The following is a 114,363-nucleotide window of genomic DNA, read 5'->3' as shown; positions in this document are numbered from 1 at the left end:
AGGAGCTGACGACTGCTGGACGGACGACCGCCTGATCCATTATCGACATTAACATAGCCCCAAAACGGAGGGGACAGCAGAAGCAGTGCCACAAGAAAGTCAATGCCATGGCACTTAAAGACCCAGCTAAGAGAGCCCTATACAGCCAACGCTTTAGACCTAACCTGAAGTGCCTTGATGACGCTGAGATGCTGAATGCCCACAGCGCTTGGTCTGCCCTCCAGGCCTCCAAAACCAGTGCCTGTGAAGAGACACTTGGTCATTCAACCAGAACACACCAGGACTGGTTTGATGAGAATTCTCAGGAGATCAATCAATTAATATTTCTGAGCCTCAAGCAACAACCCAACACAGGAGCAGCAAAGCTGCTCAAAGCTGAGATCCAACAAAACACCTGGGACCTAAAGTACAGATGGTGGATGGAGAAAACACAGGAGATACAACTGGCCAACAGCCATGATGTGCGTGGATTCTTCATATCAGTCAAGGCTACCTACGGTCCAAACTCCCAAGGTCCCACCCCACTGCTGGCCAAGAATGGGGAAACACTCGTCAAGGACACCGAGGTTGTCAAGGCCCGCTGGAAGGAGCACTTCAAAGATCTCCTCAATCGAGATTCTGAATTTGACTCGAGTGTTCTCGACTCCATCCCACAGTATGCGTCCCGCCCCCACTTCAGTGAAACACCAAAGTTGCATGAGGTAGGAAAAGCCATAAGGCAGCTCAAGAACAACAAGTCTACGGGAGCGGATGGAATCCCTACTGAGGCGCTAAAGCATGGCGGAGATGTGCTGTTGGCATGGATACATGACCTCATCGCTCTCATCTGGAGGGAGGAGAGCATGACGGGAGATCACAGAGATGCAGTGATCGTGACCATCTTTAAAAAAGGGGGCAATTCCAACTGCAGCAACAACAGAGGAATCTCCCTGCTAATCAGCCACTGGGAAAGTTTTTGCCAGAGTCCTCTTCAACCATCTTGTCCTTGTGGCCGAGGAGCTCCTCCTGGAGTCACAGTGTCCCACGGGGCACAACGGACATGATCTCTGCAGCGCGACAGCTGCAGGAAAAATGCAGGGACCAGCGCCAGCCGTTATACATGGGCTTTTTCAACCTTACAAAGGGCTTTGACACTGTGAACCATGAGACTCTATGGAGCGTTCTCCTCCATTTCGGATGCCCTCAAAGATTTGTCAACATCCTTTGCCTGCTCCACGACGACATGCAGGCCATAATCCTTACCAACGGATCCATTATAGACCCAATCCACGTCCGGACCGGGGTCAAACAGGGCTGCATCATCGCTCCCATCCTCTTCTCAATCTTCCTCACTGCCACGCTCTACCTCACAGTCAACAAGTTCTCTGCTGGAGTGGAACAAATCTACAGAACCAGTAGGAAGCTGTTTAATCTTCGCCGCCTCTGGTACAAAGGCCAAGATAACCACAACCTCTGTCGTTGAGCTACAGTATGTGGACAACGCCTGCGTCTGTGCACATTCTGACGCTGAACTCCAGGATATAGTCGATGAATTTACTGAGGAACACGAAAGCATGGGCCTGACGCTAAATAGCCATGAGACAAAGATCATCCACCAGCCTGTACTCGACGTACAACACTGCCACCCAGTCATCAAGAACCATGGCATGGCCCTCGACAACATGGAGCATTTCCCATACCTCGGGAGCATCTGATCAACAAAAGCCGACATTGATGAGGAGATTCAACACCACCTCCAGTGCGGCAGTGCAGCCTTCAGCCAGCGGAGGAAAAGAGTGCTCAAAGACCAGGCCCTCAAAGCTACCACCAAGCTCATGGTCTACAGGGCTGTAGTAATACCCACCATCCTGAATGGCTCAAGACATGGACCATGTACGGTAGACACCTCAAGTCGCTGGAGATATATCACCAACGATGTATCCGCAAGATCCTACAAATCCCCTGGGACGACAGGCACACCAACATCAGCGTGTTCATCTAGGCTAACATCCCCAACATTGAAACACTGACCACACTCGATCAGCTCCGCTGGGCAGGCAAATTAGTTTGCATGCCAGACATGAGACTCCCAAAGCAAGTGCTCTATGCGGAGGTCTTTCATGGTAAATGAGCCCAAGGTGGGCAGCGGAAACGTTACAAGGACACCCTCAAAGCCTCCCTGATTAAGTGCGACATCCCCACTGACACCGAGGAGTGCCTGGTCAAAGAGCGCCCTAAGTGGAGGAAGTGCTTCCGGGAGGGCGCTGAGCACCTCGAGTCTCAATGCAGAGAGCATGCAGAAATCAAGCGCAGGCAGCGGAAAGAGTGTGCGGCAAACCAGTCCCTCCCACCACTTCCCTCAACGACTATCTGTCCCACCTGTGACAGAATTTGTGGCTCTCGTATTCGACTGTACAGCCGCCAATAAACTCACTTCCGGAGTGAAAGCAGGTTTTCCTCGGTTCCGAGGGACTGCCTATGATAATGATGAGATGGGGATTCTAACCCTGGGACTGAACATGGGGATTCTAACCCAAGGCGTGAATATTTCTGGGCCTTCTCTCTTACAATTATGTAGGACTTAAACCACAAGGTCGGTACTAAGCATCGCCTTTAGGGGAGATGGTGAGAAATTCGAGGTGTGGAGAGTGAGAATAAAATATCATCGTAAACTCCTTTACCCACTGGGACCCGGTTGCAAACAGACACTGTCATCGCTCACTTTGTTCCTGAACCAAGATGGCCGCGCATGCGCGATGCGACTCACCGAATCAACATGGCGGAGCACTGAACCAGGCTTCCTGCACGAAGATGGCCGCCGTTAGCCTGGGCCTGTGACCGGAAGAAAGACCCGAAGCTGCAACCGCCTACATTTTGGTTTTTATTCCGGGCTGGCGGCGGGCACCGCTGGTTTATGAAGCCTCCCGCGCCACCCGCTGGTCCATTGCTCCCCTCCACCCGCTCAAATTGAGCGCTTCTGCGGGGGGCATGTTACCCATTTCACCTTCACCACTACATTCGCCGCGCATGCTCCAAACCCAGCCAGGACACGCGCCTGCGCACTGAACTCCTGAAGTCTGGGTTCGGCATTTTCTTGCACGTGGTGCATACTGGGTAAATACGCCACCATTGCAATCCTGTCTTGGTGAATAGAACAGGATTTACTGGGATTGCATTGGGTATTAAACCATATTCATTCTGGCAGTTATTGTTTGTTTCTGCTGATCTTAATAACCCCTATATCTGCGCTGGAGATTAATGTTCTGTATTAATGTCCTGTGATAGTTTGAACTGGTGCTCTCCTCTCTCTATCTTGCGACAGTTGGAGCTGGTGCTCTCCACTCTCTCGTCCTGTGACAGTTGGAGCTGGTGCTCTCCACTCTCTCTCCTGCGACAGTTGGTGTTGGTGCTCTCCACTCTCCCGTTGGTGTAGGAGAGATTGCTTTAGTTTCCTGAACAATTGGTACTTCTTCTGGGGAAGGTGGGACCTGTACAATTCGGGACAGGATATACCTCAACAGCGACGGGACCAATGTTTTCGCGGGTAGTTTTGACAGTACAGTTGGGAGGGCTTTAAACTAGCTTGGCAGGGGGATGGGAACCCAGCAGAGATCTCTGAGCTAGTTAGAGTGGGTGAGAGCTCAGATGAACAGAACCGCAAGAAAGAATGCAAAAGCCAGGAGGCAACAAAGCAGAGTAGCACTGGTGGAAGTGTAAACCACAAGGTGATAAGAAGGGACAATATGTATGAATATAAAGGGGCTGCAGGAGGGGTAAAAACTAAAAATCATGATTTAAAAACTAGTATTAAGAATCTCTACCAAAAAGCACGCAGCATTCGAAATAATGTAAATGAGTTGACGGCACAAATCATTACAAATGGGTATGATTTGGTGGCCATTACAGAAACGTGGTTACAGGGTGGCCAAGACTGGGAATTAAACATACGGGGGTATTTGACAATTCGGAAAGATAGACAAGAAGGGAAAGGAGGTGTGTTCGTTCTGTTAATAAAGGATGATATCAGGGCAGTTGTGAGAGACGATATTGGCTCGAATGAACAAAATGTTGAATCATTGTGAGTGGAGATTAGAGATAGTAAGGGGAAAAAGTCACTGATGGGCATAGTTTATAGGCCCCCAAATAATAACTTCACGGTAGGGTTGACAATAATCAAGGGAATAATGGAGGCATGTGAAAAAAGACAGCAGTAATCATGGGGGATTTTAACCTACATATTGATTGGTCAAATCAAATCACACGGGGTAGCCTTGAGGAGGAATTCATAGAATGCATACGGGATTGTTTCTTAGAACAGTATGCTACAGGACCTACAAGGGGGCAAGCTATCTTAGATCTGGTCCTGTGCAATGAGACAGGAATAATAAACGATCTCCTCGTAAAAGATCCTCTAGGAATGAGTGACCACAGTATGGTTGAATTTGTAATACAGGTTGAGGGTGAGGAAATAGTGTCTCAAACGAGCGTACTATGCTTAAACAAAGGGGACTACAGTGGGATGAGGGCAGAGTTGGCTAAAGTAGACTGGGAACACAGACTAAACGGTGGCACAATTGAGGAACAGTGGAGGACTTTTAAGGAGCTCTTTCATAGTGCTCAACAAAAATATATATTTTTTTTTTGAAATTCGTAGCCAATCGTTCCAATTCTTTGTCAAATCACAAACGCCAGAGGTCACCTTGCACACGCCAAGGAACACTCTGCGCCAATGCTCTTAGCCAAAAGGCCTAGAGTTACTGCACCGTTCCTGGAAGTACTGCAATACCAGGTTCGTGCCATGGAGGTGGATGGGTCAGGTCCCCCACACACCTCCGTGGAGGTGGATGGGTCAAGCCACCGCACCCACCTCCTGTTTCCAAAAAAGCAAGCATATACCTTCCTGATCTAGGGAGAACCACCCGGAGGTCATGGTGGCTACCTCCCTGTCAGGTCAGTTACGCATGATCTTAGCCAAAAGGCCGAGAAACAAAAATATATTCCAGTGAAAAAGGTGGTAAGAGATGGGATAACCAGCCATGGATAAACAAGGAAACAAAGGAGAGTATCAAATTAAAAACCAGTGCGTATAAGGTGGCCAAGGTTAGTGGGAAAGTAGAAGATTGGGAAAATTTTAAACGACAGCAAAGATAGCAATAAAGAAGGGAAAGATAGTTTACGAATGTAAAGTTGTGCAAAACATAAAAACAGATCGTAAAAAGCTTTTACAGATATATAAAATGGAAAAGAGTGACTAAAGTAAATGTTGGTCCCTTTAGAAGATGAGAAGGGGGATTTAATAATGCGAAATGTGGAAATGGCTGAGACCTTAAACAGTTATTTTGCTTCGGTCTTCACAGTGGAAGACACAAAAATCATGCCACAAATTGCTGGTCACGGGAATATGGGAAGGGAGGACCTTTCGATAATCACTTTGAATAGGGGAGTAGTGCTGGACAGGCTAATGGGTCTCAAGGGAGACAAGTCCCCTGCTGCTGATGAAATGCATCCCAGGCTATTAAAAGAGATGGTGGAAGTTATAGAAAATGCTTTCGTAAAATTCTACCAACATTCTCTGGACTCTGGGGAGGTACCAGCGGATTGGAAAGCAGCTAATGTAACGCCTCTGTTTAAAAAAGGGGGCAGACAAAAAGCAGGTAACTATTCGCCGGTTAGTTTAACATCTGTAGTGGGGAAAATGTTTGAAGCTATCTTTAAGGAAGAAATAGCGGGACATTTAGATAGGAATAGTGCAATCAAGCAGACGCAAGATGGATTCATGAAAGGGAAATGATGTGTAACTAATTTATTGGAAGTCTTTGAGGATATAAAGAGCATGACGGATAGAGGTATACCGATGGATGTGGTGTATGTAGATTTCCAAGAGGCATTCGATAAGGTGCCACACAAAAGGTTAATGCAGAAGATAAATGTATGCGGAGTCAGAGGAAATGTATTAGCATGGATCGAGAATTGGCTGGCTAACTGAAAGCAGAGAGTCGGGATAAATGGGTCCTTTTCGGGTTGGAAATCGGTGGTTAGTGGTGTGCCATAGGGATCGGTGCTGGGACCACAACTGTTTACAATATACATCGATGACCTGGAAGAAAGGACAGAGTGAAGTGTAACACAATTTACAGATGACACAAAGATTAGTGGGAAAGCGGGTTGTGTGAGGACACAGAGAGGCTACAAAGAGATTTAGATAGGATAAGCGAATGGGCGAAGGTTTGGCAGATGGAATACAATGTCGGAAAATGTGAGTTCATCCAACTTGGGACAAAATAACAGTAAAAGGGAATATTATTTGAATGGGGAGAAATTACAACATGCTGCAGTGCAGAGGGACCTGGGTGTCCTCGTGCATGAATCACAAAAAGTTAGTTTGCAGCTACAGCAGGTAATCAGGAAGGCGAATGGAATGTTGGGCTTCATTGCGAGAGGGATGGAGTACAAAAGCAGGGAGGTCCTGCTGCAACTGTGCAGGGTATTGGTGAGGCCGCACCTAGAGCACTGCGTGCAGTTTTGGTCACCTTTCTTAAGGAAGGATATATTAGCTTTGGAAGGGGTACAGACACGATTCACTAGGCTGATTCCGGAGAAGAGGGGGTTACCTTATGATGCTAGATTGAGTAGACTGGGTCTTTACTCGTTGGAGTTCAGAAGGATGAGGGGTGATCTTATAAAAACATTTAAAATAATGAAGGGGATAGACAGGATAGAGGCAGAGAGGTTGTTTCCACTGGTCGGGGACACGAGAACTAGGGGGCACAGCCTCAAAATATAGAGGAGCCAATTTAAAACCGAGTTGAGATGGAATTTGTTCTCCCAGAGGGTTGTGAATCTGTGAAATTCTCTGTCCAAGGAAGCAGTTGAGGCTAGCTCATTGAATATATTCAAATCACAGATAGATAGGTTTTTAGCCAGTCAGGGAATTAAGGGTTATGGGGAGGGGGCGCGTAAGTGGAGCTGAGTCCACGGCCAGATCAGCCGTGATTTTGTTGGGTGGCGGAGCAGGTTCGAGGGGCTAGATGGCCCACTCCTGTTCCTAATTCTTATGTTCTTCTGTTCTCATGTTCTTATTAATGTTGGGGAAGTACAGAACCAGGGGTCACAGTCTTAGGATAAGGGTAAGCCATTTAGGACCGAGATGAGGAGAAACTTCTTCACCCAGAGCGTGGTGAACCTGTGGAATTCTCTACCATAGAAAGTTGTTGAGGCCAATTCACTAAATATATTCAAAGAGGGGTTAGATGTAGTCCTTACTACTAGGGGGGTCAAGGGGTATGGTGAGAAAGCAGGAATTGGGAACTGAAGTTGCATGTTCAGCCATGTACTCATTGAATGGCAGTGCAGGCTCGAAGGTCCGAATGGCCTACTCCTGCACCTATATTCTATGTTTCTATGTTTCTATACATATTGAATAAATCAGCTTGATTCAAACACAGTGTGTCGAATGTTTGATTTCTCCACAATAATAACTAATTAATGTTCTGTTACCGACTGTTCCATTTTGAAGCCTTTTCTTACTGTAGATTATTTCACTTCTCCCCCAGTTGATCTTTTATGATATCAAATCCCAAGGTTGTTCTCTTTGAGTATATGGCTTGTGGTTGTCATAAACTGAACCGGAGTGTTTCACATTACACTCATATGACATTCCTTTCAAGCAACCATTGAAAGAACTATGTTGCTTAAGACTGGAAATCTATTATTTTGTACATTGTTTAACGCTTTTTGAATGTGGTTACTATATGTAATCGTCTTTGAAATGTGTGATCTTTTTAACTGTGTTTCCTGATTTAATAGTTTTGTTGATATAATTTCTTGTTACTAACATAGCTTGCAGAATTTCTTGCATCAGGATAATTGTTTAAATACTTCCATTATCGGGTCTTTAGCTCCTCCACTGATCCCTGTGAACAACCTTTGATTCGGGACTGGGTTTGGGCGCGGGTTTAGGGTTTAGTGGTTGTGGTTATTTGTTAGAATTGGGGTTAGTGGTTGGGATAGTCAGTCGGATATTAGGCACCTTGGAATCCCGGGCCAAAGTTCACCATAAGCGAAGGAAGAGCATTCAGGAGGGCGCTGGACACCTCGAGGCTCATCGCCGAGAGCATGCAGAAAACAAGCGAAGGTAGCAGAAGGAGCATCTGGCAAAGCAGACTCCTCACCCAGACTTTCCATCAACGACTGTCTGTCCCACCAGTGACAGTGACTATAATTCCCATATTGCACTGTACAATCACCTGAGAACTCACTTTTAGAGTGGAAGCATTTCTTCCTCAATTTCGAGGGATTGTCTATGATGATGATGATGAGGCTTAGGAGATAGTAATTCTCTGAACACCTCGAGTCTCAACGCCGAGAGCATGCAGATATCAAGTGCAGGCAGCAGAAAGAGCGTGCACAAACCAGTCCCACCTACCCGTTCCCTCAACGACTGTGACAAGTCAGTGGCTCTCATATTCGACTGTTCAGCCACCAAAGAACTTACTACAGGAGTGGAAGCAAGTCTTCCTTGATTCCGAGGAACAGCCTATGATGATGAGTAATTAACATAGAAACCATTATTGACAATATAAGTGTCACTGGACGTGCCCTTTTCCATTTCATGCATTTAACCTCATGCAGACGAGTCACAAAACTGCCTCACAAACTGTTCATTCAAAGAACCTTCTTTCCTGCAAGCCTCATTTCCTCCCTTCTCTACAAATCTCACCGAACATTTAATTTCGGACATTAGATTTTGGTATTTTGCAACAAGAACAGACGGATACGTTTGCTGTGCTGGTTACATCAAATTATCAGCCAGTCTGAAAAGTGCTTCTGACAATAACCTATTACAAAATTGAAAAAAATAGAAAAGCAAATTATAATTTAAATGGAGAAAAATTGCAAAGTGCTGCAAAACAGAGGGAGTTGGGGGTCCTTGCATATGAAACACAAAACGTTAGTATGCAGGTACAGCAAGTAATCAGGAAGACAAATGGAATTTTGTACTTTATTGCAATGGGGATGGATTAGAAAAGCTGAGAAGTCCTGCTGCAACTGCACAAGGTATTGGTGAATCCAAACCAAGAGTACTGCATACAGTTTTCATCTCCGTATTTAGGGAGGAATATACTTGCATTGGAGGCGGTTCAGAGAAAGTTCACTGGGTTGATTGCAGTGATGAGGTGATTGACTTATGAAGATAGGTTGAGTAGGTTGGGCCTATTCTCATTAGAGTTCAGAAGAATGAGAGGTGATCTTATTGAAACATATAGGATAATGAGGAAGCTCGACAATATGCTTGCAGAGAGGATATTTCCAGTCATAGGGGAAACTAAAACTAGGGGGCAAAGTCTCAGAATAAGGGGCCCCCCATTTAAAACTGAGATGAGGAGGAATTTCTTCTCTCAGATGGTTGTAAATCTGTGGAATTCTCTGCCCCAGAGAGCTGTGGAGGCTAGGTCATTGAATATATTTAAGGCGGAGATACACAGATTTTTCAGCAATAAGGGAATAAAGGGTTATGGGGAGTAGGCAGGGAGGTGGAGCTGAGTCCATGATCAGATCAGCCAAGAGGGGCCAGGTGACCGACTCCTGTTCCTACTTCTTATGTTCCTGTACCAGGCCCCACCAGTCACCATGTGATTCCACCGTCATATCTTCATCCATTACTCAGCTTTTGCCCTCACTAGAGCTGGTTTCACCATCATGACCATTGCCCACACTAAGACTCTCTAATTCCCGAATGGTGCACAAACGCCAGCATGGACTGGTTATTCCGAATGGTCCATTTGTGTGTCGTAAATCCTATGTAATTTTGTAGTCTCAGTGTAAGTGGTCCCTGGAATTGGTGCCTCAGTGTAACTGGTCCAAGGATCTCGTGTCGCAGTGTAAGTGGTCCCTGGATTTGGTGTCACAATGCGAGTTGCTTTTGGATTTGTTGTTTAAAGCACCTCGTCACTGGGACTGAGTGCAAACCCGCAGTCCAACATTGCATTCAGCACAGAATGATCCCACTCAGTCTATTCCCAATTAACACGGTCCACATTAATTCAACAGAAACAACCCAGTGCCCACAAGTAACTGCTGCCCCGCATTTAACTTCAGTGAAATACGCAATTCTAAACATTTTAAAATAAAAATGAACCGCATCATAGCACAACAGAAGTGATTAATTTCAGTAAATCCCCCTCACTCATACACCTCCTTCATTTCGATCCCTCTCTAAATACAACTCCTCACCCCAGCTCCTCTTTCACACTGGAGGTAATTCTCAGGAGCTTCTGTGTGACGGTGCGATGATCACTGGACAATAAAGCGCAGAGACGGCGGGGAGGGGGGGTGGGGGCTGCTCATTATCCTCGATGTGATTTAATCCGCTTTCCCACTGATTACTGCAGACAGACATGGTCACCTTGTAACAGAATGGTCAGTGTGAAGTCACTTTCTGAACACGAGCACACAAGACAATGTGTTATCAATAAATGGTAAAGTTATTAAACACCCCGCAATTGCATTGTAAACAAAATAGAAATAAATTGATGGACAATAATTGGTGAAGATAATTATTTATCTCTGTGCAATTGACTAGCAAACATTAAGAGTGTCGTGTTTTGTTTACAAACACATGTAAAAATATATATATATTGCTAGCAAAGACTCTGTGTGTGCCATTTTAAGTTGTTCTGCTCAACCCGGCCGTTTTTATATAGTGGATTTTAGGACCCTGCGGCAGCCCATCCGGCGGTGCTTGCTGGGTCAGGATATAAGGAGGCCGTGCGCTGTTCCTCCTCCCACAGCCTGTGGGAATGGTGCAGATATTTAAAGGGACAGGGACTCCCCTTTCTCTGCTACTTTATAGTTAAAGGGACAGTCCAGTTTATCTTGGGGTGTCGGAGTACTTCGCTAACCGAGCTCCCATTGACAGTCGCTCCCTTCTGTACTGTACAGTGATTGTAAAGCTGTCCATTTCAGTGACTTGAGCATTTCTAAAATGTCTCACTGATTTTGAAGATCCAATTGTATAATTTGGAAAGAGTCCAGAATTGTGCAGTGTGACGAAGATTTCATTTAAAGGTGGAGTAAAATTTGTTTCAAAATATTCTGTTCTAACCCTTCCCCAACCCCCCAAATTTTAGAACCCTACAATACTGACTGGGAAGGTCCCAAGTTCAATCCTTGATCTGGGCTGTTGGTTGACCTCAGCCTTGGCAGCAGTTCAGGGGTTATAATTGTCCTCAATACCATTGGGCTAAATAAGAGTAAAAATCAGACACTGCCCCTGCTCTTCAGACCGATCAAGTGACATCAACTGGGAAGTGTGTGGATGTCATTTGAGGACAGGATTTGAGGCTGTGATGCCTACCACAGTGGGAATCCTGCTGGCACTCACTGTGTCGACTGACGGTGAGGCACGAGAGGTTTTCTAATGTCTGTGGAATTGCACCCAGCCAGATTCCGCACTTTCTGGAGATAATACATCTGAGGCGATGAAAGGAATGTTAATTTTAGAGAGTGAGGATGGAGGGTAGAGCCTTGCATAAGGAATTTACAGCTTAGGGGGGACAGGAGAGGTCAGGATGTTCTGTAGAATCTGGAATGGTGTGTTCTGAATTTCAATCCTTTACTTAAAGTAACAACGTTTGTAACCACCATTTGCAGGGTGTTCGAAGAGGAGGATCTGCAGCTGGGAAACTCAAACCGGACATCACGTCAAGATTTGAGAGATTCCCTGGATTGATCAGGATCACCTTATCATCAGCCTTTGTAAAAACACCAATCACAGCGGGGAGAAACAGGACACATGTTCTGTGTGTGGATTTACCTTCAACCAATCGTTCAGCCTGTGAGACTCGTGCGTCCACCTGATTCAACACTGTAAATGTAGGGACAGTGGGAATGGATGCTGTTGCACGTAGAAAGTAATTCAGTCGCTCATCTCACCAATTGACATTCAAGGCGTTAGATAACAGACTTTCTCCTGTGAATTTAGAGCTAGGTTATTAGGCTGTGATGTGTTTACTTATTCATCTAGTTGATTCTAAACCTTTGCCACTTATTTGATGTCATTGGTTTAGAGAGAGATGCTGTGGGGTGTTGTGGAAAAATATTTCCGAGATTGTATAATATATAAAGATAGGTTTATTAAATCGGAGACAAAGCTTTGGGAGAAGTGTTAGATACCCCTGTCTCTGAACCAGCTTCTCAATTTGATATCTCCAGTGAGGTTATTTTATCTTACAAATTACGTCACTTTACATCACGTGTTTTAGCACTAGTCCTTAAGTCCAATCATCGCATTACAAGGTTTACAAAGCTTTTCATACAATTACTGTCCAAGGCTGAGCTCTTGATATAAACCAGCCTCACATTGTGACAGGAATTATATACATCCAAGAGGACTAGTTCCCCTTTTATCAGCAAAAAAACAAGTGGCAGGCTTTTTGGCACCGGTATAGACAAACATACCCCCACTTATCTCTCCAGTCGTTCATTATCTCACTTTCCTATCTCCATAACTCAAGGTCAGCATACCTTGAAGTGTAACTATGTTTTTTTGTATAAAGCATATTGCATCAGTATTGTCCCTTACAAAATTCATTCAAGTGGAAAATAAAAACAAATGTTTGATCCCGTATACTAGTCAAGTATATGTCCAAAAATCCGCTCCAACATTATTTCCCCTTTTGGTCCTGGAGGATGTTCACGAAATCCAGATGACCACAATGATAGTAGCATGGTGTCATATATTCGTCCTTTGGGATATGTTACTTCCATGATGTCCCGTATGTCCACCTTGCCTGTAGCTCCAGGCTACCCTTCAAAGATAGTGGTCGGTGTCAACGTCATCTGTTTCTTCATCCTTGGTGTTTTCAGGTATTTCCATCACGTGTGCTGCTGCTTCTTCGGCGATTACACTGGTTACTGGATCAGTCGGGCCATCATAACTTTACAGCAGATATTAAAACACCCGATAATCAGACAGCAAGTAGTTATTATTACAACCAGAATAATTACTCCATGCATAAGATAGGACCCCCAGGATTCCCCTAACAGCCAGTCAAACCAGCCAGATCCTCCTTCTGTCGTGGATAACTTCTTTACCTCCCTTCTTATGTGATCAGCGAGGTTGGTTAGGTTTTCTGAATTATCGGAAATGTAAGCGCAACATTCAGCTCCAATTAAGGCACATGTGCCCCCACTTTGTGCTCGTATCTAGGGCCATTCGGTTCTGGAGTAACATTGTGAGTATGCCCTCCATTGCATCAGCAGTGTCGTTAACTATCTCTTCCAGTACCCTCTCTAGGTTACGTAATTCATCCATGGTGCGTCCTATCCCGAATGGGAGCATCATGACCCCAAATAGCCTCTCTACCGGGGTAAGAGCTCGTCATATTCGACCTGGTGTCTGTACTTCTGCTAAAGTATGTACCCCTCTGACAAAGGGGACCACATATCCCAAATAACAGGACACCCTCCAGTCCTGTGGCAACCAGGGGTAGGCCTTGTGCCCGCACACAAAATAAGTGCCACTGTATGCTGTTAGATTCGATCCCAATCTCTCTCTCTCAGCCCCCGTCGCCACCTAATCTTAGGGTCCCAGTCCTGGCTACTTGTCTGATTCTTCAAACTCTCCATTTCAAGGAACCTCTGGTTTATTGTTTCGCTGTCTGTTATGTTCCACCTGGTGAGGTTAAAGTATTGCGTACTATTGCTATATCCTGCTCAAAACCTGTTTCCTCACCAGTCAGGTTTCTAGTGAAACAAATGTCAGCAGTGAGCCTTCCAACTCCTGAGGTGTTGGTCAAAACCATGAATGGGGGTCGTACCATCCTATTGTATTCCGGATGGTACCATCCGTCAATGCATCCAAAAGGTAACCCTCCCATCTCCACGTTTCTTTATTACCCACTCCACTACTTCCAAAATGTTGAGGGAGATTGACCTCAAAGGGATGCCTCCTTTGCTATGTATGGGGATGTGCGAACATACCCAGCAACTCGAAAAGTTCCCACTTTGTGCAGAAACATAAGACATGTATAAAAAGGTATTCACATGTAACTCTCGTTTCGGTCTAGCTAGCAGGCCGGACCAAACATGAACTATGATAATCGCACCAATCGCAATATATAGTTTCATCTTATTACTCTATAATTAACAAATAGTCAAAGGCAAAATGGCCATATGGCTTGCTTGAAGAATCTCTCGCTGTCAATCTGTAAATAGACAAACAACAACTAATACGTGTGCTAAACGGTTCGTTCAAAAACCTTAAGATGGGTCCAATGCTTCCATTGTCCGTTCCCTTTTACATCGATGCAGGCACAAGTGTCCCCGCTGATTATAACCTCATATGGTCCTATCCATTTTGGGGCAAACCCCAGTCTTCCCGGTACGACCCTTACCATAACGCGACTTCCCGCCAACGGGACTTCAGGGAGCTTTGTAAGCTCTGCTTCCGCATCTCTTTCTTCCTGATTGTCCCTAACTAATTTACGCATCCCTTTTAATTGAGTACTTAGTTCCAAGACATACCGTTTTATTTTGTCTTTTAATGGGCCTACATCGGTCCCACCTGTTATGATGTTCTCTGGTAATTGCATCGCCCTTCCTGTCATTAGTTCATAAGGGGTTAATTCGGTTGTCCAGTTTGTCGTGGCTCTTAACTTCATCCAAATAATGCGTAATACTTCCATCCATGTTTTTCCTGACGTTTGCATGGCGTTTGCCAGGGCGTTCTTAAGGGTTTGGTTCATGTACTCTACCATCCCAGAACTCTGCGGGTGGTAGGGGATGTGGAATTTTTGTTTTATGCCCATCAGCTGGCATATTGTTTTTACAATCTTCCTGGTGAAGTGGGTGCCTTGGTCAGAATATCCTTACCACTGTTGAGGCAGTGCAATCACGTGTGCGGACAGCTTCTACCCACCGGGTAAATTGATCTATAATCACTAGGCGATATCTTTTTTCCATGGGATGGGGGCAAAGGACTGGTGAAATCAATTTGTACGTGTTCCCATGGCCCCCGTGGACGGGGCTGGTGTCCCATTTTAATATTAATGGGCCGGCCTGGATTATATTGTGCACACGTAATGCATCGATGGCAATGTTTGGTGATATCTCTCCCCATCCCTTTCCACCACCAATCTCTCCCAAGACTCCCGGTCATGGCCTCTCATCCTGATTGAGACAGGCCATGATGCAACTCCAATAAGGTATTCTGTATGCATTCAGGCGCCATTACCTTGTCGTTTCGTCTACAAACGTTATCCTTCCCTTGCGTTGCGCCCTGTTTTGTCCACATACCTATTTCCTCCTCAGAAGTGTCCTGGTGTAGTTTCTCAATACTTATCTGTTCGTCTCGGGTCCCAGCGGCACTGACTTAATTTTAATCATTTAAAATCATTATCAATGGAGAGTGTTTTTTACCTCTTCAAATTCTTTTTTTTTCCCAATTAAACCAATATCTTTTTCACAGCTGATATCAACTGGTATTTATTAAGTTATGTCTTTATCCATCGCAAACACCCCTTTTTTTTTCCAGCACCTAATTAGTGCATTACGTCTTTTTTTTTAGATCACCTTTCTTCAAATTAGGTTTAGTATTTAAAATCATCAGACAATCGAAGACACTTTTTCTTTCCAATCGTTCAATTTGTTTATTTTCAAAGTTGCGTCTTTTCTAAACTGCCAAAGCTTACTGTTTTCGCCTTTTTCAAAAGTCCCTTTTACACCTTCACAGATAGCTCACCACTCGCCCAGGAGTTTGACCTGATCCCTGAAGGTATTTCTAGATTTAAAACTTTTTTTTTTTTACTGAGCTAGAAGCTTTTGTCTCAAGGTTTTACACAAAGGAAAATGGGAGCGTTTTAAAAGGCATTCTTTATCTCATTCCTCGACTAAATTTATGTCTTTCAACCCAATTGCATGTTTTCTTTCGACAAGTAAGTGAGCGTGTCAAATAAATTTTTTTTTTACTACCGGGACTATGTATTTTTTCTCTTTTATTCAACAAACCTATCCTTTGTGCATTTCCTAGCTCCATAACTTATCATCCGAATATATCCACACCTGCGTTTCTAACTTAAAATGTAATACCATAAGTTTCACACTTTCTTAAACTTCCCATATACAGGACAACACTACGAAGGGTTAAAAAAACTTTCACTCTGTTTGGAAAAGGTGGGTGGAGCTAAAACGGTCAGCCACTCCATACCTTCCCAAACAGGCTTTTCATTCATTCCGCAGTCAAAATCACTCAAGTATTCTCATTCAAAATAGATATTCACAAAAGTCTCTCTTGTTTCAACAAAGCTTAACTCTGGCCAGTTCTATTTTTAGATCCATATGTCACTTAAGATAGTCGCTATCAGCTTTCTTATGGCATTATGTAATTACGCAAGTTACAATTAATGATAGGAATTAATTAATGACCCGGGCAGCCCGCGTTTTACATTCCCTTCCTTACCTTCCATGTTCGCCAGTCTCGGACGTTTCCCTTTGTTTCTGTAATACTCACGGCCACGACTACTCTGTGGAGACCCTTTGTCTTTGCAACAAAGCTAGCGTGTTTCCTTACCACCGGAGTTTCGTCTCTAGTGATCAGCTCCCTTCTGCACCGACCTTATTTACTAAAGGGACAACTCAAACTGGTTAGTCAGCCACCTCCTGCTATCTACTTACTCGTATCTTATACACTATCCCGTCGTGCTCATAGACCTCTCTCTCAGTCTCTAACACCAGATTCCAAATACTGTCTTAAGTGATCACTTCTGATCGGACAGTATCCTGTTTGTGACGCTATTTTGTTGTGGAAAAATATTTCCGAGACTGTATAATATATAAAGAGAGGTTTATTAAATCGGAGACAAAACTTTGGGAGAAGTGTTAGCGACCCCTGTCTCTGAACCAGCTTCACAATTTGATATCTCCAGTGAGGTTTTTTATCTTACAAATTATGTCACTTTACATCACGTGCTTTAGCACTAGTCCTTAAGTTCAATCATCGCATTACAAGGTTTACAAAGCTTTTCATACAATTACTGTCCAAGGCTGAGCTCTTGATATAAACCAGCCTCGCATTGTGACAGGAATTATATGCATCCAGGAGGACTAGTTCCCCTTTTATCAACAAAAAAAACAAGTGGCAGGATTTTTGGCACCGGTATAGACAAACATACCCCCACTTATCTCTCCAGTCGTTCATTATCTCACTTTCCTATCTCCATAACTCAATGCCAGCATACCTTGAAGTCTAACTGTGTTTTTTTATATAAAGCATGATGCATCAGTATTGTCGCTTACAAAATTCATTCAAGGGTAAAATAAAAACAAATGTTTGGTCCCGTATACTAGTCAAGTATATGTCCAAAAATCCGCTCCAACAGGGGCACACACTCAGTCCATTATCTGAAAGTGATTATGAGACTGGGTTTTGTGTTTAGTGATCCCGGGCGTGTTTCTGACACATTTGCTCGATACCAAGGCAAGGAGAGGTACTCTGGAAGGTAAGAGGAACTAGGACTTGTCCCTGAGAGTAACCAAAGATATGAGACTGAAATAATGTAGAGTTAGAAAGGAGAAAATGACAAAATGGTGCAGTCGGTAACAGGAAATAACTTAATCCCCTCTTATCTTGGACTCATCAAATATCGACACACTCTGTTATTTATAATATCAAATTATTAAACTCCAGCCCAGTTATAGGGGTTATTCACATCAGCAGAAACAAATTCCAACCAACACAAGAAACAAGATTCAGTCAGGAAGCCATTAACACCAGCAATAACAGCAGAATCTAAACCCTGCAGTCACTTGTGAACTCGCTGGTGTGTCAGCAGGTTGGATGACTGAGTGAATCACTTCCCACACTCAGAGCAGGTGAACGTCCTCTCCCCAATGTGACTGTGATGATGCATTTCCAGTTTACAAGGTTGGGTTCAGTTCTGCACCCGCTGTGCGCAGAGGAAGAATAAAATCAATGAGCTGCTGATTCTCTCTGCTGGACACTGCATCTTTTGTGCTGGTCCAATAGGGTGAGCCTATGCTGCCCCAATAAGATGAGCCCGGGCTGGCCAGTAGGCTGAGCCTGGGCTGGCCCAAAATAGTGCAATTGAGTGGCCCAATAGGGTGAGGCCGTGCTGGCCCAATAGGGTCAGCCCATGCTTGCCCAATTGGATGAGCCCATGCTGGTCCAATAGTAAGATCCTGGCCCAATAGGGTGAGCCCAGGCTGGCCCAATAAGGTGAGCCCAGGCTGGCCCAATGGGGTGAGCCCAGACTGGCCCAATAACGTGAGTCGGGCTGTCCCAGAGTCACCAGGCAACAATCAGCACAAGAAGACTCCTTTTCAGGGGCCACTGACCTGGTCACAAACATGTGGTCCAATCAAACTGACAGACAACCTGAAGCCACGCCCACCCATTGTCCCTGCTGAAAAAGCCACGCATGCGCCGCGAGACCCGCCCAGACCAGTATGGCGGCCGCTGAGCCCGCTCCCTCCACCCAGACCAGTATGGCGGCCGCTCAGCCCGCTCCCCACACCCTGACCAAGATGGCGGCCGCTCAGCCCGCTCCCCACACCATGACCAAGATGGCGGCCGCTGAGCCCGCTCCCTCCACCCTGACCAAGATGATGGCCGCTGAGCCCACTCCCCCGGACGCTCATTGACCGTGTCTGTAACCGGTGGGTAAACACGGGGTCTGCAGGCTGTGATTCGGGGCCTGGGGACGAGCCCGGGTGTGTGTGAAGCGGGTGGTGCGGAGTGTTGTCTCTCGGGCCTGGGCCCACACTCGGGCTGTGTGACCACTCTCACTCCCCGGGTTTATTAACCCAGGAAACTATTGGTTCTGCACTTTGTGATTGACAAGCAGCAAGCCCCGCCCCCGCCTGGCCCGAATCATTCCATGCAGCTGGTGCAGAGATATCGGACTTGGGTGAGGCACTTCGGCTGGGGGAGGGATACATTGGGACTGGGGTAAGGCACATCGGCTGGGGGAGACATGCACTGGGACTGGGGTAAGGCACATCGGCTGGGGGAGGGATACATTGGGACTGGGGTAAGGCACTTCAGCTGGGGAAGGCAGACACTGGGACTGGGGTAAGGCACTTCAACTAGGGCAGGCATGCACTGGGACTGGGTTAAGGGACTCCAACTGGGGGAGTGATACACTGGCACTGGGGTAAGGCACTTCAACCGGGGGAGGCAAACACTGGGACTGGGGTAAGGCACTTCAACTGGGGGTGGGATACACTGGCACTGGAGTAAGGCACTTCGGCTGGGGAGCGATACACTTAAACTGAGGTAAGGCACTTGACCTGGGGAAGGCATACACTGGGACTGGGGTAAGGCACTTCAACTGGGGGAGGCATACACTGGGAGTGGGGTAAGACACTTTGGCCGTGGAGGGATACACTGGGACTGCGGTAACGCACTTCAACTGTGGCAGGGATATACTGCAACTGGAACAATGCACTTCAACTGGAGGAGGCATGCACTGGGACTGGGGGAAGGCACTTCAACTGGGGGAGGGATATACTTGGACTGGGGTAAGGCACTCCGGCTGGGGAGGGATACACTGGGACTGGGGTAAGGCACTTCAAATGTGGGAGGGATACATTGGGACAGGAACAAGGTACTTCAGCTGGGGGAGGCATACACTGGGACTGGGGTAAGGCACTTCAACAGAGGGAAGGTTACACTGGGACTGAGGTAAGGCACTACAGCTGGGGGAGGCATATACTGGGATTGGGGTAGGGCACTTTGGCTGAGGAGGCATGCACTGGGACTGGGGTAAGGCACTACGGCTGGGGGCGGCATATACTGGACCGGCGTAAGGCACTTCAACTGATGGAGGGATACACTGGCACTGGGGTAAGGCACTTCAACTGGGGGATGCTAACACTGGGACTGGAGTAAGACACTTAAACCGGTGGAGGGATACACTGGGACTGGGGTAAGGCACTTCAACTGGGGATGGGATTACCTGGGACTGGAGGAAAGGCACTTCAACTGTAGGAGGGCTACACTGGGTCTGGGATAAGACACTTCAAATGCGGAGGCATAAACTGGGACTGGGCTAAGGGCACTTCAACTGGGGGAGGGATGCACTGGGATTGGGGTAAGGCACGACGGTTGGGGGAGGCATGCACTGGGACTAGGGTAAGGCACTTCGGCAGGTGGAGAATATACTGGGACTGGGGTAGGGCATTTCGGCTGGGCAAGGCATGCACTGCGACTGGGGTAAAATTATTCGGCTGGGGGAGGCATGCACTCACACTGTGGCAAGGCACTTCAGCAGAGGGAGGATTACACTGGCACTGAGGTAAGGCACTACAGCTGGGGGAGGCATATACTGGGATTGGGGTAGGGCACTTTGGCTGAGGAGGCATGCACTGGGACTGGGGTAAGGCACTTCAGCTGGGGGATCTGTGCACTGGGACTTGGGTAAAGCACTTCAGCTGGGGGAGGTGTGCACTGGGTCTGGGGTAAGGCACTTTGGCTGGGATAGGCATAAACTGCGACTTGTTTAAGGCACTTTGGTTGGTGGAGGCATATACTGGGACTGGGACAAGATACTTTGGCTGGGATAGGCATGTACTGGCACGGGTGTAAGGGACTTCGGCTGGCAGAGGTGTGCACTCGGACTGGAGTAAGGCACTTCAACTGGTGGAGGCATACACTGGGATTGCGGTTAGGCATTTCAAATGGGAGAGGCATGCACTGGGACTGGGGTAAGGCACTTCATCTGGGGAGGGATACAGTGGGACTGGGGTAACGCACTTCAACTGTGGGAGGGATACAGTGGGACTGGAACAATGCACTTCAACTGCGGGAGGCATGCACTGTGACTGCGGGAAGGCACTTCAACTGGAGGAGGGATACACTTGGATTGGTTAAGGCACTACGGCTGGGGGAGGCAGAACTGAGACTGGGGTAAGGCACTTCAACTGGGGGAGGGATAAACTGGCACTGGGGTAAGGCACTTCAACTGGGGGAGGCATACAATTGGACTGGAGTAAGAAACTTCGGCTGGGGAGCGATACACTGTGACTGGAGGAAAGGCACTTCAACTGCGGGAGGGATATACTGGGTCTGGAATAAGGCACTTTAACTGCGGGAGGCTTACACCGGGACTGGGCTCAGGCACTTCAGCTGGGGAGGGATACCCTGGGACTGGGGTAAGGCACTACGGCTGGGGGACGCATGTACTGGGACTGGGGTAATGCACTTCAACTGGGGCAGGGATACACTGAACCGGGGTATGGCACTTTAACTGAGGGATGATAACACTGGGACTGGAGTAAGAAGACACTTCAACTGGTGGAGGGATACACTCGGACTGAGGTAAGGCACTTCAACTGGGGGAGGGATTCCCTGGGACTGGAGGAAAGGCACTTCAACTGTGGGAGGGCTACACTGGGTCTGTCATAAGACACTTCAAATGGGGGATGCATAAACTGGGACTGGGCTAAGGCACTTCAACTGGAGGAGCGATACACTGGCATTGGGGTAAGGCACAATAGTTGGGGGAGGCATGCACTGGGACTAGGCTAAGGCACTTCGGCTGGTGGAGAATATACTGGGACTGGGGTAGGGTACTTCGGCTGGGGGAGGCATGCACTGGGATGGGGTAAGGCACTTCGGCTGGGGGTGGCATGCACTGGGACTGGGGTAAGGCACTTCGGTTGAGGGAGGTGTGCACTGGGACTGGGGTAAGGCACTTTGGCTGGGATAGGCATAAACTGCGACTGGTTTAAGGCACTTTGGTTGGTGGAGGCATATACTGGGACTGGGACAAGACATTTTGGCTGGGACAGGCATGCACTGGCACGGGTGTAAGGGACTTCGGCTGGCAGAGGTGTGCACTCGGACTGGAGTAAGGCACTTCAACTAGTGGAGGCATGCACTGGGACTGCGGTTAGGCATTTCAACTGGGAGAGGCATGCACTGGGACTGGGGTAAGGCACTTCATCTGGGGAGGGATACAGTGGGACTGGGGTAACGCACTTCAACTGTGGGAGGAATACACTGGGACTTGAACAATGCACTTCAACTGGGGGAGGCATGCACTGGGACTGGGGGAAGGCACTTCAACTGGGGGAGGGATACACTTGGATTGGGGAAAGGCACTTCGGCTGGGGAGGGATACACTGGGATTGGGGTAAGGCACTTCAAATGTGGGAGGGATACACTGGGTCTGGAATGAGACACTTCAAATGGGGGAGGCATAGACTGGGCTAAGGCACTTCAACTGGGGGAGAGATACACTGGGATTGGGGTAAGGCACTACGGTTGGGGGAGGCATGCACTGGGACTAGAGTAAGGCACTTCGTCTGGTGGAGAATATACTGGAACTGGGGTAGGGCACTTCGGCTGGGGGAGGCATGCACTGTGATGGGAGTAAGGCATTTCGGCTGGGCAAGGCATGCACTGCGACTGGGGTAAAATACTTTGGCTGGTGGAGGCATGCACTGCGACTGCGGTAAAATACTTCGGCTGGGGGAGGCACTTTGGCTGGGATAGGCATGAACTGCGACTGGTTTAAGGCACTTTGGTTGGTGGAGGCATACACTTGGACTGGGACAAGGCATTTTGGCTGGGAGAGGCATGCACTGGCACGGGTGTAAGGGACATCGGCTGGCATAGGTGTGCACTCAGACTGGAGTAAGGCACTTCAACTGGGAGAGGCATGCACTGGGACTGGGGTAACGCACTTCAACTGTGGGAGGGATACACTGGGACTGGAACAATGCACTTCAACTGGGGGAGGCATACACTGGGACTGGGGGAAGGCACTTCAACTGGGGGAGGGATACACTTGGATTAGGGTAAGGCACTTCCGCTGGGGAGGGATACACTGTGACTGGGGTAAGGCACTTCAAATGTGGGAGGGATACATTGGGACAGGAACAAGGTACTTCAACAGAGGGAGGGTTAAACTGGGACTGAAGTAAGGCACTACAGCTGGGGGAGGCATATACGGGGATTGGGCTTGGGCACTTTGGCTGAGGAGGCACGCACTGGGACTGGGGTAAGGCACTACGGCAGGGGGAGGGATAAAATGGCACTGGGGTAAGGCACTTCAACTGGGAGAGACATACACTGGGACTGGAGTAAGAAACTTCGGCTGCGGAGCGATACACTGTGACTAGATGAAAGGCACTTCATCTGTGGGAGGGATACACTGGCTCTAAAATAAGGCACTTCAACTGCGGGAGGCTTACACCGGGACTGGACTGAGGCACTTCAGCTGGGGAGGGATACCCTGGGACTGGGGTAAGGCACTACGGCTGAAGGACGCTTATACTGGGACTGGGGTAAGGCAGGTCAACTGTGGGATGCTAACACTGGGACTGGAGTAAGACACTTCAACAGGTGGAGGGATACACTGTGACTGGGGTAAGGCACTTCAACTGGGGGAGGGATTCCCTGGGAGTGGAGGAAAGGAACTTCAACTGTGGGAGGGCTACACTGGGACTGGAATAAGACATTTCAAATGGGGGAGGCATAAACTGGGACTGGGCTAGGGGCACTTCAACTGGGGGAGGCATGCACTGGGATGGGGGCAAGGCATTTCGGCTGAGCAAGGCATGCACTGCGACTAGGGTAAAATACTTTGGCTTGGGGCGGCATGCACTCACAGTGTGGCAAGGCACTTCAGCTGGGGGAGGTGTGCACTGGGACTGGGGTAAGGCACTTCGGCTGGGGGAGAATATACTGGGACTGGGGTAGGGCATTTCGGCTGGGGGAGGCATGCACTGGGACTGGGGTAAAATACTTCGGCTGGGATAGGCATAAACTGTGACTGGTTTAAGCCACTTTGGTTGGTGGAGGCATATACTGGGACTGGGACAAGGCATTTTGGCTGGGAGAGGCATGTACTGGCATGGGTGTAAGGGACTTCGCCTGCAGAGGTGTGCACTCGGACTGGATTAAGGCACTTCAACTGGTGGAGGCATGCACTGGGACTCCGTTTAGGCATTTCAACTGGGAGAGGCATGCACTGGGACTGGGGTAAGGCACTTCATCTGGGGAGGGATACAGTGGAACTGGGGTAATGCACTTCAACTGTGGGAGGGACACACTGGGACTGGAACAATGCACTTCAACTGGGGGAGGCATGCACTGGGACTGGGGGAAATACTTCAACTGGGGGAGGGATACACTTGGATTGGGGTATGGTACTTCGGCTGGGGAGGGATACACTGGGACTGGGTTAAGGCACTTCAAATGTGGGAGGGATACATTGGGACAGGAACAAGGTACTTCAACTGGGGGAGGCATACACTGGGACTGGGGTAAGGCACTTCAACAGAGGGAGGGTTACACTGGGACTGAGGTAAGGCACTACAGCTGGGGGAGGCATATACTGAGATTGGGGTAGGGCACTTTGGCTGAGGAGGCATGCACTGGGACTGGGGTAAGGCACTTCAACTGAGGGAGGGATACACTGGGTCTGGAGTAAGGCACTTCAACAGCGGGAGGCTGACACCGGGACTGGGCTAAGGCACTTCAGCTGGGGAGGGATACCCTGGGACTGGAGTAAGGCACTATGGCTGGGGGACGCATGTACTGGGACTGGGGTAATGCACTTCAACTGGGACAGGGATACACTGGACTGGGGTAACGCACTTCAACTGAGGGAGGGATACACTGGCACTGCGGTAAGGCACTTCAACTGGGGCATGGATACACTGGACCGGGGTAAGGCACTTCAACTGGGGCAGGGATACACTGGACCGGGGTAAGGCACTTCAACTGAGGGAGGGATACACTGGGACTGGGGTAAGGCACTTCAACTGGGGGAGGGATTCCCTGGGACTGGAGACAAGGCACTTCAACTGTGAGAGGGCTACACTGGGTCTGGAATAAGACACTTCAAATGGGGGATGCATAAACTGAGACTGGGCTGAGGGCACTTCAACTGGGGGAGGGATACAGTGGGATTGGGGTAAGGCACGACGGTTGGGGCAGGCATGTACTGGGACTAGGCTAAGGCACTTCGGCACGATGGAGAATATACTGGGACTGGGGTAGGGCATTTCGGCTGGTGGAGGCATGCACTGGGACTGGGGTAAGGCACTTCAACTGTGGGAGGGATACACTGTGTCTGTCATAAGACACTTCAAATGCGGGATGCATAAACTGGGACTGGGCTAAGGCACTCCAACTGGGGGAGGCATGCACTGGGATGGTGTAAGGCACTTCCGTTGTGGGGGAGGTGTGCACTGGGATTGGGGTAAGGCACTTTGGTTGGGGGAGGCATGCACTGGGACTAGGGTAAGGCACTTCAGCTGGTGGAGAATATACTGGGACTGAGGTAGGGTACTTCGGCTGGGGGTGGCATGCACTGGGATGGGGGTAAGGCATTTCGGCTGGGCAAGGCTTGCACTGCGACTGGGGTAAAATACTTTGGCTGGGGGAGGCATGCACTCACACTGTGGCAAGGCACTTCGGCTGGGGGAGGCATGCACTGGGATGGGGTAAGGCACTTCGGTTGTGGGGGAGGTGTGCACTGGGACTGGGGTAAGGCACTTTGGCTGGGAGAGGCATGCACTGGCACGGGTGTAAGGGACTTCGGCTGGCAGAGGTGTGCACTCGGACTGGAGTAAGGCACTTCAACTGGTGGAGGCATGCACCGGGACTGCGGTTAGGCATTTCAACTGGGAGAACATGCACTGGGACTGGGGGAAGGCACTTCATCTGGGAAGGAATACACTTGGATTGGGGTAAGGCACTTCAAATGTGGGAGGGATACCCTGGGACTGGAGGAAAGGCACTTCAACTGTGGGAGGGCTACACTGGTTCTGGAATAAGACACTTCAAATGGGGGAGGCCTAAACTGGGACTGGGCTAAGGCACTTCAACTGGGGGAGAGATACACTGGGATTGGGGTAAGGCACTTCGGCTGGGCAAGGCATGCACTGCGACTGGGGTAAAATACTTTGGCTGGGGGTGGCTTGCGTTCACAGTGTGGAAAGGCACTTCACCTGGGGGAGGTGTGCACTGGGACTGGGGTAAGGCACTTCGCCTGGGATAGGCATGAACTGCGACTGGTTGAAGGCACTTTGGTTGGTGGAGGCATATACTGGGACTGGGAAAAATACTTTGGCTGGGGGTGGCATGCACTCACAATGTGGCAAGGCACTTCGGCTGGTGGAGGTGTGCACTGCGACTGGGGTAAGGCACTTCGGTTGGGGGATGTATGCACTGGGACTGGGGTAAGGCACTTTGGCTGGGATAGGCATCAACTGCGACTGGTTTAAGGCACTTTGGTTGGTGGAGGCATATACTGGGACTGGGTCAAGGCATTTTGGCTGGGAGAGGCATGCACTGGCACGGGTGTAAGGGACTTCGGCTGGCAGAGGTGTGCACTCAGACAGGAGTAAGACACTTCAACTGGTGGAGGCATACTCTGGGACTGCGGTTAGGCATTTCAACTGGGAGAGGCATGCACTGGGACTGGGGTAATGCACTTCATCTGGGGAGGGATACAGTGGGGCTGGGGTAACGCACTTCAACTGTGTGAGGGATACACTGGGACTGGAACAATGCACTTCAACTGGGGGAGGCATGCACTGGGACTGGGGGAAGGCACTTCAACTGGGGGAGGGATACACTGGGACTGAGGTAAGGCACGACAGTTGGGGGAGACATAGACTGGGATTGGGGTCGGGCACTTTGGCTGAGGAGGCATGCACTGGGACTGGGGTAAGGCACTACGGCTGGGGGAGGCATATACTGAGACTGGGGTAAGGCACTTCAACTGGAGGAGGGATAAACTGGCACTGGGGTAAGGCACTTCAACTGGGAGTGGCATACACTGGGACTGGAGTAAGAAACTTCGGCTTGGGAAGTGCATTACCCCAGTCCCAGTGCATGCCTCTCCCAGTTGAAATGCCTAACCGCAGTCCCAGAGTATGCCTCCACCAGTTGAAGTGTCTTACTCCTGTCCGAGTGCACACCTCTGCCAGCCGAAGTCCCTTACACTGTGACTAGAGGAAGGGCACTTCAACTGTGGGAGGGATACACTGGCTCTGGAATAAGGCACTTCAACTGCGGGAGGCTTACACCGGGACTGGGTTAAGGCACTTCAGCTGGGGAGGGATATCCTGGGACTGGGGTAAGGCACTGCAGCTGAAGGATGCATATACTGGGAATGGGGTAAGGCACTTCAACTGGGGCAGGGATACACTGGACCGGGGTAAGACACTTCAACTGGTGGAGGGATACACTGGGACTGGGGTAAGGCACTTCAACTGGGGGAGCGATTCCCTGGGAGTGGAGGAAAGGAACTTCAACTGTGGGAGGGCGTCACTGGGACTGGAATAAGACATTTCAAATGGGGGAGGCATAAACTGGGACTGGGCTACGGGCACTTCAACTGGGGGAGGGATACACTGGGATTGGGGTAAGGCACTACGGTTGGGGGAGGCATGCACTGGGACTAGGGTAATGCACTTCAGCTGGTGGAGAATATACTGGGACTGGGGTAGGGTACTTCGGCTGGGGGAGGCATGCACTGGGATGTGGGTAAGGCATTTTGGCTGGGCAAGGCATGCACTGCGACTGGGGTAAAATACTTTGGCTTGGGGTGGCATGCACTCACACTGTGGCAAGACACTTCAGCTGGGGGAGGTGTGCACTGGGACTGGGGTAATGCACTTCGGATGGGGGAGGTGTGCACTGGGACTGGGGTAAGGCACTTCATCTGGTGAAGCGTTACATTAGGACTGGGGTAACACACTTCAACTGTGGGAGGGATACACTGGGACTGGAACAATGCACTTCAACTGGGGGAAGCATATACTGGGACTGGGGAAAGGCACTTCAACTGGGGGAGTGATAACCTGGCATTGGGGTAACGCACTTCAACTGGGAGAGGCTTACACTGGGACTGGAGTAAGAAACTTCGGCTGGGGAGCGATACACTATGACTAGAGGAAAGGCACTTCAACTGTGGGAGGGATACACTGGCTCTGGAATAAGGCACATCAACTGCGGGAGGCTTACACCGGGACTGGGTTAAGGCACTTCAGCTGGGGAGGGATATCCTGGGACTGGGGTAAGGCACTACGAATGGGGGACGCATATACTGGGACTGGGGTAAGGCACTTCAACTGGGGCAGGGATACACTGGACCAGTGTAAGACACTTCAAATGGTGGAGGGATACACTGGCACTGGGGTAAGGCACTTCAACTGGGGGAGGGATTTCCTGGGAGTGGAGGAAAGGAACTTCAACTGTGGGAGGGCTACACTGGGACTGGAATAAGACATTTCAAATGTGGGAGGCATAAACTGGGACTGGGCTAGGGGCACTTCAACTGGGGGAGGGATACACTGGGATTGTGGTAAGGCACTACGGTTGGGGGAGGCATAAACCGTGACTGGTTTAAGGCACTTTGGTTGGTGGAGGCATATACTGGGACTGGGACAAGGTACTTTGGCTGGGAGAGGCATGCACTGGCACGGGTGTAAGAGATTTCGGCTGGCAGAGGTGTGCACTCGAACTGGAGTAAGGCTCTTCTACTGGTGGAGGCAAATACTGGGACTGCGGTTAGGCATTTCAACTGGGAGAGGCATGCACTGGGACTGTTGTAAGGCACTTCATCTGATGAAGGGCTGCAGTAGGACGGTGGTAACGCACTTCAACTGTGGGAGGGATACACTGGGACTGGAACAATGCACTTCAACTGGGGGAAGCATGTACTGGAACTGGGGGAAGGCACTACGGCTGGGGAAGGCATATACTGGGACTGGGGTAAGGCACTTCAACTGGGGGAAGGCTAAACTGCCACTGGGGTAAGGCACTTCAACTGGAAGAGGCATACACTTGGACTGGAGTAAGAAACTTCGGCTGGGGAGCGATACACTGTGACTAGAGGAAAGGCACTTCAACTGTGGGTGGGATACACTGGCTCTGGAATAAGGCACTTCAACTGCGGGAGGCTTACACCGGGACTGGGTTAAGGCACTTCAGCTGGGGAGGGATATCCTGGGACTGGGGTAAGGCTCTACGGCTGAAGGACGCATATACTGGGACTGGGGTAAGGCACTTCAACTGGGGCAGGCATACACTGGACCGGGGTAAGGCACTTCAACTGGGGCAGGGATACACTGGACCGGGGTAAGGCACTTCAACTGAGGAAGGGATAAACTGGCACTGGGATAAGGCACTTCAACTGGGGGATGCTAACACTTGGACTGGAGTAAGACACTTCAACTGGGGGAGACATATACTGGGACTGGGGTAAGAAACTTCGGCTGGGGAGCGATACACTGTGACTGGAGGAAAGGCACTTCAACTGTGGGAGGGATATACTGGGTCTGGAATAAGGCACTTCAACTGCGGGAGGCTTACACCGGGACTGGGCTAAGGCACTTCAGCTGGGGAGGGATACCCTGGGACTGGGGTAAGGCACTACGGATGGGGGACGCATATACTGGGACTGGGGTAAGGCACTTCAACTGGGGCCGGGATACACTGGACCGGGGTAAGGCACTTCAACTGAGGGAGGGATACACTGGCACTGGGGTAAGGCACTTCAACTGGGGGATGCTAACACTGGGACTGGAGTTAGACACTTCAACTGGTGGAGGGATACACTGGATCTGGGGTAAGGCAGTTCAACTGGGGGAGGGATGCCCAGGGACTGAAGGAAAGGCACTTCAACTGTGTGAGGGATACAGTGGCTCCTGAATAAGGCACTTCAACTGCAGGAGGCTTACACCGGGACTGGGCTCAGGCACTTCAGCTGGGGAGGGATACCCTGGGACTGGGGTAAGGCACTATGGCTGGGGGACGCATATACTGGGACTGGGGTAAGGCACTTCAACTGGGGCAGGGATACACTGGACCGGGGTAAGGCACTTCAACTGGGGGAGGGATTCCCTGGGACTGGAGGAAAGGCACTTCAACTGAGGGAGGGCTACACTGGGTCTGGAATAAGACACTTCAAATGGGGGAGGCATAAACTGGGACTGGGCTAAGGGCACTTCAACTGGGGGAGGGATACACTGGGATTGGGGTAAGGCACTACGGTTGGGGTTGGCATGCACTGGGACTAGGGTAAGGCACTTCGGCTGGTGGAGAATATACTGGGACAGGGGTAGGGTACTTCGGTTGGGGGAGGCATGCACTGGGATGTGGGTAAGGCATTTCGGCTGGGCAAGGCATGCACTGCGACTGGGGTAAAATACATTGGCTGGAGGTGGCTTGCACTCATACTGTGGCAAGGCACTTCGGCTGGGGGAGGCATGCACTGGGACTGGGGTAAGGCACTTTTGTTGGGGGAGGTGTGCACTTGGACTGGGTAAGGCACTTTGGCTGGGATAGGCATAAACTGCGACTGGTTTAAGGCACTTTGGTTGGTGGAGGCATATACTGGGACTGGGACAAGGCATTTTGGCTGGGAGAGGCATGCACTGGCACGGGTGTAAGGGACTTCGGCTGGCAGAGGTGTGCACTCGGAGTGGAGTAAGGGACTTCAACTGGTGGAGGCATACACTGGGACTGCGGTTAGGCATTTCAACTGGGAGAGGCATGCACTGGGACTGGGGTAAGGCACTTCATCTGGGGATGGATACAGTGAGATGGGGTAAGCACTTTGGCTGGGGGACGCATATACTGGGACTGGGGTAGGGTACTTTGGCTGACGGAGGCATGCATTTGCACTGAGAAATGCTACTTCGGCTGGGGGGGCATATATTGTGACTTGGGTAAAGCACTTCGGCTCGGAGAAACATGCACTGGGACTACAGTAATGCACTTCAACTGGTGGAGGGATACACTGGGACTGTGGTAAGGCACTTCAACTGGGGGATGCTAACACTGGGACTGGGCTAAGGCACTTCAACTGGTGGAGGCATGCACTGGGACTGGGGTAAGGCACTTCAACTGAGGGAGGGATACACTGGGACTGGGGTAAGGTATGTCAGCTGGGGGAGGCATTCACTTGGACTGTGTTAAGGCACTTCGGCTGGGGGAGGCATATACTTGGACTGGGGTAAGGCACTTCGGCTGGGGGAGGCATATACTTGGACTGGGGTAAGGCACTTCGGCTGGGGGAGGCATGCACTGGGACTGCAGTAAGGCACTTCGGCTGGGGGAGGCATATACTTGGACTGGGGTAAGGCACTTCGGCTGGGGGATGCTAACACTGGGACTGGGATAAGGCACTTTGGCTGGGGGAGGCATGCACTGGGACTAGGGTTAGGCACTTTGGCTGGGGAAGGCATATACTGGGATTAGGGTAAGGCACTTCGGCTGGGGGAGGCATGCACTGGGACTGGGGTAAGGCACTTCGGCTGGGGGATGTTTATACTGGGACTGGGGTAAGGCACTTCGGCAGTGGGAGCATATACTGGGACTGTAGTAAGACAATTCGGATGAGGGAGAAATGCAATGCGACTGGATTCAGCCACTTTGGCTGGGGGAGGCATGCACTCTAACTGGGGAAAGGCACTTCGAGTGGGAGAGGCCTGCACTGGGACTGGGGCAAGGCACTTCGGCTGGGAGAGGCCTGCACTGGGACTGGGACAAGGCACTTCGGCTGGGGGAGTCATGGACTGGGACTGGGGTAAGGCACTTCGAGTGGGGGATGCCTGCACTGGGACTGGGGTAAGGCACTTTTCCTGGGGGAGGCATATACTGGGACAGTGCTAAGACACTTCGGCGGGGAGAGAAATGCAATGGGACTAGGGTAGGGCACTTCGGCTGTGGGAGGCCTGCACTGGGACTTGGGTAAGGCACGTCGGCTGGTGGCAGGTGCACTTGGACTGGGGAAGGCACTTCAGCTGGAGGAAGCATACACTGGGACTGGGGTAAGGCACTACAGCTGGGGGAGGGTTGCACTGTGACTGGGATAAGGCACTTCGGCTGGGGGAGGCATGCACTGTGACTGGGATAAGGCACTTCGGCTGGGGGAGGCATATGTTGTGACTGGAGTAAGACACTTCAGCTGGGGGAGGCATGCACTCTGACTGGGGTAAGGCACTTTGCCTGGGGAGGCATGCACTGCGACTGGGATAAGGCACTTCGGCTGGGGGAGGCATATGTTGTGACTGGGGTAAGATACTTCAGCTGGGGGAGGCATGCACTCTGACTGGGGTAAGGCACTTCAGCTGGCGGAGGCCTGCACTGGGAATGGGGTAAGGCACTTTGGCTGTGGGAGGCATATACTTGGACGGTGGTAAGACACTTTGGCGGGAGGAGAAATGCAATGGGACTAGTGTCAGGCACTTCTGCTGGGTGAGGCATGCACTGGGACTGGGTAAGGCATTCCGCTGGGGGAGGCATATCTTGGGACTGGGGTAAAGCACTTTGACTGGGGGAGGCATGTACTGGAACTAGGGTAATGCACTTTGACCAAGGGAGGCATGCACTGGGACTGGGGTAATGCACTTCAGCTGGGGGAGGCATGCATTGGGATGGGGGCAAGGTACTTTGGCTGGCCCTTGCTATCTTATGGGGAGCTCTGTCCTCTGTCGCTTCAGGAAGTCAAAGTGGATCAAGTTACAATTTGCAAAGTCAGTGAGACCTTGGGATGGGCGGTTCCAGTTACACATTCCAGTGAAATCTCAGGGTGTGGCTTATCCTCCAAGGGACCAATCATAGACAAATGGTGCGGCGTGGTGGCCATTTTGGAAGTACAAATAAGCGCGTTCTTTATTAACCCGCTCCCTCCCTCCGCCCATCTCTCACCTGCTGACTCACCCACTGTGCATGCTCAGCTCACACTGCCTGGCTGATTGACGGCAGCTCCCGACCAATAGGGAGAGTGGGGGCGGGGCTGGAGGACCAGGCAGGCGGTTGATCCTCCAACCAATCACAGTGTACGAGAGGTGGGGCTTGCAGCCCCCAGTGGGCGGGGCTGGATCTGGATCTCGCTCATTGGCTGAAACTCTGCCCCATTGTTAAAGCTGATGTCCCTCAAACTCCAGGAGGAAATGGGACATTTTTGTCGTGGCTATAAACAGATGGAACTCTGTGGGGTGGAGGAAACATTGCAGCATTTGGTAGTGACATGGATTCATTAAGGCCAGACAGTGGGGATTATTTCTGGAAGTAACACAGTGTAGTTGTTTCTGTTGAAACAGATGAAACCATGTCGTTGTGGAGCAACTACACTTCTCGTGTCCTGGTCAATCACGTGTGCAACAAGTGTCGTCATGGAAGTAAAGGATGGTATCAAATTGGAAAAAATGGCAGATAATGTTGTGAAGGACAGTGGAAGGCCAGAGGATTGGGAATTTTTAGAAACCTGCAAAGGACGACTAAAAAATGAAAAAGACAGAGAAGATAGCAGATGAGAGCAAACTAGCAAGAAATATAAAAACAGACAGTAAGAGCTTCTACAGGGACATAAAAAGGAAACGAGTATCTAAAGTAAACATTGCTCGCTTAGAGGATGACATTGGAGAATTACTAATGGGAAACACGGAAATGGCAGAGATTTTGAACGAATATTTTATATTAGGATTCACGGTAGAGGACACTAAAAACATCCCAACAGTTGCTAACCAAGGAGCTATTGCGGAGGGGGAGTTGGGGGGGATGACTTAAAACAATCACTATTACTACAGATAAAGTGCTAATCAAACTAATGTGACTAAAGGTGGACAAGTCCTCTGGACCTGATGGCATGCATCCTCAGGTCTTAAAATAATTAGTTGCAGAGATAGTGCATGCATTAGTTGTAATCCACCAAAATTCCCTGAATTCTGAAGAGGTCCCAGTGGACTGGAAAACTGCAAATGTAACATGCCTATTCAAGTAAGGAGGGAGACAGAGAGCAGGAAACTATACATCAGTTAGCTTACCATCTGTCAGTGGGAAATACTCGAGTTCATCATTAAGGAAGTACTAGCAGGACATTTAGAAAACCATACTGCAGTTAGGCAGAGTTAGCATGGTTTTATGAAAGGGAAATCATGTTTGACAAATTTGCTGTAGTTGTTTAAGGATGTAACGAGCAGAGTGGATAAGGGAGAATCATTTGATGTTGTATATTTTGATTTCCAGAAAGCATTCAATAAGGTGCCACACAAAATATTACTGCACATGCTAAGAGCTCATGGGGTTGGGTGTAATATATCAGCATGAAGAGAGGATTGCTGAACTAACAGAAAACAGAGAATCCGGATAAATGGGTCATTTTCAGGTTGGCAAACAGTAACTAGTGGGGCGCCGCAGTGATAAGTACTGGGGCCTCAACTAATTACAATTTATATTAATGACTTGGATGAAGGGGCCGAGTGTAACATAACCAAATTTGCCGATGGTACAAAGATAGGTGGAAAAGCAAGTTGTGAGGAGGACGCAAAGAATCTACAAAGGGATATAGATAGGTTCAATGAGTGGGCAAAAATCTGGCAGATGGACTATAATGTGGTAAAATATCAGGTGATTTCCTTTGGTAGGAAAAAAAAGCAAATTATTATTTAGATGTGGACGATTATAAAATGCTGTTATACAGAGAGATCTGGGGATTCTTGTACATGAAACTCAAAATGTTTGCATGCAGGTACAGCAATAATCAGGAAGGCAAACTGAATGCTGGCCTTTATTGCAAAGGGGATGGAGTCTAAAAGTAGGGAAGTCCTGCTACAACTGTAAGACCACACCTGGGCTACTGCGCACAGTTTTGGTCTGGACTTGTCTCCATTCTCGTGCCGAGAGGATTGATCCACCCAGATGGGAACAACAACATTTGGGTACACTGATTCCCCACCAATTCTCATTCCCCTTCTTTCTGGTGGATATGGAGGGGCCACTGTGTGTAATGAGCAAGGCATTAAGAATTGTCAGCAAGCTCTTTCCAATTGGAGATTTTATTCAGTGGAAACTTTCACACACTATTGTAGATTTTGTACCAAAGATCAATTTAGGATTAAAGTAAAAGTTCATAACTTTATTGCAAAGTAAATTTCTGTTGAGAATTGCTGAATTAAGGGGAAAGATAACCCACAGTGTTTCTTAAATGGACACTGCATCCCTGAGAACACAATCAGCAATATATCCAGAATATTAAAATCCAGCCCAGTTATCGGGTTATTAACATCAACAGAAACAAACCCCAACTGTCAGAATGAACATGGTTCAGTCGGGATGTGATTAACAGCCTCAATAACAGTAGAATCCAACTCCTGCAATCACTTGTGAACTCGCTGGTGTTTCAGCAGGTGGGATGCCTGAGTGAATCCCTTCCCACACTCCGAGCAGGTGAACGGCCTCTCCCCAGTGTGTACTCGCTGGTGTCTCAGCAGGTTGGATGACTGAGTGAATCCCTTCCCACACTCCGAGCAGGTGAATGGCCTCTCCCCAGTGTGAACTCGCTGGTGTGTCAGCAGGTTGGATGAACAAGTGAATCCTTTACCACACTCATAGCAGGTGAACGGCCTCTCCCCAGTGTGAACTTGCTGGTGTGCCAGCAGGTTGGATGAACAATTGAATCCCTTCCCACACTCCGAGCAGGTGAACGGCCTCTCCTCAGTGTGTACTCGCTGGTGTGACTGCAGGTGTGATGACTGAGTGAATCCCTTCCCACACTCAGAGCAAGTGAACGGCCTCTCCCCAGTGTGAACTCGCTGGTGTGTCAGCAGGATGGATGGCCGAGTGAATCCCTTCCCACACTCAGAGCAGGTGAACGGCCTCTCCCCAGTGTGAACTCGCTGGTGTGTCAGCAGGTTGGATGAACAAGTGAATCCCTTCCCACACTCATAGCAGTTGAACGGTCTCTCCCCAGTGTGAACTCGCTGGTGTGCCAGCAGGTTGGATGAACAAGTGAATCCCTTCCCACACTCCGAGCAGGTGAACGGCCTCTCCCCAGTGTGAACTCGCTGGTGTTTCAGCAGGTCGGATGACTGAGTGAATCGCTTCCCACACTCAGAGCAGGTGAACGGCCTCTCCCCAGTGTGACTGTGTTGATGAATTTCCAGGAGAGATGGTGATCTGAATCCCTTCCCACAGTCCCCACATTTCCACGGTTTCTCCATGGTGCGGGTATCCTTGTGACTCTCCAGGTTGGACGATCAGTTGAAGCCTCGCCCACACACACAACACGTTTACAGTTTCTCCCCGCTGTGAATGGTGCGATGTTTCTTCAGACTGTTTAACTGGTTAAAGCTCTTTCCACAGGCAGTGCACTGGAACACTCACTCGGGTGTGTGTGTCTCAGTGCTTTTCCAGTCACACTGATATTTGAAATCTTTTCGCACAGACAGAACAGACAAACATTTCTCCTTCCACTTTCAAAGGCCGATGATATTCAGGTCCTGATGAATCGATTGACTCCATCAGATCTTGACGCGATGTTTAGTTTGTGTTTCCTGTCTGAAAATCTCCCCTTCTAATACGATGTAAAAGGAGATAACAAAACTCATCACTGTCAGTACAAGACACAAATTCAGGATATACACATCTAGTTTCCATTTAACATTCTTTCCTCTCTTTTTCTTCCAAAGCTGTAAATCCCTGTCCCACACATTGTCCCTCCTGCAGCACTGAAATCCAAATCAACACACATTTCTAGCCTGTTTCTCCTCCACTCCCAGTTTTCACCACCAATTCTGGTTGGGTTCAGTTCTACACTCACTGGTTCCCGTCCCTCTCCTCCCCTGAATGTTCTGACTGTGGCTGGGTTCAGGTCGACACTCACATGTTCCCCACTTCCCCTGAAGATGCTGAGTCTGGCTGTGTTCAGTTCCGCACTCACTGGTTCCCCTACCTCTGCTCCCCTGATGGGGCGGTCTCTGGCTGGGGTCATTTCTGCAATCACTGGGTCCTCTCCGTCCCTCCCCTCTTTCCCCACCACTGAAGATGCTGACTCTGGCTGGGTTTAGTTCTACTGTCACTGGTTCCTCTCCCTTGAAGGTACTGACTATGAATGGGTTTAGTTCTACAGTCACTGGTTCCCCTCCCCTGAAGGTACTGACTCTGGCTGGGTTCAGTTCTAGACTCACTGGTTCCCCTCACCTGAAGGTGCTGACTCTGGCTGGGTTCAGTTCTACACTCACTAGTTCCCCTCCCCTGAAGGTACTGACTCTGGCTGGGTTCAGTTCTACACTCACTGGTTCCCCTCCGCTGAAGGTACTGACTCTAGTTGGGTTCAGTTCTACACTCACTGAGTCCTCTCCCCTGAAGTTGCTGACTCTGGCTGGGTTCAGTTCTGCACTCACTGGTTCCCCTCCCCTGAAGGTACTGACTCTGGCTGGGTTCAGTTCTACACTCACTGGTTCCCCTCCCCTGAAGGTGCAGACTCTGGCTGGGTTCAGTTCTACACTCACTGGTTCCCCTCCCCTGAAGGTACTGACTCTAGTTGGGTTCAGTTCTACACTCACTGAGTCCCCTCCCCTGAAGTTGCTGACTCTGGCTGGGTTCAGTTCTGCACTCACTGGTTCCCCTCCCCTGAAGGTGCTGACTCTGGCTGGGTTCAGTTCCAGACACTGACATCATTCACTTTGTTCCTGCACCAAGATGGCCACGCATGCGCTGTGCTGCTCAGTGAATCAAATTGGCGGCGTGAACATGCCTTCCTGCACCAAGATGGCCACCGTTAGCCTGGGCCTGTGACCGGGAGAAAGCCCCAAAGCTGCAACCGCCGATATTCCGGTTATTATTCCGGGCTTGCGGCGAGCACCGATTGTTTATGAAGCCTCCCCGGCTCCCCACTGATCCATTACTCTGCTCCGTCCCGCTGAAAGGGACACTTCTTGGGAGCCTGTACAAAACGCGTCTCCTCCACCATTACAAGCACCGTGCATGCTCCAAACACAGCCAGGGCCCGCGCCTGCGCACTGAGCTCCTGTAGTCTGGGTGCGGCACATTCTCCACTGCGGGGCATGCTGGGTACATATGACCATGAGAAATAGGAGCAGGACTGGGCCACCCAGACCCCCGGGCCTGCTCCCCATTCAATAAGGTCATGGCTGGTCTGATCATAGGCTCAGCTCCATTCCCTGCCCACTCCCCAGAACCCTTTACTCCCTTATCACTCAAAAATCTGGCTATCTCCGCCTTAAATATATACAATGATCCAGACTCCACTGCTCTCTGGTGCAGAGAATTCCACAGATTTACAACCCTCAGAGAAGAAATTCCTCCTCATCTCAGTTTTAAATCAGTTGAGGAGAAAGATTGCATTTGTGACTAGAACACGATATACTGAGATTGCATTGGGCACTGAACTATGTTCATTCTGGCAGCTCTTGTTTGTTTCTGGTTATCTTAATAACCTCTATACCTGAACATAAGAACATAAGAAATAGCAACAGGAGTAGGCCATACGGCCCCTCGAGCCTGCTCCGCCATTCAATAAGATCATGGCTGATCTGATCATGGACTGAGTTCCACTTCCCCGCCCGCTCCCCATGACCCATATTCCCATATCGTTTAAGAAACTGTCTATTTCTGTCTTAAATTTATTCAATGGCCCAACTTCCACAGCTCTCTGAGGCAGTGAAGTCCATAGATTTACAACCCTCTGAGAGAAGAAATTGCTCCTCATCTCTCTTTTAAATGGGCGGCCCCTTATTCTAAGATCATGCACTCTAATTCTATTATCAGTGGAAACATCCTCTCTGCATCCACCTTATCAAGCCCCCTCATAATCTTATACGTTTTGATAAGATCACCTTTCATTCTTCTTAATTCCAGTCAGTAGAGGCCCAACCTACTTAATTGTTCCTCATAAGTCAAACCCCTCATGCCCAGAATCAACCTAGTGAACCTTCTCTGAGCTGCCTCCAAAGCAAGTATACCCTTTCATAAATATGGAAACCAAAACTGCACGCAGTGTTCCAGGTGTGGCCTCACATATAGCTGTAGCAAGATTTTCCTGCTTTTATACCCTATCCCTTTTGCAATAAAGGCCAAGATACCATTGGCCTTCCTGATCACTTGCTGAAACTACATACTATCCTGTTGCATTTCATTCACAAGTATCCCCAGGTCCTGCTGTACTGCAGTACTTTGCAATCTTTCGCCATTTAAACAATATGTTGCTCTTTGATTTTTTTCTGCCAAAGTGCATGACCTCACACTTTCCAACATTATAGTCCATCTGCCAAATTTTTGCTCACTCACTTAGACTGTCTATGTCCTTTTGCAGATTTGTTGTGTCCTCCTCACACATTGCTTTTCCTTCGATCTTTGTATCAGCAGCAAACTTGGCTATGTTACACTCAGTCCCTTTTTCCAAGTCGTTAATATAGATTGTAAAGCTGGAGATTAATACCCTCTATAAATGTTGAATAAATTATCTTTGTTTCAAACACAGTTTGTTAAATATTTGATTCCTCCATGATCAGAGGAGATTAATTGATGTTCTGTTATGGACTGTTCCCTTTTAGGGCTTTTTCTTAATCTAACTTATATCACTTCTCACCTAGTTCGCTTTCTAGCATATTAAACTCCAAACTTGTTCCATTTGCATACATGATTTGTGGTTGTAGTAGACTTAACTGCCGTGTCTCACTTTAAACTCAGCTGAAATCTTTTGAACCACCCCTTTATTGAACTGTCTTGCATAAGATTTGAAATCCGTTACTTTCTAGATCAGTTAACCTGTTTTTGAAACCAATTGAATATTAAAAACTCATCCACACATTTTGCACGTGATAGCCTATGAAATATTCTGATATTTGAAATCATCATTACCACAAGCTCCATTCCCGAGTGACCGACTCCATCCCTCTCCCCAACTTCTGTCTGAGCCTGAACCAGACTGTTCACAACCTTGGTGACATACTTAACCCTGAAATAAGTTTTTGACCAAATATCCACAAAATAACTAAGAATGCCTATTTCCACCTCTGTAACATCGCCCATCTCCGCTCATGCCTCAGCTCATCCACTGCTGAAGCCCTCATCCATGCCTTTTTTTAACTTCTGGACTTGACTATTCCAATGCACTCCTCCCACATCCTGACCTACATAAACTAGTGTTGATCCAAAACTCGGCTGCCCATGTCCGAACTCGCACCAAGTCCAGCTCACCCATCACCCCTGTGCTCGCTCACCTACATTGGCTTCCAGTGAAGCAACGCCTTGATTTCAAAATTCCCACTCACACTGCCCCCACAACATCCCCACCTCCCCGCCGCTCCCGCCCATGAGATATCAGTCTTTCTGAGTATCCCTGATTATAATTGTTCAACCATTGGTGGTTTTTGTGGCTGTGCCTTCTGTTGCCCAGGCCTCAATTCTGGAACATCCAGCCTAAACATTTCTGTCTAACTCCTGCTGTACCTGCCCTGGCAGTTTTTGATGGGATAGTGTAGAGCACGTTTTTCTCTGTATCTACTCTGTGCTGTATCTTCGCTCAGAGTGTTTGACGGGACAGTGTAGAGTGATTTTTACTCAATATGTAACCCGTGTTGTTCCTGCCCTGGGTGTGTTTGATCGGACAGTGTAGAGGGAGATTTACTCTGTATCTAACCCGTGCTGTACCTATCCTGGGAATGGTTAATGGAACAATGTAGAGGGATATTTACTTTGCATTATAATCCTTTGTGTACCTGCCATGGAGTGGCTGATAGGACAGTGTAGAGGGAATTTACTCTGCATCTATCATTTGTGTACTTGCCCTGGGAATGTTTGCTGGGACAGTGTACAGGGAACGTTAATCTGTTTGTACCCAGTGCTGTACGTGCCCGAGGAGTGTTTGATGGACAGTGTAAAGGGAGTTTTACTCTGTATCTAACCCGTGCTGTACCTGTGATGGGAGTGTTTGATAGATCAGTGTAGAGGGAACTTTCTTCTGTATCTAACCTGTGTTGTACCTGCCCTGGGAATGTCTGGTTGAACATTATAGAGGGAGATCTCCTCAATATCTAATAAATGCTGTATCTGCCCTGGGATGTTAGAGGGAGATGTACTCTGTGTCTAACCTGTACTGTACTTGCCCTGGGAACTGTATAGCGGAAGCTTTGGTCTGTATTTAATCCATGTTGTACCTGCCCTGGGAGAGTGTGATGGGACAGTGTATTGAGATCCTTACTGTGTACCTACTCATATCCGTTATACTCCTTGGAGGACGAAATGTGCACTGTGACTCTGGGAGGAGCTCCTCAGCCGGAGTGACTAGAGTGCATCATCACCCCCAGCAACCAAATTTTAATTTGATTTAAGTTTACTGTCCAAAGTTTAATTGGTTTATTTTGTTGGTTATAGTGCCCCCCACCCCAGCTTTAATCTGGGGGCACTTGATTTACAGATCAACAATGAAATAGTTGTGCTATACCTGCCCTGGGATTTTTTTATTGGAACAGTGTAGAGGGAGAAATTACTCTGTAATTATCCCGTGCTGTTCCTGCCCTGGAGTGTTTGTGGGACATGTACTCCATATGTGCTGTAGCAGCCCTCGTCTGTTTGTTGCGACAATGTTGAGGGAGCTTTATTCTGGATATAACCCATGCTGTACCTGCCCTGGGACTGTTTAATGGGACCGTGTCGAGAGAGATTTACTCTCTGTTTGAACCGTGCTGTACTTCACCTGAGAGTATTTAATGTGGCAGAGTAGAGTAGCGGGAGCTCTACACTGTATCTAACCCATGTATCACATCATGGGCCACCCCAACCTGCGAGAGAACATCTCCACAGGTTGGGGCTATAAAAAGAGCAGGAGCGAGCCACTGCAGCTTCAGTGTGAGCTGACACAAATGTATGACGCTTCGAGGTAGATGACTGGGTGACATCATCAGGCCCCAGATTGCCATTTGGAGCGTGAGCAGGAGCATCGGCAGGGCCCTGGTACAGCAGAGGAACATGGAAGGATGTGCTGGACTTGTGACGAGTGATCGGGGCAGAGGAGTGATGAGGGAGCATGCCTGAGATTTGGTGAGTGATCGTGATGGAGGTTTAGCGAATGTTTGGTGCAGAGATGGGGCAGGAGATTGTGGCGGAGGTGCGGCGAGTGTTTTTTTAGAGGAGGAGTGGAAAGAGATCGTGGCGGAGGTGAAGCGAATGTTTGTGGTGGAGGAGTGGTGAGAGATCGTGGCGGAGGTGAAGCGAATGTTTGTGGTGGAGGAGTGGCGAGAGATCGTGGCGGAGGTGCAGCGAATGTTTGTGGTGGAGGAGTGGAAAGAGATCGTGGCGGAGGTGAAGCGAATGTTTGTGGTGGAGGAGTGGCGAGAGATCGTGGCGGAGGTGCAGCGAATGAGGGTACCGGGCGCAAAAGAGGCGAGAGCCCAGGGGCAGCACGGACCAGCCCACACTGTTATATTTGTGCACACTAGCTCCGTACAGCAAAACAGGTCTCCAGTAATCCTGATTAACCCTTGCCACTGGACCAATCCTAGCTCTGTCAAGCCCGTGTCGTGGCTGGTGTGCAACGGTCACCACACGTTAAAAACAATGCACCCATAGGCATCTTCCACCTCCTCAATTGGAGGTCAGGACTGGAACATTGGGGCCTTCATTGAAACATCTGTGAACTCATGTGGAAGCAAATCATCCTCGTTCGAGGGGCCAGCTATGATCATCTAACCCGTGCTTTACCTGCCCTGGGCTTGTTCAGAACAGTGTAGAGGGAGCTTTATTCTGTATCTATCACATGCTGTAGTTTCCTCTGGCACTGACTCTCACTGGGGTACAGTTCCTTTGGCACAGATTTACTGTATATTTAATTCATGCTGTACCTATCCTGGGAGTGTTTGATAGGATAGTGTAGAGTGAGCTTTATTCATTATCTAACCAATGCAGTATCCACTCTGGAATGCATGGGACAGGTTGAGGGAGATATACTCCATATCTCACCTTGGAATGTCTAGTGGGATAGTGTTGAGGAAGCTTTACTCTGTATCGAAGCAAGGCAAGCCTATCCTTCCTGAGAGAAGGAGACCAAAACAGTGCATAGGACTCCAGGTGTGGTAAGGGAGTGAAGGGTTCTGGGGAGCGGGCAGGGAAGTGGAGCTGAGTCTGTGATCAGACCAGCCATGACCTTATTGAATGGGGAGCAGGCTCGGGGGTCCGGGTGGCCCACTCTTGCTCCTATTTCTCATGGTCTTATGTACCCAGCGTGCCCCACGGGGGAGAATGTGCTGCACCCAGACTATAGGAGCTCAGTGAACATGCGCTGTGCGTGTAATGGCGGTGGCGACACATTTTGTACAGGCTCCTCAGAAGTGTCCTTTTCAGCGGGACAGAGCGGAGAAATGGACCAGCGGGGAGCCGGGGAGGCTTCATAAAAAAACGATGCCCGCTGCAAGCCCGGAATAATAACCGGAATATCGGCGGTTGCAGTTTCGAGGCTTTCTCCCGGTCACAGGCTCAGGCTAACAGTGGCCATCTTCATTCAGGAAGGCAGGGTCAGCGCTCCGCTATTTTGATTCAGTGAGTAGCAGAGCGCATGTGTGGCCATCTTGGTGCAGGAACAAAGTGAATGATGTCAATGTCTGGAACTGAACCCACCCAGAGTCAGTACCTTCAGGGGAGGGGAACCAGTGAGTGCAGAACTGAACCCAGCCAGAGTCAGCACCTTCAGGGGAGGGGAACCAGTGAGTGTAGAACTGAACCCAGCCAGAGTCAGTACCTTCAGGGGAGGGGAACCAGTGAGTGTAGAACTGACCCCAGCCAGAGTCAGTAGCTTCAGGGGAGGGGAACCAGTGAGTGTAGAACTGAAACCAGCCAGAGTCAACACCTTCAGGGGGGGGGATCCAGTGAGTGTAGAACTGAACCCAGCCAGAGTCAGTACCTTCAGGGGAGGCGGGGGGAAGAGAGAGGGGATAAAAGTTCACTGGTTTGGGGGTAATATATCAGCATGGATGGAGGATTGGCTGACTGACAGAAAACAGAGAGTCAGGATGAATGGTTGTTTCTTGGGTTGACAATCAGTAACTAGTGGGGTGTCGCAGGGATCAGTGCTGAGACTCCAACTATTCACAATCCATATTAATGACTTGGAAGAAGGGACCGAGTGTAACGAAGCCAAGTTTGCTGATGATACAATGATGGGAGGAAAAGCAATGTGTGAGGCAGGGACACAAAACCTGCAAAAGGACATTGGCAGGCTGAGTGAGTGAGCATAAATTTGGCAGATGGAGTATAATTTTGGAAAGTGTGAGGTCAGGCACTTTGGCAGAAAAAAATTAAACAGCAAGTTATTGTTTAAATGTTGAAAGATTGCAAAGTGCTGCAGTACAGCAAGACCTGAGGGTACTTGTGCATGAAACACAAAAGGATAGTATGCAGGTGCAGTAAGTGATCAGGAAGGCAAATGGAATCTTGGCCTTTATTCCAAATGGGATGGAGTATAAAAGCAGGGAAGTCTTGCTACAGCTATACAGGGTATTGGTGAGGCCACACCTGGAATAGTGTGTGCAGTTTTGGTTTCCATATTTATGAAAGAATATACTTGCTTTGGAGGCAGTTCAGAGAATTGTCACAAGGTTAATTCCAGGGATGAGATAGACAGGACAGAGAGAGGTTGTTTCCACTTGTCGGGGAGACTCGAACTTGGGGGCACAGCCTCAAAATATGGGGGAGCCAATTTAAAACCAAGTTGAGAAGGAATTTCTTCTCCCAGAGGTTTGTGAAACTGTGGAATTCTCTGCCCAAGGAAGCAGCTGAGGCTAGCTCATTGAATATATTCAAATCACAGATAGATAGATTTTTAACCAATAAGGGAATTAAGGGTTATGGGGAGCGGGCGGGTAAGTGGAGCTGAGTCCACGGCCAGATCAGCCTTGATCTTGCTGAGTGGCGGAGCAGGCTCGAGAGCCTAGATGGCCTGCTCCTGTTCCTAATTCTTATGTTTTTATAATTCTTATGTTCTTATGTTCTTATTAATGTTGGGGAAGTCCAGAACCAGGGGTCACAGTCTGGGGATAAGGAATAAGCCATTTAGGACCGAGATGAGGAGAGACTTCTTCACCCAGAGAGTAGTGAACCTGTGGAATTCCCTGCCACAGAAAGTTGTTGAGGCCAATTCACTAAATATATTCAAAAAGGAGTTAGATGTCGTCCTTACTACTAGGGGGATCAAGGGGTATAGCGAGAAAGCAGGAATGGGGTACAGAAGTTGCATGTTCAGCCATCAACTCATTGAATGGCAGTGAAGGCTCGAAGGGCCGAATGGCCTACTCCTGCACCTATTTTCTATGTTTCTATGTTTCTATGAGGGGGTTGACTTATGAGAAAAGGTTGGGGTGGGGCCTCTACTCATTGGAATTCAGAAGTATAAGGGGTGATCTTAACGAAATGTGTAAGATTATGAGGGGGCTTGACAAGGTGGATGCAGAGAGGAATTTCCACTGATAATGGGGAGACGAGAACTACAGGGAATAATCTTAGAATAAGGAGCCGCCCACTTAAAAGAAGAAATTTCTTCTTGGAGAGTTGTGGATCTGTGGAATTCACTGCCTCAGAGAGCTGTGCAATCCGGGACATTTAATAAATTTAAGACATAAATAGACAGATTTATAAACGATAAGGGAATAAGTGGTTATGGGGAGCGGACCTGAGTCCATGATCAGATCAGCGATGATGGTATTAAATGGAGGAGCAGGCTCGAGGGGCCAGATGGGCTACACCTCCTCCTATTTCTTATGTTAACCAGTGAGTGCAGAACTGAAACCAGACAGATTCAGCATCTGCATTGGATGAGAGGGGAGCCAGTGAGTTTGGAACAGATTCCAGCCACATTCAGCACCTTAAGGGGAGGAGATCAGTGATTGTAGAATTTGTTCCAGCCAGAGTCGACACCTTTAGGGGAGGAGAGGGAGGGGATCCAGTGAGTGTAGAACTGAACCCAGACAGAGTCAGCACCTTCAGGGGAGGGAACCAGTGAGTGTAGAACTTGTTCCAGCCAGAGTCAGCACCTTCAGGGGAGGGGAACCAGTGAGTGTAGAACTGAACCCAGCCAGAGTCAGTACCTTCAGGGGAGGGGAACCAGTGAGTGTAGAACTGAACCCAGCCAGAGTCAGTACCTTCAGGGGAGGGGAACCAGTGAGTGTAGAACTGAACCCAGCCAGAGTCAGTACCTTCAGGGGAGGGGAACCAGTGAGTGTAGAACTGAACCCAGCCAGAGTCAGTACCTTCAGGGGAGGGGAACCAGTGAGTGTAGAACTGAACCCAGCCAGAGTCAGTACCTTCAGGGGAGGGGAACCAGTGAGTGTAGAACTGAACCCAGCCAGAGTCAGCACCTTCAGGGGAGGGGAACCAGTGAGTGTAGAACTGAACCCAGCCAGAGTCAGTACCTTCAGGGGAGGGGAACCAGTGAATGCACAACTGAACCCAGCCAAAGTCTACACCTACAGGGGAGGAGAGAGAGGGGAACCAGTGAGTGCATAACTGAACCCAGTCAGATTCAGTACCTTCAGGGGAGGGGAACCAGTGAGTGTAGAACTGAACAAAGCCAGAGTCAGCACCTTAAGGGGAGGGCCAGAGGGCAACCAGTGATTGTCGATGAAGTAGGATTTTAGAATCTCACTGTCGAAAGACGCTGGCAATAGTCAAAGTCGGTCAGAAGCAAACCCGGTTGCCCCAGCAACAGGAGGATGGAGCTGTAATAATAAAGTACATCGCATACACCGTTCCAAGAAATCACATGGGACAGGATGTTTGGCTACAAGAATGTAAACCACAGTCGGCTGAGACTGCGAGATGTGCACTTCTCTGTAAATGTCAGACATTGTGGTTGAGTAGTACAAACCACACAATTCGAGCAAAGTTGTATCAATGCACTGTCAACACCATGTTTTAGATGCAATGTTAAATGTCACGAAACCTTGCGTCGGGCCGAGCAGGTGTGTCTCTGACCAAAATAGGTCAATGTCGCTGTAAAACTGAACCCAGCCAGAGTCAGTACCTTCAGGGGAGGGGAACCAATGAGTGTAGAACTGAACCCAGCCAGAGTCAGCACCTTCAGGGGAGGGGAAGCAGTGAATGTAGAACTGAACCCAGCCAGAGTCAGTACCTTCAGGGGAGGGGAGAAATGGGAGGGGAGAAATGGGAGGGAGGGGAAGCATGGAGTGTTGAACGGAACACATCCACAGAAGGTAGCTTCAGGTTCACTCCCTGGTTCCTCTCCTGTCTGGTGTAGAAATCCCCTCAGCACGGGAATGGAGACAAGTCCAGACCAAAACTGTGTGCAGTACTCCAGCTGTGGTCTTACCAATAACCTGTCCAGTTGTAGCAGGACTTCGACTTTTATACTCCGTCCCCTTGCAATAAAGGCCAGAATTCCATTTGCCTTCCTGATTACTTGCTGTACCTGTATACTAACTTTTTGAGTTTCATGTACAAGAACCCGCAGATCCCTCTGTGTAACAGTATTTTGTAATCATCCATTTAAATAATAATTTGCTTTGTTATTTTTCCTACCAAAAGGAGATAACCTGACATTTTACCACATTGTCGTCCATCTGCCAGATTTTTGCCCACTCACTGAGCCTGTCTATATCCCTTTGTAGATTCTTTGCGTACTCCTCACAACTTGCTTTCCCACCTATCTTTGTATCATCAGCAAATTTGGTTGCGTTACACTCGGTCCCTTCATCCAAGTCATTAATATCAATTGTAAATAGTTGAGGCCCCAGCACTGATCCCTGCGGCACCCCACTAGTTACAGTTTGCCAACCTGAAAATGACCCATTTATCCCGACTCTGTTTTGTGTGTTACCCAATCCTCGATCCATGCTGATATATGACCGACAACCCCGTGAGCTCTTAGCCTGTGCAGTAACCTTATCGAATACTTTCTGGAAATCCAAATATACATCATCAACGGGTTGTCCTTTATCCACTCTGCTCATTACATCTTGAAACAACTCCAGAAAATTTGTCAAACATGATTTCGCTTTCATAAAACCATGCTGACTCTGCTTGACTGCAATATGATTTTCTAAATGTCCTGCTACTACTTCCTAAATGATGGACTCCAGTATTTTCCCATTGACAGATGGTAGGCTAACTGGTCTTTAGTTTCCTGCTTTCTGTCTCCCGCCTTTCTTAAATAGGGATGTTACATTTGCAGTTTTCCAGTCCACTGGGACCTCTCCAGAACTCAGGGAATTTTGGTAGATTACAACCAGTGCATCCACTATCTCTGCAGCCACTTCTTTTAAGACCCTGGGATGCATGTCATCAGGTCCAGGAGACTTGTCCACCTTTAATCCCATTAGTTTGCTTCCTACTTTATCTCCAGTGATAGTGATTCTTTTAAGGTCCCCACCCCCCACAATAACTCCTTTAACAACTATTGGGATGTTTTTAGTGTCTACTGTGAAGACCGATAGAAAATATCTGTTCCAAGTCTCTTCCATTTCCGTGTTTCCCATAATTGATTCTCCAGTCTCATCTTCTAATGGACCAACGTTTAATTTAGCTACTCGTTTCTTTTTTACATACCTGTAGAAGCTCTTACTGTCTTTTTATATTTCTTACTAGTTTGATCTCGTATGCTATCATCTCTGTCTTTCTTATTATTAGTCCTCCTTCGCTGGTTTCTAAACATTTCTCAATCCTCTGGCCTTCCACTGTCCTTCGCAACATTGTATGCTTTTTTTTCCAATTTGATACCATCCTTTACTTCCTTACTTCGCCAGGGATGGTTCATCCTTCTCTTAGCATCTTTGTTTCTCTGCTGAGATTATGAAGTGTCTCCTTATATGTTTGCCACTGCATTTCTACAGTCTTACCCTTGAACATATTTTCCCAGTCCACTTGGTGTCAGTGACAAGGATTGGTTTATATCACATGGGAGGAGATTGGTGTCAGTGACTGTGGGGATGGGTCAACCTTCTTTGACCTGACCAAGGCCTTTGACACTGTCAACCGTGAGGGATTATGGGGTGTACTTTTCAAATTCGGCTGTCCTCAAAAATGTGTCACCATCCTCCACTTGCTTGGTGATAACATGCAAGCTGTGATCCTGAGCAATGGATCCACCACAGACCCAATTCATGTAAGGACCGGGGTGAAGCAAGGCTGTGTCACTGCAACCACGCTCTTCTCCATCTTCCTTGCTGCATTGCTACATCTCACCGTCAGTAAGCTTCCTGCTGGAGTGGAGATAATCTACAGAATAAATGGGAAACTGTTCAACCTCCATCACCTTCAGACCAGATCCAAGGTCGTGCCATCCTCTGTCATCGAATTACAATATGCAGATGATGCTTGTGTCTGCGCTCACTCAGAGGACGAGCTCCAAACCATAGTCAACACGTTCACCGTAGTGTCTGAGAGTATAGGCCTTACACTAAACATCTCCGGAAAAGAAAGGTGCTCCATCAACCTATCCCCACCACACAGCACTGTCCTTCACCCCCACCCCACCCTGGATGATCAAAATCCATGATGAGGCCTTTGGCAAAATGGTCCATTTTTCATACCTCGGGAGCCTGCTGTCAACAAGGGCACATATCAATGACTAGGTCCAACACCACCTTCTGTGTGTCAGCACAGCCCTTGGTCACCTAAGGCATAGAGTGTTTGAAGACCAGAACTGTAAAACCGGCACAAAGCTCATGGTCTACCGAGCAGTAGTGATACCTGCTCTCAGACACGCTTCTCAGACATGGACTATGTACAGCAGGCACATCAAAGCACTGGAGAAATAACATCAACGCTGCCTCCGGAAGATCCTGCAAATCCATTGGCAGGATAGACACACCAACGTCTGTTCTCTCACAGACCAACATCCTCAGCATTGAAGCATTGACCTCGCTCGATCAGCTACGATGGATGGGACACATCGTCCACATGCCCGATACGAGACTCCCAAAGCAAGCACTCTACTTGGAGCTTCAACATGGCAAGCGAGCCCCAGGGGGCAGCGGAAACGCTTCAAGGACACCTTCAAGGCCTGCTTGAAGTTCAACATCCCGACTGACACCTGGGAATCTCTGGCACAAGATCGCTCAAAGAATAATCCGTGAGGGCGTCGAACACTTCGAGTCTCTCCACCTGGAGCAAGCGGAGACCAAGTGCTTACGGCGGGAGGAGCACACGACAACCCAAGCACTTCAACAAACCGGCACTTCAACCAACGTACTTTCAACCACCATCTGTCCAACCTGCGACAGAGACTGTAGCTCACGCATTGGACTTAACAGACATCTGAGACCTCATTTGTAATGTGGAAGCAAGTCATCCTCGACTCCAAGGGACTGCCTATGATGTTGGTTGGTTTATATCAGACAGGAGGGGATTGGTGTCAGTGACTGTGGGGTGGGTTTATATCAGACAGGAGGGGATTGGTGTCAGTGACTGTGGGGTGGGTTTATATCAGACAGGAGGGGATTGGTGACATGGAATCATAGCAGTTTACAACACAGAAGGAAGCCATTTGGCCTCGTGTGTCTGAAAAAGAGCTATCCAGCCTAATCCCACTTTCCAGCTCTTAGTTCATAGCCCTGTAGGTTACGGCACTTCCAGTGCATATACAAGTACTTCGGTAAATGCGCTGAGGGTTTCTGCCTCGACTTTCAGGCAGTAAGTTCCAGACTCTGGAGGTTATGCTAGGACTGTGTAAAACACTAGTTAGACCACAGCTAGAGTATTCGCACAGTTCTGGTCACCACAGTGCAGGAAATACGTCTTTGCACTGGAGAGGGCACAGATGAGATTTACAAGGATGTTGCCTGGACTGAAGAATTTTAGCTGAAGAATTTTAGATGGGGTGGTGTTATTTTCTTTGGAATAGAGGCTGAGGATAGAATTGCTTACAAAATTATGGAGTGGATAGGAAGGACATAAGAACATAAGGAGAAATAAATAGGAATAGGCCATCGGACCCCTCGAGCCCACTCCACCATTCAATAAGATCATGGCTGATCTGATCTTGGTCCCAACTCCACTTCCCTGCCCTCTCGCATAAACCGTTGACTTCTTTATCTATCAAAAATCTGTCTATCTCCACCTTAAATATGTTCAATGACCCAGCCTCCACAGTTCTCTGGGGCAGAGAATTCCAAAGATTCACGACCCTCTGGGAGAGAAATTCTTCCTCATTTCCATTTTAAATGGACAACCCCTTATTCTGAAACTATGCACCCTAGTTCTAGTTTCCCTCACGAGGGGAAACATCCTCTCTGCATCTACCCTGTCAAGCCCCCTCAGCATCTTATACATTTCAATATCACCTCTCAGTCTTCTAAACTCCAATGAGTACAGGCTCAACCTATCTTCATATGACATCCCCTTCATCTCAGGAATCAACCTTGTGAACCTTCTCTGAACTGACCTATTTCCCTTCGCAGAGAGGTCAATAACCAGGGGGCACAGATTTAAAGTAATTGGTAGAAGGATTAGAGGGGAGTTGAGCAGAAACTTTTCACCCAGAGGGTGGTGGGGGTCTGGAACTCACTGCCTGAAAGGGTGGTAGAGGCAGAAACCCTCACCACATTTGAAACATACTTGGATATGCACTGGAAGTGTCATAACCCACAAGGCTGTGGAGCAAGAGCTGGAAAGTGGGATTAGGCTGGATAGCTCTTTTTCGACCGGTACAGACACAGTGGGCCGAATGGCCTCCTTCTGTGCTGTAAATGTCTATGATTCTGTGGTCGTTGAAATCCCCGACTATTGCTGCCCTATTGGTTTTGGACTTCTCAGAAACCTTCCTCCATATTTGCTTTTCTATCTCCCTCTGACTGTTTATAGTACACTCCCAACATTGTGATTGCCCCGCTTTTGTTCATCAGTTCAACACATATGGCCTCATTTGATGATCCTTCCAACATCTCATCCCTCCTCACTGCTGTAACAACACCTCAGCTTATCTGCCTTATCCCCTAGACTTCTTGCATTGAAGTATATACCATTAAGCACGGCCAAACTCCTTTGTTGTCGATTTTCTAGCCTTTGTTTCCTCTGACTTCCAAACTCATTTACGAATTTTCTGCTCCCATTTCCAAGCTTTACATCTCTCCCTCCTGAATCTACGCTCAGGTTCCCATCCCCCTGCCAAGCAAGTTTAAACCCTCCCCAACAGCATTCGCAAACCCCGGGAGGATAATGGTCGGGGCCCTGTTGAGGTGTGACCTTATCCGGCTTGTACAGTCCCCAGTCCCTCAGGAATCTGTCTGTTCACCCTCATCCCTCAGAATGTCCTGCAGTCTCTCAATGATATCCTTGACCCTGGCACCAGGAAGACAACCGACCATCCTGGAGTTATGTCGGTAGCCGCAGAAAGGCCTGTCTGTTCCTGTAACTATTGAAACCCCTTTCACTATTGCCTACCTGACCTTGCCCTTACCCCGTTCCATACAGTTGAGCCACCCATGATGCCTTGGACTTGGCTCTGGCTGTACTCCCTGAGGAACCACCAGTACAGAGAGTGAGATGCACTGAGAGGTGTCCTGCACTACCTGCCTGGTCCTCCATGTCTGTCTGGGCAGTCACCCATTCCCTCTCTGCCTGCACACTCTTATGCTGCGAGGTGACGACCCCCTGAAAGGTGCTATCCACGTAGCTCTCAGCCTCGCGGATGCAGTGACACTCGCTGCTGCTCAAGCTCCGAAACCCGGAGATCGAGCTCCTCCAGATGACGACACTTATTGCACACGTACTTGACCAGGACACGAGAAGCGTGGTTGTTCCACAATGACAGGGTTTCATCTGTTTAAACAAAAACAGCTCCACTGTTATTCCCTGAAATAATCCCCGCTGCCCGGCCTGAATGAATCCATGTCATTCCCAAACGCTGCAATGTTTGCTCCACCTCACAGGGTTCCATCTCTTTAAATGCACTCCTCCAGCCAAAGTGCCTTGCCCAGTCCCAATATATGCCTCCCCCAGCCAAAGTGCCTTGCCCAGTCCCAATATATGCCACCCCCAGCCAAATTGCCTTGCCCAGTCCCAATATATGCCTCCCCCAGCCAAAGTGCCTCCCCCAGCCGAAGTGCCTTGCCCAGTCCCAATATATGCCCCCACCAGCCAAATTGCCTTACGCCAGTCCCAGTGCATATTTCCCCCAGTCCTGTTTCTCAGCACCACCTGCATGGAATGATTCGGGGGGGGAGGGGGGGGGGGGCTGGGTGTGGGGGCCAGACAGTGGGCGGGGCTTGTCGCCTGTCGGTCACAAAGTGCAGAACCAATAGTTCCCTTCGGTTAATAAACCCCGGGGCGGGGATGGGGGGGGGGTCACACAGCTCGAGTGCGGACCCAGGCCGGAGTGACAACACTCCGCACCATCCGCTTCACACACACCCGGGCTCGGGCCCAGGCCCCGACTCACAGCCCGCAGGCCCCGTGTTCACCCTTCTGGTTCCAGGCCTGGCACACACTATTGGACCAGCCTGGACTCACCCTATTGTGCCAGCACAAAAGACCCAGTAGAAACAGAGACAGGGCCCAGTGTAATATAAACAGAGACAGGGCCCGGTGTAATATAAACAGAGACAGTGCTCGGTGTAATATAAACAAAGAGAGGGTCTAGTGTAATATAAACAGAGACAGGGTCTGGTGCACTAATAACTGACAAGGCCGAGTTTTACACTAGAAACAAGTCTTTAATATTGAAAGAACTTTTTGGCAATAATAATTGAAAGAGGTGATAGTGTCACATGAACAGAAGCCTTTAACACTTTAACAATACTAGAAACATTCTCTATAGAATACAACAGAGACACGATCTACAGTTATAATAATAGAGGTGTGCACTAGAACTGGAACTGCAGGGGCAGGTTATTTTCATGTCTAGTGTAACAATTCCAGAGACAGGGTCCGGAGTAATAACAGCAAATGCATGGCCCACTGTGAGTAACAAAGACAGTGTTTGATCCAATAATAACAGAGGCAGACTATAGTGTAATACTGAACACAATGCTGGATCGAGTGTGATGGTCACACAGGCAGTGTCTAGTGCAACAAAACAAAGATTGGGTCTCCTCTAATAGTGTGTGCAAGTCGGGGCCTATTGCTATAACCTCATTCACCCATCCCCCTGTGCTCACTGACCTACATTGGCTCCTGGTTAAGCAACGCCTCGATTTTAAAATTCTAATCTTTGGTTTCAAAACTCTCCATGGCCTCGCCCCTCCCTATCTCTGTAAACTCTTACAGCCCCACCACCCTCCGAGTTTCTGCACTCCTCCAAATCTGTCCTTGCCCATCCCTGATTTTAATCGCCCCACCATTGGTGGCCGTGTCTTCAGCTGCTGAAGCTCTAAGCTCTGGAATTCCCCCCTAAACCTCCACCTCCTCTTTCAAGGTTCTTTTTAAATACTACCTCTTCAATCAACCTTTTGGGAATCTGTCCTGATATCTTTCTCTGTGGCTCTGTGTCAAAAATGTTTTCTTATTGATATCGATCGTGTTAAGCACCGTGCGATGTTTCATTGCATTAAAGGCGCTATATTAATGTAAGTTCTGGTTGTTTTCTTGTTGTAACAAATGCTTTGCCGAATGTGTGATAAGAGAGTCAAGGCCCACTGCAGTATGAATGTGTGGGTCAGTGTAATAACACCGGCACGGTCTAGTGTAACGGGAACAGGGAACAGACCCTGTCAGCCTGGGCTCAGTGGTAGCACTCTCGGCCGAGTGAGGGTTCAATTCCCAATCCAGAGCCCGAGCACATCATCTAGGCCCAGACTCCAGGTGTCAGTACAGAGGGAGTGCTGCACTGTCAGAGGTGCCGTCTTTCAGATGAGACATTAAACCTATGCGCTGTCGAGATTTTAAGTTGGATGTAAAAGATCCCACGGCCACGATTCAGAGGAAGAACAGGCGGAGTTCACCCCGGTGTCCTGGGTAATGTGTATCCCTCAACTTACATCACTGGGAACGGATTGTCTTGTCATCATTACATGGCTGTTTGTGGGATCCCGCTGTGCACAAATCGGCTGCTGCATTTCCTACATTACATCTCCTCCCCAAAACCCCCTCACCCCAACCCCTCCTTCACCCCTACTCTCCAACCCCCCTCACCCCAACCCCTCCTTCACCCCTATTCTCCAACCCCCCTCACCGCTACTCTCCAACCCTCCTCACCCCAACCCCTCCTTCATCCCTATTCTCCAACCCCCCCTCACACCAACCCCTCCTTCATCCCTACTTTCCAACCGTCCTCAACCCAACCCCTCCTTCACCCCTACTCTCCAACCAACCCCTCCTTCACCCGTACTCGCAGCCCCTCTTGTGTCTTGAATTGCCTTCACTGTAATGGAAACTGACAATTGGAACCAGTCAGGATTTGAAAGATATTTACAACAGATTCGAGATGTTGTGAGAGTCAGTATCTTTCTCTATTCTGCCAACTTGAGGAGTTAGATGACCAACTTTCTTCTGTGAATATAGAGCTGGAGTATTGGGTCGTGATGTATTGACTAGTTCATCCTGTTGACTCTAAATATTGAGTCTTGTGGTTTCAGACACCAGATAATCAAGCTCAGGACAACAGATTGACTTTTACTCATGTTATTAACAGCACTGCAAACATACAGACAGTATAGTTACCGGATCCAGAGAATGGTTTTGTCTGTGACCACTGGCTGTGTCACTGCCACACACAGATACCGTTTCCTTGTTTCACATCTCCATACAAACACCATCACTTCACACATCCCCTTTCTACACAATTACAGCCGACATGAGCAAGGACATGAGTCACATTAAACTATAAAAACATTTCATAACTGGGATAAATGTTCAGTTATTTTCTGTTCAGGCAAAATGCAGAACAATCCAGCAGCTCACCAGCACCTTAACAGCGTCTCATCGGCCGACAGGCTTTCATTAAGTACATTTGCTGAGTGCATTTAAATTTAAAACCAGGTTTGTAGGCGTGATGCTCCATTCACACATCGAAGGTGAGAGAGATGCTGTGGGGCACACGCTAAGTCCAGTATCTGAAAGTGATTAACAGACTGGGTTTTGTGTTTATTGATCCCGGGTGTGTTGCTGACACCTTCCCTTGATACCAAAGCTCGGAGAGGGACTCTGGAAGGTATGGGGAACTGGCACTTGTCCCTGAGAGTAACCGAAGGCATGAGAACTGAAATAATCCAGAGTTAGAAAGGAGAAAAGGTTCCAAAATTGAACAGTCGGTAACAGGACATCAATTAGAAACAAATACTCAACTGTGCGTTTGAAACAAAGCTGACTTGTTTTTTTATTTGTTCATGGGACATGGGATATGGGTGTCACTGGCAAAGCCAGCTCTGGGCCAATAAGAGCGAGGGGCGGGGCTGGAGGACCGAGCGGGCGGTTGGTCCTCGAACCAATTGGAGTGAGCGAGGGGCGGGGCTTGTGGCCCCTCCAGTGGGTGGGGCTGGGCCCGGATCTCCCGCACTGAGCATGACGGGCAGCGGCGGCCACAGTTGGTGGAGCCCGGATGATGTCGGACAGGAGACAGTCGACTGTCGGTGCGGGGCAGGAATTGGAGCCACGAGTGGGCGGGTGAACGTCAAACACCTGCTGTAGGCCTCAGGCCCCAATCACAGCCCAGAGGCCCCGGGTTTACCCCGTGGTGACAGGCCCGGGTCAGCGGGGTCACTGGCCGACATCTTGGATGGGTTAGAACATCAGAACATCAGAAATAGGAGCAACAGTGGGCCATTCGGCCCCTCGAGCCTACTCCGCCATTTAACACCATCATGGCTGATCCAATCATGGACTCAGTTCCACTTCCCTGTCCGCTCCCCATAATCCCTTATCCCCTTATCATTTAAGAAACTGTCTATTTCTGTCTTAAATGTATTCAATGTCCCAGCTTCCACAGCTCTCTGAGGCAGTGAATTCCACAGATTTACAACCCTCAGAGAAATTCCTTCTCATCTCAGTTTTAAATGGGCAGCCCCTTATTCTAAGATAATGCCCTCTAGTTCTAGTCTCTCCCATCAGTGGAAACATCCTCTCTGCATCCACCTTGTCAAGCACCCTCATAATCTTATATGTTTCAATAAGATCACCTCTCATTCTTCTGAATTCCAATGAGTAGTGGCCCAACCTACTCAATCTTTCCTCATAAGTCAACCCCCTCATCCCTGGAATCAACCGAGTGAACCTTTTCTGAACTGCCTCCAAAGCAAGTATATCCTTTCGTAAATATGGAAACCAAAACTGCACGCAGTGTTCCAGGTGTGGCCTCACCAATACCCTGTACAACTGTAGCAAGATTTCCCTGCTTTTATACTCAATCCCCTTTGCAATAAATGCCAAGATACCATTGGCCTTCCTGATCACTTGCTGTACCTGCATACTATCCTTGTTTCATGCACAAGTAACCCCAGATCCCGTTGTACTGTGGCACTTTGCAATCTTTCTCCATTTAAATAATAACTTGCTCTTCGATTGTTTTCTGCCAAAGTCCAGGACCTCACACTTTCCAACATTATACACCATCTGACAAATGTTTGCTCACTCACTGAGCCTGTCTATGTCCTTTTGCAGATTTTGTGTGTCCTCCTCACACATTGCTTTTCCTCCGATCTTTGTATCATCAGCAAACTTGGCAACGTTACACTCGGTCGTTTCTTCCAAGTCGTTAATATAGATTGTAAATAATTGGGATCCCATCACTGATCCCTGTGGCACCCCATTAGTTACTGGTTGCCAACCAGAGATTGAACCATTTATCCCGACTCTCGGTTTTCTGTTCATTAGCCAATCCTCTATCCATGCTAAATTATTACCCCCAACCCCGTGAACTTTTATCTTGTGCAGTAACCTTTTACGTGGCACTTGTCAAATGCCTTCTGGAAATTCAAATACACCACATCCACTGGTTCCCCTTTATCCATCCTGTTTGTTACATCCTCAAAGAACTCCAGCAAATTTGTCAAACATGACTTCCCTTCATAAATCCATGCTGACTCTGCCTGACCAAATTTTGCTTTTCCAAATGTCCTACAACTGCTATTTTAATAATGGACTCCAACATTTTCCAACCACAGATGTTAGACTAACTGTTCTATAGTTCCCTGCTTTTTGTCTGCCTTCTTTTTTTAAAAAAGGGCGTTACATTTGCAATTTTCCAATCTGCTGGGACCTCCCCAGAATCCAGGGAATTTTGATAAATTACAACCAATGCATCCACAATCCCTGCCGCTACTTCTCTTAAGACCCTAGGATGTAATCCATCAGGTCCAGGGGATTTATCTGTCTTCAGTCCCATTATCTTACTGAGTAGCACCTCCTTAGTGATTGTAATTGTGTTAAGTTCCTCCCCCACCCTATAGGCCCTCGACTATCCACTATCGGAATATTGTTAGTTTCCTCTACCCATGTCATTGGTCCCGATGTGGACCACAACCTCCGGCTGTTCACCCTCTCCCCCCAGAATGCCCTGCAGCTGCTCAGTGACATCCTTGACTCTGTAACCAGGGAGGCAACATACCATCCTGGAGTCACGTCTGTGGCCGCAGAAACACCTTTCTGTTCCTCTGACTATTGAATCCCCTACCACTATAGATCTTCCATTCTTCTTTCCTCCCCCCTCGCCCCCCCGTGCAGCTGAGACACCCGTGGTGCCGTGGATTTGGCTCTGGCTGTACTCCCCAGAGCCACCATCGCCCTCACCGGTACTCAGAACAGAGAACCAGTTGGAGAGCGAGATGGACTCAGGGGACTCCTGCACTACCTGCCTAGTCCTCCTCTTCTGTCCAGGGGTCACCCAATCCCTATCTGCCTGCACATTCTTAAGCTGTGGGGTGACCACCTCTAGAAACGTGATATCCCCGTAGCTCTCAGTCTCATGGATGCACCGCAGTGACTCCAGCCGCCGCTCAAGCTCCAAAACGTGGAGCTGGAGTTGGTGCAGCTGGAGACACCTCCTGCACATGTGGTCGTCCCGGCTGTGCGAAGCTTCCAGGATTTCCCACATGCCACAGGATGTGTAATCCACGGGACTGAGCTGTCCTCTCATCCCTCTAGTTACACTCACAACTATCAAGTAGAACTAAACTCTCAACCTTAGAGAAATACACCCAGCAACTACTCAGCAATCCGCTGATTTAATTAACTGGCTCTCCTTAGATAATAAAGTTCACATATATTTACTGGCAGATCCGACTTACAACAATGCCAAAGGTTTCCGACTGAAAAGCAAAAGAAAAAGATTTACCAATCCACCAGCCAATCACTTACCCGCTGGGCTGTGACCCTGCACCAGCCGGTTCCTCCCGGAACTCCCCCTCCCCCCCCCCTCCTCCCAGACCGCCCCTCCTCCACTCTCCCCCCCCTCCTCCCGGACCGCCCCTCCTCCCCTCCTCCCGGACCGCCCCTCCTCCACTCTCCACCCCCCCCCATAGATGACCCCTCTCCCCCCTCCCCCCCAGGCGGCCCCCCCTCCCCCAGACGGCCCCGACTTAATGAAAGCCTGTCGGCCGATGAGACGCTGTTAAGGTGCTGGTGAGCTGCTGGATTGTTCTGCATTTTGCCTGAACAGAAAATAACTGAACATTTATCCCAGTTTAAACTTTGCTATTATGAAATGTGTGTGTAGTTTAATGTGGCTCATGTCCTTGCTCATGTCGGCTGTAATTGTGTAGAAAGGGGATGTGTGAAGTGATGGTGTTTGTATGGAGATGTGAAACAAGGAAACAGTATCTGTGTGTGACAGTGACACAGCCCTGTGGTCACAGGCAGAACCTTGCACCGATATCCTTGTGGTTATGGTTTGAGCAGGGTCAGATCAGGAATGTAGCAAACCAGTTCAGTATAAATATCGCCAGTGTAACCACAGCTTGTTAGACACACCTGGGGAGAGGAGCCCTGGGAACCCACTCCATTATCCCTGTTCTCTGGATCCAGTAACTATACTGTCTGTATGTTTGCAGTGCTGTTAATAACGTCAGTAAAAGTCAGTCTATCGTTCTGTGCTTGATTATCTGGTGTCTGAAACCACAAGACTCAATATTTAGAGTCAACAGGATGAACTAGTGAAAACATCACGACCCAATACTCCAGCTCTATATTCACAGGAGAAAGTTGGTCATCTAACTCCTCGAGTGGGCAGAGTAGAGAAAGATACTGACTCTCAGAACATCTCGAATCTGTTGTATATAGCGTTCAAATCCTGACCGGTTCCAATTGTCAGTTTCCATGACAGTGAAGGCAATTCAAGACAAAAAGGGGCGAGAGGGGGGGATGTAATGTGGGAAATGCAGCAGCCAATTTGTGCACAGCAGGATCCCACAAACAGCCCTGTAATGATGACAAGACAATCCGTTCTCAGTGATGTAAGTTGAGGGATACACATTACCCAGGACACCGGGGTGAACTCCGCCTGTTCTTCCTCTGAATCGTGGCCGTGGGATCTTTTACATCCAACTTAAAATCTAGGCAGGGCATCGGTTTAATGTCTCATCTGAAAGACGGCACCTCTGACAGTGCAGCACTCCCTCTGTACTGACACCTGGAGTCTGGGCCTAGATGATGTGCTCGGGCTCTGGATTGGGAATTGAACCCTCACTCGGCCGAGAGTGCTACCACTGAGCCAAGGCTGACAGGGTCTGTTCCCTGTTCCCGTTACACTAGACCGTGCCGGTGTTATTACACTGACCCACACATTCATACTGCAGTGGGCCTTGACTCTGTTATCACACATTCGGTAAAGCATTTGTTACAACAAGAAAACAACCAGAACTTACATTAATATAGCGCCTTTAATACAATGAAACATCTCACGGTGCTTAACACGATCGATATCAATAAGAAAACATTTTTTACACAGAGTCACAGAGAAAGATATCAGGACAGATTCCCAAAATGTTGATCGAAGAGGTAGTTTTTAAAAAGAACCTTGAAAGAGTAGGTGGAGGTTTAGGGGGGAATTCAAGAGCTTAGAGCTTCGGCAGCTGAAGACACGGCCACCAATGGTGGGGCGATTAAAATCAGGGATGGGCAAGGACAGATTTAGAGGAGTGCAGAAACTCAGAGGGTGGTGGGGCTGTAAGAGTTTACAGAGATAGGGAGGGGCGAGGCCAGGGAGAGTTTTGAAACCAAAGATTAGAATTTTAAAATCGAGGCGTTGCTTAACCAGGAGCCAATGTAGGTCAGTGAGCACAGGGGGATGGGTGAATGAGGTTATAGCAATAGGCCCCGACTTGCACACACTATTAGAGGAGATCCAATCTTTGTTTTGTTGCACTGGACACTGCCTGTGTGACCATCACACTCGATCCAGCATTGTGTTCAGTATTACACTAGAGTCTGCCTCTGTTATTATTGGATCAAACACTGTCTTTGTTACTCTCACAGTGGGCCATGCATTTGCTGTTATTACTCCGGACCCTGTCTCTGGAATTGTTACACTAGACCTGAAAATAACCTGCCCCTGTAGTTCCAGTTCTAGTGCACACCTCTATTATTATAACTGTAGATCGTGTCTCTCTTGTATTCCATCGAGTATGTTTCTGGTATTGTTAAAGTGTTAAAGGCTTCTGTTAGAGGGGATAGAGTCACACTTTGTTATTATTGCAAAAACGCTGTTTCAATTATTAAATACTTGTTTACAGTGTAAAACTAGGCCTTGTCTCTGTTTGTATTACGCCGGACCCTGTCTCCGTTTGTATTACGCCGCACCCTGTCTCCGTTTGTGTTACGCCGGACCCTGTCTCCGTTTGTGTTACGCCGGACCCTGTCTCCGTTTGTGTTACGCCGGACCCTATCTCCGTTTGTGTTACGCCGGACCCTGTCTCCGTTTGTATTATGCGGACCCTGTCTCCGTTTGTATTACGCCGGACCCTGTCACCGTTTGTATTACGCCGGACTCTGGGTCTTTTGTGATGCACAATAGCATGAGCCCAGGCTGGCCCAACAGCGTGTGCCCGGGCTGGCCCAATAGCGTGAGCCCAGGCTGGCCCAACAGCGTGTGCCCGGGCTGGAAGTGGAGGTGCAAACACGGGGCCTGCGGGCTGTGATTCGGGGCTTGGGACCGAGCCCGGGTGTGTGTGTCGCTGATGGTGCGGAGTGTTGTCTCTCGAGCCTGGGCCCGCGCTCGGTGGTGCCGAGAAACAGGAATGGGGTAAGGCACTTCAGCTGGGGGAGTCATGCACTGGGAGTAGGGTAAGGCACTTCAGCTGGGGGAGTCATGCACTGGGAGTAGGGTAAGGCACTTCAGCTGGTTACGGAGATAGGGACGGGTGTAGGGGCTGGAGGAGGTTAGAGATCGGGACGGGTATCTGGTCTGGAGGAGGTTACAGAGATAGGGAGGGGTGTAGGGGCAGGAGGAGGTTACAGAGAAAGGGAAGGGGTCAGGGCTGGAGGCGGTTCGAGATAAGGAGGGGTGTAGGTTTGGAGGAGGTTACAGAAATAAGCAGGTGCTGGAAGAGGTTGCAGAGATATGGAGGGGTGTAGGGGCTGGAGGAGGTTACAGAGATAGGGAGGGGTGTAGGGGTAGGAGGAAGTTAGAGATAGGGAAGGGTTCAGGGCTGGAGGAGGTTGCAGAGATAGGGATGGGTGTAGGGGCTGGTGGAGGTTAGAGATAGGGAGGAGTGTAGGGCGGAAGGAGGTTTGAGGGATATGGAGGAGTGTAGGGCTGGAGGAGCTTAGAGATAGGGAGGGTGGTAGGGGCTGGAGGTTGTTACAAGGGATAGGGAGGGTTGTTGGGGCTGGAAGTGGTTGCAGAGATTGGAACGTTGTCGGGGCTCGAGGAGGTTAGAGATAGGGAGTGGTGTAGGGGCTGGAGGAGGTTACACGGATAGGAAGAGGTGTAGTGCTGAAGGAGGTTACAGAGATAGGGAGGGGTGTAGGGGCTGGAGGTTACAGAGGTAGGGAGTGATGTAGGGGCTGGAGGAGGTTACAGAGATAAGGAGGGGTTTAGGCTGGAGGAGGTTAGAGATAAGGAGGGTTGTAGGGGCTAGGGGAGGTTACAGAGATAGGGAGGGGTGTAGGGCTGGAGGAGGTTACAGAGATAAGGAGGGGTTTAGGCTGGAGGAGGTTAGAGATAAAGAGGGTTGTAGGGGCTAGGGGAGGTTACAGAGATAGGGAGGGGTGTAGGGCTGGAGGATGTTGCAGAGATAGGGAGGGGTGTATGGCTGGAGGATGTTGCAGAGATAGGGAGGGGTGTACGGCTGAAGGAGGTTACAGAGATAGGTAGAGGTGTAAGGCTGGAGGTGGTGAGAGATAGGGAGGGGTGCAGGGGCTGGAGGAGGTTTGAGAGATAGGGAGGGGTGCAGGGGCTGGAGGAGGTTAGTGAGATAGGGAGGTATGTAGGGGCTGGAGGAAGTTACAGAGATAGCGAGGGGTGTCGGTCTGGAGGAAGTTAGAGATAGGGAGGGGTTTAGGGCTGGAGGAGGTTACAGAGATAGAGAGGGGTGTAGTGGCTGGAGGTTACAGAGATAGGGAGGGGTTTAGGGCTGGAGGAGGTTACAGAGAGAGGGAGGGGTGTAGGCGCTGGAGGGGATTACAGAGAAAGAGAGGGGTGTAAGGGCTGGACGAGGTTACAAACAAAGGGAAAGGTGTAGGGTCTGGTGGAGGTTAGAGATAGTGAGTGGTGTAGGGACTGGAGGTTGCAGTGATATGGAGGGCTGTAGGGGCTGGAGGACATTATAGAGAGAGGGAGGGTGGTATGGCAGGAGGAGGTTATCGAGATCGCAAAGGGTGTAGCGCCTGGAGGAGGTTAAAGAGATAGGGAGGGGTGTATGGGCTGGAGGAGGATATAGAGGGGGAGGCTTGTAGTGCTGGAGGACGTTACAGATAAAGGGAGGGTTGTCAGGGCTGGGGGAGTTTACAGAGATCGGAAGGGTTGTCGGGGCTGGAGGAGGTTACAGATAGGGGAGGGTGCAGGGGTTGGAGGAGACTACAGAGATAGGGAGGGATGTAGGGGCTGAAGGAGGTTCCATAGATACGTAGGGCTGTAGGAACTGGAGGTGGTTACGGAGATAGGGAGGGGTGTTGGGCCTGGATGAGATTAGAGGTAGGGAGGGATTTAGGGCTGGAGGAGGTTATAGACAGAGGGAGGGGTTTAGGGGCTGGAGTTGCTTACAGAGATAGGGAGGGGTCTAGTGCTGGAGGAGGTTACAGAGATCGGGAGCTGTGTCGGTGCTGAAGGTTACAGCGATAGGGACGGGTGTAGGGGCTGGAGGAGGTTAGAGAGATGTGGAGATGTGTTGCACTGGAGGTTACAGATGGGGAGGGATGTAGGGCTGGAGGAGATTGCAGAGATAGCGAGGGGTGTAGGGTCTGGAGGAAGTTACAGAGATAGGGAGGGGTGTAGGGTCTGGAGGAGGTTACAGAGATAGGGAGGGGTATCGGGTCCGGAGGAGGTTACAGAGATAGGGAGGGGTGTAGGGTCCGGAGGTGGTTACAGAGATAGGGAGGGGTGTAGAGGTTGGAGGAGGTCAGAGATAGGGAGAGGTGTAGGGGATGGAGGAGATTAGAGATAGGGAGGGGTGTATGGGCTGGAGAGGTTACAGAAATAGGGAGAGGTGTAGGTCTGAAGGAGATTGCAGAGATAAGGAAGGGTCTCGGGGCTCGAGGAGGTTACAGAGATCGGGAGGGGTGCAGCGATTGGAGGAGAGTACAAACATAGGGAGGGGTGAACGGGCTGGAGGAGGTTACAGAGATAGGGAGATATGTAGGTGCTGGAGGAGGTTAGAGATAGGGAGGTATGTAGGTGCTGGAGTAGGTTGGAGAGATACCAAGATGTGTAGTGCTGGAGGAGGTTACAGAGGGGGAGGGTTGTCGTGCTGGAGGAGGTTGCAGACGTAGGGAGGGATGTAGGGGCAGGGGGAGGTTAGAGAGCTAGCAAGAGGTGTAGGGCTGGAGGAGGTTACAGAGATACGGAGGTGGATAGTGGCTGGATGGGATTAGAGATATGGACAGGTGTAGGGGCTGGAGGAGGTTTAGAGATAGGGATGGATGTGGGGCTGGAGGGGGTTTAGAGATAGGGAGGGATGTAGGGCAGGAGGAGGTTCAAGAGATAGGGAGGGATGTAGGGGTGGGGCTTTGGGGCTGGAGGAGGTTTAGAGAGATATGAGAGGTGTCGGTGCTGGAGGAGGTTGAGAGAGATAGGGAGGGATGCAGGGCTGGAGGAGCTTAGAGAGATAGGGAGGGTTGTAGGGCTGAGGAGGTTACAGAGATAGGGAGGGGTGTAGGATCTGGAGGTGGTTACAGAGATAGGGAGGTGTGTAGGGGCTGGATGGGGTTACAGAGATAGGGAGGTGTGTAGGGGCTGGATGGGGTTACAGAGATAGGGAGGTGTGTAGGGGCTGGAGGAGGTTTAGAGAGATAGGGAGGGATGTAGGGCTGGGGCTTTGGCGCTGGAGGAGGTTTAGAGAGATATGAGAGGGGCCGTTGCTGGAGGAGGTTACAGAGATCGGGAGGGTTGTAGGGCTAAGGAGGTTTAGAGAGATAGGGAGGGGTGCAGGGCTGGAGGAGGTTAGAGATGGGGAGGGGAGGGGAGGGGAGGGGAGGGGAGGGGAGGGGAGGGGAGGGGAGGGGAGGGGAGGGGAGGGGAGGGGAGGGGAGGGGAGGGGAGGGGAGGGGAGGGGAGGGGAGGGGAGGGGAGGGGAGGGGAGGGTGAGGGATATTAACACGAGGCTGAGAATTTTAAATCAGAGCCTCGCTGGGGCCGAGGAGGGGGGGAGAAGTGCAGGAACACAACCCCCTCACTCCCTACCCTGCACTAACCCCCATCATCTGTTAAATCACCTGGAGTTCCAGTGACACTCCTCCCCCTCTCTCTCGGTATTTATCTACTCACTGCCTCACTCAAAGCGTATTGACAGTCCGTGTGAGAGCCCTCGTTGTCCCAGAATTGCTCCCCGTGGACACCGACTGACCTTCCTCGTGCCTCCACCACCCTCCTCCTGTTCCGTGACGGCCGACAAATTCAGGTTGTGTTCCAGTCAGCAAGCGAAAGATCGGGAGTGGGGGTGTATAAATTAAAACATTTGGCGGGCCGGAGTAAGGGGCTTGGGGGGCCGTGTCCTGCCCACGGGCCGTATGTTTGACACCCCTGAGCTACACTGTCAAGCCCTGTAAAAGTTTTCTATGTTTCAATGAGATCACCTCTCATTCTTCTAAACTGTAGAGAATATCGGCCTGGTCTACTCAATCTCTGCTCACAGGACAATCCCCCCATCCCAGGATTCAGTCTGGTGAACCTTCGTTAACATCCTCAATGGTAAGTACATCCTTCCTTGGGTAAACAGCCAAACTGTACACAATACTCCAGGTGTAGTCTCACCAGGGCCCGATATAATTGCAGTAAGATGTCTGGGAACAAGTTATTATTTAAATGGAGAAAGATTACAAAATGCTGCAGTACAGTGGGACCTGGGGTCACTTGTGTATGAAGCACAAAAGGATAGTATGCAGGTACAGCAAGTGATCAGGAAGGCCAATGGTATCTTGGCCTTTATTGCAAAGGGGATGGAGTATAAAAGCAGGGAAGTCTTGCTACAGCTGTATAAGGTATTAGTGAGGCCACACCTGGAATACTGCATGCAGTTTTGGTTTCCATATTGACAAAAGGATTTACTTGCTTCGGAGCCCGTTCAGAGAAAGTTCACTAGGTTGATTCTGGGGATGAGGGGGTTGACTTATGAGGAAAGGTTGAGTAGTTTGGGCCTCTACTCATTGAAATTGAGAAGAATGAGAGGTGATCTTATCGAAATGTATAAGATTATGAGGGTGCTTGACAAGGTGGATGGAGAGAGGATGTTTCCACTGATGGGGGAGACTCGAACTAGAGGGCATGATCTTAGAATAAGAGCCACCCATTTAAAGCAAAAATGAGGAGGAATTTCTTCTGAGGGTTGTAAATCTGTGGAACTCGCTGCCTCAGAGAGCTGTGGAAGCTGGGACATGAAATAAATTTAAGACAGAAATAGACAGTTTCTTACACGATAAGGGAATAAGGGGTTATGGGGAGTGGGCGGGTAAGTGGAGCGGAGTACATGATCAGATCAGCCATGATCTTATTGAATGGCGGAGCAGGCTCGAGGGGCCGTACGGCCTACTCCTGTTCCTATTTCTTATGTTCTTATGTTTACTCTTATCCTCAAATCCTCTTGTAATAAAGGCTGACATACCATTTGGTTTCTTCATTGCTTGCTGTACCTGCATATTAACTTTCAGTGATTCGTGTACAAGGACACCAAGGTCCCTCAAAACACCAACATTTTCCAATCTCTCACCATTTCAAGTAGCTGTTTCCAGTCCACTTTGGCTAAATCACATATCAGCTTAGTAAAATTGGCTTTTCCCCAGTTGTGAACTTTTATTCCTAGTCTATCTTTGTCCTTTTCCATAACTACCCTAAATCTAACTGAATTATGATCACTAGCACCAAAATGCTGTCCCATCGATACCCCTTCCGCTTACCCAGCTTCAGTACCTAATACTAAGTCCAGAACTTCCTCTTCTCTTGTTGTGCTTGCTACGTACTGGCTAAAAAGTTCTGCTGGTTGCTGACCCCTCTGCGAAGGGAAATAGATCCTTCCTCTCCACTCTATCTAGGCCCCTCATAATTTTATACACCTCATTAAGGTCTCCCCTCAATCTCCTCCGTGCCAAAGAAAACAAACTATTAAGAGGGTTGGTGGGCTGGAGGAAGTTACAGAGATAGGGAAGGGCGAGACCCTGGAGAGATTTGAACAAGAGGATGAGTATTTTAAAGGCTGATGCCACCAGCCATCTCGCCCAGCACAGAATGTAACTCACTACCAACAAGAAGGATGTTACTTTAACTGCTAAAGTTGCATAATGCGGGGAAATCAATCTCTGTCCCTTTAACTAACAGCGACATGGAAAGAGGGAAATGAATGACCTTTAAACACCAGGTCCACTTGGCACTAAAATGTCTGAAACTCATAATAGGAACTCATAAATAGAAAGAAAATACTGACAAATGTTAAACTGTTTTGTTGACAAAAGAAATCTCGATTTAACTTTAAAAGATGAATTGTTTAACAGAGACTCACCTGACAGGCTGACTCAGGATCCACCCCTCAAGCACCGCGATTGGGTGCAGAACACGCTGCTCCCTGGGCCCTCCGGCCTCTGACCTCTCTTCCTGTTGGTTCCCAGGGCAATCAAACACCACTCGCCAACATTACGCTGCCAAATTAAGTTGAGAGGCTCGGAGGAAGAAATAAAATGAGGCCGTGAATGAGTTAAGAAATAAAATTAGAAAAGCATGATTAAATAAACAAGGAGAGGCAATGTAAATTAAAGGGTACAATCCTAAAGGGGGTGCATGAACAGTGAGACCTGCGGGTATATGTGGACAAATCACTGAAGGTGGCAGGACAGGTTGAGAAAGCAGTTAAAAAAACTTACAGGATCCTGGGCATCACAGAGTACAAAAGCAAGGTGGTTATGATGAACCTTTATAAAACACTGGTTCGGTCTCAACTGGAGCATTGTGTCCAATTCTGGGCACCGCACATTAGGATGTGATGGCCTTAGAGAGGAAGCAGAAAAGATTGACAAGAATGATTCACGAGATGAGGGACTTCAGTTCCGTGGATTGACTGGAGAAGCTGGGGTTGTTCCTCTTGGAGCAGAGAAGGTTGAGAGGAGAATTGCTAGAAGTGTTCAAAATCATGAGGGGTCCGGACAGAGTAGATAGAGAGATACTGTTCCCATTGGTGTAGGGGTCGAGAACCAGAGGAGACGGACTTAAGGTGAATGGCAAAATAACCAAAGGTGACATCAAAAAAATCTATTTTATGCAGCGAGTGGTTAGGATCCGGAAAGCACGGCCTGAAAGGGTGGTGGAGGAAGACTCAATCACAGCTTTCAAATAAAAAGGAAGTTGGATAAGTATCTGAAAAAAAAACATTTTGCAGGGCCGGGGGAAAAGGGAGGGGAGTAGGCAAGGGTTCGACGGGCCGAATGGCCTTCCATGCTGTAACCATTCTCTGATTGTGTGAGCAGAACCACTCTGTTCCCTGACTCAATCTAAAGCCTTCCTGATTGTGAGCACCTCTGTTAAACCTGCCCTGCACCTTCACTGCTCCAAGGAGAACCACCCCAGATGCTGCAGCCATCATCTTATTGAGTGGCGGCAGGCTCGAGAGGCCAAAGGGCCGACTCATCTCCTATTTCTGATGTTCTCATGTGTTCATGTCACTGGTCCCCATCCTGCACCTGCTCCCTGCAGTAAGATGGCCGCCGCACATGCTCCCTGACCTGCAGCGGGACAATGGAAAGTATGGTGATGTCGAGGAAGCCCCGCCCCTGTTGCTCCCTGTTCCCCGTGGCGGGCGGACCCATGCTGCCCAAAGCTGGCGGCCGAACTCCCGGCAATCCCCGACAATAACCAAGGCCCGTCCCCGCCCGAAGGTACTCCACAGCCGCCACCCAAATCTCACCGCCCGCGCGTGTCCATGAGTCTGAGTCCTCAGGGAGGCTGGGCGCACTGCCCGGGCTGCTCATCCATCCTCCACGGCTGGGGGGGGGGCAAAACGTCGCCCGTCGGCAGCTAATCTCCCACAATAGGCTGGCCCCGCGCCTGCGCACAACTCAGTCCCGCCTCACCTGGGCCCCGAGCTCAAAGGCTGCGAGCGGAGCCCACCAACATACCCCCCAACCGCAACACTCAGCCCGCAGCCAATGGCGAGGCGGCGCGGGGCACCAGCCCACCCAGCGCCCTGCTCCGCGCCAATCAGTGGCGGGGGGGCGGGGCCGGGGCACCAATCAATCACTGGTCCCTGAAGGTACTGACTCTGGCTGGGTTCAGTTCTACACTCACTGGTTCCCCTCCCCTGAAGGTGCTGACTCTGGCTGGGTTCAGTTCTACACTCACTGGTCCCCCTCCCCTGAAGGTACTGACTCTGGCTGGGTTCAGTTCTACACTCACTGGTTTCCCTCCCCTGAAGGTACTGACTCTGGCTGGGTTCAGTTCTACACTCACTGGTTCCCCTCCCCTGAAGGTACTGACTCTGGCTGGGTTCAGTTCTACACTCACTGGTTCCCCTCCCCTGAAGGTACTGACTCTGGCTGGGTTCAGTTCTACACTCACTGGTTCCCCTCCCCTGAAGGTACTGACTCTGGCTGGGTTCAGTTCTACACTCACTGGTTCCCCTCCCCTGAAGGTACTGACTCTGGCTGGGTTCAGTTCTACACTCACTGGTTCCCCTCCCCTGAAGGTGCTGACTCTGGTTGGGTTCAGTTCTACACTCACTGGTTCCCCTCCCCTGAAGGTACTGGATCTGGTTGGGTTCAGTTCTACACTCACTGGTTCCCCTCCCCTGAAGGTACTGACTCTGGTTGGGTTCAGTTCTACACTCACTGGTTCCCCTCCCCTGAAGGTGCTGACTCTGGTTGGGTTCAGTTCTACACTCACTGGTTCCCCTCCCCTGAAGGTACTGACTCTGGCTGGGTTCAGTTCTACACTCACTGGTTCCCCTCCCCTGAAGGTACTGACTCTGGTTGGGTTCAGTTCTACACTCACTGGTTCCCCTCCCCTGAAGGTGCTGACTCTGGTTGGGTTCAGTTCTACACTCACTGGTTCCCCTCCCCTGAAGGTACTGACTCTGGCTGGGTTCAGTTCCAGACACTAGATGGCCGCGCATGCGCTGTGCTACTCACTGAATCAAGATGGCGGAGCGCTGAACCTGACTTCCTGCTCGAATATGGCCGCCGTTAGCTTGGGCCTGTGACGGGAGAAAGCCCCGAAGCTGCATCCGCCGATAATCCGGTTATTATTCCGGGCTTGCGGCGGGAACCGGTTGTTTATGAAGCCTCCCCAGCTCCCCGCTGGTCCCTCACCCGGCTCCGTCCCGCTGAAAAAGAGACTCCTTAGGAGCCTGTCCAAAACATGTCTTCTCCGCCATTACACGCACGGCGCATGCTCCAAACACAGCCACGGCCCGCGCCTGCGCACTGAGCTCCTGCAGACTGGATGCAGCACATTTTCCCCCGTAGGGTATGCTGGGTAGATAAGACCATGACAAACAGGCAGGAGTGGGCCAGATACTGCACGGTTATATACAGAGTGAAGCTCCCTCTGTACTGTCCTAAACAATCCCAGCGCAGGTACAGCACGGGTTAGTTACAATTTAAAGCTTGCTGTACGCTGACTTTCATCAAACACTCCCAGGGCAGGTACAGCACATGTTAAATACACAGTAAGGGTCCCTGCACTGCCCCGCCAGGTATTCCCAGGGCATGTACAGCACGGGTTAGATACAGAATAAAGCTCCCTCTGCACAGTCCCAAGAAACAATCCCAGGGCAGGTACAGCGCAACTATTTTGTTGTTAATCTGTAAATCAAATGCCCCTGATTAAAGGGAGGAGGGCACTATAACCAACAAAATAAACTAATTAAACTTTAGATGGTAAACTTAAATCAAATTAAAATTTGGTTGCTCGAGGTGACGATGCACTCCAGTCCCTCCAGTGCTGACCTCTTACAGAAGGCCGCAAGCGTACAGGTAGCAGGTACAGCAGGGGTTAGAGACAGAGTGAAGCTCCCTCTACACTGTCCCATCAAACACTCCCAGGGCAAGTACAGCATAATTTAAATGCAGGGTAAACGTTTTTCAAAACAGCCAATCCAAAAATTCACAGGACAAGCACAACACAGGTTAGGTACACATTATCATCATCATAAGCAGTCCCTCGAAATCAAGGAAGACTTGCTTACACTCTAAAGGTGAGTTCTTAGGTGACTAAACATTCCAATACGGGAATTACAGTCTCTGTCACAGGTGAGACAGCCGGTCATTGAAGGAAATGGTGGGTGGGACTGGTTTGCGCATGCTCCTATGCTTGGTTTCTGCATGCTCTCAGTGATGAGACTCGAGGTGCTCAGCACCCTCCCGGATGCACTTCCTCCATTTAGGGCGGAATTTAGCCAAGGGCTCCTAGGTATCAGTGGGGATGCTGCATTTTTATCAAGGAGGCTTTGAAGGTGTCCTTGAAAAGTTTCCTCTGATCACCTTGGGCTCGCTTGCCATGTAGGAGTTCTGAGCAGAATGCTTGCTTTGGGAGTCTTTTGTTAGCCATGTGAACAATGTGGCGAGCCAGGGTATCTCTGGAGATGGAGCACGCCGTGTCCACAAGAGATGGACACTGCAGAGACTGGAGTGCATCATTTCAAGAGAGAACAGAATTTTATTTTAATTAATTTGATTTGATTTGACAAAGGTTCCCTTTATGTTGAATTATTAAGTTGTGTTTTTGGTGCCCTCAAAAAAAAAACAAGGGGGCACTTTAATGAAAGTTTCTGGAGTGTAACCCTCCCCCCCCCTTTAATCAGGGGGCACTTGATTATTGTTCTACTTAAAATAGTTGTGAACAATGTGGCCCACCCAACTCAGCTGATCGAGTGTGGTCAGTGCTTCGATGCTGAGGATGTTGGCCTGATCAAGGAAACACCAGTAATGGTTTGATGAGAATGACCAGGAGATCCAAGATCTAATAAATCGCAAGCACAGGGTATTTCTGAACCTAAAACAACAACCCAACTCGGGACCAACAAAGCAGCATTACAGGTGGTTTCAGGCCGAGGTCCAAGAAAAAACCTGTGACCTAAAGCATAGATGGTTCGTGGATAAATCACAGGAGGTTCAGCAGCTGGCTGACAGCCATGATGTGTGAGGATTCTTCACATCAGTCAACGCCACCTACAGCACAACCACCCAAGGCACCACCCCACTGTTGGCCAAGAATGGGGAAACACTCATCAAGGACATCGAGGCAGCCATGACCCGCTGGAAGGAACACTTCGAAGATCTCCTTAACTGACACTCTGCCTTTGACTCGAGTGTCCTCGACTCCAACCCACAGCATGCTACCCACCACCATCTCAGCAAAACCCCAGCCCTGTACGAGATGGAAAAGGCCATCCGCCAGCTCAAAACCAACAAGGCAATGGGAGTGGACGAAATCCCCACTGAGGCACTAAAGTATGGCGGAGAGGCACTATTGGCACAAATGCATGACCTCATCTCTCTCATCTGGAAGAAGGAGGGCATGCCTGGAGATCTCAGAGATGCAGTAATCGTGACCATCTTTAACAAAGGGGACAAGTCCGACTGCGGCGAATACAGATGAATAGCCCTCAGAAAGCCATCACTTGAATCGTCCTCAACCATCTTCTCCCTGTGGCTGAGGAGCTCCTCCCGGAGTCACAGTGTGGTTTTCATCCTCTGCGGAGTATAACGGACCTGAGTAGTTACACAGTAAGGATCTCAATACACTCTCCCACCAGACACTTGCAGGGAAGATACAGCATGGGTTAGATACAGAGTAAAGCTCCCTCTACACTGTCCCATCAAACATTCCCAGGGCAAGTACAACATGGGTTAAATAGATATTAAAGCTTCCTCTATACTGTTCCATCAGACGTTCCCAGGGCAAGTACAGCAGAGGTTAGACAAAGACTACATCTCCCTCTGACTTGTCCAGCCATTCCACGGCAAATACAGCATCAGATCGATATAGAGAAAATCTCCCTCTCTACTGTTCTGCTGGACATTCCCAGAGCAGGTACAGCACGGGTTAGATACAGACTAAAGCTCCCCTTACATTGTCCCATCAACCATTCCCAGGGCAGATACCACCAAGCTCATGGTCTACAGGGCTGTAGTAATACCCGCCCTCCTGTATGGCTCAGAGGAATGCACCATGTACAGTAGCCACCTCAAGTCGCTGGAGATATATCATCAATGATGTCTCCGCTTGATCCTACAAATCCCCTGGGAGGACTGGCACAGCAACATCAGCGTCCTTGTCCAGGCTAATGCCCCAGCATTGAAGCACTGACCACACTTGATCTGCTCCGCTGGGCAGGCCACATAGTTCGTATGCCAGACACGAGACTCCCAAAGCAAGTGCTCTAGGTGGAGCGCCTTCACAGCAAATGAGCCAAAGGCGGGCAGCGTAAACATTACAAGGACACCCTCAAAGCCTCCCTGAAAAAGTGCGACATCCCCACTGACACCTGGGAGCCCCTGACCAAAGACTGCCCTAAGTGGAGACAGTGAATCCGGGAGGTCGCTGAGCACTTCGAGTCTCAATGCCGAGAGCATGCAGAAATCAAACGCAGGCAGTGGAAGGAGCATACGGCAAAGCAGTCCCACCCACCCCTTCTCTCAATGACTATCTGTCCCACCTGTGACAGAGTCTGTGGCTCTCATATTGGACTGGTCAGCCACCAAATAACTCACTTCAGGAGTGGAAGCAAGTCTTCTTTCGATTGTTCCTCGATTCCGAGGGACTGCCTGTGATGATGATGATGATGATGATGATGATGACAACGCAGGTTAGATGCAGAGTAAAGCTCCCTCCACAATGTCTCACCAGACATTCCCAGGTCGGTACAGCGTGGGTTATTAAAGGTTAAATCTCACTCGAGCCTGTCCCAAACATAGAAACATAGAAACATAGAAAATAGGTGCAGGAGCTGGCCATTCAGCCCTTCTAGCCTGCACCGCCATTCAATGAGTTCATGGCTGAACATGAAACTTCAGTACCCACTTCCTGCTTTCACGCCATACCCCTTGATCCCCCGAGTAGTAAGGACTTCATCTAACTCCCTTTTGAATATATTTAGTGAATTGGCCTCAACTACTTCCTGTGGTAGAGAATTCCACAGGTTCACCACTCTCTGGGTGAAGAAGTTTCTCCTTATCTCGGTCCTAAATGGCTTACCCCTTATCCTTAGACTGTGACCCCTGGTTCTGGACTTCCCAAACATTGGGAACATTCTTCCTGCATCCAACCTGTCCAAACCCGTCAGAATTTTAAACGTTTCTATGAGGTCCCCTCTCACTCTTCTGAACTCCAGTGAATACAAGCCCAGTTGATCCAGTCTTTCTTGATAGGTCAGTCCCACCATCCCGGGAATCAGTCTGGTGAATCTTCGCTGCACTCCCTCAATAGCAAGTATGTCCTTCCTCAAGTTAGGAGACCAAAACTGTACACAATACTCCAGGTGTGGCCTCACCAAGGCCCTGTACAACTGTAGCAACACCTCCCTGCCCCTGTACTCAAATCCCCTCGCTATGAAGGCCAACATGCCATTTGCTTTCTTAACCGCCTGCTGTAACTGCATGCTAACCTTCAATGACTGATGTACCATGACACCCAGGTCTCGTTGCACCTTCCCTTTTCCTAATCTGTCACCATTCAGATAATAGTCTGTCTCTCTGTTTTTACCACCAAAATGGATAACCTCACATTTATCCACATTATAATTCATCTGCCAGGCACTTGCCCACTCACCTAACCTATCCAAGTCACTCTGTAGCCTCATAGCATCCTCCTCGCAGCTCACACTGCCACCCAACTTAGTGTCATCCGCAAATTTGGAGATACTACATTTAATCCCCTCGTCTAAATCATTAATGTACAATGTAAACAGCTGGGGCCCCAGCACAGAACCCTGCGGTACCCCACTAGTCACTGCCTGCCATTCCGAAAAGTACCCATTTACTCCTACTCTTTGCTTCCTGTCTGACAACCAGTTCTCAATCCACGTCAGCACACTACCCCCAATCCCATGTGCTTTAACTTTGCACATTAATCTCCTGTGTGGGACCTTGTCGAAAGCCTTCTGAAAGTCCAAATATACCACATCAACTGGTACTCCTTTGTCCACTTTATTGGAAACATCCTCAAAAAATTCCAGAAGATTTGTCAAGCATGATCTCCCTTTCACAAATCCATGCTGACTTGGACCTATCATGTCACCATTTTCCAAATGCGCTGCTATGACATCCTTAATAATTGATTCCATCATTTTACCCACTACTGAGGTCAGGCTGACCGGTCTATAATTCCCTGCTTTCTCTCTCCCTCCTTTTTTAAAAAGTGGGGTTACATTGGCTACCCTCCACTCGTTAGGAACTGATCCAGAGTTAATGGAATGTTGGAAAATGACTGTCAATGCATCCGCTATTTCCAAGGCCACCTCCTTAAGTACTCTGGGATGCAGTCCATCAGGCCCTGGGGATTTATCGGTCTTCAATCCCATCAATTTCCCCAACACAATTTCCCGACTAATAAAGATTTCCCTCAGTTCCTCCTCCTTAATAGACCCTCTGACCACTTTTATATCCGGAAGGTTGTTTGTGTCCTCCTTAGTGAATACTGAACCAAAGTACTTGTTCAATTGGTCTGCCATTTCTTTGTTCCCCGTTATGACTTCCCCTGATTCTGACTGCAGGGGACCTACGTTTGTCTTTACTAACCTTTTTCTCTTTACATACCTATAGAAACTTTTGCAATCCGCCTTAATGTTCCCTGCAAGCTTCTTCTCGTACTCCATTTTCCCTGCCCTAATCAAACCCTTTGTCCTCCTCTGCTGAGTTCTAAATTTCTCCCAGTCCCCAGGTTCGCTGCTATTTCTGGCCAATTTGTTTGCCATTTCCTTGGCTTTAATACTATCCCTGATTTCCCTAGATAGCCACGGTTGAGCCACCTTCCCTTTTTTATTTTTACGCCAGACAGGAATGTACAATTGTTGTAATTCATCCATGCGGTCTCTAAATGTCTGCCATTGCCCATCCACAGTCAACCCCTTAAGTATCATTAGCCAATCTATCTTAGCCAATTCATGCCTCATACCTTCAAAGTTACCCTTCTTTAAGTTCTGGACCATGGTCTCTGAATTAACTGTTTCATTCTCCATCCTAATGCAGAATTCCACCATATTATGGTCACTCTTCCCCAAGGGGCCTCGCACAATGAGATTGCTAATTAATCCTCTCTCATTACACAACACCAAGTCTAAGATGGCCTCCACCCTAGTCGGTTCCTCGACATATTGGTCTAGAAAACCATCCCTTATGCATTCCAGGAAATCCTCCTCCACCGTATTGCTTCCAGTTTGGCTAGCCCAATCTATGTGCATATTAAAGTCACCCATTATAACTGCTGCACCTTTATTGCATGCACTCCTAATTTCCTGTTTGATGCCCTCCCCAACATCACTACTACTGTTTGGAGGTCTGTACACAACTCCCACTAACGATTTTTGCCCTTTAGTGTTCTGCAGCTCTACCCAGGGTAGGTACAGCATAGGTTAGATACAGAGTTAATCTCCCTCTACGCCGTCCGATCAAACACTCGCACAACAGACACAGCACGGGTTAGTCAGAGAGTAAAGCTCTCCATGGACTGATCCATCAAACACTCCCATCGCAGGTACAGCACGAGTTAGATACAGAGTAAAGCTCACTCTACACTGTCCCAACAAACACTCCGAGGGAAGATACAGCACGGATTAGATAAGAGAGAAAAGCTTGCTCTACACTATCCCATCAAAAACTGCCAGAGCAGGTACAGCATGGGTTCGACAGAGAGGTTTAGGCTCGGTTTTCCAGGACTTGGGACCTGGGCAACAGAAGGCACAGTCACCAATTATAATCATGGATGCTCAGGAAGACAGATATCTCATGGGTGGGGGGCAGGATGGAGGTTGTGGGGCTGGAGGAATTTACAGAGCTAGGGAGGGGCGAGGCAATTTAGGGGTTTGAAAATATTAGAATTTTCAAATCAAGGTGTTGCTTAACTAGAAGCCAATGTAGGTCAGTGAGGACAGGGGTGGTGGGTGACCTGGACTTGGTGAGAGTTAGGGCATGGGCAGCCGAATTTTTGATTAACTCTAGTTTATGTAGAGTCAAATGTGGGAGGAGTGCATTGGAATAGTCAAGTCCAGAAGTAACAAAAGCATGGATGAGGGCTTCAGCAGTGGATGAGCTGAGGCAAGAGCGGAGACGGATGATGTTACAGAGATGGAAATAGGCAGTCTTAATTATGCCGTGGATATCTGGTTAAAAAAAACTATTTTAGGGTTAAGTATGACACCAAGGTTGCAAAAAGTCTGGTTCAGGCAGAAGTTGGGGAGAGGGACGGAGTCTGTGGCTAGGGAACGGAGGTTGTGGCAATGACAATTACAAATATCAGAATATTTGACAGGCTATCATGTGCAAAATGTGTGGATGAGTTTGTAAAATTCAATCGGTTACAAAAACGGGTTACAGAAAATAACGGATTTCGAACCCTATGCAAGATGGTTCAAGAAAGGGGTTGTTCAAAGGAGTTCAGTTGAGTTTAAACTGACACACTGCAGTTAAGTCTACTACAACTACAACTCGTACTCAAATGGAACAAGTTTGGAGTTTTATCGAAGGTGAACTAGGTGAGAAATGACTTAAGTTAGATTCAGAAAAAGCACTAAAATGGAACAGTCAGTATCAGAACATCAATTAGTCTCCTCTGATCATGGAGGAATCAAATATTCGACAGACTGTGTTTGAAACAAAGATAATTTATTCAACATTTATACACAATATTAATCTCCAGCTCAGGTATAGGGGTTATTAAGATCATCAGAAACAAAGTAGAGCTGCCAGAGTGAACATGTTTCAGTGCCCAATGCAATCACAGTAAATCCTGTTCTATTCACAAATGCAGCCTTTCTCCTCAGCCCATTCAAAACTGAGATAAGGAGAAATGTCTTCTCTCAGAGGGTTGTAAATCTTTGGAATTCTTTGCCCCAGAGAGCAGTGGAGGCTGGGTCATTGAATATATTTTAGGCGGAGATAGCCAGATTTTTGAGCGATAATGGAGTATAGGGTTCTGGGGAGCGGGCAGAGAGGTGGAGCTGAGTCTATGATCAGACCAGCCATGATCTTATTGAATGGGGAGCAGGCTCAGGGGTCCGGGTGGCCCACTCCTGCTCAAATTTCTCATGGTCTTATGTACCCAGCATGCCCCGCGCGGAAGAATGTGCCGCACCCAGACTACAGGAGCTCAGTGCGCAGGCGCCGATCTTGGATGTGTTTGGAGCATGCGTGGTGCGTGTAATGACGGATTAGACACGGTTTGGACAGGCTCCTTAGAAGTGTCCTTTTTAACGGGACGGAGCGGAATAATGGACCAGCGGGGTGCCGGGGAGGCTTCATAAACATCCGGTGCCCGCCGCAAGCCCGGAATAATAACCGGAATATCGGCGGTTGCAGCTTCGGGTCGTTCTCCCGGTCACAGGCCCAGACTAACGGCGGCCATCTTGGTACAGGAAGGCACGGTCATCGCTCCGCCATCTTGGTTCAGTGAGTAGCATAGCGCATGCGCTGCTATCTTGGTGCCGGAACAAAGTGAAAGATGTCAGTGTCTGGAACTGCACCCAACCAGAGTTAGTACCTTCAGGGGAGGGGAACCAGTGTGTGTGGAACTGAACCCAGCCAGAGTCAGCACCTTCAGGGGAGGGGAACCAGTGAGTGTAGAACTGAACCCAGCCAGAGTCAGTACCTTCAGGGGAGGGGAACCAGTGAGTGTGGAACTGAACCCAGCCAGAGTCAGCACCTTCAGGGGAGGGGAACCAGTGAGTGTAGAACTGAACCCAGCCAGAGTCAGTACCTTCAGGGGAGGGGAACCAGTGAGTGTAGAACTAAACCCAGCCAGAGTCAGTACCTTCAGGGGAGGGGAAGCACTGAGTGTAGAACTGAACCCAGCCAGAGTCAGCACCTTCAGGGGAGGGGAACCAGTGAGTGTAGAACTGAACCCAGCCAGAGTCAGTACCTTCAGGGGAGGGGAACCAGTGAGTGTAGAACTGAACCCAGCCAGAGTCAGTACCTTCAGGGGAGGGGAACCAGTGAATGTAGAACTGAACCCAACCAGAGTCAGCACCTTCAGGGGAGGGGAACCAGTGAGTGTAGAACTAAACCCAGCCAGAGTCAGCACCTTCAGGGAAGGAGATGGAGGGGAGCCAGTGAGTGTCGAACTGAACACAGCCAGAATTGGTGGTGAAAATTGGAAGTGGATGGAAAACAGTCTATAACATAAGAAATAGAAGCAGGAGTAGGCCATTTGGCCCCTCGAGCCTGCTCCCCATTCAATAAGATCATGGCTGATCTGATCATGGACTCGGCTCCACTTCCCTGCCCGCTCCCCATAACCCTTTATTCCCTTATCGTTCAAAAATGTGTCTATCTCCATCTTAAATTATTCAATGACTCAGCTTGCACAGCTCTTTGGGGCGCAGAATTCCAGGGATTTGCCACCCTCAGAGAGGAAATTCCTCCTCACCTCACTTTTAAATGGGCGGCTCCTTATTCTGAGACTATGTCCCCCGAGTTTTAGTTTCCCCTATGAGTGGAAATATCCTCTCTGCATCCACCTTGGCGAGCCCCCTCATTATCATTAAGTTTCAATAAGATCACCTCTCATTCTTCGAAACTCCAATGTGTATAGGCCCAACCTACTCAACCTATCCTCAGAAGTCAACCCCCTATCTCCGGAATCAACTTAGTGAACCTTCTCTGAACAGCCTTCAATGCAAGTATATCCTTCCTTCAATATGGAGACCAAAACTGTACGCAGTACTCCAGGTGTGGCCTCACCAATACTCTTTACAGTTGTAGCAGGACTTCTCTGCTTTTATACTCTATCCCCCTTGTAATACAGGCCAACATTCCATTTGCCTTCCTGATTACTTGCCGTACCTGCATACTAACTTTTTGTGTTTCATGCACAAGACCCCCAAGTCTCTCTGTAATGCAGCTCTTTGCAATTTTTCTCCATTTAAATTATAATTTGCTTTTCTATTATTTCTGCCAAAGTGGATAACTTCATATTTTCCCACATTATACTTCATCTGCCAAATGTTTGCCCTCTCACTTAACCTGTCTATATCCCTTTGCAGATTTTTTGTGTCCTCTGCACAATTTTTGTAACAACAGCAAACTCGGTCCCTTCATCCAAGTCATTAATATGGATTGTAATTAGTTGAAGACCCAGCACCGATCCCTGCGGCACCCCACTAGTCATGTTTGCCAACTGGAAAATGACCATTTATCCCGACCCTCTGTTTTCTGTTGGTTTGCCAATCCTCTATCCACGTTAATACATTACCTCCAACCCTGTGAGCTTTTATCTTGTGCAGTAACCTCTTATGTGGCACCTTATCGAATGCCTTCTGAAAATCCAAATACACCACACCCACTGCTTCCCCCTTATCCGCCCTGCTCATTACATCCTCAAAGTACTCCAGCGAATTTGTCAAACATGATTTCCCTTTCAGAAAACCATGTTGAATCTGCTTGATTGAATCATGCTTTTCCAAATATCCTGCTACTGCTTCCTTAATAATGGACTCCAGCATTTTCCCAATGACAGATGTTAGACTAACTGGTCTAAATTGTCCTGCTCTTTGTCTGCTTCCTTTTTCAAATAGGCACGTTACATTTGCGGCTTTCCAATCTGTTGGGACCGCCATAGAATCCAGGGAATTTTGGTAGATTACAACCAATGCATCCATGAACTCTGCAGCCACTTCTCTTAAGATCCGAGGATGCAAGCCATCAGGTCAGGGGACTTGTCTGCCTTTAGTCCTGTTATTTTACCTAGTACTACGTCATTAGTGATAGTGATTGTATTGCATTCCTCCCTATCTATAGCCCCTCGCTTATCCACTGCTGGGATGTTTTTACTGTCTTCTACCATGAAGGACTCTTACTATCTGTTTTTATATTTTGTGCTAGTTTTCTTTCATAATCTATCTTCCCTCTCAATCATTTTTTTTAGCCATTCTCTGCTGGCTTTTAAAAATGTCATACATCTCTGGCCTCCCACTAGACTTGGCCACACTGTATGCCTTTGTTTTCAATTTGATACCTCCCTTATTTCCTTAGTTAGCCACGGATGGTTATCCCATCTCTTACAGTCTTTGCTTCTCATTGGGATATATTTTTGTTGCAGGTTATGAAATATCTCCTTAAATGTCTGCCACTGCTCATCAACCATCCCATTCTTTAATCTATTTTCCCAGTCCAATTTAGCCAACTCTGCCCTCATACCATTGTAGTCTCCTTTATTTCAGCTTGGGACCCTGGTTTGAGAACCAACTTTCTCACCAACCAGAATATGGTTGAATTTGAAATTCAACCATATTATGGCCACTCGTTCCGAGAGGATCTTTTAGTACCAGATCATTTATTAATCCTGCCTCATTACGCAGTACTAGATCTAAGATAGCCTGCTCCCTGGTTGGTTCCACAACATACTGTTCAAGGAAACTATCCCAGATACACTCTATGGACTCCTCCTCAAGGCTACCCTGGCCAATTTGCTTTGTCCATTCAATATGAAGTTTAAAATCACCCATAATTATTGCCGTTCCTTTATTACAATCCTCCATTATTTCTTGATTTATACTCCGTCCAACAGTGTAGCTACTGTTAGGGGCCTATAGACTCTTGTCCACCAGTGATTTTCCCTTTATTATTCCTCATCTCCACCCAAACTGATTCAATATCTTGATCCTCTGAGCAAATATCGTTTCTCACCAACGCACTGATCTCATTCTTTATTAACAGAGCTACCCCACCTCCTTTTCCTTTCTGTCTGTCCTTCCAAATTGTCAAATATCCCTGAATATTTCGTTCCTAGTCCTGGTCACCTTGCAACCACATCTCTGTAATGGGTATCAGATCGTACCCATTTGTATATATTTGTGCCGTCAATTCATCTATTTTGTTACAAATGTTATGTGCATTTAGACAAAGAGCTTTTAAATTTGTTTTTTTTCCTGTTTTTCCTGCTTTTTTCCTCTGTCCTTCCAACTCACTTTCTATATTTTTGCTTTCTAATTCCAGCTTTACTTCCCTCCCACTGAATCTATTCTCAGGTTCCCATCCCCTGCCAAGTTAGTTTAAACCCTCCCCAACAGCACTGACAACCCCCCCCACCCCCGGCGAGGATATTGGTCCCGGCTCTGTTGAGGTGCAACCCGTCCGGCTTGTACAGCTCCCACCTCCCTCCAGAAGCGGTCCCAATGCATCAGGAATCTAAAGCCCTCCCTCCTGCACCATCTCTCCAGCCAGGCATTCATCTGCTCTGTCCTCCTATTTCTGTACTCACTAGTTCATGGCACCATGAGTCATTCTAAATATTACCCTAGACCATGTCACTGTTTGTTTATAATTACACATGACCCAGTCTCGGTTTATATTACATTCGACCCTGCCTCTGTTTATATTACACTAGACCCTGTCCCTGTTTATACTACACTTGACAGTATCCCTGTTTATAAATAGAAGTATAGAGTACAAACGCATGGATATTATGATGAACCTGTACAAAACAGGAGCAGCTGGGGTTGCAAGGGGGATAGAGTATAAAAGCAGAGAAGTCCTGCTACAACTGTACAGGGTATTGGTGAGGCCACACCTGGAGTACTGCGTACAGTTTTGGTCTCTGTATTTAAGGAAGGATATACTTTCATTGGAGGCAGTTCAGAGAAGATTCACTAGGTTGATTCCTGAGATGAGGGCATTGACTTATGAAGAAAGGTTGAGTAGTTTGGACCTATACTCATTGAAGTTCAGAAGAATGAGGGGTGATCTTATTGAAATTTAAAACATACTGGAGGGCTTGACAAGGTGGATGCAGAGAGGATATTTCCACTCATAGGAGAATCCAGAACTAGAGGGCATAGTTTCAGAATAAGGGGTTGCCCATTTAAAACTGAGATGAGGGGGAATTTCTTCTCTCAGAGGGTTCTAATTCTGTGGAATTCTCTGCCCCAGAAAGCTGTGGAGGCTGGATCATTGAATTTTTTTAAGGTGGAGATAGACAGATTTTTTGAGCGATATGAGAGTAAAGGTTTATGGGAGCGAGGGGGAAGTGAAGTGGAGTTGAGTCCATGATTAGATCAGCCATGATTTTATTGAATGATGGAGCAGACTCGAGGGGCCAAATGGCCTACTCCCGCTCTTATTTCTTGTGTTCTCCTTAGAGCAGGGAAGATTGAGAGGAGATTTGATCGAGGTGTTCAAAATCATGAGTGGTCTTGCCAGAGTAGATCGAGAGATACTGTTCCCATTGGCAGAAGGGTCGAGAACCAGAGGACACAGATTTAAGGTGATTGGCAAAAGAACCAGAGGCGACACAAGAAGAAACCTTTTTGCGTAGCGAGTGTTTAATATCTGGATTGCACGGCCTGAAAGGGTGGTGGAGGTAGACTCAATCACGGCTTTCAAAAGGGAGTTGGATAAGTACCTGAAAGAAAAACATTTGCATGGCTGTGGGGTAAGGGCGGAGGAGTGGGACTAGCTGAGGTGCTCTTACAGAGAGCTGGCACGGGCTCGACGGGCCGAATGGTCTTGTTCCGTGCTGTAACCATTCTCTGATTCTATGGTTCTAACTCTCTCAGCATAAGCCTCTATTCCCTTCTCCCTCATATGCTGATCTTCAGTGCATCGATACTTGAAACACAGAGCGACCAATCCAGAGCCGCTCTGTATCAGGGTGGGTGCTGGATACGGAAGTCACTCCCTGGCCTCCTGTGTGGGTCTGTTTGTTGCATCAGTTTGACCTGGAGTGGAGAGGGGGAGAAGCTGCTTGGTTTAACCCCCAGAACCTCTGGGCCCAGTTGGGACCAACAATTTCCGATGAGAGACTGTCAACGGCGGTGGATTCTAGGGGAGATTAGGTTGTGAAACAGACACTGCCCGCACAATGTAGAAGCGTATTGTTTTAGGAACAAGTATTTCTGCAGAGGCTTTCAATATACAGATTTGTTTTAATCCATTTTTAGGATGTGGGTGTCGCTCGTAGGGCCAGAATATATTTCCAATTTCCATTTGCCCCTTGACAAGGTGATGGTGGGCCTTCTCGAACCGCTGCAGTACGTGTGGTGAAGGCCCTCCCACAATGCTGTTAGGTGAGGAGTTCCAGGATTTTCACCCAGTGACGATGTAGGAACGGCGATATATGCCCAAGTCAGGATGGTGTGAGACTTGGAGGGGAACTTGGAGGTGATGGATTTCCCATGCACCTGCTGCCCTGGTCCATCTAGGTGGGAGAGGTTGCGGGTTTGGGAGGTTCTGTCAAAGTTCTGGTCGAGTTGCAGATGTTTAAATTCCCTCCCCTTCACCCCGCCCACCTCTCCCTCCTCCAATAGAGGCCAGAATCTTGTGTCGGCCCAGACCGGTTGGTGGGTTCCCTTCCCTGCAGGACATTAGTGACCAGTTGGGTTATTACAACAATCCGGCAGCTTTCATGGTCACTTTTCTTCTGCTGATGGCCGCACAAATAGCCAGGTTCATTCAGCTCAATTTCACAACCTGCCTTTGTGTTTTTGTGGGTTCTCTCTCACCCACCCTTTTTCCTGTTTGAAATTAACTTTACAGGGTATTAAAAGGGGAGGATTTGTCAACCAGAGGCTCAAACCAACCATCACATTAAGATCTGACGGAGTCACTCGATTCACCGGGAACGGAATATCATCGGCCTTTGACCATGGAAGCAAAAAGCACTGTTCACAGCGGGGAGAAACAGTACACGTGCTCTGTGTGTGGACAAGGCTTCAGCCGATCATCCAACCTGGAGAGACACAAGTGCAGTCACACTGGGGAGAAACTGTGTAAATGTGGGGACTGTGGGAAATGTTTCAACTACCCATCCCAGCTGGAAACACATCGGCGAGTTCACACTGGGGAGAGGCCATTCAGCTGCTCCGATTGTGGGAAGGGATTCACTCAATTTTCCAACCTGCTGATACACCAGCGAGTTCACACTGGGGCGAGACCGTTAAGCTGCTCCGATTGTGGGAAGGGATTCACTCGGTCAGCCGACCTGCTGAGGCACCAGCGAGTTCACACTGGGGAGAGGCCGTTCACCTGCTCCGATTGTGGGAAGGGATTCCCTCGGTCCTCCCACCTGCTGGCACACCAGCGAGTTCACACTGGGGAGAGGCCGTTCACCTGCTCCGATTGTGGGAAGGGATTCACTCGGTCCTCCCACCTGCTGAGACACCAGCGAGTACACACCGGGGAGAGGCCGTTCACCTGCTCCGATTGTGGGAAGGGATTCGCTCGGTCTTCCCACTTGCTGGCACACCAGCGAGTTCACACTGGGGAGAGGCCGTTCACCTGCTCAGATTGTGGGAAGGGATTCACTACATCATCCCACCTGCTGGCACACCAGCCAGTTCACACTGGGGAGAGGCCGTTCACCTGCTCTGAGTGTGGGAAGGGATTCACTCAGTCATCCCACCTGCTGAGACACCAGCGAGTTCACACCGGGGAGAGGCCGTTCACCTGCTCTGAGTGTGGGAGGGGATTCACTCAGTCATCCACCCTGCTGAAACACCGAGAGTTCACAAGTGACTGCAGGGGTGGGATTCTGCTGTTATTGCTGCTGTTAATCACATGTGATCTGAACCATGTTCATTTTGACAGTTGGGGTTTGTTTCCGCTGATGTCAATAACTCCTGTAACTGGACTGGAGTTTAATATTTGGGAGAAAGACAAATAAATTCTTGTTGCTTTCAACACATTGGTGTGGATTTCTTTCTTTCCCACCAGAGAGTTTAGCATCACCTGGCTGGAGCTCAGTGAGGACAATCTGGGCGGAGGATCGTATGGGGGAGAAATTCAGCCTGGACACAGTCCTTCAGGGTCACACTGAGAGGGGCAAATGGCACTTTGGTCTTTCTAATCACTCTTCATTGACAGCGAAGTCGCCATGCGGGTTCACCTTGACATTGTAAGGTATGGATGATATCCACCCAAGGGTGTTTAAAGAGATGGGACGGCTGCTCTGTCAGCCCCTTGCCCAGATCTCCATCAGCTCAGTAGAGTCATGGGTTGTTCCCCGAGATTGGAAGGTAGCACACATAGTTCAAATTTTGGTAAATTGGCCACAAGTTGGGAACTGAAGGCCCATCAACGTGACCTCGATCACTGGGAAGGTGCTTGAAGGGATCCTGCAAAATGCTGTTTTCGATCATGGGGAAAGGGAAGGGCCCATTACAGATACTGAACATGGATTCTGCGAAACATGGTCACGCCTTACAAACTATCTTCAGTTTGTAAAGAAGTTGTTAGGTTGGTGGATGGGGGAATCCAGTTGACATTGTCTACCTCAGGATGTCAAACTCATTTTCTATGGTGGGCCTGATCCAATATCCTGGCACTTGGCATAGGCCACATTCAGCAAAAGCTATTAAAATAGGAATAAATGAAGAAAAACTGCATCGGAATTTACATTTAGATTTTATTTACTGCCGCTGCTCCCGATCCCTGGCACCTCTTAGCTTGAGCATTCATGAACTGACCCTGCTCAAACCATAAGCTCAAGGATATCGGCGCATGGTTCTGCCTGTGACCACAAGGCTGTGTCACTGCCACACACAGATACCGTTTCCTTGTTTCACATCTCCATACAAACACCATCACTTCACACATCCTCTTTCTCCACAATTGCAGCAGACATGAGCAAGGACATGAGGCTTATTAAAAGACACATTTCATTACAGCAAAGGTTACACTGGGAGAAATGTTCAGTTACTTTGCATTACAGGCAAATTCCGGACAAACCAGCAGCACACTAGCACCTGAGCAGTGTCTCATCGGCCTTCAGGCTTTTCTTAAATAGATTTTCTGCCTGGATATAAACTTAAACCAGCTTTGCAGGCGTGATGCTCTATTCACACATTGAAGGTGAGAGAAATGCTGTGGGGCACACACTAAGTCCAGTAGCTGAAAGTGATTGACAGACTAGGTTTTGTGTTTAGTGATCCCGGGCATGTTACCAATACCGGCAAAGATGAAGCCCATGGAATAAAAGGGACAGTGGAAACTGTCTCACTTTGAACGAGTCAGAATGAGAAGCTTTAACAACAGCCGATGTTTCACAAAGGGAGACCTCACCAGACCAAAGGACATTGGTGGCGTTTAATGGGCTGTTTGTGTCACTGGGCTACAGGAGGCTATTTGTGACAGAAGGAAAGCTGGTCACAGCAAACAGTTTACCGGTCTGTCCAGGGCCCACTCTGACCCCCACCTTCTCTCTCTCACTATTGATGGACACTGCTGCAGTAATTGCTCCTCTGACCTTTCCTCTCTTGTCCCTCCTACACCCCTAATACACGGCCCGACACAATCTCCCTCCCCCGACATCATCACTGTGCTGGAATCCACACCAGTCTCCCCATCTGTTCCTTTTTCCCTCCCTGGATCCTGAAACTACAGTCTGAATCCCAATGTACTTAAGGAAGTGGCCCTCGAAATACTGAATGCATTGGTGATCATTTTCCAACAGTCTATCGACTCTGGATCAGTTCCTATGGACTGGAGGGTAGCTAATGTAACACTACTTTTTGAAAAAGTCAAGAGAGTGAAAATGGGGAATTATGGACTGGTTAGCCTGACATCCGTAGTGGGGAAAATGTTGGAATCAATTGTTAAAGATGAAATAGCAGCACATTTGGAAAGCAGTGACCGGGTCGGTCCAAGTCAGCATGGATTTATGACAAGTCTTCGAAAAATTTTTGAGGATGTAACTTGTAGAGTGGACAAGGGAGAACCAGTGAATGTGGTGTATTTGGACTTTCAAAAGGTTTTTGACAAGGTCCCACACAAGAGATTGGTGTGCAAAATTAAAGCACAGGGTATTGGGGGTAGATAGAGACGTGGATAGAGATCTGGTTGGCAGACAGGAAGCAGAGAATTTGGATAAACAAGTCCTTTTCAGAATGGCAAGCAATGACTAGTGGGGAGCCGCAGGGCTCAGTGCTGGTACTCCAGCTATTTACAATATACATCAATGATTTAGATGAAGGAATTGAGTGTAATATCTCCAAGTTTGCAGATGACACTAAGCTGGATGGCGGTGTGAGCTGTGAGGAGGATGCTAAAAGGCTACAGGGTGAATGGACAGGTTAGGTGAGTGGGCAAATGCATGGCAGATGCAGTATAATGTTGATAAATGTGAGGTTATCCACTTTGTTGGCTAAAACATGAAGACAGAATATTATCTGAATGGCGACAGATTAAGAAAAGGGGAGGTGCAATGGGACAAGGGTGTCATGGTACATCAGTCATTGAAAGTTAGCATGCAGGTCGAGCAGTTGGTGAAGAAGGCAAATGGCATGTTGGCCTTCATAGCTAGGGGATTTGAGTGTAGGAGCAGGGAGGTCTTACTGCTGTTGTCTAGACTTTTGCTGAGGCCTCACCTGGAATGTTGTGTTCAGTTTTGGTCCCCTAATCTGAGGAAGGACGTTCTTGCTATTGAGGGAGTGCAGTGAAGGTTCAACAGATTGATTCTCGGGATGGCAGGACTGACCTATGTTGAGAGACTGGTTCGACTGGGCCTGTATTCACTGCAGTTTAGAAGAATGAGAGAGGATCTCATAGAAACATATAACATTTTGACGGGACTGGACACGTTAGATGTGGGAAGAATGTTCCCAATGTTGGGGAAGTCCAGAACCAGGGGTCACAGTCTAACGATAAGGGGTAAGCCATTTAGGACCGAGTTGAGGAGAAACTTCTTCACTCAGAGACTTGTTAACCTATGGAATTCTCTACTGCAGAGAGTTGTTCATGCCAGTTCGTTAGATATATTCAAGAGTGGGTTAGATATGGCCCTTGTGGCTAAAGGGATGAAGGCGTATGGAGAGAAAGCAGGAAAAGGGTACTGAGGTGAATGATCAGCCATGATCTTATTGAATGGTGCTGCATGCTCGAAGGGCCGAATGGCCTACTCCTGCACCTATTTTCTTTGTTTCTTACTCACTCTTCCCCTCATGAAGCCGACAAGCACTAAAACTGAAGCTTGATGGCCCTCAGTCCCCACTCCTTGATTTACCTCCACTTCTCTCCTCCTCTTTCCCCCTTGGTTCTGTTCCACACTGTGGACTTGGGCCATCCCTGGGGATTCTCAGAATGAACAGGGGGATGTGTGTTGAGACAGGATGTCTCAGCTCTCCTCCTCTTTTGCCTTTGGTTGTGTTCCACACTCTGGACCTTGGGCCTTCCCCGGGGATTCTCAGTATGAACAGGGGGATGTGTGTTGAGACAGGATGCCCCAGCTCTCTACCTTTAAAGGGATAAGGAGATGACCAGCTGGGCTGAATGGCCCTGCTTTATGACATCACTGCAGTGCCTAGCAAACAAACTCCCTGAGCCCTGCTCATTATGGGCTGGGTTGAGCTCAGTGCTGTTCCAGGAAGGGAACCAGGAGCAGGATTCGACCCGTGTGGAGCCCAGCATTAATGGGGAGAGGTACAGGATCAATTTATACCTTATTGAATGAGAAATGTCAGTGTCCCTGACACTCCCTGTCCTTCAGTATCTGTGTCGGGGAGCGACCAATGGGTTCACTCTGTATGTAACCTGTGCTGTGCCCGACTGGAGAGTGTTTGATGCTGGCACGAGGTGCTCAGCTCGATAAGCACAACATTTAACCCAAAGATGATCAGATAACCCATCACCTTGTCATTGGACACAGGTCCTGAATGACAGCAAGGGTTTCTAATAATTTGGCTGGTGTCCTTGATCAAATTGAACCACCTCCAATCTGTCTTTAAAAATTTGTTTATGGGATGTGCGTGTCACCTCTCACCTCTCCTTCTAAATGCTGGGGAATATAGGCCATGTCTACTCATTCTCTCAGGACAATCCCCCCATCTCAGGAATCAGTCTGATGAACTTTCATTGCACTCCCTCTGCAGCAAGTTTATCTTTCCTTAGGTAAGGAGACCACTCAGCAGGGCCCTGTATAATTGTAGTAAGATGTAAGTACTCAAATCTTTTTGTACAAAGGCCATTATAGCATTTGCTTTCTTAATTGCTTGCTGGACTTCATATTAACTTTTAGCGATTTCTGTACAAGAACACCCAGGTCCCTCTGAACACCAACATTTCCCAATTTCTCACCATTTTAAAAAATACTCTGCCTTCCTATTTTTACTATCAGTGTCTAACTTAACATTTCTTCACATTATATTCCATTTACCATGTTCTTGCCCACTCACTGAGCCTGTTTCTATCCCTTTGAAACCTCTTTTCATCCTTCTCACACTTACATTACCAACTAGCTTTGTATCCTCAGCAAACTTCGCTATATTACATTTGGTCCCCTCATCCAAATTATTGATATAGATTGTGAATAGCTGGGGCCCAAGCACCGATCCTTGCAGCACCCCACCAGTTACAGCCTGCCAACCCGAAAATCACCCGTTTATTCCTATTCTCTGTTTTCTGTCCGTTAACCAATCCTTAATCCTTGCTCGTATATTACTTTCAATCTCATGAGTCCTAATTTTGTTTAATAATCTCTTGTGTGGCACCTCATTGAATGCCTTCAGTAAATCTAAATACAGTGGTCCTCCCTTATCTATCCTACTAGTTACAACCTCAAAAAACACTAACAGATTTGTCAAGAACAATTTCCCTTTAATAAATCCGTGTTAATTCTGCCCAATCCTGTTATCACTTCCGAAGTGTCCTGTTACCACGTGCTTAATAATAGATTGAACATTTTCCCGCTACTGATGTCAGGATTACCGGTACTGTACGAGTTAGATACAAAGTAAATCTCACTCCAGCCTGTCCCAAACACTACCAGGGTTGATGTCGAGTAAATCTCAGTCTACAACATCCTAAACATTCCCAGGGCAGGTACAGCACTTGTTACATATAGAGTAAATCTCCCTCTGCACAGTCCCATCAAACTCTCCCAAGGCAGGTACAGCATAATGTAGATAGAGGGTAATTCTCTCTCTAACCTTGCTCTAAAATTGCACAGGACCTTGGTGAGACCACACCTGGAGTACTGTGCACAGTTTTGGCCTCTTTATCTCAGGAAGGGTATATTTGAGTTGCTTAGATACAGAGTACAGCTTCCTCATCACTGTCCCACCAGACATTCCAAGGGCAGGAGAAGGCCACCTGGCCCCTCGAGCCTGCTCCATCATTTAATAGGATCATGGCTGATTTCATCATGGACTCAGCTCCAGTTCCCTGCCCGCTGCATATAAACCTTTATTCCCTTATCGCTCAAAAATCAGTCGATCTCTGCCTTAAATATATTCAATGAACCAGACTCCACAGCGCTCTGGGCAGAGAATTCCATAGATTTACAACCATCTGAGAGAATAAATTCTTCCTCATCTCAGTTTTAAATAGGCAGCCTCTTATTCTGATACGATGTCTCCTAGTTTTAGTTTCCCTGATGAATGGAAATATCCTCTCTGCATCCACCTTGTCGAGGCCCCTTATTTTCTTATCTGTTTCGATAAGATCAGCTCTCATTCTTCTGAACTCCAATGGGTATAGGCCAACCTACTCAAACTATCTTCATCAATCAACCCCCTCATTTCTGGAATCAACCTAGTGTCCCTTCTCTGAACAGCCTCCAATGCAAGTATATCCTTCCTTAAATACGGAGACCAAAACTATACGCAGTACTCTAGATGTGGCCTCACCAACACCCTGTAAAGTTGTAGAAATACTTCTCTGCTTTTATACTCCATCCCCCTTGCAATAAGGGCTAATATTCCATTTGCCTTCCTGATTACCTGCTGTACCTGCATACTAACTTTTTGTGTTTCATGCACAAGGACCCCCAGGTCCCACTATAATGCAGCACTTTGCAATTTTTCACCATTTAAACTATAATTTGCTTTTCTATTTTTTCTGCCAAGGTGGATTACCTTACATTTTCCTACATTGTACAACATTTGCCAAATTTTTGCCCACTCACTTAGCCTGTCTATCACTTTGCACATTTTTTGTGACCTCCTCACAATTTGCTTTCTCAGCCATCTTTGTATCATCAGCAAACTTGACTACATTACAGTTAGTCCCTTCATCCAAGTCATTAATATAGATTGTAAATAGTTGGGGACCCAGCACCGATCCCTGCAGCTCTCCACTAATCACTGTTTGCCAAAAGAAAAATGACCCATTTATCTTGACGCAGATACAAAGTAAATCTCCGTCTACACTGCTCCATCAAACACTCCCAGGGCAGGTATAGTACAGGTTAACTACAGCAAAAAGTTCTCTCTCGACTGTCCCATCAAACACACCCAGGGCAGGTATGGCACGGGTTGGATACAGAGTAAAGCTGCCTCTACACTGTCCCATCAACCACTCCCAGGGCAAGTGCTGCATTGGTTAGATACTAAGTAAAGCTCCCTCTACACTTTCCAAATAAACATTCCTAGGGCAGGTACAGCATAATTTAGATTAAGGGTTACCCTCTCTCGAACTTCGCTCTACAATTGTACAGGGTTTTGGTGAGACTACACCTGGAGTACTGTGCACAGTTTTGCTCTCCTTATCTAAGGAAGGATATAGTTGCCTTGCTTAGATACAGAGTAAAGCTCCCTCAACACTGTCCCACCAGACATTCCAAGGCCAGGAACAACACAGGTTAGATACGGATTATATCTCCCTCTACTCTGTCCCAAGCATTCCAGAGTAGATGCTGCATTGGTTAGATACAGAATAAAGCTCCTTCGACAGTGTCCCATCCATCACTACCAGGGCAGGTACAAAACGGGTTAGATACAGAAATAAAGCTCCTTCTACACTGTCCCATCAAACACTGCCAGGGCAGGTACAGCACGGGTTAGCTACAAAATAAAGCTGCCTCCACACTGTCCCATCAAATCATAGGGCAGGTACAGAATGGGATAATACAGAGTAAAGCGCCCTCTACACTGTCCCATCAAACACTCCCAGGGCAGGTCCAGCACGGGCTAGAAATCTGACACAAACACCCCAGAGGTGCCACATAAAAAGTTACTGCACAAGATAAAGTTCACGGGGTTGGGGGTAATATATTAGCATGGATAGAGGATTGGCTAACGAAAAGAATACAGAGTCGGGATAAATGGTTCATTCTTGGGTTGGCAACCAGTAACTAGTGGGCTGCTGCAGGGATCAGTGCTGGGCTCTCAAATATTGACTATCTATATTAACGATTTGGAAAAAGGTACTGAGTGTAACGAACCCAAGTTTGCTGACGATACAATTATGGGAGGAAAAGCAATCTGTGAGGACACAAAACACCTGACAAAGGAAATAGACAGCCTAAATGAATGGGCAAAAATTTGTCAGATGGAGTATAATGTTGGAAAGTGTGAAGTCATGCACTTCGGCAGAAAAAATTCGAAGAGCAAGTTATTGTTTAAATCGAGAAACATTGCACAGTGCTGCAGGACAGCGGGATCTGGGGGTACTTCTGCAGGAAACACAAACAGAGAGTATGGAGGTACAGCAAGTGATCTGGAAGGCCTTGGCAATTATTGCAAAGGGGATGGAGTATAAAAGCAGGGAAGTTTTGCTACGGCTACATAAGGCCACACCTGGAATACTGCGTGCAGTTTATGTTCCATATTTAAGAAAGGATATACCTGCTTTGGAGGCAGTTCAGAGAAGATTCACCAGGTTGACTCCGGGGATGAGGGGTTGACTTATGAAGAAAGGTTGAGTAGGCTGGGCCTCTCTACTCATTGGAATTCAGAAGAATGAGAGGTGATCTTATCGAAACGTATAAGATTATGATGGGGCTTGACAGGGTGGATGCTTCCACTGATGTGGGAGACTAGAACTAGAGGGCACGATCTTAGAATAAGGGGCCACCCATTTAAAACAGAGATGAAGAGAAATTTCTTCTCTCAGTGGGTTGTAAATCTGTGGAATTCGCTGATCCAGAGAGCAATGGGAGCTGGGACATTGAATCAATTTAATGCAGAAATAGACAGTTTCTTAAACGATAAGGGGATAAGGGGTTATGGGGAGCGGGCAGGGAAGTGGAGCTGAGTCCATGATCAGATCAGCCATGATCTTATTGAATGGCGGGGCAGGCTCGAGGGCCGTATGGCCTACTCCTGTTCTTATGTTATTATGTTCTACTCTGCTCCGTTCCCTCTGATACCATCTCCCTGAACTCACTGATTATCACTCTGGGGATCCTGTCTCCCTGCTCTGCGCCATTCCCTCTGATACAATCTCCCTGAACTCACTGAAGATCACGCAGGGATCCACCAGTGACATTTGCTCCCTGTTTCCCTGAAGTTTGGGAACACTGTCCTTCACCATCTGAATTTTCCTTCGGAGCCACCCGACCATGGAACACCTACTGCGGTTTCTGGTCACACCCGAGTATCTTCCGGAATTTTCCATTGATGCCACACTGCTCTTCCTCTAAGCTCATGGGGTCCAGGCCTGAGGCCTCCTGTAGTAGAATAGTGCTTCGGGTTGGCGGGAGGGAAGAATCATCGGTGCTGCTGAAGAGGCTTGCAAGTGAATTTGGGAATGTGTGGAGTTGGTGAATATTGTAATATATCACCTATTGACAGATGTTAGAAGTTAGTATTAAGAAGCTTATTTTACACATCTTTAATTAATGAATGTTCTTTATGTTTGTAACCTCCTGTATATGCATTGATTGTCTGTAAAACTAGTATTTAAATGATAGAAAATGGCAGTAAAACATAAAATGGGGTTTAAAATGGCCAAAGGCTGAGAAGCAAAGCGTCATGGTAAATTGAGCCATTATTATGTTATCCATTTTTGTAACTGCTGATACAGCTTCACTTAGAACTGGGAGGATCATGGCCAAAATTATTAATAGTTAAGATAAAGGAATGCAGCATGTACCATTTATTTTCATAATTTTGTAAAGCCAAGCTCAGTAATGAATTCTGTGTGACATGTTCTGTATAATTGTTCTCAGAGAACTGATTCCTGCCACAGAGATGGAGGGGAGATAGAGATAACATAGAAGGTCAAAGGCATTAGATAATATGATCTATTGTAAGGCGACAACAGCTACAGATTTTCACAGCATTTGAATGGGAGAAAAGGGGTATAAAGTAACAGCTCTTCTACTCAGAAGGCAGTGCGAATCAAGAGAACAGGAGAAAAGGAGTCGGCACCACGGTCAGCTCGAGAGGACGCTATCGAGAATTAGGCTGTGACTATAATTTGTTAAGTATTACTTTTTATAACAGAAGGTATTTATTTGATAAAACTCTGTTGTTTTTACTCACTATACCTGTAGAAACATAGAAACATAGAAAATAGGTGCAGGAGTAGGCCATTAGGCCCTTCTAGCCTGCACCGCCATTCAATGAGTTCATGGCTGAACATTCAAATTCAGTACCCCATTCCTGCTTTCTCGCCATACCCCTTGATCCCCCTAGTAGTAAGGACCTCACCTAACTCCTTTTTGAATATATTTAGTGAATTGGCCTCAACAACTTTCTGTGGTAGAGAATTCCACAGGTTCACCACTCTCTGGGTGAAGAAGTTCCTCCGCATCTCGGTCCTAAATGGCTTACCCCTTATCCTTAGACTGTGCCCTCTGGTTCTGGACTTCCCCAACATTGGGAACATTCTTCCTGCATCTAACCTGTCTAACCCCGTCAGAATTTTAAATGTTTCTATGAGGTCCCCTCTCATTCTTCTGAACTCCAGTGAATACAAGCCCAGTTGATCCAGTCTTTCTTGATAGGTTAGTCCCGCCATCCCGGGAATCAGTCTGGTGAACCTTCGCTGCACTCCCTCAATAGCAAGAATGTCCTTCCTCAGGTTAGGAGACCAAAACTGCACACAATACTCCAGGTGTGGCCTCACCAATGCCCTGTACAACTGTAGCAACACCTCCCTGCCCCTGTACTCAAATCCCCTTGCTATGAAGGCCAACATGCCATTTGCTTTCTTAACCGCCTGCTGCACCTGCATGCCAACCTTCAATGACTGGTGTACCACGACACCCAGGTCTCTTTGCACCTCTCCTTTTCCTAATCTGTCACCATTCAGATAATAGTCTGTCTCTCTGTTTTTACCACCAAAGTGGATAACCTCACATTTATCCACATTATACTTCATCTGCCATGCATTTGCCCACTCATCGAACCTATCCAAGTCGCTCTGCAGCCTCACAGCATCCTCCTCGCAGCTCACACTGCCACCCAACTTAGTGTCATCCACAAATTTGGAGATACTACATTTAATCCCCTCATCTAAATCATTAATGTACAGTGTAAACAGCTGGGGCCCCAGCACAGAACCTTGCGGTACCCCACTAGTCACTGCCTGCCATTCTGAAAAGTACCCATTTACTCCTACTCTTTGCTTCCTGTCTGACAACCAGTTCTCAATCCATATCAGCACACTACCCCCAATCCCATGTGCTCTAACTTTGCACATCAATCTCGTGTGTGGGACCTTGTTGAACGCCTTCTGAAAGTCCAAATATACCACATTAACTGGTTCTCCCTTGTCCACTCTACTGGAAACATCCTCAAAAAATTCCAGAAGATTTGTATTAAAAGCAATTGGTGTGATCTGAACAAGAGTATCCTAATTTTGAATTATATATAAACCCTGAGAATAGTTGAATTGCTATAGTTAGCAAAGCGACAAAAAGCTGCTAAGTAGTTAAAAACTACATCTGGCCACCACGAAGGGACAAAACAAAGAGATAGCTGACAAAATAAAATATACTTATTAAACAAGTTAATTGGGGACTCTTGTATTTTTTTCTCTCCATTTAAAAACAGATTGTTGTGTATAAACAGCAGACGCAAGGCAGCTAGTTTGATCACCGATCGAACCTTAGGTGGGTTGATTTACGTCAACTGATAGTGACTATTATCTTCGTTAAGGAAGCTTAATTAAAAATAATTAATTTTAAAATGCCAGAGGAGTGTCTTTGGGAAGAGTATCAGAAAAAGTTAGAAAAAAGATGTGGCGAATCGCAAGTGTAGACACTTTTGGTAGATTGCCTAGGGAGAAACCCGAAAGTGTCTATTAAGGATGCGGTCATTTTTGTTGATGAACAGATTAAAGCTAAGAAATGGAAGCTGGGTAAGGCGATGAATCTAGTAACCTATGCAGCTTCATACTGCGCAGAACGTGAATCAAAGGCCGAGAAACATAGAAAAAAAAACATAGAAACATAGAACATCGGTGCAGGAGTAGGCCATTCGGACCTTCAAGCCTGCTCCACCATTCAATAATATCATGGCTGACCATTCGCCTCAGTACCTTTTCCTGCTTTTTCTCCATACCCCTTGATCCCTTTAGCCGTACGGGCCATATCTAACTCCCTCTTGAATATATCCAATGAACTGGCATCAACAACTCTCTGTGGCAGGGAATTCCACACGTTAACAACTCTGAGTGAAGAAGTTTCTCCTCATCTCAGTCCTAAATGGCCTACCCCTTATCCTAAGACTGTGTCCCCGAGTTCTGGACTTACCCAACATCGGGAACATTCTTCCCGCATCTAACCTGTCCCGTCCCATCACAATCTTATACATTTCCATGAGATTCCCTCTCATCCTTCTAAACTCCAATGTATAAAGGCCCAGTTGATCCAGTCTCTCAACATAGGTCAGTCCAGCCATCCCGGGAATCAGTCTAGTGAACCTTCGCTGCACTCCCTCAATAGCAAGAACCGTCCTTCCTCAGATTAGGAGACCAATACTGAACACAATATTCCAGGTGAGGCCTCACCAAGGCCCTGTACAATTGCAGTAAGACCTCCCTGCTCCTATATTCAAATCCCTTAGCTATGAAGGCCAACATGCCATTTGCCTTTTTCACTGCCTGCTATACCTGCATTCCAACTTTCAATGACTGATGAACCATGACACCCAGGTCCCATTGCACCTCCCCTTTTCCGAATCTGCCGCCATTGAGATAATATTCTGCCTTCGTGTTTTTGCCACCAAACTGGATAACCTCACATTTATCCACATTATACTGCATCTGCAATGCATTTGCGTACTCACCTAAGCTGTCCAAATCAACCTGCAGCCTCTTAGCATCCTCCACACAGCTCACACCGCCACCCAGTTTAGTGTCATCTGCAAACTCCAAGTTACACTCAATTCCTTCATCCAAATCATTAATCTATACTGTAAAGAGCTGGGGTCCCAGCCCTGAGCCCTGCGGCACTCCACTAGTCACTGCCTCGCATTCCGAAAAGGACCTGTTTATCCTGACTCTCTGCTTCCTGTCTGCCAACCAATTCTCTATCCACGCCAGTACATTACCCCGAATACCATGTGCTTTGATTTTGCACACCAAACTCTTATGTGGGACCTTGTCAAAGGCCTTTTGAAAGTCCAAATACACCACATCCACTGTTTCTCCCTTGTCCACTCTACTAGTTACTTCCTCAAAAAATTCCAGAGGATTTGCCAAGCCTGATTTCCCTTTCATAAATCCATGCTGACTTGGACCAATCCTGTCACTGCTTTCCAAATGCGCTGCTATTTCATCCTTAATAATTGATTCCACCATTTTCCATACTACTGATGTCAGGCTAACCAGTCTATAATTACCCGTTTTCTCTCTCCCTCCTTTTTTAAAAAGTGGTGTTACATTAGCTACCTTCCAGTCCATAGGAACTGATCCAGAGTCGAAAGACTGTTGGAAAATGATCACCAATGCATCCACTATTTCTCGGGCCACTTGCGTAAGTACTCTGGGATGCAGACAATCAGGCCCCAAGCATTTATCAGCCTTCAATCCCATCAATTTCTCCAACACAATTTCCCGCCTAATAAGGATATCCTTCAGTTCCTCCTTCTTACTCGACCTTCAGTCCCCTAGTACCTCCGGAAGGTTATTTGTGTCTTCCTTTGTGAAGACAGAACCAAATTATTTGTTCAATTGGTCTGCCATTTCTTTGTTCTCCATTATAAATTCACTAAGTCCGACACAAGGGACCTACGTTTGTCTTCACTAATCTTTTTCTCTTCACATATCTATAGAAGCTTTTGCAGTCAGTTTTTATGTTCCCGGCAAGCTTCCTCTCATACTCTATTTTCCCCCTCCGAATCAAATACTTTGTCCTCCTCTGTTGAATTCTTAATTTCTCCCAGTCCTCAGGTTTGCTGTTTTTTCTGGCCAATTAATATGCCTCTTCCTTGGATCTAACACTATCCTTAATTTCCCTTGTTAGACATGGTTGAGCCACATTCCCCGTTTAATTTTTACTCCAGACAGGGATGTACACTTGTTGAAGTTCATCATGTGATCTATAAATGTTTGCCATAGCCTATTCACCGTCAACCCTTAAAGTATCATTTGCCAGTCTAGTCTAGCCAATTCACACCTCGTGCCATCGAAGTTAGCTTTCCTTCAGTTCAGGACCCGAGTTACAGAATTAACTGCATCATTCTCCATCTCAATAAAGAATTCTACCAGATTATGGTCACTCTTCCCCAAGGGGCCTCGCACAACAAGATTGTTAATTAGTCCCTTCTCATTACACATCACCCAGTCTAGGATGGCCAGCTCCCTTGTTGGTTCCTCGATATATTGGTCGAGAAAACCGTCCCTAATACACTCCAGGAAATCCTCCTCCACCGCATTGCTACCAGTTTGTTTAGCCCAATCTTTATGTAAATTAAAGTCGCCCATGATAACTGCTGTACCTTTATTGCGCACATCCCTTATTTCTTGTTTGATGCTGTCCCTAACCTCACTACTACTGTTTGGTGATCTTTACACAACCTCCACCAGCGTTTTCTGCCCGTCGGTATTCCGTAGGTCTACCCATACCGATTCCACATCATCCAAGCAAATGTCCTTCCTTACTTTTGTATCAATTTCCTCTTTAACCAGCAACGCCACCCCACATACTTTTCCTTTCTGTCTATCCTTCGTAAATGTTGAATACCCCTGGATGTTGAGTTCCCAGCCTTGGTCACCCTGGAGCAATGTCTCTGTGATGCCAATTACATCATATCCATTAACTGCTATCTGCACAGTTAATTCATCCACCTTATTCTGAATACTCGTCGCATTGAGGCACAGAGCCCGAGGCTTGTCTTTTTAACACACTTTGCCCCTTTAGAATTTTGCTGTAATGTGGTCCTCTTTGTTTTTTGCCTTGGATTTCTCTGCTCTCCACTTTTACTATTCTCCTTTCTATCTTTTGACTCTGTCTCCCTTTTAGTTCCATCCCCCTGCTATATTAGTTTAAATCCTCCCCAACAACACTAGCAAACATTCCCCCGAGGACATTGGTTCTGCTCCTGCCCAGGTGCAGACTATCCGGTATTTACTGGTCCCACCTCCCCCCAGAACCGGTTCCAATGTCCCAGGAATTTGAATCCCTCCCTTCTGCACCACTCCTCAAGCCACATATTCATCTGAGCTATCCTGCGATTCCTGCACTGACTAGCACGTGGCACTGGTAGCACTCCTGAGATTACTACTTTTGAGGTCCGACTTTTTAATTTAGCTCCGAGCTCCCTAACTTCGTCTCGTAGGACTTCATCCCATTTTTTACCTATATCTTTGGTATCTATATCTTTGGTACCTATATGCACCACGACAACTGGCTGTTCACCCTCCCTTATCAGAATGTCCTGTACCCGCACTGAGACATCCTGGAGTCTCGGGTGCGGCCGCAGAAACGCCTATCTATTCCATTTACAATTGAATCCCCTATAACTATAGCTCTCCCAATCTTTTTCCTGCTCTCCTGTGCAGCAGGGGCACCCATGATGCCATGAACTTGGCTGCTGCTGCCTTCCCCTGATGAGTCAATAGCAGCCAAAGCGGTGTATCTGTTTTGCAGGGCGATGACCGTAGGGGTCCCCTGCACTTCCTTGCTTGCACTGCTCTTCCTGTTGATCTTCCATTCCCTATCTGGCTGTGGACCCTGTACCTGCGGTAAGACCAACTCGCTAAACCTGCTATTCACATCATGGATGCTCCAGAGTGAATCAACTCACAGCTCCAGTGCCGCAATGCGGTCTGTCATGATCTGCAGGCAGATACACTTCCCACACACGTAGTCGTCAGGGACACCAGAAGCATCCCTGAGTTCCCACATAGTACAGGAGGAGCATAACACGTGCCCGTGCTCTCCTGCCATGACTTAATCCTTGGATTAACTTAATTAGGCAACAACAATGTTAAAAGTTTACTCACTGATAAAAGAAAGAAAAAGAAAAACTTACCCCCTTGGTTGTGACATCACCTTTTGATTTCTTTCTACTTCTTTTTTGCTGCCCTGCTGCAGCTGCACTGGCTGGGCCTTTATAGGCCTCAGTGATCTCCTGCTCCACCTCTCCGACACTGCCGCCGATCCCCAGACTCCCGCTGGACCTTTATAGGCCTCAGTGATCTCCTGCTCCACCTCTCAAACACTGCCGCCGATCCCCAGACTCCCGCTGGGCCTTTATAGGCCTCAGTGATCTCCTGCTCCACCTCTCCGACACTGCAGCCGATCCCCAGACTCCCGCTGGACCTTTATAGGCCTCAGTGATCTCCTGCTCCACCTCTCCGACACTGCCGCCGATCCCCAGACTCCCGCTGGGCCTTTATAGGCCTCAGTGATCTCCTGCTCCACCTCTCCGACACTGCAGCCGATCCCCAGACTCCCGCTGGACCTTTATAGGCCTCAGTGATCTCCTGCTCCACCTCTCCGACACTGCCGCCAATCCCCGATCTCCCGCTGGGCCTTTATAGGCCTCAGTGATCTCCTGCTCCACCTCTCCGACACTGCCGCCGATCCCCGATCTCCCGCTGGACCTTTATAGGCCTCAGTGATCTCCTGTTCCACCTCTCTGACACTGCCGCTGATCCCCGATCTCCCGCTGGGCCTTTATAGGCCTCAGTGATCTCCTGCTCTGCCTCTCCGACACTGCCGCCAATCCCCAGACTCCCGCTGGGTCTTTATAGACCTCAGTGATCTCCTTCTCCTCCTCTCTGACACTGCCGCCGATCCCTGGAATCCCGCTGGGCATTTATAGGCCTCAGCGATCTCCTGCTCTGCCTCTCTGAGGCTGCCGCCGGTCCCCGGATTCCCGCTAAGCCTTTATAGGCCTCCCGAACTCCTACTCCGCCTCTCAACGCTGCCGCCGGAATTGGAGGATAAGATATCAGCATTGAGAAAACAAAATTCGGCTAAGAATGAAGAATTGCAGAAAATAGATTCAGACAGTAAACAAATTGAGAATTTGCAGAGTCAATTTGCCTCAGCTACTGCATTAATGCAACAGCAGAATATCAATGCAAATCACGCAGGACTGCAATGAAAAATTACGCAATCTTGAGATTCAAAACGAAGATCTAAGCAGATATAATAGCCATCTCACCAAACAATTATAGAACTCATGGGGAGCAATGAGGGAGGCTTTGCATCGACCCCAAAGAGAGGCAGACCATCAACCTTGTCAGGCTACGATCCGACAGTTTTTCAACTAGTTGGGAGTAAAAACATGCAGTTGTAGCCGCAGCAACGATGGAACATACCTGCTCAGATCTTAATGAGAGTCTGGCTCATTCTGGTTGAAATTTGGAGCCATTCCTCCTCGCTCTCTTACTGCTAAATACCACATCATGTGGTAATAATGACACAACAATTAAAAAGGATGAGAAAAAGGCTCCGCTCAAACCCCCGGCTATCGAAAACCAGTAAGTATCGTGACTTGAACTGATGTCACCTCAACTCAACACCAGATGACACTGGGGCAGATACTGATTGAGTTGCACCACCGGCACTCCTGTTTGGTAGGAGCTTATCAGCATTCTCAGCCTTCAAAAACTAAACTTAAAAAAGCCAGTTAGAAACCAGAAAACAAAACATACCTCTGTGCGTAGCATAGAAACTTGTGAAACAGGATAAGCATGAATTGCAGGAGAGAGAGTAGGAAGATCTAAGAACTCAGCAAAGGAAGGAAAAAACGGAACTAGAAAATATGTTGCTGAAATAAAATAATTGAAAAAAAATGCAAGTATGAATAAATTGAGCGTTAAAATATTCAATGTGTACTTAAAATTGAATTACATTTTAAGTTAGAAACGCAGGTGCCTAGTTAGTTTAATTATGATTTATGCAGCGATGGGTTTGTAATAAGGATGGGTTTGTTTAACAAAAGATAAAATTTAAGCCTCGAAGTTATAGTTGCTAAAAAAATGATTTGGAAGTTTTAATTGGATTACAGTAAAAAAAATAAATGCGTGGTCTCATTTTAAATTAATTCAGATTGTAACAAAGCACTGTCTTTTCAATTTTGTTATTACAAGCTGAAAAATTCCGAGATGCTCACTTACCTGTCAAAAGAAAACTTAAAAATTGATTACATTGGTTTGAAAGATAAGTGCCTTTAAAAAAAGCCTGCATAAATTTCTCGAAGCTACAAGATAAGGGAAGATTCCCTCTCTTTTGCCTTTTGTGTAGAATGTGTTTCTGATGTTTGTTAAATACAAAAACGATTGTTTCTCCAGTTACATTCAGAATTTTAAAATTAACCTGCTCAGCAGAAAGTCGACACCATTTGGACGCTTCCGCTGCCTGTGTCAAAGACAGTGCTGTGATCCTTCTTGGGACTGATAGGATATCAAAGGAATTTAATTCTGCATTTTGCAAATAAAACAAAACCTATGTATGAACAGTTGAAAAATGAGTATGGGGCAGACTTTCGACCGGCCTGGGGAGATATCCAGACAAATTCAGTAAAATGCTTTAAAACAAGCTATAATACAGGCAACTGCTCTTATCTCTCTGGATGGGATTCAGAGTGAACACCCACTCATCTCAGCAAGCAGAATTGGTAGCCATTATTCGCGCCACCCACTACATAGTATCTGAAGCAATAAACATTTGGTCCGACAGAAGCTATGTATGCCATGCAGTTATGGCCTTGCACCGATACCAAAAACTGCGTACTATTTGTTAGATAGTAAAATTTTAATACATTCTGGTCTCCTCCGTAAACTTTGGAAAGTGCTCCAGAAACGACTCGCCCTTGTCATATAGGCCACCAGAAAGATTCCTCACCCCATAACAATGGCCATAATGCAGCTGGTCAGTTGGCTAAAGAATCTGCAATAACCGGATTAAATGTACCAGGTTGCATTTTTGAAACTCCCCAGATATCTGCTGTAGCGGCTGCCACTAAAACACAAGCCATCGACTTCATAAACTCCAGTCCGAGCACGACACTACATGCGACGACGAGTAAGTCCATATGAGGCTATGACTGGGAACCAAATGTGGATACCAATAGACATAAACCTGGGGAATAACATACCACTCAAATGGACGGGTCCACATCAAATAATTGATAAATTAAATCCAGTTATGTGCCTATTGAAACATACATAGAAACATAGAAAATAAGTGCAGGAGTAGGCCATTTGGCCCTTCGAGCCTGCACTGCCATTAAATAATATCATGGTTGATCTTTCCCTTAGTACACCTTTCCTGCTTTCTCTACGTACACGTTGATCCCCTTAGCCGTAAGCGCCATATCTACCTTCCTCTTGAATATATCCCATGAACTGGCATCAACAAATCTCTGCGGCAGGGAATTCAATACGTTAACAACTCTCTGAGTGAAGAAGTTTGTCCTCATCTCAGTCCTAAATGGCCTACCTCTTATCCTAAGACTATGTCCCCTGGTTCTGGACTTCCCCAACATCGGGAACATTGTTCCCACATCGAACCTGTCCAGTCCCATCAGAATATTATACATTTTTATGAGTTCCCCTCTCATCCTTCTACACTTCAGTGAATAAAGGCCCAGTTGATCCAGTCTCTCCTCATATGACAGTTCAGCCATCCATGGAATCAGTCTTGTGAACCTTCGCTACACTACCTCAATAGCAAAAATGTCCTTCCTCCGATAAGGACACCAAAACTGAACACAATATTCCAGGTGAGGCCTCATTAAGGTCCTGTACAACTGCAGTAAGACTTCCCTGCTCCTATACTCAAATATCCGAGCTATGAAGGCCAACATACCATTTGTCTTCTTCACTGCCTGCTGCACCTGCGTGCCAACTTTCAATTTCTGATGGACCATGACACCCAGGTCTCGTTGCACCTCCCCCTTTCCTAATCTTCCACCATTCAGATAAAATTCTGCCTTCGTATTTTTGCCCCCAAAATGGATAACCTCAAATTTATCCACATTATAGTGCATCTGCCATGCATTTGCCTACTCACCTAAGCTGTCCAAATCACCCTGCCGCCTCTTAGCGTTCTCCTCAAAGCTCACACCGCCATCCAGTTTTGTGTCATCTGCAAACTTGGAGATATTACACTCAATTCCTTCATCTAAATCGTAAATGTATATTGTAAAGAGCTGGGGTCCGAGCACTGAGCCCTGCGGCACTCCACTAGTTACTGGTTGCCATTCTGAAAAGGACCCATTTAACCTGACTCTCTGCTTCCTGTCTGCCAACCAGGTCTCTATCCACGTCAGTACATTACCCCCAATACCATGTGCTTTGATTTTGTACATCAATTTCTTGTTCGGGATCTTGTCAAAAGCCTTTTGAAAGTCGAAGTACACCACATCCACTGGTTCTCCCTTGTCCACTCTACTAGTTACATCCTCAAAAAATTCCAGAAGATTCGTCACGCATGATTTCCCTTTCTTAAATCCATGCTGCCGTGAACTGATCCTGTCACTGCTTTCCAAATGCGCTGCTATTTCATCCTTAATAGAAACATAGAAACATAGAAAATAGGTGCAGGAGTAGGCCATTCGGCCCTTCGAGCCTGCATTGCCATTCAACAAAATCATGGCTGATCACCCACCCCAGCACCTACCCCCACGACCCCTCCACCCCCTCCCCCGACCCCCCCAGCCGCAAGGACCACATCCAACTCCCTCCCGAATACATCCAATGAACTGGCATCAACAACTCTCCGCGGAAGGGAACCCCACAGGCCAACAACTCCCTGAGTGAAGAAGTCCCCTCCAATCCCAGCCCCAAACAGCCCACCCCCCATCCCAAAAGCGTGCCCCACTGGCTCCGGACCCACCCAACACCGGGAACACTCCCCCCGCACCCAACTCGCCCCGTCCCGTCAGAATCCTTCCCAAACACCCCAGGATGTCGAGCCCCCAGCCCCGGCCACCCCGGAGCCACGCCCCCGCAACGCCAACCACACCACATCCACGAACCGCCATCTGCGCTGTCAACCCGTCCACCCCACTCCAAACACTCCCCGCACCGAGGCACAGACCCCCCAGGCCCGCTCCTCCAACACACTTCGCCCCCCCAGCCCTCCACTGCAATATGGCCCCTCCTGTCCCCCGCCCTAGATTTCTCTGCCCCCCACCTCCACCACTCTCCCCACCATCCCCCGCCCCCGTCTCCCCTCAACTTCCGTCTGCCTCCCCGCACAGGCTCCCATCTTGGGGGCGGTAACCTTCTGGGGCAGGGAATTTTAGCCCCCAGCGTGGAAGTCCTGCTCCTGCCGCAGAATTGGCCTTACCGCCCCTCAATGGAAGCGGAGTGCAATTTCCCACACTCCACTTCCTTTGGGGCAGTTACCGGGGCACGATTGGATGCTCCTGTGACAGTTGGAATTGGTGCTCTCCACTCTCCGTCCTGTAACAGTTGGAACTGGTGCTCTCCACTCTCTCGTCCTGTGACAGTTGGAACTGGTGCCCTCCACTCTCTCGTCTTGTGACAGTTTGAACTGGTGATTGATTCCAATTAATGATTGATTCCAACATTTTCCCCAATGCTGATGTCAGGCTAACTGGTCTATAATTACCCGTTTTCTCTCTCCCTCGCTTTTTAAAACGTGGTGTTGCATTAGCTGCCCTTCAGTCGATAGAAACTGATCCAGAGTCGATAGACTGTTGAAAAATGATCACCATTGCACCCACTATTTCCAGGACCACTTCCTTAAGTACTCTGGGATGCAGACCTTCAGGCCCCAGGGGTTTGTTGGCCTTCAATCCCATAAATTTCCCGAACACAATTTCCCGCCTAATAAGGATATCCTTCAGTTCCTCCTACTGACTAGACCCACTCTCCCCGAGTACATTCGGAAGGTTATTTGTGTCTTCCTTCGTGAAGACAGAACCAAAGTCTTTGTTCAATTGGTCTGCTATTTCTTTCTTCCCCATTATAAATTCACCTGAATCCGACTGCAAGTGACCTACGTTTCTTTTCACTAATCTTTTTTCCCTTCACATGTATACAGAAGCTTTTACAGCCAGATTGTATGTTCACTGCAAGCTTCCTCTTGTACTCTATCTTCCCCTCTTAATTAAACCCTTCGAACTCCTCTGTTGATTTCTAAATTTCTTCCAGTCCTCAGGCTCGTTGCTTTTCTAACCAATTTATCTGCCTCTTGCTTGGTTTTAACACTATCCTCAATTTCCCTTGTTAGCTACAGTTGAGCCACCTTCCCCGTTTTATGTTTACTCCAGACAGGGATATACAATTGCTAAAGTTCATCCTTGTGATCTTTAAATGTTTGCCATTGCTTATCCACCATCAACCCTTTAAGTATGATTTGCCAGTCTATTCTTGCCAATTCATGCCTCATACCGTCGTAGTTACCTTTCCTTACGTTCAGGATCCTGGTTTCAGAATTAACTATGTCACTCTCCATCTTAATAAGGGATTCTACCATATTATGGTCACTCTTCCCTAAGGGGCCTTACACAACAAGATTGCTAATTTGTCCCTTCTCATTACACATCACCCAATCTAGGATGGCCAGCTCTCTGGTTGGTTCCTCGACATATTTGTCTAGAAAACCATCCCCAATACACTCCAGAAAATCCTCCTCCACCGTATTGCTACCAGTTTGCTTCACCCAATCAACATGTAGATTAAAGTCGCCAATGATAACTGCTGTACCTTTATTGCACACATCCATTATTTCTTGTTTGATGCTGTCCCCAACCTCACTACTACTGTTTGGTGGTTTGTACACAACTCCCACTAAAGTTTTCTGCCTTTTGCTATTCCGCAGCTCCACCCATACCAATTCTACATCGTCCAGGCTAATGTCCCTCCTAACTATTGATTTAATTTTCTCTTTAACCAGCAACGTCACCCCGCCTCCTCTTCCTCTCTGCCTATCCTTCCTAAAGGTTGAGTTCCCAGCCTGGAGCCATGTCTCCATGAAGCCAATTACTTCATACCCGTTAACTGCTGTCTGTGCAGTTAATTCGTCCACCTTATTCCGAATACTCTTCGCATTGAGGCACAGAGCCTTCAGGTTTGTCTTTTTAGAATTTTGCTGCAATGTGTCCCTGTTTATTTTTTGCCTTGGGTTTCTCTGTCCTCCACTTTTCCTATTCTCCTTTCTATCTTTTTCTTCTGCCACCATTTTATTTCCATCTGTCTCACTGCATAGGTTCCCATCCCCCTGCCATGTTAGTTTTACTTCTCGCCAACAGCACTAGCAAACACTTCCCCTCGGACATTGGTTCCGGTCCTGCCCAGGTGCAGACTGTCTGGTTTGTACTGGTCCCACCTCACCCAGAACCGCTTCCTATGCCCCAGGAAATTGATTCGCTCCCTTTTGCACCACGCCACGTATTCATCTGAGCTTTGTTGCGATTCCTACTCTGACTTGCATGTGGCACGGGTAGCAATCCTGAGATTACTACTTTTGTGGTCCTACTTTATAATTGAGCAACTAGCTCCCTAAATTCATCTCATAGGACCTCATCCCGTTTTTTACCGATATCATTGATACCTATATGCACCATGACAACTGGCTACTCACCCTCCCTTTTCAGAATGTCCTGCACCCGCTCCAAGACATACTTGACCCTTGCACCAGGGAGGCAACATACCATCCTGGAGTCTCGGTTGCTCTCGCAGAAACACTTATATATTCCCCTTACAATTGAATCCCCTATCACTATAGCTCTCCCACTCTTTTTCTTGCCCTCCTGTGCAGCAGAGCCACCCACGGTACCATGAAATTGGCTGCTGCTGCTCCCCTCTGATGAGTCATCCCCCTCAACAGTAACCAAAGCAGTGTATCTGTTTTGAATGTTCCGCATGGCCTAAAGGAAGAACCAAAACTGAAATGGTTCCATATCAATAAGATGAAACCTGTTCAGACCGAAAAAATATTATGCTTGGTTTTCTTGCACGTGAATGATGTGGATCTATACGCTTCTATTGCTACTAGGAAGTTTTGGATAGACAACGAAAGAAGAGCAGGACTGCAGAACACTCTCAGACGATAAATGTACTCAGCTCCTCTTTTTTGGAACATTTCCACTGGTTCTTGGTGGACTTAAAAAAAGACATAATGAATCCTATGGATGGCATTTCCCATTGTGGATGAAGCAGGATAATAATGTAACAACAGAATACACGGCAGGTTGTGGTGCTATAACGGAAGGTGTAGATCAGTGGGACATAAAAGAAGTATACGGAGTATGTATGAGATGTCCGTTTAGAGATAGGGAAGGCCGACAGGTATGGAGATTTCTGAAAAAGAGTGGGGGATTGTGGGGAGAAAAAAAAACAAGGCACAATAGCATCAGAAAAGAAAGCATACAACCAATTGTTTTGTCCTAGATGGTGGGAAAAACATGAAGGGCAGTACTCATGCATTGGGACACATATTAAACCTACCCACCCGGAAAATAAACCTGTCATGACTACATTCAAGGCTTGTGGAAAATATACCTACCTCACACGTGACAGAAGTGGGATAGGTGCACAGATGGTGAAATTTGAGGATGCTGTCGAAAGTGGTTTAAATGATAGAGGGGAATTCTGTAGTATTAGGTTTGAATCGTAAAATGAAAGTAATGACTCAGATCAGGATCAGAGATGCGGAACTATGTAAAATTTAAAGTTTGATTAAAGTATATTCAGTCAAGCACGAATGCCACAAGGTAGGGAACCAAAGGTTATAGGGATTAATATAGAAAATCTTCCCTGGATTAGAATAATTTCACATTTATTGTTAATTGTTCAACTCACATTGTTAATATGATTAATAGTGCACATCTTCAATTTAAAGCATCTCATACGCCAGACACAAACATGACTTAACGTTATAACCGCCCAAAACCGATTAGACAAAAGTCAAAATGAAAACTTAGGAAGTCCCTCCACCTCAAGGTAGGGATTGTAAGATATCAGCTATTGACAGATGTTAGAAGTTAGAATGAATAAGCTTATTTTACACGTCTTTAAATAATGAACAGCCTTTACGTTTGTAACTTCCTGTATGTGCATTGATTGTCTATAAAACTAGTTTATAAATGATAGAAAATGGCCATGTAATATAACGTGTTTCAAAATGGCCAAAGTCTGAGAAGCAAAGCATCATGGTAAATTGAGCCATTATTATGTTATTCATTTTTATAACTGCTGATAGAGCTTCATTTAGAACTGGAAGGATCATGGCCAAAATTATTAATAGGTAAGATAAAAGTATGCAGCATGTACCAATTCTTATCATAATTTTGCAAAGCCAAGCTCAGTATAATTGTGTGTGTGAAGGTCTGTATAACTGTTCTCAGAGAAGTGAGCCCTGCCACAGAGAACGAGGAAAGATAAAGATAAGATAGTAGGTCAAAGGCAGTAGTCAATATGATCTATTGTAAGCTAAAAACGGCTGCAGATTTTCACAGCATTTGAATGGGAGGAAAGGGATATAAAGCAACAGCTCTTCTACCAGGAAGGCAGTGCGAATCAAGACAACAGGAAAAAATCATCTTCAGAAGGAAAAGAGGATAACGGGTCGGCACCACGGTCTCTCAAGAGGACGCAATGGAGAACATGCTGTGACTATAATTTGTTAAGTATTGCTTTTTGTAACAACGTAATTTACTTGAAAAATCTCTGTTGTTTTTACACAATATCCCAGTAATAAAAACATTTGTTCTAATCTGAACAAGATTCTCCTAGTTTGAACTGAATATAAACCATGAGAATAGTTGAATTTCTATAACTTGCAAAGTGGCAAAAAGCTGCTAATTAATTAAACATGTGAACGGCCTCTCATCAGTGTGAACAAACTCGTGGCCCTTCAGCTTCCCAGAGCTTTTAAAGCTCTTCCCACAGTCAGAACACAGTCAGTGTGAACTCGCTGGTGTATCTGCAGGCAGGATGAATAAACAAGTCCCTTCACCACACACAGAATAGGTGAACGGACTGTCCCCGGTGTGACTGCACCGATTAACTTTCAACAGAGACGAGGAACTGAATCCCTTCCCGCCGTGCCCACCTTCACCCGGTTTCTCCCCAGTGTGACGGTGCACGTGTCTCGCCAGGTCAGGCGATCGGGTGAATCCGGGTCCACACTCGGGACACGTGTTTGATTTGTACGTGCTGCGATCGCTGCCCTCCCGTTCCATGAGCAAAGCCGATGATATTCACGTCCGAATGAATGACGTTACCCTGTCAGATCCTGACGTAATGTTTGGTTTCAGCTTTCTGTCTGTAAATGCTCCACTTCTAAAACCTTTCAAATACCAGTTTCGAAAAGTGATAAATGTTACTAAATGTCCCCACCTCCCAGTCCGGGGGCAGTGAAGATGATTTTCAGCCGCAGCTGCTGCACAGGTTGGTTGAAAGGACCAACAGTAATGGCGGCTACACTACCCACAAGCCCCCGCGCTCCGGCCACCGCCCGGAGTTGTGACTGACGCCGCGCATGCGCCCCTTGCCCCGCCCACTCCTCCAAAGGCACCGGGTCCGCACCGCGCATGCTCAGCACACACACAAACACACACACACACACACACTGGGACCCTATCAATCATCCTCCGCCCCCTCCCCCCATCCCCCGCCTGCTCGCTGGGCCCCTGAGTTTCAGGCTGCCGCGCCGGCATTTCTTTGTAAACATAGAAACAAAGTAATTTACAGCGCAGAAGGAGGCCATTTCGGCCCATCGTGTCCACGCTGGCCGACAAAGAGCCACACAGCCCGGTCATCAGCCCTGAAGTTACATATAAACATATGTACAATGAACAATGGTGGACAGATAAAGAGTACCCGGTCCAACCAGTACGCCCCCCACAACTGCTATACTCCATGTATCGCAACATTCTACTCTCCACAACTCCCAGAGCCATACGCTCTCCAGGGAGAGGCAAAAAAAACAGGTAAAAACTCAGGCCAATTGTAGATCAGAAAGAAATCTGGGAAAATTCCTCTCCGACTGCTCCAGGCAATCAAACCGATTCCAGGAGATCACTCTGGCCATATTCGATTCCCTGAAGTACTTACTATTGTATCTGCACCAGCCAACAAGAGGTTATCCAGTCGAATCCCACTTACCAGCTCAAGTTCCTTAACCCTGCAGGTTATGCTACCTCAAGTGCCCATCCATGCACCTTTTAAATGTGGTGAGGGTTTCTGCCTCTACCTCATTTCCAGGCAGTGATGTCCAGACCCCCACAACCCTCTGCGTGAAGAAGCTTTCTTTAAATCCCCTCTAAACCTTCGGTACTGGTGAAGAGCCGCAATCAGAGAGGGAAAGTGAGTTTTCCCCAATATAGATACATAGAAAATAGGAACAGGAGTATGCCGTTCGGCCCATCGAGCCTGCAACGCCATGCAATATGATCATGGCTGATCCTATTATTCAACACCTTATTCCCGCTTTCTCTCATTATCCTTTGATGCCTTTTGCGTGTAGAAATCTATCTATCTCCTTCTTAAATATATTCAGTGCCTTGGCCTCCACAGCCATCTGTGGTCGGGAATTCCACAGGTTCACCACCCTGTGAGTAAAGAAATTTCTCCTCATCTCAATCCTAAATTTCCTATCCCGTATCCTGAGAGTGTGACCCCTTGTTCTAGACTTCCCAGCCAGGGGAAACCTCTTCCCCGCATTCGGTGTGTCCAGCCCTGTCAGAATTGTAAATGTTTCAATGAGATCCCCTCTCATTCTTCTAAACTCGAGTGCATACAGGCCTAGTCGACCCAATCGCTCCTCATACGACAGTCCTGCCATCCCAGGAATCAGTCTGGTGAACATTCGTTGCACTCCCTCTAGGACAAGTATATCCTTTCTTGGATAAGGAGGCAAAACTGCACACAATACTCCAGCTGTGGTCTCACCAAAACCCTGTATAACTGTAGTAAGAGATCCTTGCACCTTTACTCAAATCCTGTTGCTGCTTATTGCACCTGCATGTTTGCTTTCAATAACTGGTGTACAAGGACACCCAGGTCCCTTTGTACATTGATATTTCCCAAGCTATCACCATTTAAATAATACGTTGTCTTTATGTTTTTCCTACCAATGAGGATAACGTCACATTTATCCACTTTATAATGCATCTGCCAAGTGTTTGCCCACTCACTAAACCTATCTAAATTGCCTTGCAGCGTCTCTGCATCCTCCTCACAACTCACAACCCCATCTAGTTTTGTGTCGTCAGCAAATTGGAAATATTACATTTGATTCCCTCATCCAAACCATTTATATATATATTGTGAATAACTGGGGCCCAAGCACTGATCCCTGTGGTACCCCTCTAGTCACTGCCCGTTACGCCGAAAAAGAACTGTTTATTCATACTCACTGATTCTTGTCAGTTAACCAATCTTCAATCTATGTCAGGATATTACCCCCAATCCTATGTGTTTTAATTTTGTACACTAATCTCAAATTGGCAATTTATCAAAGTCCTTCTGAATATCCAACTCCACTGCATCACCTGGTTCTCGCTTATCTATTCTCAGTTACTTCCTGAAAAACACCAGTAGGTTTGTCAAGCACGATTTTCCTTTCATAAATCCATGTTGACGTTATCTAATCCCGTTGATATTATCAAAGTGTCCCGTTATCTAATCCTTTATAATAGACTCTAGCATTTTCCACACGACTGATGTTAGACGAACTGGTCTGTACTTCCCTGTTTTCACTCTCCCACTTTTTTAAATAGTGGGGTTACATTTGCCACACTCCAATCTGCAGGAACTGTTCCATAATCTGTAGAATTTTGGAAGATGTCAACCAATGCATCCCTTATTTCCATGGCTACCTCTTTTAGTATTCTGGGATGCAG

General features: G+C 47.9%; 2 protein-coding genes, 1 long non-coding RNA gene and 1 other non-coding gene across 5 annotated transcripts; 1 reads left to right on the top strand and 3 right to left on the bottom strand.

The window, feature by feature from the left end:
* Window positions 1-4,772: 4,772 nt before the first annotated feature.
* LOC139235757 (U2 spliceosomal RNA) lies at window positions 4,773-4,970 on the bottom strand. Its single transcript, XR_011588504.1, has one exon. It is a non-coding gene; the product is annotated as a U2 spliceosomal RNA (small nuclear RNA).
* A 9,141-nt stretch (window positions 4,971-14,111) lies between these two features.
* Window positions 14,112-68,276, bottom strand: LOC139235390 (uncharacterized). Of its 2 annotated transcripts, none has more exons than XR_011588474.1 (3): window positions 67,789-68,276; window positions 16,439-16,601; window positions 14,112-14,186 (listed from the first exon to the last, which is right to left on the bottom strand). It is a non-coding gene; the product is annotated as an uncharacterized lncRNA (long non-coding RNA). The 2 variants fall into 2 exon arrangements; XR_011588475.1 differs by lacking the exon at window positions 14,112-14,186 and adding an exon at window positions 14,993-15,351.
* On the bottom strand, window positions 34,820-70,434 carry LOC139235389 (zinc finger protein 551-like). Its single transcript, XM_070866526.1, has 2 exons — window positions 70,403-70,434; window positions 34,820-36,323 (listed from the first exon to the last, which is right to left on the bottom strand). The coding sequence occupies exon 2, from the start codon at window positions 35,968-35,970 to the stop codon at window positions 35,128-35,130; it is 843 nt and encodes a 280-aa protein (XP_070722627.1). The 5' UTR covers window positions 35,971-36,323; window positions 70,403-70,434; the 3' UTR covers window positions 34,820-35,127.
* Window positions 70,435-70,446: 12 nt separating this feature from the next.
* LOC139235671 (zinc finger protein 436-like) lies at window positions 70,447-85,985 on the top strand (the record flags this gene model as incomplete). The annotated part of the gene is made up of 2 exons (XM_070866712.1): window positions 70,447-70,455; window positions 85,101-85,985. Coding segments are annotated over exons 1-2 (894 nt in total), but the record flags the coding sequence as incomplete, so codon positions are not given.
* Window positions 85,986-114,363: the final 28,378 nt, after the last annotated feature.

The sequence above is a fragment of the Pristiophorus japonicus genome, chromosome 23 (genome assembly GCF_044704955.1).
Source record: "Pristiophorus japonicus isolate sPriJap1 chromosome 23, sPriJap1.hap1, whole genome shotgun sequence".
Lineage (NCBI taxonomy): Eukaryota > Metazoa > Chordata > Chondrichthyes > Pristiophoridae > Pristiophorus > Pristiophorus japonicus.
The sequence above is the reverse complement of the archived record's forward strand: the minus strand, read 5'-3'. Positions and strand labels throughout refer to the sequence as shown.

Coding starts and splice junctions, on each gene's coding strand:
- LOC139235389 (XM_070866526.1), bottom strand. CDS start 35,970: ATGGAGAAACCGTGGAAATGTGGGGACTGTGGGAAGGGATTCAGATCA.